The 144,179-nt window shown below is 37.0% G+C and overlaps 2 protein-coding genes across 2 annotated transcripts in view; both read right to left on the bottom strand.

Moving 5' to 3' along the window:
* Positions 1-33,779: 33,779 nt before the first annotated feature.
* Positions 33,780-77,688, bottom strand: LURAP1L (leucine rich adaptor protein 1 like). The gene is made up of 2 exons (XM_031449740.2): positions 76,612-77,688; positions 33,780-34,523 (listed from the first exon to the last, which is right to left on the bottom strand). Exons 1-2 carry the CDS (start codon positions 76,930-76,932, stop codon positions 34,149-34,151), a joined length of 696 nt encoding a protein of 231 aa, XP_031305600.1. The 5' UTR covers positions 76,933-77,688; the 3' UTR covers positions 33,780-34,148.
* Positions 77,689-130,589: 52,901 nt separating this feature from the next.
* Positions 130,590-144,179, bottom strand: part of TYRP1 (tyrosinase related protein 1) — a 16,663-nt gene continuing 3,073 nt past the window's right edge. Inside the window, exons 3-7 of the mRNA XM_010988178.3 lie at positions 142,696-142,900; positions 138,611-138,778; positions 136,201-136,380; positions 131,605-131,751; positions 130,590-130,799 (exon numbers count right to left, since the gene is read on the bottom strand). Of these exons, the coding sequence (XP_010986480.1) occupies positions 130,594-130,799; positions 131,605-131,751; positions 136,201-136,380; positions 138,611-138,778; positions 142,696-142,900 (906 nt within the window). The 3' untranslated portion in view covers positions 130,590-130,593. The remainder of the gene's footprint in view (positions 130,800-131,604; positions 131,752-136,200; positions 136,381-138,610; positions 138,779-142,695; positions 142,901-144,179) is intronic.

The following is a 144,179-nucleotide window of genomic DNA, read 5'->3' on the forward strand; positions in this document are numbered from 1 at the left end:
GTGGTGCTTTTTCCCCACTGTTTCCTGAATCTGTTTTCACATCTGCTTGTTAGTGGCTGCAATCTGCTTGCTCTTACAAGGGTTACTTTGATCACAATCCCATTGGCTGAGGGCTTTTCAAACTTTAGTGCTTTCCTAAAACAACATATCATTCATTCATTCATCCTGTAAATATTGACTGAGCGTCTGCTATGTGTCAGGTACTGCCTAGGTAGTTCAGGTACAGCGGGGAACAAAAGAAAAGCAAGTATCTCTGCTCTGGGGTCTTTGGAACTCACATATTTTGCTACAGTAGCTGTGTGCCTGAAACATTCCCATAATTCCTTCACCTCGTGCTTTGCTGACTCCTACTCATGCAAATCTCGATTTGCATGCTATGTCTTCAGGAATGCTCTCACATTCCCTTCCTCATACTAGATGAGGCTTCCTATGTATAAATTTTTATAACTCATTATATTTTCTTCGAAGCACCAATTACTTTTAATAATGTAGTTGTGTGAGTTGGTTCACTCAGCTGTAAGCTCTCTTAGGACCTGGATTCATGCTCCTTCCTATTTACTACCAGATTCCCAGCATCTCAAACAGTCCCTGTGACAAAGAAAATACTATCATATGATCCTATCTGTAAGGAAAATTTCTTTGAGGCAGATTCATTTCAGGTTGGATTTTTGACATTTTAATGTGTCAGCATTATATGGTGTAGAGCCACTTTGATTTGTTGTCTTGCTCCTCCTCTATACTCTTGCAGGTCACAGATTCCAGTGTCCTGTAGATGCCCCAGGTCTCATCCTTCGAAGGAGGAAGCCCTGAACCCCACCCCTGCCAACCCTCACACACGCACATGTACTTGTCCAGCTTCGGTGTTCACATTATTCCCTTTATCACGTTTGCATATTTGTTTAGCCTTTTCTCTCTGCCTCTGGGTCTACAGAAACTAAGAGGATGCCACACATAAACTTCATTGAGCCCTGAAAGGAATGACAGTGAAACAGCATCAATTGTTTTGTATGCCCCACTTTTTCCCCATCCCACTGAACTCAGTATAGTGCCATGTTTACCAAGCACCTGGCTATGTAAAGCCCATCTCCCACATCTTAACTGGAGAAAAATAATACTTCTCTTTCTTGATTTCCTTTTCAGCTTTTCTTCCTTTATCTCTCTGCCTCAGGACTGGCTACACTACTTGCACAAAATTCAAGCAGGGCCACTTCATTAATATCTTAAGAATTTTAAGATGCTGACAAAAGGGCATTAAACCCAAATTGGAATCTTTCTAGTGCAGGGCCCTGGGCAGCTGCATGAGACACCCTTCCATGAAGCTGGCCTTGTCCCCCTTTAGTTTTACCCTTCCCTTCCCTTTTCCTCAGTCTCCAGACTAACCCCGATTTCCTTCTTTCTGACAAACACCACTGTGTATCTTTGCTTCTCCCCTGAATGTGTTCACCTCCTGGATTAGGCAAATTGGGACCAATAACTGAAAGTTAAAAATGGAAGTGAGCACTTTTGTGGTCCTGTCTGATTTTATGGGTAAAATCAACATCAGTTTCATGGAGTGCTTGTTAATTTTAAGACTGTATTCTTCTAATGAACTTCCAAATTACAGTGATTTGCCTAGCCCTATTTACAGGGTGTCTAGCTTTAATTTTTAAAATAAATTGCTGCAGAAAATTCTTCCAGGATGGCTGCTGAACATTTCTGGTCTTACTTGACAAATCTGGCAGAGGGGCGACAGGCAACATGGTGATAAATAAGTAATCTAAGGAGTGCCATCTTTTCTGGTACCTAGTTTCCTCGTGTTACTCCCTGGCCGTCAACTCAAGCTGGGTTTCTTCATCCTGACCCCCACATAGCACACATTGACACTGGCTCACCTAACATCTCACAGTCCTGGGCTCTGCAACCAGCAGCCTCCCCCATGATGGAAGCACACTCAGGGATCTGGGTGCACTTATCCTCAGCCCCAGTCCTACCTCCTGTGACAGCCCACAGCCCCTCTTCCACCTCTGCAAGTCTCTTATTTCTCAGCTTCTGCACATCTGCATCGTTGAGTGCCATCTATCCTTTGCAACAACCTGAGCTGGTTCTAGAACTAGGTCCTTCTTCATTGTCTTCAGTCTACTTCCATGCAGCCTTGTGGCACTCAGAGCTATGACTGGTAGGTTTCAAGGAAAAGGTCACATCGTACTCCGTGGCTTCACCCTTCTTCCTTCTCTCTCAGACTCGTCTTATCTCTGCCACCTAACCCTTGATATCCACTCCTTCCTCTGATCAAGAAGAAAATTCCTCCTCTTCTCATGGCAAACAAGAGGCAGTCCACCTCCCTACTAGACCCTTAGAGTCTTACATGCTATCCTCAAATCTTCATTGATTTGTCTAAATATGGTTTACTTCCTAAGATGTATTTCTTTGACAAATGTAATATAATCATGTTTTCAGTCTAATTGTGCCTGTATCATCATTTCCCATTACTAAAATTAGCTTCTCCTCTATTTCGTAACTCCAAAGACTAGGAATTCAGGACTTTTTCAAATTGCAAATATTTTGTCCCATGGTCTTCATTAGCATCCTCTGGACTCTCAGATGTTATCTAAATTTTAATTAGAAAATGCATTTCTCACAGCATACCTCTGTTAGATATTGATGGTAGGTTTTCTCTAATAGGTGATACATCTGTTACTCAGACATATTAGAAGAGAGCTCAGCCCCTAGATAAGATTATCACTGTGAGCTATTCTGGAGCTTATCTTCCTTGGCACCTTTGTTAGCTTCTGATATTTGCTTGATTTGGACTTGAATACTTGTTTCCCATGAAATTTACTTTGTACCTGGCCATGATCATGCCCTTAGATCCCTTCTGATTACAGAAACCTGCTGATAGTTTTTCCCATAGAAAACTTTTTTTCAGGATTTGCAGATAACATACGTTCAGTGTAAGAAGTTTGGAGACTATACAATAGAATATAAATAAATCACCATTTCTAATTTTGTTCCCAAGAAATAGCACTTGTTAATACTGTGTAATACATTCCTCTTAACACTTTTTCCTAGACATCAGTTTTTACAAAACAAGCCATTCTGACAGATAATTTTGTATTCTGTTTTTGGTCACATAGGTTTATGTCATAATGATTTTTTCATGTGTCTCAACTTAGTTTTCAAGAAATCACAGTTGGGGTCTTTATTTTGAAACATAACCCAGGGCGCATGGCAGGGAGGGATAAGCAAAGTAGCGAAAGAATGGTGGAGAAGCTGATACCCAGCTGTGATAGCAAGGTGACTGATGGCAGTGGTGCTGGTTACTTGGGCTTGGGGTCCATCCCATGAGAAACTTCACAGACTGTGTTGGAACCTCTTACCTGGGGGATGAAGGAAGAAAACGTGTCCATTAGCTCCATTTCCTACTGGCCAGTTTCTCACAGGATATCAGTTCCCTGTACTTCTGCGTTAAGTGTGCTTAGGTTACAAAATGGGGTTCAGTGGGCTCTGATTGTGTCTCAAACCTTGGCATCAACAAGAAAATTCTGGGGAGGAGGTGACAGGGCACAGTACAGGCATGAAGCTCTCGGTCTGCACCAGCCTTGTCATCACAGTGGCATCTGGAACAAGAGACAGTTGTGACTGAGGCGTCGGAAGCACTTCTTGTGTCCAGTACGGTAAACCCTCTGCACTGCCCAGATCTCCTAGTGTTCTCCCATATTTCCTCGTCCCTAATTTCCCAGTCTTTTCTCCTTACTGACCCTTTCCCAACCACCCAAACACCGATCAGAACCCAGGAGCCCTCGTATGTTTGGACCTCAGGTCACTTTTCCCACCATACCAAGTGGATTATCGCATGTGGCTTACAGTTTCCTGCTGTTCCTGAGGGCCTCCTTTGTGGAACTCTAGCATGGCGGCAATTCTCAATCCATTTTCATACTGTGCGAACTCGCCTGTGAACCAGGCTCGTTTCTTCTCTATTGATTGTATAAAAAAAAATCTCATATGACCATGGATGTGAGTTGAAATCAAGATGTCAGTGCAAGAGAGGTAGCTGACGAGGAAGTCTGATCACCTGTTACCACTCTCTCTCTCTCACTACTGAGGCTTATTCCCCAAAATATAATGAAATACAACTATGCTCTGCCACCTTGCATTGTGACTCAGATTTGGTAATACCGAGTTCATGATGGGCTGTTCCTAAAACAATTAGTCACTTCCTGAACCACAGTTACTCAGTCCCTTTGAGGGCTTAGGAATCCTGGGAACTGTTGATCAAACAGACAGTGGTTTTCAACCATGAAGGCACGGTTTTGCTCCACGATTCCAGGGGATTGTGCTGTGTATTTCTCGGTGGGGCTTGCCAGAGACTGCATGGAACACCCCATTCCATTAGAGACAACTCTAGCACTCTTGGAATAACTAGTCTGAGGGTCCAGCTGGCATGGGAGCACACAGCTCAGCTTGTATCTACTATAGATGCCCTTTGTGCTCTGACTTCCAATCAAGAGTCTTCAAATACACGAGTTTGAGCAACGCTATAATGCATGCTTGCTCCGAAATCCTGAGTGCATGTGTTTTGCCTCTTTTCTTGGTATAAGGTGCTAAGTGCCACCACATCCTTTAACTGAAAGGCCACAGGCCACTAGGTCCAGAAGAACTTCACCAACGTGGCAGACCCGCGGATTCATGGATCTTACTTCTAATCGTCTGACACGCATGTGTCTTACTAGGACGTCTAGCCTATTGCCACTTCTTGCTCACCAAGTCAGATTAGAAGGATATCCTCAATTAATGGACCAGTTTGTTCACTCAGATGTCAAGATGATCAAAGATTCTACAAAGTACAACAGGGATCTTGAAAGTATACAAATGCTGTCCCCACCATTTAAAGCCAAAATGTTTGCTGCCATCCCCAAACTGGGTACTTAAGCTCCAAAATCCTGGCCTGAAAGTCTTCTTTTTAGGACATTCTAAACATCTTTCTGGGTTTCTCTAGGAAGCAGAGCTTGAGGCAAAATCTTAAGGGCTATTATTTTATAGGAACTGCAATTCCAGGGAGTAGGAAAAAAGTAAAGGAAAGTGAAACAGGTAGAACCAGTGTGAAGTTTTCAGCTCAGTCTCATGGAAACATTCTCCAAGAAGGCTTATGAGCTACATCATAGAATCGTCAGTCGTGGAGGAGAAAAAGGGAAAGAATTTATCCACCAGCTACTCTTTCCTCTAGATCCATAGTTTGCCCTGTAGTATATTAACTCCCTCAATGTGAGTGTGGGTGTGAGCAGGTCTTGTAATGAACCACACCTCAGTGTCAACAGGGAAGCGCTGGGGGTGGAAGGCAAGAGGCTCTTCATTACGAGATGAAGCAAGCTGTGTTAACTTGGGCTTATGCGAATCAGAACTTAGGCAAAGCTGGTCACTGCCTCAGAGCTAGAATAAGAAAAAGGCAAAGTTTATAGGTGAATAGGTATTCTGAAACGTGGCACAAGGTAGTTTGATACAGCATGCTACTGAAGACGCTTTAAAACCAGTATTTTCATGGATTTACAATGTATTTCATTGCTACATTGATGTGCCCTGATCTATGGAAGCATTCCCCGGTTGTTAGGTTATTTCCCTTCTATTATTGATATATTTCCACAGTAGTCAAGCTTAGTTTTGAATGCTCTATTAATCATTTATTCATATTTAATCCAGACTTAACTCTTGGGATTTTGGCATTAGGTATCCTTGTAAGTGTGATATTTTCTGGTGGTCTTGATTTGTGGCTGAAAGAGAAATATTCAAACTCAATTCAAAATGGATTTTATCTTTCTCAATGGTGTTAATCTCTAATGGGAAAGAAATGAAGGTGCTCCTTCTTTTTCCATTTGATGCTTCATTTGAAGTCCATTTGTTCCTTCAGTATTTGTTGAGCTCTTACTGTGTGCCAATTGCTGAGCAAGAAGCTGGGGGTAATAAATGAGAAATAACTGTCCCTCCCAAAAAACTCCTGATCCAGTCCAGAAACCAGGTATTACAAATACCAATGTAGTTTTCTAGGAACCATTTCTCCATACTTCCCATCTGCATAATAATTTGCATATGAGGAAAATAGAACATATTATTTGCAACTGAAATAGTGGTATAGTCTGTAACAGGGATTCTAGTTCAAAAAAAAAAAAAAATCAGGTCAGGCAGGAAGATAATACAGCTTCTGTAGCAGAATGTTTTTCAGAGCTTGGGAAGATTGGATCCAATGTGATCTCCCAGCAGTAATAACACCACATAGAGGAAAGATGAAACGTGATTGTCCAAACCTCTCATTTTACCATCATGTCACTGAAAATTAGTTCTCTGTGCCTGGATGGAGCTGAGTCAGTTCTCCTGTACGTTGTCCTGGAGTGAGGTTGTTGGGATGTGAGGGGAGGAAATTAGCTTCTTTATGCTGGGTATTAAAATATTTCAACATTGTCCTTGTTGTGAAGCTGAAAATCCTATGCGCTGAAAAATCAGTATCTTTTACCTCAGTGGTTACAGTGACAGAATTTTAGGATAAAAGACGTGGATAAAATGTAATCTGAATTAAGGATCCTCATTTGAGTCTGCATGACTGCCAAAGCACATATTAAACACCGTTCATTTTGTGATTTAGCACCTTGATACTGGCTGGCACAAAGTGAATGCTAGTTATAATAATCAAAGTAACAAATGAGCTCTCTTTAGTGGATACTTTTCATAAAGTAGTCATAATCTCTATTCCAGAATCCTGACAGGGATCTCATAGGAATTACTGGAGTGTGTGTATTTAGAAAATCACAGTACTCTTTTATTGCACTTCCTTCCCTAAAGGGATGAAAGCCATAAAACCTTGTAAAATGGGACAGAATAAAGGAAGGAGCAGCCAAATTGATATTGGTTGTGGGACTTCTCAAAGCAATAATGTAAGATTCTCACTGTTTGTCCTCTCTCTCCCTCTCTGTCTCTCTTTCCCCTTTATTCTCTCTCTTTAAAGTATTATAGTACTGTGATCTTCTTTTCCTATTGGTAAAATTTCAGTGTTTCTGACTTTCAGTTTTCTTCTACTGCCATCCACCCCCATGTCTTAAGTGGTGTTATGAGAGTTCTTTGCTGAGAAATGTCTTGTCAGTTTAGAATCATAGCAAAGGAGATGATTTTCTTAAATTGATCCTATTGCTCGTGTGACAGAAAATTTTGAACCCCATCAAAATGTATTTGCGTTGTTAAATACGCACCAGTACGTTTCAGCCATACATACAAAACTGAGATTTTTCTGTGGGAGTACTTGGCTGTGCTGACAACATGACCTCATCTTTCTGAATCTTCTGCCTCTAAGTTACAGATTTTATAAAAAATCAGAACAAAAAGTTTAAGAGGATAATATTTCTCATGCCCATTTTCTGTAGTGTATGTCTTGTCAATATCTCATCCACTAACTAAATTCATCTCTGACTTTGCTCTAAGTCTTAGTTTTCTGTTACTGCTCAAATGCCTTCTTGTCTTTGTGGGCTCATAAGGAAATCCTCTGAAGTTTCAGATCAGATAATCTGAGACTGATGGAACTGTATGTTCTCTTTCCAGGTTGCTTTGTGAGAAAGCTCTGCTGAAAAAGCCTTGTTTATTTCTAAGACAGTGGCACCTGTCCAGTAATGTGTCCAATTTGTCAAGAGGGTCTGACTGAAGCCCTTCATTATCATGCATTGGTGAAATAATTTGCCTGGAGGGGGAAATGGCTCATTAATAAAAGAATAAATTGCACATTGTTTTTGCCTAATACCCACACAGCTTCTTCCTGATAACACACATTCCTGGCATTTGCTTCAAATTGTCTACCTGCTTAGCTAGCCTGTGTGTGAGAATTGGGGCAGTAGCCTTGAATAGCTACGTGTCATAGATGCCAAAGTTACCTGAAGGAAGTGAATCACAGGGTAGATCAAAAAGCCTTTTGTATTTTCTCTTAAAGGGACTAATTATTACAAAATATATCTGTTTGGATTCATAAGCCTCTTCTCAGACTCTGGGCCTGAATTCAAATTGAGGTCAAAGGTAGTACTCACAGTGCAGATACAGTGCGGATATGTATTTCAAGAAACAAAAAGGCTGGTTTGGGATAAGACAGCTTAGGGTAGACATATGTAAAGTATTTGACCTGCTTGCCAAACCATTTTCCATACCTCTCTAATGTTGTTGCTTTCCAGCAGCTAGGTGTGTTTCCACTCCTTGTAATGAGAAACGTTTTATACCATGGTGGGATTGGGGCAACCTCTTTCCGTCTCTTGCAACTTGAGAAGAGACCAAGAAACAATACGTTGGATTCTACATATGTTTAGAAGTTTAACTTAACAACTGAGGAGCATGGGGCATTCATTTTTCCCTGTGGGCACTGTGAAGCTGGGAAAGCCAGTTTTCACGGAGGGATGTACATAAAAAAGAAAGTTGAGCGAATTCTACCAAGGTTCCTCATGTCTCTCCTGTCGTGTGAGGACTGTCTGAATTCCTTCTTTTTCCCCTCTGCTTGAGCTAGCTTGAGTAACTGCCCATTATTTGCAGTCAAAGAGTCTTGACTGATAGTAATGCATAAGTAAACACAGGTAGATATTCTTTTATATTCCCATTAATAACTTGGAATTGACTTACGTTTTTTCACAGAAAACAGGCAGAGGGAAAACACTGTATTTTAATAGAGGGAAAACATTGTATTTTAATAGAATGCCACACATGAAACAGAATAATTGAGGGGCGACCAATCCCTTGGATTGCACACTGGCTCTTGGAACAGTCAAGGAACCACAGAATAGAGACATGTCAAAAAACTGAAGTTTCTAAGCATTACATAGCCACAGCAGCTTCCGTGGGAGTAACGTGGGATAAGTAGGATTGAAACAAATATTTACATAGAAGAAAATTTAGTAATGCAATGTTATTGTAATCATTATTTGTGAAAACAGATGTAGCACTACAAATCATAGTCTCTGGAGGGATAATTTATAACCAAAACTATTTTAATTGCTTTGTACCACCCTCTTTTATGACTGTTTTATTGGGAAAATATTATATAGAAACAAAATATCTGGAAACAAAGGCTCTTCATTTTTTTTAAATCAAGAACTGTTTATTTAGTGAAAAGATGAACACTCAAGACTAAAAAAATGTATTCATGTGTTTTTACTGTGGAGGCTTTTCATTCTTAAGAGAAAGGAAAATGAACAGAATGAAGTCAACTAATGAACAGAAGAACATCATAGGCCATTAGAAATTACTCTTGGATTTTTCTCATTTCTGATCAAGCAGTTTTTTGCAATGATATATTTTAAAGATAATTTTTATTAAATGTCTAAGCAAATATAATTTAATTTTTCCTAAAAAATGAATACAGAGTTTTTTTTTTTTAACAATCTATACTTGATAAGCGCAACGTATTTGTTCAGTTTTTTCATCCTTTCTGGGAGTAATGATGTCATTTTAGCATAAAAGTGGCATCGAAATAAACTATTAATTCTTTGCATATGTAGCAGTTGATTTTCAGCCCCATTAATTTGCTGGACGACAAGTATCATTCTGTTCTTTAAGTTGGAGATGGAGGTGCAAAATCATTGTAGGACTTGTCCACACTTCTTACAGCCGGGCTTACTGAGGAGAGGTGCTAAACACACCCTGGAGAGCAGCCTAGAGTACAGGGGCCATTAGGGAGATGGGCACCCAGACCGCCAAAAGGCAAACTGTGCTCAGACCGGTTTCCAAGTGTGGTTTCCCCTCTGGGCAGTTGGAACACAGAGGCAGGGAACCTGAATTGTGTAGCTGTAACCTGAAAGGCTCAACCACTTTAGAGCTGTCTCTGGAACAGGAACTAACAAAGCAACATACATGAGAACCAGAGTGGAACGTTAGTCTCAGAGACCGGGATGAATAGGCATTGATGGATTTAAAACTCCATGGTATTGGAAAGTGGATATATTAAACTGCTCTCAGTCCTGGAAGGATAAAATTGCTAAAGATTTTTCAGCCCTGCCTGTTCTGTGTTCCAGTGGTTCAGGGTTTTGGGATGATAACTGATTTTGCGGGTGGGGCATAGGGAAAGCAAAGGAATAATCCAGATCTGTCACTCAGGAAAAATACCACTACCTTTATCTCACCATTGTAAACAGTTTGCTTAGTGTTCAGGGTTTTCTTTTGCCTATAATGTTGTAGCTTATTTCCCTTTTTTCTCCTCCATACACTCATCGCTACAGCCAAGCTTGTCTGTTTGGTACCCTACATCTTTCCTTTGGGCCATGCAGTTTCATATCTTTGGAAATTCCTTCCATTCCATCTTTACTTGTGTTGATTCTATCTGTTCTTCAAGTCCCAGGTCAATTTTTATTTGCTGCTAATCCTCCAGAGTTGGAAAAATGAGGTGTTCTGAATCCTTTAAAAAACACTTATTATTGTAAAATACATCACATCATATATAAAAGTACAGAAAACAATTTTTGAAGAATCATCTATGTAACCACCACTCAGGTGAAGAAACAAGACACTTAACATTCTAAAAGCCTTTGTATGGTTTGCCTCCTTGGTGATACCCTCTTCTTCTTTGGAGGTGATCACTGCCTTGACCTTGTAGTGATCATGCCTGGTTTTTGTTTTTTTTTTTAACATATTTATTTGGACTTATCCTGCCTATGCATATCTCTCGAAGTAACACTGTTTTTTAACTTTATGTAATTGCATCTTACTATATATTTGTGATTCTTTTGGTCAACATTATTTTAATAAGTTTCATCTATTTTATTGCTTGTGGCCGTAGTTCAGTCACATTTTGTGTAGGATTCCCTTGTCTAAAAATCCCATTATTTATTCATTGCACTGTTCATCAACATTTGAGCTGTTGCCAGTCGAAGGCTATTATCAATATTCTTGTGTAGGTATCATGGTGCACATGTGGGTGGGTTCTTTAACCATTTAACTGTAATTTATTTAACTTTATGAGCAAATATTCATCCTATATTTTAAAAAGTTATTATAAAAATAATTTCGGTTGTTATGTAGTATTCTAGCTTGTGCTCTTAGCCAAATGTATGTAATTCTTGCTCTGTTTCAGGGCTTTTTCTAGTTTCTTTGTTTCTATTATAGATAACACTCTAATGAGTACTCTAAGAATGGATTTTCTCTCTGTATGAGGTTATTTCTACAGCAAACATTTACTTGTTGGAATTCTCAGCTGAAAGGGTGTGAATCTTTAAAGATTCTTGATTTAACAAAGACAAATGACTTGCCAAGGTTGTGGCATGCATTTATATTGGCTGCTTGTTTTTTAGTAGAAAATTGTTTTTGGAAGGGAGACTCAATATATTAGTTGACTCTAGGATCAAATGATCTTCACATTATAACCGTTGATCCATGTGTTCTCTGTTACATAAGTCAGGAAGGAGAGAGCCCTTTCTTCTCCTTGGTTGCTAGAGATTGTCTAATTCTCTCTCTCTGACCAGAATTTTGGCAGGCTGTCCTCTAATTTTATCACAGTCAGCTTTTTGATAAAAGGTAAAGATATTAGATTGATCAGAAATTGTAGCCATCCAATAATTTAATCTCCTGAGTGAAGAAGAAATACATTAGGTTAAATATGTATGGTAATTGTTAAATACTAAATATACTCTGGTAATACCTCCAAAGCATAATTTTTGCAAAAGATTGCTGTACACATACATGTGAAATTATACATAAAGAGGATAAATGCTTTAAAATGAGTATAAAGATGGAGTCCTTATTTGGTCCATTTTACCAACTGATTGCATTTTCCCAAATCCATTTTCCAGTTTACAGCATAATATACCAAGCTTCTCAGACTGAGTATGACTGTACTTCTTGTTTACTTCTCTCAGTGATTGAAACCAATGGTGAGAAATATGTGAAAATAAAAGATGACGAATGGCACTGCTTGTTCTCCAAAGTTAAACAATTGCAAATATCAGGAGTTTGTGCAATTGTGATATTTGCGGAAAGGAGCAATGAGACGATGATTGTAAGTGCCAAGTCCACTCCTAATAGGGCAAACTGGGTGAGTTCAGCAGTTCTGCCCATAAGTGCTCTGTAGGATTCTTGCAGGAAGAGTCCATTTATCTCCTGTTTGTGCCTCCCAGTTAAAACATGCCCTACTTTCTGTATCAGCCTGCAACTCTGTCTTTTGCTTGTTGTAGCAAAGGGAGATTTTATACACACACACACGCTTCACAATGTTTAATAATAAAGGTTTGGATTCATGTTTTTAAAAATTGGAAATGTGGTTTTTGTATATTTTGACCATAACATCATGCATCCTACCTTCTTTTTTTTTTTTTTTAATTGAAGTATAGTCAATTTACAGTATTTTGTTAGTCTCCAGGGTACAACATAGTAATTCAGTTTTACATATATATATATATATAAATATATTCTTTTTCATTATAGATTATTACAAGGTATTGAATATAGTGCCCTGTGCTACACAATGGGACCTTGTTGTTTACCTATTTTATATATAGTAGTTAGTATCTGCAAATCCCAAACCCCCAGTTTATTCCTCCTTTCCCCCTAGTAATCATTTTAAAGATATTAGTGATTCTGATCCAAGAGCATGGGATATCTTTCCATTTCTTTGACTCATCTTCAGTTTCCTTTCTCAGTGTTTTATAATTTTTAGCATGTAGGTTTCCACCTCCTTGGTTAAGTTTATTCCTAGGTATTTTATTTTTTGATGCAATTTTAGACAGGATTTTTTTTTACTTATTTTTCCTGATATTTCATTGTTAGTGTAAAAAATGCAACAGATTTCTGTATGTTAATCTTGTATCCTGCTGCCTTGCTGAATTTATTTATTAGTTTTTGTTTTTTTTTTTACAGTTTTATGTGTGTCTTATTGTTGTCTGTATAGAGCATCATGTCATCTCCAAATGTGAGTGACAGTGTTACCTCTTCATTTCCTACCTGGATTCCTTTACTTCTTTTTCTTGTCTGATTGCTGTAGCCAGGACTTCCAATACTGTGTTGAATAGAAGTAGTGAGAGTGAACATCATTGTCTTGCTCCTGAATTTAGGAGGAAGGCTTTCAGCTTTTTACCATTGAGTATTGTGTTGGTTGTGGGTTTGTCATAAATGGCTTTTACTGTGTTGATAAATGTTCCCTCTATACCCACTTTGGTGGGGGTTTTTAATCATGAATGGATGTTAGATTTTCTCATTTGCTTTTTCTGCATCTGTCGAGAAGATCATGGGGCTTTTGTCTTTGTTGATGTGGTGTATCATGTTAATTGACTTGCCTGTGTTGACAGTGATGAACTTGGTACACAGATGATGAACCTGTGTTACTGAGTAGACTTACAGTTAGTGGTGCAGGCAACAGTATAGTAGTGTTCTATCTTGGCTGACATCACAATATAATTGTGAAGGACAGAAAAGGCTTTCATGCTAAACTGAGCTGACCTATTTCCAGCTCTGTTGCCTGCTGGCTGTATGATTTTGATTACACATTGATATACTTTCCCCTTGATAATTACTTCATCTGTAAAATGAGGCAGTGATATCTAAGTTGTAAATGCATGTCAAGAATTAGAGGAAATAAATATCCCTCATATGGTTTCTAATATGCAATTACTGTTTACTAATTATAGCTATTAAAATTAGTATAATTACTTTATTTATAGTGGGTGGAACTTAAGATCGATCCATGTCATGTAGAGAAAGTGCAGAGGGAAGGGTTAACAACAATGTGTGTCACACAGTCTATAGTTACTGTATGTCAGATTTTATCCTGTCCTCCAGATTTTATATATATATACACATACACACACACCTATATATACACATATACATATAATTTTTTTCATTCTGTATGTCCACGACCCATTTTTTATGATTATATTTCTTTCCAGAGGTAAACCATTCTTTTTTATTATTTATTTTTAAAGCTACATGCTGAAGCTTATTTTAAGGAAAGGTTAATAAAAGCAATAATTATTTCATTTTTTAAATCCCTAGCCATTTGTTGAATGGCTGTTTGTTTTGTGGGAGGATGTTTTCAGCCCACTGCTGCTATAGTAAATCCAAAACTACCTTGAGAAAGCCATACTTGTAGTATCTCAATGACGTTTAGTTTGTTTTTTAAAAAGACAAAATTTCTTTCTAATAAATAGCAGTTTATCCTCAGGCTCATTATTGATAGCCCCATTGGGTTGGAAGGCACATTTTTTCTCTTTGCTTGCTTAAAAATATAAACATGGATCATGAAAAATAACTGTTTATGAAAATGTACAAATTTACATTGTATATAAATTTTACTCTTTTTTTGAGGTATAATTGACATAAAACGTTATATTAGTTTTAGATAAACAACATAACGATTTGATATTTGTGTACATTGTGAAAGGATCACCAGAGGACTATGTTTCTATTTAAAAAATACATCACATAATTTTTTTGGCTTCTTCAAGGCTTCTCCCAGTGAACTCTAGTTATTATATGAATAGCTTTCCCATTGCCCATGAGGATTCCTTTCCTTTCTTATCTATAAGAAAAATTTCAAATATCTCAGCATGTTGCATGAAGCTTATCACAGTTTGATACTAACCCATTTTATCAAATTTATTTTTAGCTACTCTCTAATATCCCCACCCACTAACCCATGTATTGGCAGCCTTAGAATACTGAATGTATTATTATTTATTACTAATAAGTTATCTGTAACAAATAAGAATATACCATATTTTCCTTTCTTTCCACATCTTTCTTCACCACTACAACGATCTTTTCATTTATTATGGTTTTTAGTTCTTATAATGGTATTCTTACACCTTTTAATATTTGTATAGTCTCATTACTTGATTTCAGCCTTGAGTAATTGTGTGCTTGTGTGTGAGTGTGTGTGTGTGTGTGTCTGCAGTTGCCAAGTAAAGTTCCAAGCAAACCCAACTTACCCATGAATAACACCAATAAATGAATACAATTTTTTAAAATAATGTGAAGCACTGGACAGAAAATAAAAACAGGCAGATTTTAGAGGTAAATTAACATTTAGAAGAAGGAAATGGCAGTATATGGAGATTTTGCCATTTTTATGACAGTTATCCTTGAATGCAGGCTGAAGTTATTATTTCTAAAGTGGCTAAAATTCTAATAATAACCTTGTAGGTGTTCAGGCCTGAAGAACCAGAATACAGAGTTGAGCACAACCAAGTCACTAAAATGTGAAGCAGGATCCTAGAAAGGGGAGAGTTAGAGAGGAGGATTCCCAAATACCGTGTAAAACCAGGCCCAAGTGTTTGTCTGAACTGGGCACAGGGCAAAATCCAGCAGATGGTAAACGGCTGACATAAGATTTGAGCAGTTCAAAAGACAAAATTTACTTTTTGAATCCAAATAAATTGTTTAATAAAACTAACAATGGATTTGTCACAAGAATATAACTGAATCTGGAATCTTTACCATGTAATATTGACAAAGCCAAGCATAAAATTCAAAATTACCTGACATATAGATAACAAGAAAATGTGACCCATTCTCAAGAGAAAAAAGCAAAATGATGGAGACCAATTCTGAGATAATCCAGATGTTGGACTTGTCAAACCAGCATTTTAAAGCAGCAGGTCATTTGGTGTTCACAGTGAATGAAATGATGGAAAATATTATTAGCAGAGGAAAAGAAAATATTAAAAAAAAAAAAAATGGAAGTTCTGGCGCTGTGACTTTAGAGAGCTAGAAAGGGGCAGGGAAACCTTTACTCCCCTATCTTTATTTTTCATTTTTTATTATGAAAAATTTAAAAACTACGTAAAAGGTAAAAAGTATATAATCAGTATCCATGTACACATCATCCAATTTCAAAAAAATTATCTAGTTTTTTTCATTTATTCTTGTGTCCTGCATTTTTTCTTCCAGTTTTTTTGAGATACACTTGACATACAACTCTAAATAAGTTTAAGGTATAGAGCATAGTGATTTGATCATGAAATGACTAGCCTCCTACATTTTTAGCTATTTTAAAGTAAACTGTAGTCATCATGTCAGTTCATTCATAAGCACTTGAGTATACATGTTTAATAAAGAATTTTTAAAACATATCTTTGTTTACATCTAAGAGAATTACCATTCATTTTTAATACTGTCTAATACTCATATTTCCTTAATTTTGTCAAAAAAAAAAGCTTTTATCTAGTTGGTTTGTTTCAATCTAGCTTTAACAAGATCTACATATTTTATTATTGTATCTGACTGTTATGTGTCTTAAGTCTTTTTTTCTTCTTTGACAATTCTCTTGTTTTGTTTGGAGAAACCTGTCTTTTTGTCTTGTAGAATGTCCATTTCCTGGTTTTGGTGATTGCAGTTTCATCGCCTTAACTTACTCTTCTGTCCTTTATAGATTTCCTTTAATTGGGCAGTAAAATCTAGAGATTCGTATCAGAATGCACTGATTCCTGCTTTTGTAGGTACTAAAATTTAGATGATATTATTGTCTTCCTATTGCTCATAATGTCTGTGTCCTTTTTTTTTTTAAGATTCCACATATAAGTGTTACCATATGTTATTTTTCTTTCTCTTTTTAGCTTACTTGGTATGATAATCTCCAGGTCCATCCATGTAGCTGCAAATGGCATTATTTTATCCCTTGTTGTGGCTCAGTAGTATTCTATTGTATGTATCTCTCACAACTTCTCATTTCCCCAGTTTCACCCAATATGTTTAAGCTGGAAATTCATCAGCCTTCCTTTATATAAATCCTCTTTTGTGAACATCTTTTAAGTTTCTGTTCAAAGACAACATTTGTGAAGTCTTTCCCTAATATCACCTATTTTCAGAAAAAGCAGCTCGTTCCTCTCTTTTCTCATAATACTTCAGACAGAACTTCCAACCAAACTTTGTAGGCCGTGTTGAATCACTCAGCTAACCTCAAGTTCAGTCTGAAACGTAGATGCGTCTGGAGAAGGACACAAATCCTTCTAAAAAAAGGATTGAAGAGCAAACTTCATTTTTATGGAAGAATTTTTGATAGCACAGAGGAAGAATTGTAACACATAGAACCCAGCCATGCTTCCTAAAATAGATTTCCTCTTTCTTTACCAATTAATGATTTACTCTTTACAGCTGCTTTGTCTTCTAGTCTTTCTCTGATTCTCTGTTGCATTGCAGTTTGGCAATTCTTTTCTGATGTCTCCCTCGTCATTGTCACCTGTCCTCCAATCGTCTCACCAATTCTTAAATAGTTTTCCCAGGAACTTGTATCTTAACCTTAAAGGTAGTAAATGCCTCTTTGGGCTTACTAATTTTGCAGCTCTTGCCACGACTCTTCTTAAAATGACAATAGCCATGTGATCAGGCTTTGCTTACAACTGATACTCCTTAGAAGGTGGAGAGAAAGTCAAACATCTGTATTTTTATTATTGTGATTTCTGCCAGTTTCATTCTAGCACTTATCATACTTTATCACTGTTCTTATGACTGTGAAGTATTTAAAATCAAATTATGCCTTTTCCTTTTTAGCTTCACCTTCAACACAGCACCCACCTCAGTTAGAGCACATCATAAATTTCTACGTTGAGTGAATGACCACTTGAAAGATTAGATTTGTTTTTATAAAAGCAGTTTCTCATCTTCCCATGTTTTCTTGCTATTCTTCCAAAGATGTGAGTGTTGATCTAGAATAAATTAGTTGCATATTCTATGTTTTGTCAGAAATCTTAAAATAGTGTAACATTTTAATTCATAAAACCACACATAGATCAGCTTCCTACTGTTTCTTTTATCTGAATCTGAATGTATTTTTCTCTTCACAAATTCCTGGAATTCTGCTAGCTCTTGGGGTGAAAGTGAGGTTTTCAGTTCTTTTGTGAGAATTTGACTTAGACTAAAATGGCAGTTCACTTGGTAAGTCAAGAGAAGAAAGAAAGCATGCATAAACAGTTGGACATAAACACTCTCAACTGACCGCAGGTTCATGAAAGCCACTTGACTGAGTTTAATTATAAAGCCAAGCAGAGCCACGCGTGAAAACTGTAAAATCAAAAGGGAAGTTACACCAGTCCGAGAAGTAAAATGCATTATTGCAAAATCAAATTATACAAAATCAAGTTATAAACTTGTTTTTAAACTAGCCAAACAATATTAAAAGACTTTGATGGAAAATGACTTGTCAGTGGAGTATTTTTATGGTATAAATCATATAATAAGTACTTACTGAGTATCTACAATGTGTTTAGCCCTAAGTTAAATAGACTCAATCATTCTTAGTGCAGGTAGGAAAGTAATTCTTGGGGCTGATAACTTTTGACTAGTTTTTTAAAAAGTTTTTTAAAAAGGTAGGGATCAGATACTCTTTTGTGACAATCTCATAGCATGAAACTAAAACGAATCAACCTTAGGTTTCAGTAATAACTATTTATCTTGTCTAGTTTTTGCTGGAGCTACAGAATATTCAAGGTAGTCTTACTTTATAGAATATTTCATTTGAAAGTATTTGAAATGAATCATAAGCACCATAACCACCAAATGATAAAAAATAATTGACAAGAGCTTCCCTATAGAAGCGATGTTTTCTGCTTTCCGTGGAGTACCGCAGAACCATGCCATCAGTAATGCAGGAGGTGCAGTCCCTAACATTTGTAGGGGATTTGACAGTTAAATAATGCTGTATGATTTACTCTTTACACAGCCTGCAAGGATGCATTTTTAATTTAATGCATGAGAAAAGTTTTGCAGATGATCATACAGCTTGTAAGTGGAATTTTCAGCTTTAAACCCAGAACAGTTGACTCTCAGTCTAAAAAACTCACTAGAGCACAGGAACCTCACATTTAAAATAAGGTAAATTTGATGTTTCTAATAATAAACAGCCTAAAACTCAATCCATGCAGTCTAGTCTGTAAAAATAAAATGAAGCAGCATATCTAAGAGTGCTTTTTAAACTGTAAAACAACGGAGACATGCATTTCTGTCTGTGAACCAGTGATCAAGGCATCAACATAATGACATTAAGAATCTAAGACTCTTCACACTCAATTAGATTTAAAAATAAAATGCATCTTATTTTTACTTTTTATACAGGAAATCATCTACTTAACCATAAGAAAAATATTAGTAAAAATGGACCAAAAATAAACAGTCTAGTCATGGAAGAAAAGTAAATTGGCCAATTAGGATGAACAGCAGCTCAACCTCACTAAAGATTGAGGAAAACAATAAAAAATAACCATGGGAAATAATTTTTAAACTAAACCAGTAAAGTTTAAAAAGAAATGTAGCATCCAGAGGTGGTGAAGATGCTGAAAAATGGACTCTTTGATGAATACTTACTAATTGGTGCAACCTGGTTAGAAGTTAATTTGTCAAGTCTTTTGAAGTTATATTTAATTTAAAGATGTAACTGCTATGTATAGTGTTTCATATGCTATACAAGTGAGAAAAATACTGCAATGATGCGTATCATGAATTTCACAAGGCACTTTTTTTTTTACAGTTAGTCATTCTTCATAAAAATTATGAATACTTGTCACTGTATATTTCATGAAAGTATTTCTGTGTGAAGTTCATAATTATCATTATTAATGACTGTATTAACAACATTAGTTCTAATGCATGTAGAACAGTGTAATTAACTTCTCCCTTTGCGAGATATTTAGCTTATTTCTATTGCACTAGTTTACCTAATGTCGTGGTAAACATCTTGGTTCTTAGGGCTTTCTATCCACCTTGGGATTAAATTTGTAATTTTTGCTCTCAAAACTTAAAAATCTAGATACTTCCAAATTGTGAAGAATAATACACATTTGCTTAGACATAAGCATGATGTCATGTATTTCTTGAGATTTGGGGAATTAATAAGCAAAATGGAACTTTCTTTTTGGTCATTATTTAATTACTAGTGAAGTTCTTTCCTATATTATTTTATTAATTAAGCTTCTCTTTTTTTGAAAATTTTAGTCATTTCTTTATTGGGATGTTGATAATTTTCTTTCTGATTATATTCTTTTTATTCTATTTTCTACAATTATTTTTCTCAAGCTATTTATCTTTTTATGAAATTTCAGAGTTTTAGATTTTACATATACAATTTTTTATATTGTTTTAACATCTGATTTTTATCCCAAAATGTTTAAAATTTAAAACATTTTCTTCTCTAGCTACTTTATGATTATTTTAAAAACTAACACTAATGCACATTGGATTAATTTGGTTTATAGTGTGAGCTGTAGCTCTTAAAAAAATATTTTTGTCTTCAAATTCCTAACATTATCTCATTGCTATTGATTAAATAAACTATTTTCCATTATTTTCAAATACTTCTTTTATAAATATTAAATCTTTATGTATAATTTTATCTATTTTCTTCCAGATTTTTTTCCTTTTTTGTACCAACAACACATTGTTTTAATTATTATAGGTCCAAAGTAGTTTATTATCTGGTACATAATTTCTTCCTTTGCTGAATATATTCTTTTGTATTTTTGCCCAGTCTTTCTTACTCAATTTAGATCTTATTCTTTTAATTTGCTTTTTCCTTCTTTAGCTGTCTATATTGTCTGCTTATTTAGTTCCATAATAATAAATTAATTGGAAAAAAATTACACATTTATATCTTCCCATTTTTCAAGTTTTATATTACCTTTCTGAAAGGTTCATAGTTTGTTTTTTCAGTAGGTCAAATAATTTCTCATTAAAATTATTCTTAAATATTTTACATATTCTTACTGTGAATGCTACCTCCTGGCATATCTCTCAAATGACTCTGGCATGTAACAAAATGATACCGCTAAAACATCTTTCATCTAGTCATTCATTTTATTAACTTTATTAATTAAAATTTTTATTTGGTAGTTTTGACTTTTCTAATCACAGTATTATATAACTTCCCAGTGTTTCTTTTTTTGATATCTTTATTTGGGTTTTCATTTATTTCTTCCAGTTTTATTGAGGTATAATTTGACATACAGCCCTGTATAAGTTTAACATATGCAGCTTAATGATTTGACATGCCGAGATAGTGAAATGATTTTTTACCATAAGTTCAATAGCATCCATCATCTCATACAGACACAAAATTAAAGAGATAGACAATTTTTTCTTGAGGTGAGAACCCTTAGGATTTAACTCTCTTAACAACTTTCATATGTAACATACAGCAGAGATAATTATGGTTATCATGTTGTACATTACATCCCTATTGCTTATTTATCTTATTACTGAAAGTTTGTACCTTTTGACTGCCTTCATTTAGTTCCCCCTCCATTAACCGCTGGCCTCTGGTGACCACAAATCTGATCTTTTTCTGTGAGTTTGTTTGTTTTGAAATGTAATTGACTGACAACACTGTGTTAGTTCCTATTACAAAACATTGTGATTTTGTGTTTCTGTACGTTTTTAAATGAACACCACGATAAATCTAGTTATCTTACGTCACCATACAAAGATGTTACATAGTTATTGACTATATTCCTCACACTGTACATTTCATACCCATGACATTTATTTTGCAACCGGAAGTTTGTGCCTCATAATTTCCTTCACCTATTTCTTCTGTCCCTACCCTCTTCCCCTCTGGCAACCCCTGTTTGTTCTCTGTATTTGTAACTGTTTCTGTTTTGTTATGCTTTTTCATGTGTTTCTTTTTTTTTTTCATATTCCACATATAAGTGAAATCATTCAGTATTTGTTTTTATTTGTCTCACTTATTTCACTTAGCATAATATGTTCTAGGTCCATCCATGTTGTCACAAATGGCAAGATTTCATTCTTTTTTATGACTAATATTCCACTTATAAATATATCACATCTTCTTTATCCATTTGTCTGTTAATAGCTACTTAGGTTGCTTCCTTATCTTGGCTGTTGTAAATAATGTTGCAATGAACATAGGGGTGATGTATCTTTTCTAATTAGTGTTTTTGTTTTCCTCAATTTAATACCCAGGAGTAGAATTGCTAGATTGTGTGATAATTCTATTTTTAATTTTTTGAGGAACCTTCATATTTTTTTCCATAGTGGCTGCAGCAGTTTACGTTTCTAACAAGAGTTATGAGGGTTCCTTTTCTCCAAATCCTCCCCAACACTTGTTATTTGTTGATTTCTTGATAACAGCCATTCTAAGAGGTGCAAGGTGATACCTCATTATGGATTTGATTTGCGTTTCCCTAATGATTATTGATGTTTAGTATCTTTTCATATGTCAGTTGGTAATCTGTATGTTTTCTTTGGAAAAAATGTCTATTCAGATCCTCTGTCCATTTTTTTTAATAGTAGTGTTTGTTTTTTCATGTTGAGTTGTATATGTTCTTTGTATATTTTGGATATTAACCCTTATGAGACATAGATAGTTTGCAAATATCTTCTCCCATTAAATAGATGGCCTTTTCATTTTGTTCATAGTTCCCTTTGCTGTGCAGAAGCTTTTTAGTTTAATGTAGTCCCATTTGTTTATTTTTGCTTTTGTTTCTCTTGCCTGATTAGATATAGCCAAAAATATTACTAAGAATCATGTCAAAGAGCTTACTTCCTCTGTTTTCTCTAGAAGTTTTGTGGTTTCAGATCTTACATTTAAGTCTTTAATCCATTTTGAATTTTGAATCCATTTTGAATTTAAATTAATATTTATAAAACTTCCCATTGTTTGTCTTTCTTATCTTTTCTTTCTGTTCTCATATTTTTACCATATATTAAAGACAATTTAAGTAATGATATGTTGATGATATGAATATTTTTTCTAATGATTTTAATGGCAGTGAAATTTTATTTATTTGGTAGTGCTTACAAATAAATTCAACTGATTTGATTTTAGAAATATGTGTTGAACATATGCTGAGAATGAATATTATGAAATACTTAACATTATAGGCAATGAGGAGCTAAAAATTTGTGGTTCTACAATCTAATTGCTTGCATATATATACATTCACATACACAAATACTGATAACATATTCTAGCAAATTCTTAACTACCAAAGTCCATGGTACAGTCAGTGAATACTGCGGGTTTACAGAAAACCTGCTGCTACCTGGAAAAGAGAGATCTTCAAAGATGAACAGATTTGCATGAATGGAGAGCAGAGGGAAAGCATTCTTGAGTGTAGAGAAGTAAAAGCAAAGACAGGGATATAGTATTCTCAGGGTATATTTAAAGAATAGGCAGACCATTGTTCAAGGTGAGACCAGTGAGCATTGCCTTTCCCTGGTTCATTTATCAAGCATCACTCATTCATCAGGCACACTTTGCTGGTCTTAACAACTGCCCAATGTTTTGGATAGTGGATGAGAGCTTACTTCTTTTCCCCATTTGAACCCAAATCTCTTTCCCTGCTATCTGTTGTCAGGATTGCACACTTTTGGCTTTGTATCCCTATTTACCCTCTAAGGTGGTCTTTTTTGAGTATCTCCCTGGTCCTTGCACTTTGGCTGTTGAGCATGATTTGTGGCTTTGCAATTTTTTTTATTATTGGGTTTACTGTTGACTTTTATTATTAAGAAAATCTTCAGTAAAGATGTTATTATCTGGTTCATCCCTTAGATCTTTGGGATCCTTCTGGTCTTTTTGCCCCTCTCACTGGGGAGGAAGAGTCTTCTTACACTGTAAAGCTCTTAGGGACAGATAGAACCGAAGGTGTGAGTGCTAAGGTAAGGGAATTATTTCACAATAGAAAGCTCTTAAAGGGAATATTTTAAGAGTATATAGCTATAGAATAACAGTGAATTAAGGGAGGTTTTACATTAGAAATGTTTTATAGTAACTTCTTCAAAATGAATCTAAATGTAATGTGAAATAGGATAAACTCTTGTTATTAGGAACACAAGCCTCTGCAAAAATATGGAAGTATTTGCATCACTAAAAGAAAGAATGGATCACAATATGTATTTAAAAGTGAATTGTTTAACTTAAAAGAAAATCAAATAATTACCAGTTGCCAGATCATGGTGACTCCAGCAATTAGTAATTTGGATTTCCTGCAGAACTCATAAGATACAATCTTGTGGTGAAAACTACCTATTGTTTGTTTTTCTGTTCTGAATTTCTGAGCAAAATCTTGAAATTGAGCTTTTAAGACTTTCAAAGCCTGTTAAGTTCATATGTATTTCTCATCAAATGTAAGGACTTCATATAGGAAGAGACAGATTTTTTAGGTTGATATTTTCATTTTTTTTCCACGATAGCATTCATACACAACTTGTCTAACTTTGCAAGTTCATCGAGAGACCCTGGGTTTTTAACATTTCCTAATTAGTCAGCTGTCATTGAATGCACTCTGTGAAATTTTTGCCGGTCTTTTGGAATTTAGGCATATTTGCCTTGTGCCTCTCATTAACTCAAGAGGGAGCCCCTAGTCATCAATTTAATGAGTACTTTCACCAAAACTGTTGGCAAATATTTAATCCTAGAACCATGCTAGTGAAAATCCACAAGAATTTTAATGTTCCAAAGTTCTATAGGTAGTAAAAATTTGGAAGAAGATACAGTCATAATAGTTTTTTTTTTAAAATAAATCATTGAACTTCAGTTGAAATAAAAGGTACTCTATGACAAATGGTATATGTGACTATAAATGATACCACTAGCCATCATGTTGTCACCTATTATTTTCTCACTGGTTGGTTGATATGACAAACCTAGTAGGAAAAGTAGGTCAAGTATAGCTGCCTTTTAAACTATTCATATTTATGCTGGCTTTGTTTTTCAGTCTTTAATATATCTACCAGAATAAGTCATCATTTATCTGGTATTGTATCTGTAAGGGCCCTAAAAGAAGAAAGTGACATATAAATATTTCTTTTCCATTTCTTAAAACACAGCTCCACGTGAAGTTTGAGACAGCAGATTAACAGTTTCAGAAAATCTTGATGTCTAAAGAATTCTCTATGCGCCTTGGTTGCTTTCTAGAAACTAAATTTGAGAAAACGCAATCAATTTCAGCATCTTCTCATCATTCTGAAGACTTGACTGTTACTCTAAAGCTTGTTTTGCTTAAAAAAAGAAATAAAACCCAGATTTATTAGCTGTACTATAGTGACCCTGAGGACAAAGGAAAAACAACTGTGTTTAGTTTGTTTAATTCACTGCTGGCATTGTGTATTAACAGTCCTGAAATGCTAGTTGTACTTTTAGTGCCTCTTCTTGCAAGAGTTTTACAACTGTCCTAGGAAATAAGGATGTGAGAAGCTTGCAGCATTCTGAGTTCAGGAATGGTTTATATAAACAGCTCAGAGTCAGCTAAAGTTTTTCCAGAAACCCTTGCCAGATTTCTGCTTACAACTTAGCAGCCAAAATTTTGTCCCATAGCCATGGCTAGCTGCAAGGGTGGCTATTTAACTTCTGTAGCCTCTGTGAAGGAGATTGTCAATAGAGAAATTAGTTGGGAATGATTATTGGATAGGTCATACAGCAATATACATACCTATATTGTGTGCCCCATGATAAGCAATCCTTAATTTCTTCCTTCTTTGTGATAAACAGATTCCTTTACTTAATTAGTTATTGTAATGGCAATAATATAATTTTGTCAAGCATTTCTGTTTACTAGGTCATATTTTAAGCACTTTCCAAATATTAACTAATTCTCTGACAATGCTTTGAGGCGGGTTTAGTTATGCCCATTTTACAACTGAGAAAACTGAAGCACAAAGAAATACTGTTAGCTATTACAGAGTTCATGCATCTAGTAATTAGCAGAACAGAAATGTTCTGAAACCAGGGTCTTTCTGCTTTATAGCACTCCTTGTCAGTTAGCGAATATGCCCGTTCACTCCTTAAATGTCTTTCTTTTCTCCTTTTATATTACATTATTCATATTTTAACTAGAATTCATTAGTTTTGTTTGTTTTTGCCTCAGAAAACCTTGAGCCAGTCATTCTTTGCAACAAGTGTGTGGATCAGATCATTTTCTAAAACATAATTGAGAAAGACAGCTTGGCCACACTCTCTATCATGTGGTACAAGTTGCCCAAGAATGCTTCATTTTTCTTATTTACAAAATGATGGATTATTCTATGTGCCCTCTAGCAGCCCTTCAAGATTAGAATTAAAAAAAAAAAATCAGATCTTAGAGGGTCCAGCAGAATACAGTCACCTCAGTTCACTTTTTATGAGGGCCAAACTTTTCAGATGGTTTGAGAGTCATTGCTAGTAAATTTGCAAAGAATCTTCAATAAAAAGCACAAAAATGATGCTTTGAGGGGAGGGCAAAGTGACAAGGAGCTGGAACGCATCAGCGATAAAGGAGTAAGAGGCTTTTTGACGTCTCAATATATTCCTCTACATGCGAGGGAAAAATGCAGAGTTAATAGCTAAAACTATACTTGATTTATAGGTGGATTTGGCTGATGTAAAAATAATTGTAGTAAATTACTGTGAGAATAATCTAAAAACATCAAGAATGCAATATTTCCTTATTGGTACGTGATTCCTCATTAGTAAAGAATGAAATAATGCAGGCTCTGACAGTTGTTTCTCCCACATTGGACAAACAGGCATGATGTAAATGATCTGAAAGAATGCCAACTTTAGGCAACGTTTGGAATTTAGCTAGCACTCGGAAATACAGGTAGATGCAGTGGGGTCTGGTTTGGTTTGACCAAGCCTTTGGTTAAGCATGCTACACAGTAATCCAGAATACTAGGTAAGAAGATTTGAAAGAGTTTTGTTTAGCATGTATGGGAATGTTCTAAACATTTATACAATGGTAACTGTGATATGTGAATGGTAACTAGAAATTGTGTGAGATTGATGTACCAGTCAACAAAATCCGGAAACTCTATCTTGCTGTGCAAGGTATTAAAACCTGTGCAAATTCAGTTCTGTCTAATTCCTTCTCTCTCTTTTCATCATACCACTATCATGTTTCCATCCTTGCTTTGAGAATTCCTTCTTCTGCTTTGCAAAACTGGATTTAAGTCTTCCGGACTTAAATAGATAGCATGATGCTGGACCATGGCAAAAGCATGTTAGCTATAAATATAACCATATTCAGACAAATCTTATTTTGGTACATTTCAGGCTGAGAAAAGACACTTTGAGTTAAACGTAATTTTGTGCTATAATCTGCATGCTGTAAGAAGTTTTAAAGTCTGTAGTACTTAATTTAAAATCTTAGATCTAACAATTAGTATTTGAATGAACTTAAGTAAATGGTTCCGAGGTTTACCTGGGATGGACATAGCATGGATTTGTTACTGTACCCAAGGTCATTAAACAACTCACAGAAGAAGAATAATCTCAATTCCATGAGATGCAGTTTCTTTTATTCAATATCTGGTAGTCATCATGGAAATAGATATTTTCATTCCCTTTTGTTTTTATTCTGCTTCTGTTCAATAAATCCATCTCCTTGGAATAGTTAACAAATAAGTGCTGTGTTAGCAAGAAATCTGTTGACAAACTCTAAACCACTAATTTATTAGAATTATCATAAATAGTTCTCTTGGAAAATGACCCAGGATTAAACACAATTTAATGGTGGAAAGATTTATACAGAAATAATTTAATTATACAATGTCTCTCTTACTAATAAAATAATGAAGACAGTAAATCTCCTTTGGATATACTTTTGCTATTTCCCAAGGATATATTTTGCAGATTTTGCATTAGTTCAACAATACCACTTTCCACATTAGACCCTGTTTCTTACTCAGCAACTGTCATACTGTATTGTAATTGTCTGCATTCCTATTTAGATTATAAGCTCTTACATAAGCAAGACAAGTAACTAAAAATTCTTTAGAAACCTTTTTTTATTTTTTTGGCTGTGGTTCAGGTGATATTTAAAATATGGAGAAATGGAGTCAATGTTATTGGCTACAAATGCATTTATTGAAACTAGTAAGTATTATTAAAATACCCATTTTGACAATACAGAAGATGTGTTTGAAGCTCAATAGCTCCTCAAACAAATGGCCATCAAACAATAAACACTTCAAGGTGAAGAATAACTGTGAATGAGTCATACAAATCACTGAGGAAATAAGCGCATAACAAAAATCCTGTTGAAATTAAAAACCCAATTTTAAAAGATGTCTTACCTACTTAACCAGTATACTTAGGGGGGAGATTACAGAGCGCACAGCTGATTGGTTCACGTAATACGGTTCAAGTAAGGCTCCTAAGGGTTCTACATGCTTCTTAGGAAGACCTGGCTTTCAGGGCTTCTCCCCAGAGTGGATGGAGTAACTTGAGCTGTTAGGAACCCAGGTAAAGTCGTGGCATTCATCATGTCTATTCACGAAGTCAGAAGGAATTGGAGTTTGGTCTTTAAGACAATTCCCGCGAATTGTCTTAAAACATGATTTGTGAAAATTGTGAGCAGTTCGCCAAATCCTGTTGTATCCTCTCTTATAATTTAGCCCAGAACTGTTTCTTGTTGAGGTATCTACTTTCTTCTTTGGTAATTAAAAAAAAGAAAAAACCCCACAAAACTAGAGCAGATAAAGATTTAGGTAGAGGTACTGTATTAGTAAGATAACATTAAGTAACATATTCATAAGTTTTGGAGATTAGGAGGTAGACATCTTTGGGGTATCATTAGACTGTATAACTAAGTTTGCTCTCTGGCCACCCCCCCCTAAAATGTATGTCCATCTCATATGTGCATTACATTCAGTCCATCTCAGCATTCCCAAATGTCTCAACATAGCATCTCGTCACCTCAGAAGTCTCACATTTCTTCAATTACATCATCTAAATCAGGTATGGGTGTGGCTCTGGATATAATCTACTCCAAGGCACAGTTCCTCTCCTTGTGCAAACCTGTGAAACTCAAGAAACAAATTATCTGCTCCCAAAATATAATGGTGGGACAGGTATAAGATAACAGTTACAGACATTACAATTCAAAAAGGGAGAAAAGGAAAACAAAGGTGGAAAAAAAGAGGGGAGTCACCAGTCTCAAGCAATCTGAAAATGCAGTGGAGACACCAGCATTAGGTTTCAAGGCCTGAGAATAATCCTCTGTGGTCTTCAGCTCTGTCCCCTGGGCTTATGACTCCTCCCTGTGAGGCGGAGGTTCCACCCTTGGAGCCGTCCTCCCTCCCATTCTCATCAAGGGTAGCATGTATCACAGCTGGCCAGTTTTATCACCAGTCTCCTCCCTGTGGAATGTGGTTCCTACAGTTCTCTTTCATTTTGACCTCTCTGTCCTTTCAGTCCAAGCTGGCAATGATTTTGCTGGTATGAAGCTATCAAGAACCTTATGAGTCTCCTGTGTATGTCACAGGAATTTCCTCCATTAGATAAGAAGGCCCTCCACAGGCCTTTCTCGGAGAATTCCATCTCTGTTTTTGGCTTCTGCTGACATGGTTGAAGGGATTCATGAGTCACATGCCTAATCTCTTCGGAGGGGCCTCTCTGTGACTCAGTTTTCTGATCTTTTGATCCTTCTTCAGTATTAGAAAAAGGTTGTCCAGACACAATGTTGTCTCTCCTTCCAGAACACTCTCTCTCAACAGTACATCTCCTAATTGTAGTGTCTTTTGCAATCTAGATCGCTAAGAATTTCCTATTTCATCAAATCCTGGTTCCTTTTTGATTAAATTCTTTCCTCTTGCTTACCTCTTTCCACTTGCATTTTGCTGTAGGGAGCAAGAAGAAATCAAGTCACATCTTCAGTGTCTTCAACACTTTTCTTGGGACTCTCTTCCTGAAAAATATCCAAGTTCATCACTTTCAAGCTCTACTTTACATTTAACTGTAGGATACACTTCTGTTAATCTTTCTGCCACTATGTAATGTGAGTTTTTTTTCTGCCAATTTCTAGTAAGATTTCTCATTCCCTTCTGAGCCCTCACCAGCAATGCTTTTACTATCCTTTCTACCAAGAGTCAGTTTATGGCGATTTAAGTTTTCTCCAAGACAATACAGGTCTCTACTGTTCTTCCCCTTCCTTCTGAGTCTTTACAAGCAGAGTCATTCAAATCTACATTTCTACTAACAGTCTATTCAGAACAATCTGGGCTTTCTCTCTCATACTCAGAATTCGTCTGGTATCTGTCCTTTATTCAATTCCAAAGCTACTAGCACATTTTTAGGTATTTTGTTACAGCAGCATCCTACTGTCAGTTACCACAGTTTGTATTGGTTTCCTGTTGCTGCTTTAACAAATTACTGTGAACTTAGTGGCTTAAAATAATTTATTGTCTTACAATTCTGGAGGTCAGAAGTCCAAAATTGGTCTTACTTAGCTAAATCCAAGGTGTTAAGAAGGTTCTAGGGAATATGTATTCCTTTGCCTTTTTCAGCCTCTGGAAGCCTCTTACATTTCTTTTCTCATTGCTCTCTCTCCTCTTTCACAGCCGGCAGTATAATGTATCACATCTCTCTCTGACAGTACTGCCTCTCCCTTATAAGGACTCTTATAAAGCCACTGGGCCCACCTGGATAATACAGGGACATCTTCCCATCTCAACATCCCTACCTTCGTCACATCAGCAAAGTCACTTTTGCCATGTAAGGTGTTCGCAGGCTCCGGGGATTAGCGTATGATTTCTTTGGGGAGGGGAGAGAGGAGACGGATGAGGGCATTATTTTTCCTACCAGAAAAACGTACTACACAAATAAGTTTCTTGAGAGGAGAGTTTGTACCTTCCTCCCTTTTTTTTTTTTAATTTTAATCACCAGATCCCAGCACAGTCATTGCCTGCTACCTAGAAGGAACGCAGCAAACTAATAATTTGCTTTAGTCCAAAAAAATGTATCTGGTAGCTACTATAAGACAGACACTCTTCTAGGTGTCAGGAAATAATGGTGGTGAAGAAAACACGGTCCTTGTTCTCGTAGACCTTATATTCCAGTGTGGGGAAGCAGAGAGTTCATGCAAAAAATATGTATCAGGTGATGAGATGAGGAAAAATAAACCAGGGTAAAGACAGAACGTTCCAGGTGTGCTGTGTAAGGAGTCCTCTTGCCGTTTGTTTGGAGACCAGAAATAACTGGGAGATCAAGACTTAGGAATATTTGGGAGATGAATGTTTCATAAAAAGGAAATGAGAAGTGCCAAGATTATGAGGTGGGAACATGCATAAATTTTGAGGCTTTTTAAGAGAATAGTAAGGATGCAAATGAGGCTCACAATGAGAGAGAGGGGAGAATGGTGTTAGATGAGGTCAGACAGGTAGAAGGTGAGACTACATATAATTTTGTAGTCTAGGGTAAAGAATTGGATTATACCCGGAGATGGAAGTGCATTACAGGGTTAACAGAGGCTGGCAAAAATCTGACTTGTATTTTAAGATTATCCTGGTTGTTATTTTGAATATTCACTGTGGGACGGTAAGGGCAGAGCAAAGAGACAAGACAGGGCTTTTGCAATAGTCCCAGGGAGATGTAACACTGATTTGGATTAGTGTGGTAGGAATGGTAGTGTGAAAACCTGTAGCTCATTCTGGATCTGTTTCTAAGGTGGAGCTCATATGATCTGCATGATGGATTGAATGTGGTATGAGAGAGCTATTAAGAATAACTTTAAGGACTTGGGCTGAGCATCTGATAATTGGAGACATCATTTACTGAGCTGGGGAGAATTATAGAACAAGAGCAAAATTTCAGTTTTGGTTGTGTTTAGATTGAGGTGCTTATCAGACATCAAGTAGAAATGTGGGGTCAGATAGATAGGAGAGGAGTTCAGGGCAGAGACCAGGGCTAGAGATATACTTGGAGGAATCTCAGCATGTAGATGACATGTGAAGCCATGAAACTAGGTGAAATCCCCAGGGGAACCATTCTGGAAAAGAAGTGGTGTCAGAATTGAACCAAGGAACACGCCTGTGTGTGGAGGTCAGGGTATGAAGACGAACCAGCACAGAGTATGGCTAACAAGCAGGGGAAGGAGGGGGTCCAAGGGTAAGTGATGTTCTAGAAGCCAGATGAAAACAGTCTTTCAAGAAGAGAGTGCTCAAATATGTTACCTGCCTCTGAGATATCAGTAAGATGAGGACCTCAGAAGAACCATTTATTTTGTCATCATGGAGGTGATTGTGTTTTGATGGAGTAGGGGATAAAAATGCCTGATTGACGTTATTCTTGGAGCTCCAAGTGCCTTTATAATTCATGATAGAGCAAAGGATCATTATTGCATTTCTGAAGGTTGACAAATACCTTGAACTTGATGCTATGCAGTTTTGGACTGACAGAGTATAAATACTGGAGTTTCTTTGAAGTTGAGACTTCTAAGTTGATTATCTAGAGTCCTTTTATTTGTAAACCGCCAAAAACATGGTAGCTTTAAATTGTTTAAATTCCTTACCTCCAATTATCTTGTTATTTTCTTCCCAGTGTAAGACAGACAAGTTCCTAAAGTGGAAAGGCTACGGCAACTGAGGAAAATTCCATTTCCCTGGGAGAACACAGCTTAATGCAAGCGGAGTAGTCTAAGGCAGTTTAACTTTTTACCCCGTTTCCTCCTGGTGCTGACAGAGATCAAATGTCAGATGCTCCAAGTCATAGACTGGTTATAGGAATTCTTTAGTTGAAAATGCATTCATTCTCTTGAGACCATTGAATATGTCAGTAATTAGTGTTGTTTAACTGCATATTTCCCTCCTCTTGGTAAAATCAACTATCCAAACATTGTTGGCTTATAAATATGACTTCATATATCTAAATCATAGACTTTACATTTGGTATCTTTTGCAGAAAAAAAAAAGGAATAACCGTAAAATATTGAAACTCATAGAGTCAAATTCTCTTCCAGTGTCCTGTCTATGTTCATTATCAGTCCGTTTAAATAAGATGAATAAATGAAAATTATTCTACACACTTCACTCACATTATACGCATGCTTTTTCATTTCCTTTCTATAGAGGGGAATTTTATAGCAAGCATGGGATGGACAGATAGCAAGGGAAGCTGACTGGGAAAAAGGACGGTGTGAAAAACCACCCATAGCATGAGATTGTTGTTGATGAGGACTATAGCAGCAATTTATGAAAAAGGACTCGTGTCAAATAAAGATCCTGTAGATTTTAATTGGAAATTGTATAATATATGTCCTGGAAACAGTACGTTTGAAAAGTGTGTAGTAAGTATAATGACAAAGGAAATTTGGGGGAAAAGTATTGCTTGAGTGTGGACATTTTTCAGTAATAAATAGACTTTTTGATTCATATTGTCAAGTGTTTAGTGCAGAAACATATCATTACAAAGAACAGTCTGAAATCTCAATTAGATCCACTTACTAGGAATCATCAAGGTAAAAGAAATGTAGAGGATTAATAATATCACATCAAAAATAAATAAGTGCATTTATATGAGTGCTATCTTCAGATGTCATTTTAGAAAACTAAGAGATTATTTATCCAGAATTACTAATCCCAGGATGAAAGGATCTATTAGACTTCATAAGTTAATAGTGATTTTGCTTCTCTCTCTCTCTATCCATCCATCCAACCATCATATGCATTTATGTTTTTATATATCCTATCAGAATTGCAAAATGCATACAAGTAAACATTAACAGAATCTCAGAATACAGTTACATGTAGGACACTTTAACCTTTAATTCCCTTCATACTTAATCTCAACTGTTCTTTGAAATTTGAAGAATCGTATATATATATATAAAATTACACAACTAAGTCTGCAGTTGAGGTCAGAATCATGGATGACAAAATGCTGATCCACAGAATGAACATAAAGTTGAACTAAACAGATTGCATAGATTTGGGGCTTTCAAATGATTGTCATGAGAAGTTATTGATTTTACAGTAGGAAGTTGTGGCCTAGAAATAAGGCCTTTGTCCCAGGCATTTTGTTCAGTGCAACATACAAACGGTAACAAACCTCAGTAGCTTCTGTAGAATGAATTTTGAATCATTTAAGAATACAAGCAACAAAATTAACTATTATCAGACTTTGGTTTATTGTAAAACTTAGCAAAGTTTTTCTTATAATCCCTGAACCCCTGCTCTGAAAACAAAAGCAAATACACAATTATTGCTTATTCTTTCCCCCCTGCTTTATGTGTGCCATTCTGAAAGGAGGGAGAAAAATCACTGTAATAAATAAAAACAGAGGTGGAAGAGGCAAAGATAAATCAGTCGAGAGGAGAAATATCAGGAGCAACAGAAACATCATCAAGCAGTTCAAAGTAAGCTTTTTTTTTTTTTTTAAGGTTGTCATAAAAAAAATCACACCAAAAATATAGCAGCGGAAGAGGATAAATACAAGCTGATTGCACACCAGCCCCATGCAAAGCACCAGGTCATTAGCCAAAGCAGTAGTACTCAGCATCCAATTTGGGACGCTTGTGCCGTGCCTGTGAGTCCTCGATGGCTGAGTTGTCACTGAACTGGTCCAAGTCCGATGGGGTCTGGTGGCCTGGGACATCGTCTGCCAGGGTGTCCAGGTAGCTGCCCACGGAGATGCCGTCCAGCCCGTCACTGCCGTCATGCAGGCTGTTGCAGCTGCCGCGTAAGGAGGCGCTCTGGCTCTCTAGCAGACTGCACAGGCTGCCGCTGAGGCTGCTGCCTCGGCTGGTGATGGTGGCTTTCTCCTCAATCATCCACTTGATGGACTCAATGTTCTCATTGATGAGGAGAAGCTGGCGCATGAGCCTGACGTCTGTGGCTCTGAGGTTAACCTGTTCAGGAGAGGGAGGGAGCAGAGACGTGCCCGTTATTGCCGTTCTTGAAAAAGCCCAGTTTTACCTGAATTCTGCCTTCTGCAGTCCTTACCTTTAAATTCACAGAATGAAATACAAATTCACTGGAGCTCAGCATCTTTTGGAAAACTGCTACTGACAAATGGTAGGAGTCGTAATCAAAAAACTCACTTCCTGCCAGACCCAGTGGGCTCCAAAAGGGGCAGGGAGATGCCAACTACATCCCTGACCCTAACCAGGCAGCCTGAAAATTGCCTATGGAATGTCAGACCCTGTCAAAGAACTTAGTCTCTCTCTGGCCAGATGAATAGTTTATCGATGCTAACTGGGAATATGTATGTAGACACTGAGAGGTGGGGGAAGAGGATGGTGTAGAAATTAAGGAACCATCATAATCGTCATTGTGGCAGCTCCTATTTTTTGAGTGATAATGTGCCCGGCACTATTTTAAAAGCTCAAATAGTCATTGTAATAAATAGTAACCCTGTACCATGGGTATGATTGTTTTTATCCCCATTTTACAGATGAAGAAACTGAAATCTACAAAAAAGTGTTAAGAGTACAGAAAAGATCTGCACTTTTTAATGACAATAGATAGTGCTGGGTGATGCTTTTATTTTTAAGAAGAACAAGACTGTTCCCCTGAATCCATAAAGGTACTGATACCAGGCTGATCGACGTTACACAGCAAAGTGTACAGATATTTGCTGAAGGTCTGATTATTTGCTTCATATGTGTCAAGAGCAACGCGAATTGAAATCTGGATATGAGACTCTGAGAAGGTTCTAGAACTCCCCTAAGTGCCTACTAGGTTTGTGTCTTTCTGATAGTTTTAAGTTACTTAAGAGGAATCTGTTTTCACAGCCACAAAGCAGAATTTCTTTGTAGGCCCTATAGTTGGAATGGGAACGTTTGCTAACATCAAGGGTGTGATGATTCTGGGGAAGGTGGGGATGGGGAGGCTGCGAGAACTCTCACGATAGCCCTTGTTCTTGTTGGAACTGAAGGAACATGGCTCCTGTCAAGATTCCAGTGCTTGGACTGGGAGGCAGGGATAGATTTGGCCACCAGAGGTCCTAGTCACACTCATTACGATTTAAAAGGGGTAACGGTTTTTTCAGTTGAAGGCTTTAACCCAAGAGGCTGGGCCTTGCTAATTCTGTCTTTAAGACTCAGGACTGATTCAGCTTTGTGGGTTTCTAGAATGATCAAAGACACTCAGTCATGAGTGACTCAAGCCATAAGGGAGAAAAAAGCCTACTGTCTTCAAATGTATGCATTCATATTGTAAAGATATTTCCTAGGTAGCAGTTAATCTGTAATTGAAGGTGAACTTTGGAGTGAGTGAATATAATGAGAGCTGGAATTTCTACAATGACTTCAAAGATGTAAGATTACAGGTTAAAAAGTGTGTGTGTGTGTGATTACATGCACACATATGTACGTATAAATATAAAAAGCATGAAGTACAGTTTAAAAACCCTTAATTTTGCTAGGACATTAAATAAAGTGACTTGGATAACTACCGTTATCTTCTCTGAGAAATGCACCGAAAATTCATAGAGGGGTAAACAATGAAAAAAAACACTTCTCTCTGAGGTGTTTGTTCATGAGCAGAACTTAGTAAGAACTTGAGATGTTTTTCTACTTGTGGTCTCGTCTCAATGACCTTGCAATGACGTTGTGTGGGGAAGGAGGGATTTTGGCAGTCTTTATGTTCACACTTACCCACATACCCCATGAGCCATCAAGATACTAAGTTACAAGTAATACAACAAATATTTACAAATCACCAATAATTTGCTTACGTCCACTGAGGAGCCTAGAAAATCAATAGGGACCAAAGTCTTATGAAATTCTTCAGTTTGGCATCTGTAGCCGATGAAACTTGTGGTGCCCATTGTAGACATGGTGCGTACCAGTGTGACCGTTTCCTGACAGCTTCCCAAATGAACCACAGCCGCATTTGTCCACATCCCCACCCAGTCCCTGAAAACGTTCCTGCTCATGCCCAGCTCTGGATGTGTTCCTCCTCTCCCTTGAAATGCTTGACTCTTTTCCTCTGCAAACCCTCCCCATTCTTGAAGTCCTGCTTCTTCTATCAAGTACGGCTTGCTGGGTCTAGCCTCTTCTGCTGGCCGCCTTAACTTCTTAGATTGCTACCTATTATTGTGTAGTGTCACTTAGCTGGTTCTTCAACTAAGCTTTAAATTCCTTAAAGAAAGAAGCCACATCTTAGATTTTTCCCAGTTCTTAAGGTCTTGTCTTAAGCATTGACTGTTTTTTTTTTAACAAATAGTCAAAATTTTAGCATCTGTGAAAATTCAGCTCTTAAAACAATAATCGTACCGATTCCCAGCACCTGTGTCACATGGGGTTAAAACATACTTTTTATTTTTTCCAGCATTTTTTTTTTGTCTCAGCACACAGTGGCTGCATCACATAAAAATTGTTGGGTTTTATTGAGCAATATGAATGAGAGGGGAGTGGATCCTGAAGTAACAAAAGCTTCCTTTGAGCATGAAATGATTTATTTAAATAAAAAAATTCTTTTCTTCTGAAAGGAAACACTCACAGGCCATTGAACCACTGTTGGGGGAAAAAATGACGAAAGCTAGTCAGTTAGAATGTGTTGATCTGGCCGATAATGATTACAGACTTAGCTGTGTCTAACTCTGCGTCCTCCGTGTGGGAGAGTCAACAGCTTCCCACGGTGGGAGCCCGGGGCCGTGCGGTTCACACGGCTGCCTGCCCATCACCTGAGCTCCAGGCCGCTCACGCTGCTTCCTCCTGGAACTAAGGTGTGGTTGTGCTACTGCTGATGAACCTCCCAAGGGTGAACAGTCCACTATGGGACCAAACCACAGGGTTGCTTCTGTCTCCAGGAGCTACCCTGCCTCTCCTCACTGCCACTCCTGTCGGTCCTTATGAGGTCTGGCCATCCACTGAGAAGAGAGTAGACCTGCCCCTCGGGCAGGAAACCGTGTGGTTTTCTCACTTGGGGTCTTAAAAGGTCCCGTGACTGTTCTCTGAGGGTACTGGGATTTGGGAGGCTCACCTTACGGTCTGAGTTTAAGTGCCCCCTCTGTGGAGAGCCCTTTCCTGATCAATCATAGTATCCAATCCCCATGCATAGTTTTACACGGTATTTCCATGTTTTTATATCCACTTCACAATCTGTGTGACTAGTGGAAGTCATCCTGCTTGTTACTTGTTTCCTTTTTATTTCCTGTCTCCCCCATGAGCTTGTAAGCATCACAGAGTGCAGGGGACTTGGTCTGTGCTGTTCACCACTCTGTGCCCAAGCCCCACGAGAGTGCTTGACATATAGTAAGTATACAGTGAATATTTGTCCAAAGGCTGAACGACTGCTTCATGTTGAACCATCTGTCGGGGAACACCCCCCTCCCTTGGGTTTTGCTGTGGGGCAGTGATGTGTGACTTGACAGGAAAGAACAAGGTAGCTTCAGGAAAGAGCATTTCAGTATTGAAGCATTCCCAGCATGAAATCCCATGCGCACTCATTCAGAGAATTCCAGCACTCAGTAACTGGGGCAGGGTTACTCCTGGCTTCAGTGTACCGGTTACAAGAGAGTATCTCTGAAAGGAAGTGGACTTCCAGGGGTGAATCACACTCCAAACATGATTCTGTTTGTTCCGAGGTGACAACTGGTATTAGCACGGCATAGTTGTTCTGTAAACACTTGGTGAAACGAGTTTAACAGAGGGAACAAGTAGGACGTTACAAAAAAGAAAAAACTTTTTTTTAAGGTTTGCATTGATTGATCCAAAGAGTTGTGATTGCCCGTTCCTCTTTTACTCTTTACTCTCCCCTACTCTGGCCCTTATAGTTACTGCAACTCTTCTTCATATGGAATAAGTCTCTCATGCTTCAGGATGGTAGGGTCCCAGGTTTCTCAACCCTAGACTGAATGAAGACTGACATTTCATGTCATTTTTAAACAGACCGTAAACTGGGTCTCTGGTAGACCTTGAAATGGAGGGGTCTTGAAAGAGCAAACATTTTTAATAATAAACTTTTCCAGATAAATGTTTTTATCCAGACAGTGATTTTAACACTGCAAGAGTGCAGAGGTTATGAATTGGCTCAGTGGAATCCAAGGAAGAGAGGATGTGGTTACATTTTTCAATTAATTAAGGAGTTGTCAAACAGGTTGACATCCTTGGTAGTGGTGTGAAAAACACAGTACAGGGTTCTGACCTGCCACTGCCGCCATCTGTGTGACCTTTGGGCAAGGTAGCTTGGCATACACAACTTCTGTTACATGAAGACAAATCATGGCATTTCATCTGATCTTCTGTCAACCACAGGACCCAGTGGAGGTAGTAAAGCAGTCTGTGAACAAAGACTAATTTCTGCCCAATAATGAAGATTTAATTTGAATTAAATAAAAGGAACCCACCTATCACTTCTTTCTGCTTTTTGTATTGAGGTTTCATTTAAAATGTTATTTGGGAAGAAGATTCTGTAGATCAGATCACCTCAGGATTTCCCTTCCTTTTAACATAGTCCTCGATTCTTTGCCATTTCTGTGGCCATTTAATTACTACATTGTTTCCACTATGAGAGAATTATGCAAGCTGCAGAGGAGACAGAACAATCAATTTGCTGCTCTATGTCTGGCAAATTATTTAGCTCATAAAAACTCATGGCTAAAGCCAGAAGTTTGAGCTCTATGTGAATTTTAATCACCTTGTCAGAAATTGTGCAGTGATAGTAATTTTCACTCTTGCCATTTGGGTTTAAATAAAAAGTATGTTTGTGTTGTGTTGCAAGATAAACACACGCGTCATCTTTAGTATGTCTGTATATTAACTGAAATAGGCACATGACCTGTGGATGTATCTGCCCAATAGGGATGTTGCTCTCTGTCTGGTCATACTGCAGGCTTGGGGAGCATCACGTGCTCATCTAGCTCACAAAGCTCTCCTGCACTACTTTTATCCTTTTATCTATGAGAATTGACTAATCTGATGAAAACAAACCCTCTCCTCATTATGCATTCCTACTGTAAAAGTCCATGGTCTCTGACTCAAATCCCAAATGTCCAGCAAGCCATTAAGTGAATTAGAAGAAAGAAAGACTACTTTACAAGCAAGTTTGTAATCATGTTCATGAAGATGGGAAAATAGATGAGATTTGCTTGTTAATGTGATGCTCTTACCGTAGTCTCAAAGTGTAAGACACCAGTCAGCACCTTTTTTAGATTGCTAATTGGTGGAAGCCCTCTTTTCTAGCCATATTTATTTCTTAATATGCAAAAAATGTCAAAAACATATCCATGTACTAAATTAAAGAGCTGCGTACAACTTAACAACAACAACAAAAAACCCAAACAGCTGAATCTAAAAATGGGCAGAAGACCTAAATAAGTAATTCTCCAATGAAGACATACAAATGACCAATAGGCACATGAAAAAATGCTCAAAAAATTGCTAATTATCGGAGAAATGCAGATCAAAACTATAATAAGATATCACCTCACACGAGTCAGAATGGCCATCATTAAAAAGTCAACAAATGATAGATGCTCAGAGAGGTTGTGGAAAAAAGGGAACCCTCCTACACTGCTGGTGGGAATGTAGTTTGGTGCAGCCATTATGGAAACCAGTATGGAGATTCCTTAAAAAACTAAGAATAGACTTAACGTATGATTTAGCAATCCCACTCCTGGGCATATATCCAGAGGGAACCCTAATTTAAAAAGATACATGCACCCCCAATGTTCATAGCAGCACTAATTACAATAGCCAAGACATGGAAGCAACCTAAATGTCCATTGATGGATGACTGGATCAAGCAGTTAAGGTATATTTATATAATGGAATACTACTCAGCCATAAAAAATAATAAAATGACATTTGCAGCAACAAGGACCTGCAGATCATAATTTTAAGTGAAGTAAGCCAGAAAGAGAAAGCAAAATATATGAAATCACTCATATGTAGAATCTAAAAAAAGACACAAATGAACTTATTTACAAAACAGAAACAGACTGACAGACATAGAAAACAAATTTATGGTTGCTAGGGAAAAAGGGGGTGGGAATGGATAAATTGGGACTTTGAGATTTGCAGATACTGACTACTGTATATAAAACAGATAAACAATAAGTTTCTACTGTACAGCACAGAGAACTATATTCAATATCTTGTAACCTATAATGAAAAAGAATTTGAAAAGAACATATGTATACGTATGTGTATGACTTAAACATTATGCTATACACGAGAAATAGATGCAACATTGTAAACTGACTATGCTTCAATTAAAACATTAATTAATTAAAGAGCTGTTGTAAAGGTGCTTAGAATATTGTTGTTCGAGTAGATGATCCCGGTGCATCTGTGTGTTCCCTTTGCATAACCTTCTCGGTTCCAAATTTACACCCTCTTCAAATCCACCACATCCTCAGTTTGATGAATACAGATTTTCTGCCCACATGTCCTTAACATTTCCAGCTGTTATTAGTAGCTATTAACTATTTCGTCAGAGGATCCATAAAGGTATTATTGTCTCTTTGCAGTCTGAGAGGACATTGTACAATATTTTCACCTACTACTTTTGGTTTAGGTTGCTTTGGGAGGAAAGCCTGGAGCATTGACAAGTCAGTACTATTCTGCCAAAGCTTTCCTGTGCTTTCTTAGCCAGTTCAAAATTTACAACAGAATTTGTTTCGAATTGAGCAACAGAGGATTCCATTTTTATATCAGTGCGCTTTGTTTTCCTCCATTTGAGTTGTTTTTATGTGGAACTGAGCAGTAACTAAAACAGTTCACTCTTTCCCCCAAAACCTCACAGAAGAGTAATTTCCCCAAAGACTAAATTAGATACATAAAAACACGATCATCAGCACAGCTGACTGACTGATGTTGTTTTGATAAATTAGAAAGCTGCATCTGGCTCATTAGAAAGGGGCACATGTGACTCCCCTGAATCTTGAACATAAACTCCTACAACCAGGCCCCCTCATGAGATCTGTATAGTGTCTACTGGTGAGTCCTCTGACTTCCAAAGTGAGACAGAGAGCTTTTCAGCTTTATCCCATCAGGTTTGGGGTCCAGTTGATAACTAGATGCTCACGGTGCCAATTCCTTTCCTGTGTCCTAATACAGTGAAAAATGCTTTTCCTGAGAGCTTTCAGTATGTATATGCAACGTGTAATTTTGGCTAATGTTAGAGACTGTAAATCACCTGAGCTGAATGAAAATCATTTGCAATGATGTAACAAAAACGTGTACTCCCCACGTTTGTAGCAGAAAAGCTCATGCACACAGATCACAGACTAGGCAAGATGCGTTTCCACTAATTTATAATAAATTTTCTTCCGGCATGTGCATTTTTCTGATTTAGAACTTAAGATAGTATTTTTCCATAGAACACGAGGATATGGTGATGTGCTCCTCTGTGATCTGTAGTGGCCGTGCTTCCACTGGGAGGGAAGGAGGAGGCAGGGTGGTGAGCTGGTGAGCAGTGGGAGAACTACGCACACACGTACACATATACATCCATGTGATAGAAACTGTGCTGATACAAAAGATGTGCAGCACACACTTCACAGATAACACTAAGATGTACAGTACCTTTAATTGTACATTCCGTATACTTTAACTGATTCTCAGAGACTGCTTGTGTTCCTTTTTGCTGAATTCTTGCATGTGCTGCAGCTTGTGGTTTCAGTTCAACCATAATTGAACAAATAGAACTGATCCCAATCCACTAACTCTTTTCTAAATAATTTTTCGTCCTTAAATCTGACATGGGATCTATTGTTAAACTATTTTTCATCATAGTACAAATTATGTTCATTAAACTGAGGCCTGTTTCCGCTTTGGCACGAGATGAAAATGTCTAGCTTTCCTGGTCTGTCAGTGATGGGAGCAGTTTTGCTGAATTGGGTAAGAGTTTCTGACTGCGTGAAGAGTATTTCCCAGTATTTTTTTTTTTTTGCTATTGATAAGGTAGTAGCTAAGGACATGAAATTTTTAGATTAATCTGTAATACTAACATTTTACCCATCACTGTCTTAAGACAACAAAATAAAGTCAAGCTCTGATTTACAGCATTTACCAACTTCTGTGCTGTAAGTACTCCGACCAATTTCAATGGCCAATTTCAAACTCTCAACGTGATGTCACTAAACGTAGGGTTTGTAAGAGATGCTCTTTAGCCCAGGTTTATACGGTGTGAAAACGATAGATACAAAAAATGTTTTCAATAACCTCAAGAAAATAATAAAATGTAGTAAAATAACTATGAAGTGGTGATTTTTGAGTATATATTCCCTTTGTTTTTTCATGTAAATTATTAAATTGTAGGTTTATATACATGCTTTAAGTTTTAATAGTGACTGTGATTAAAAACTAATACATAACACTCCTGAGAATTTAACAAACAGCCCACACACCCCAGTAGGAGTTGGCGCCAGTATACCACTGAAGGCATAGAATGAAGGCTTTAACTAATCTACTGCATTTGTGATAAGAAGATTACAGACTTTGATTTTTTTCCCCTTAGGGTATTTTTTAATAGAGGATTAAAAGCTCAATGTAACTTTATCTTTTCCCCTCAGTAGAATTTGAGGGAGATGTAAAATATTTATGACCAAATTTATTAGTGTTTTTTATGAAACGATTTCAAATACTACATAGATTATTCTTTAAGCATCACTGAAATATAAAATGTATTTGGAAAGGGAGTAATCAAGATACCTAAAACTCACTTAAGTATTTCCATTTATTTCCTTATTATGTTTTCTGTATTACAATTTTTGATGGATATAATATGCTGTGCACTTCTCTGCGTGGTAAACAGAGCCAAGCAGAACCAAGTAGTAAGAGGCCACCACTATAAACAGAACATTTCTAATGTACAATTATTCAGCTTTGTGCTTTCGGATTGTTGAGGAAATAGGACTTCAGTCCTTTATTCGCCTGTTTCCAGACATCCCTCCTTATACAAATGCTTCCTCTTCTCTTTCAGTAATTTCTTGATGTTGGTATTAGATCTGTTTGCCACAGTCCTTGTGCCCTGTTTTTCTTCCTCAGCCCCTCAGCTCCTTATAATCTGCTACCAGTAGCCCAGTAGTGTTCCAGTAATGCTAATTTTTTTTTTTTTTCTGTTTGTTGAGTAGGGGAGAACGGAGTTGCAAGGAAAACTAATCTTTGCAATTCTTAGAAAGTAACATTAACTCGTGAGTAAAATTAAATGAGGCAGCAGCCTTTGTAAAAGAATAACGTGCATGGGCCTTGCTCCCTAGAGCAGTGCTTCTGGACATATAGATCACCTTGGAATCTTGTTAAAATTCAGATTCTCTTCACTAGTTCTGTCATCCCACATTTCTAACTAGTTCCTGGCATGCCTGTACAGGTAGGCAGCCTCTGAGATATCTCCCCCAAAACCCTGTCTCTCCTGGTATCTACATCCTCCTGTAGTTCCCTGCCCTTGAGTGTGGACTGGATCTATTGACTAGATTCTAAGGAATAGAATATGGCAAAAATGATGGGGTGTTACTGCCAAGAAAAGGTTACAGAAAAACCGTGCCTTCTGTCTTGCGTACACTCCCTGACTTGCTCTTAGGAGAGCCATCCGACAGGCTGTGAACTGTCCTACTATGAGATCTACATGATAAGGAACTGATACTTCTGCACAACAGCTAGCAAGGAGCTAGGCCTGCCAACTGCTGCTGTCTGTGTGAGTGAGCGTGGTAGCAGATCCTCCCTGAACAGAGCCTTGAAGTGACTGTAGCCCCAACAGACAAGCTGACTGCAGACTTGGAAGAGACCCAAAGCCAGAGGCACTCAGTTAATCTGTGCCCAGACTTCTGACTCACAGAAGCTGTGAGATAACACGTTTGTTGTTTACCTTGCTAAGGTTTAGAGTATTTGTTACACAGCGTGGATAACTAATACACCATTGCCATTGGTATGCAGACCACAGTTTGGGTAGCAAGGACCTAGAGATCTTTCTACTTGTGGGTATGAAGGAGAAATGACAAAAGATGTCAGTGGTATTTCATGACACAGATGATGCTTTCAATAGAGGTCCCTTATAAATAATATTCCCTATAATCTGAGGGTCAGAGAAAGTAGGGTATACAAAGATAAGGTAAACTTAGAAAATAACATTCAGAGGAAGTTTAAAAATTTAGAATACACTAAGATTAACTACACAGACATCTTTGTGTTTTCAATACTGACACATTTCCTAGATTGTAGTCTTGCTTTTCAGAATTCTTCATTTAATTTAAAAAGTTTAATTTGGCCTCACTAGGGGAAAGGAAGGAGGAGATTTGGATAGGAATAAAAGTTGCATTTACTGAGTGCCTCTTATGAGCCAGATTTTGTATTTAATATATTAACCCATTTTTATTCAAAAGGGCCTTCTGTAGGATGGTCCTTTTGCATAGGAAATGTAACTGAAGCATTGGCATTTTGTTGCAGTCATTCATTTTTTTTTTTTAACCTAATGTTGACTGATACTGTTTGGAATATTTATTTCACTTTTTGATGCTGAAGGTCATTTTCATTTTATTTTTCATGAAATGACTAAACACTGATGATTTTCATTTGGGAAAATTTGGGTGGGGCTCTCCAGATGACACTACTTGGAGCAGTGTTCTCACACCCTGAAGAGAGGCCAGTGAGAAACACCTGCTATATTTCAACACTCACTGGTAATACACTGACTTTCTTATCTAGTGATTTTGTCTTATTTAAAAATAAAAAAGCTTTAGGAATATTAGTAAATGTCTCTGCCATTTATTGAATGCTTCGTACATGCTGTGCCTTAACTTAAATATGTCATATAAATTAATATTTATCACAACACATCTGTGAAGCTGGTTATTCTCATTGTAGTTCCAGTCTGACATAAAAGAGCTTGGAGTTTACCAGTCCTATCTTTCCAAAAAAACAAAAAAACTTAAACTGAAAATCAACAACACTTTTTAGATCCACAGAGACTTGAGGTTACAGGGTAAACTGTTGTCCACAGGAGGCAGAGAGGTGGCTACAGAGAATCACAGCTTACCAAATGCAGATGCCCAGGCATGGAAGGCCTCAGATGGTGCCAGTTTCAGTAGGAAGACATCAAACTGTAATTGATGAATTTCTGGAGATTCAGTTAGCTTGAGAGTTAAAAACTCCAAGTTCAAAACTTCAGGGGGATACCCACACTTTCATGAGTTTTATTTCCAGCAGCCCCACCAGATTCTTACTGTTCCCTGTGTTTCTGGCAGAGGGAGGGAGAAAGTGACCATTTTGAAATATGCTGTCTGTTTTCCTTAACAGGGCCTACTGTCAAGGGAAACTGTTTTACCAGAACCTACTGACTGGGGTTTTACCAAAGACTAACCAATCTGGGGGAAGGGAAATACCCAACTCAAGTCTCACTGATTGACTGAGACCTAATAATGGAGTATGGACCGCCTCTCCTTCCTTACAGCTTACACCACATCAACAGAGCTTCTGTATAGTAACGGGGGATTATAGCGCAAAGTACTACAGGGCTCAGACTCTTTCCGGAGTCCCTAGGAAAACCTGAAGACAACAGAATAGACATACGCACAAAAAAAGATACTGGAGGAAATACTAGTCTCTGTCACCTACAGCTACAGGAAACAGTAAACATACTCCAACTTCAGTCAGATAAATAAAAAACCTCACACCAAAGGCCTTTCTATCCCAGTTCCTTTTACATCATATACAGCTTTCACCAAAGAATTACAAGGCATGCTAAAAAGCAAAAACGTCTGAAGAGACAGAGCAAGCATTACAATCAAACTCTCAGATATGGCACAGATTTTGGAATTATTAGACTGGGAATTTAAAATAACTGTGATTAACAGGGTAAGGGGTCTAATGAAGAAAGTAGACAAAATGCCTGAATAGATAGGTAATGTAAGCAGAGAGGTGAAAATCTGAAGAAAGAATCAAAAGGAAATGCTAGACATCAAAAACATTTTAATATAAGCAAAGAATGCTTTTGATGGACACAGCCAAGTAAAGAATCAGGGAGCTTGAAGATAAGTAAATAGTTTAAATGTCTCTTTAATGATAGCCTAAAAGGTCCCAAAGTATTACTTCATTATCTGTGGAGAGATGCCTTTGTGTGACCCGCAGTTTACTACTTGTTTGGCCCAGACTTACGAAGTTATAAGTTGACTTGTAGATTTGTGCTTGGAAGACATGAAAATGATTTGGTCCAGTTTAAAAAAAATCTCAAAGGTTATAGTTTTATTGTCCTTCTCAACATTAAACAGGTGTGTCTCTAATTTAAAATTATTTTATACATCTTTCCTGAGAAAATATATAAACTATTCTCCTCTAATTCTCTTTTAGACCAACTATACCATCTTGGTCCTCTCATTAAATCAACTAAATAAATCTTCGACATAGACTCCCTCTATGTTTGTATGAGTCAGGTTTTCAACTTCTTAAAAAGTATACTGTTGGAGCATGGAGTTGGCGGTTGCCCAAGAAGTTGCTTCTGAAGTGAATCACAAATAGCAATAGCACTTTGCCTCTTTTGACTCTGTTTTCTTCTGATTTGGTACTTTTTATTTGCTTTGATGTTATTTTGAATTGTTGGCTAATAGTTACATGTTTTGTTTACTTCATTGTTCAAGTAATGTCCATTGCTGTAACAGGGTACTGAACCCTCATCTATTAAAAAAAAAAAAAGAGCGTGAAATGGGCAATTCCAGAGACTCATATACTAAACCTCTAGGCCAGTCAAGGTCACATAATCTATAAATGATTCCCCATTTGGGGTAGCAATAATTGGCAATCTGGTTTCATGATGTGATCACTTGGTGATCTCTATTTGGATGATGGGAATCTGTTTTCTGTCAGGTGAGAGATGACACAGAATATGGTTAGTGGATCTATATTGTTTGTCTATTGGTGTGCTCAAAGTCATGTAGAAAATGGTATTTTTACTGATTAGCAGAATAATTCTTTGAGAATGTATTCTGGATTTTCTAGTGCCCTGTGTCTGAGCTGGTAGACCCCTAGTTTCAACTGTTGGTGGCTGTGTATTTAATTGAGAAAAACCTTTTACTGCTCATTGATAAGAAAATGAAATATTTCCCTACTTCTAGCATATATTTGTAAATTAAATTATAAAGTCTCTTAGGAAAAAGGAGACTTTTCTAATTAGAGTCGCTAATAAATACTTGGAAAAAGTTTAAAATTCCCAGAATTTCAAGAAAATAAAGAAACTGAGCTCTATATACTGAAGGTACTGACGTTTTTAAGGAAAAAAATATTCCTCACAGTGTTAACTCTGAAGCATCAAAGGGAATCCTTAGACATGAATTGGTTTGGTAATTTTAGGTTATAAATAGTTAAACATCTTTTTCTTGCTTTTTTCAGTATGAAGAATAAACAATTTATTTTTATTTTTTAAGATTTGGATTTATTTTCTGATGAAGAGACTAGTTAATACTAACTTCCTAAATTTCTTATACTGATTTACTATTGAGAAAAACTAATGTTTCTTCCATATATTGAGATTAAGAAAGTATACAATTATGTATTCAACTATATTGAGTAATAATTTTTGATCTTTTTGATTCATCTGTAATTATGTTCTGTACTATGTCAGCTTAAACATAATTTGCAAGATATTTATTAATTTTAGAACTTTCATATAAATCAAGTTAATAAATAAAAATCTATGGATATCTATGTAATTTCTAAGGAAGATAGAATACTTTAACATGAGTCCCCAGTTGTCATGTCAGTCTTTGCTTTTTATTTTAATAGTAATAAAGTGGCTATATCTTTGGGTCATTTTAATGAACATCTGAAGTCTTCCATTTACAGAAGTGTGAATGGTATGTTTTTGGCTGTAGAGATTTTTTAATGCAGTTGTGTAAGTTTCACTGGCCTCCTAAAATACGTACTTTTGACAGTGATTACTCTCTTTCCAGGTTTTTCTGAAAGATTCCTAAGTTTGGTTAAAAATTATGGCTTATACAGGTTGTTGAGACTACACTAGAAATAATCCTGGCAAAGAACTACAACTAAAATACGGTTTTGTTTATCAAGGGGAGAGTATTTTTGTTCTCAGTTAAAATGGTTTGTTCCAGAATGTGAAAGAAGATGGTAAAGGGTGGAACATGAGTTGATATAGGAAAATGAGTAAATTAAGAAAAAAAAAAAATCCTTATTTGCCTTGAATTATCACATAACCACAAAGAATGGTTCTGGGGAAAAAAAGCAATAAATGTGTAAAAATGTTGATAAAATTTGCTCAGTTTTGATGGATTTGTTAGGAAATACATTTTATATATATTTTTTATTGAAGTAGAGTCAGTTTACAATGTTGTGTCACTTTTTAGTGTATAGCACAATGCTTCAGTCATACATGAACATACATATATTCATTTTCATATTCTTTTTCACCATTAGTTACTGCAAGATAGTGAATATGGTTCCCTGTGCTAACAGTATATATTTGTTGTTTATCTATTTTATATGTATTAGTTAGTGTCTGCAAATCTTGAACTCCCAATTTATCCCTTCCCAGTCCCTTCCCCTCCTGGTAACCGTAAGTTTGTTTTCTATGTCCCTGAGTCTGTTTCTGTTTTGTAAATAAGTCCATTTGTCTTCTTCTTTTTTTTTTTTTTTTTAGATCCCATGTATGAGTGATATATGGTATTTTTCTTTCTCTTTCTGGCTTACTTCACTTAGAATGACATTCTCCAGGTTCATGTTGCTGAACACGTTTTTAAAGGAGCTTGTGAATAAATGGCCACTATTATTAATGCAAAGCTAGAACTTATTTTTTCCTTCTGTTGGAATGAAAAAATTGGTTAAGAATTTAGTTTGCTCTTAACAAGAGACAGTAAAAGGTTATTCTTCTGTGTAATCTGCCCAGATAGCAGAGATTCCTTATCTCACTGGAATATTTTCCATTCTTTGTGCTGACTCTAGCATGTCTCCGATTTAAAAAAAAAAAAAAAAAAGAAAGTTGCTTAAAATTCTATTGTATTTTTCCTCCAAACTGTAACCACCCATTATTTCCAGACACATCTGATAGTGTTTTAATCAAACAACTAGCCCTACTCTAATTACACTTCAACACTTTTAATTTTGTCTTCCCAAGATATGACCCTAAATTCAGGGGGGAAATTTTAAGATGTCTTTTACACCCACACTATTCTTTGGCATCTCTGCAAAGGCCCCCATTTGCTAGACAGCAGACACAGCAAGTAGCTGGACATGCCTGTGTTCCAATAAAAGTGTTTACAAAAACAGGCAGTGAGTTGTCAGGGTCTTAGTCTTACAGGTATTAACAGAAACAAATAAACAAACAAAAACAAAAATAAAACAAGGCACTTCGAGATGAATTTAACTCAGTGTATCTTTCCTAACGGACTGCTTGACCTCTGCTCCTCTATTTCTTCCTTTACCCACCTTTTCCCTCTTGGTGGTTCATCTCATTAAAGGGTTAAATACATCTTTGGCATATGCTAGCTGTATATTTGTATGAGTCATATTTTTGCCTTTTTTTTTAAATGGGCTCTGATAGACTCAAATTCACTAAACCACAGGCAGAAATCCAGTTAGAACTGGCACAGAGGTAGATGGGCCCAGAACCGTATAGATAATGAAGATGATGCAAAGGAACGTCAAAAGGTGACTCAGCTGTGACAGAACTTTCTGTTAAATATCTGTCCCTAGGTCTTTAACTCCTTTTATCTTTATTTAATCACTCTCTATCTCCTTTTTATTGGCTAAAAAGTTACCCTTAATGTATAAAAGAAAATTCATACCCTGAATTTAATACTTCAAGGAAGACTAGATAAGCTTTGTCTTTTCAGTGTGAACAAAGGTGAATTCTAGGAGGAAGCAGTGGATTTGCTCTTTGTGTCTGTGATTATCTGTGATTCAGCACATACCTAGTATTGTGATGATCCTGTGCTCATAATCTTACTGAGCCCTTTACATTTTCCACAAATAGCTCAGTGATATCTCTGGCCCCACAGATTAGCAATGACTCAATTTATATGCTGCTTTCTATATTTAGTCTTTCAGAAATTAAAATGTTTAAACTGCCTCTTTGCATGATACCATTTTGAAAAATTATCATTTGATTTATTTTAAATTAAATTAGTTACAACCCTTGAAATAACATTGCATAAGACATTATATTCATTTTCCCAATGTAGTATTCTCCTAGACTTTTACTCTAGTTATGGTTTCACCTGGATATGTGAGAGTTTGCTCTTTGAATGTGGTGTCCTTTGTCATGTTTATATCTATCCTGATCCATTTCTGGAAGAAATAACATAAAAAGATGTTAAAACAAAGGTGATGGCTGATTTGTTATTTATTTATACCAGTGATGTTCTGTGACTCAATTACCCGTTGCTGGTGTAGTTTAGTGAGAATGGCAAGGAAACTTAAAACTTTGATTGTAGTCTTGGTTCCACGAGTAACAACCCATTAACTTGTGACCAGTCACCTAAGCTTCCCAGGCCTCCATTTTCCTGTCTATTGGCTCAAAGTATTGGACATCATCTTTAAAATTCCTTCCAGCCCTCAAATGTCTTGATTCTCCAATATAGCAATTAACAGTATATGATCAATATACAGTGTGCAAAAAAAAGTGAAAATTCTCCCCTGAGTCCAACAGAAGACTGTTGGGATGATCTCAGAGTCTGATTCTGGGAGACACCTGCATCGGTAGAAAGAGTTCACACGTGAACAAGGGGATGTTCCAAGATAATATTTTTAAGATAGTGGAGAAACATATATTGGTGACAATTGAATACAAAGACAAATGACAAAGAAATAGTAAGCACCGACTTCTCCAGTGCAGTAGGTCTGTCTTTCCCATTAATCCTGGTTTCTGACTGGGTTTATTAGTACATGGCAAATCAACAAACAGATGTTGAGTGAAGACATGGATGAGAGAGGAAAAAGGTCCATACATGTGGTGATGTGGCAGCGAATAAGTATGGGTTAACTTTCTCTAAGAAAAGAAGACCTATGTCAGTTGAATAATGATGAACAAGATGGATTTGGATAGAGAGAATGGGTGGCCTCAATCAGGAACATTATAATTGGAGCCTGGCATGAGGAAAACAGGCAAAGGCGTAGCAATGTAAAGTCCGTTTCCTGCTCAGGAGGTGGCATCCACTCACAGGGGCTGAGGATCAGGACTGGTGGGAGGTGAAGGTGGGGAGGTAATTTGGAGGCATATCACGGAGAGTCTGGAATGCTGAGCAAGGGTTACTCTGAGAAAGCTATGACAGTCGGTTCCCTAGATAAGCTCACCCCGTTGCCTTAAACAGAAGCTCTTGCTCAGAGTGTTACCGCACTGCTGGTGTGCTGTAGGCTCCTGACTCTAAGCAGCTCTCATAGAGCCTCAGGGGGGTTCATTAGCATCTCCAGCCAAACTAGTAGTAATCGCAACAACAAAGGGTATTAAAGAAAACATAATCTGGCTGTGTAGGGATGTCAGCCGAAGACTACAGTTTAGACTGACACCAGGCCAACTTTATCACGTGCATCTTTTCCTGGAATGGATGCTAACACTTCTAGGGCTAATTTTGCCAAACTGTAAGTAATTTTGCCAAACTACTACCGCATGCTCCTGAATCCAAAGTGATAGATTCACTCTTAGGAGGAATCAGACTGAGAATTCAAAAAAAAAAAAAAGTATTTGTACGTGTGAAGCAAGGCTGTTTTCAGTTTTTCCATCAGAAGCAAAGATGAGGGTGAAGTGCTTTTCAAGTATATGACATAGAAAGGCCCGGAGGTCTTGACTCCAAATTCTTACTCTGATCTCCTGTTTTCTCCCCATAACCCAGTCTTACTGTTCTTAAAATTCTCATGACAAATATGTTCTTCCTCTTGAGTTTTGACTAGTTCTCCCTATTTAGGAACATTCTTGGATTTCTCTGAAGTCTATGTTTATATTGTCTTTTTTTTTTTTAATGGACACAAAGGAAGTTTGTTACATGCCTTTCAAAAGCAGTAATATTAATTGTTCATAACTTAATTGCTAAACACACTCTTTTAAATGGGTGCATTTAAAAATGTTCTTAAAGAATTCTTTTTAAAATTATATCCTTATGGCAGTTTAAAGTTAATATACTAAAAAATTCTTAAAATGAACAATGATTTGAGAATCTCATGTTTTCCTTTAGGAAATAAAATGGCTGGGTGGTCTGTTCTTTGGAACAAGGATACAGATTCCTAAAATACAGTGACTCCTGATTCACTTCACTGTGAGCATGTTTGTTGATAGCTTTAGCCATCTTTAATAGACTTAACCACTTTCCAAATAATATTCTGATGCTACTTCAGACAGAGGCAGCTAGACTCAATTTGGTATAGCTTGTGGAGTGGTTAGATGTTCTCCGATGAAAGGTGCTATATACAATTGCAATATATTACCATAATTAGGAGATCACATTCTTGGCTTAGGAAACTTACTAGGAAAATTTTTTTTTGTACCAAGGGTACAAAATTGATCCTTGTCATTATGTAAGAGCTCTAAATATTTTCCATTGCTTTTACACCTTAACTTTATACCTAAGCAAAATTAAGAGGCATCAGTTTCTGTCTGAGCTTGTCAAGAGAGACCACTATCCAGATGCTATTTCTGAAAATTGTGAAAATTACAAAGATATCAGACATTCAAGTGATCTTAACAGTCTTGCTTATATATTGGTTATATCACTTTACAGAAAGAATTTACCTGTTTTTTCTCTAAACTAAGGAACAATAGTTTTTTTGTTTGTTTGTTTCTGGGTTTTTTGTTTTGTTTGTTTGCTTGTTTGTTTTTGCTTTTTCCTTTTTGTCTCAGTATGTTTGGACATTTCTTTGCTATATCCTTAGGAAGTTCCAGACTCAAACAGTATAGGAAAATGGTATCTCAGGCAAACTGATACCCTAAAAAGAACTTGGGTTTGGATCTTGAAAGGTCAAAGATAAAATGCAATTCCTCCACTAATTACCTATTGGATTTCGGTCAGTGAGACATGTTAACTTAATATTTTCTCTACACCAGTGCTTTAATCTGTAAGATGGTACATATTACTCATTAGATTACTATATTAGTATGGTTGGAGGAAATGCATGAAATAATGGATATACATAGCATAGAGCCTGGCCCAAAAGGTGCTCAATACAACTTAGTTAACTCCTGAAGTTTCTAGTAGTAAATACCTATATTAGAAAAGAAAAAAAAAAAAATCAAATCAGCAACCTAATTTTATACCTCAAGGAACTATAAAAAGAATAAACTGAACTCAAAATTAGCAGAAAGAAGGAAATTTTTAAAAATTAAAACAGAAACAGATGGATAATAGAAAAATGATTTTTAAAAAGTCAAGGGAACTAAGAACTGTTTTTTCCCCCAAGATTAACAAAACTGACAAACTCTTAGCTAGACTAACTAAGGAAAACAGAGAGAAGACTTAAATAACAAAAATCAGAAGTAAAAGAAGAGACATTAAAACTGATGCCACAGAAATAAAAAGGATTATAAGAAACTACCATGAACAATCATATGCCAACAACTTGGATAACCTCGTTGAAATGGATACATTTCTAGAAACAGAAAACCTACCAACACTGAATCATAAAGAAATTAAAAAATCTAAACAGACTTATGGCATTCAGGTCAGGCTACTTCCAAAAGAGGCATCTTGAATATTCTCAGCTTAAGGAGTTTGAGAAAACAGCAGAGGCTGGAAGGTCATTCTGACCACTTTCCCTCTGCTCTGCTCCTGAAACAGGTCCTGAAACTCTCATGTGACAGGTACCTTTTCTATCTTCAGAGGGAAGAAGCACCCTTATCTTCAAAGACAAGGGTATGCTGAAAAGAATCTGAACGAACAGGCCCTGCTAAGTTTCCTCCAGTTTATTACGCTGAGCACATACTCTTTGACCTATGATGTTTCTTCATGACTGTCCACCCTTCATCAAACCTAATATGAAAATACTCAGTTTTAACCATTTTTTCAGGCCTTCATGTCTTTATGCAGGCTCTGTGTCACATAAACTTTATATTAAATAAATCTGTATGCTTTTCTCTTCATAATATGTCTTTACCAGTTGAATTTTCAGACCCAGCTGAGTGCGTCAAGGAAACTTTTTTCCTCCCCTATACCTATAATTAGTAGGAAGATTGAATCATCAGTCAGCACCCTCCCTACAAAGACCAGGACCAGTCAGCTTCACTGGAGAACTCTACCAAACATTTGCAGAAATATTAACAGTAGTCCTTCTCAAACTCTTCCAAAAAATTGAAGAGAGAGTACTTCCTAAGTCATTTTCTGAGGCAGCATTACCCAGATATGAAAATCAAGTATAACATACGATAAGAAAATTATAGATCAATAGCCCTGATTAACACTGGTGCAAAAATCCTCAACGAAGTACTACCAGATATAATTAACAAATACTTAAAAGGATTATATACTATGACCAACTAGAAGTTATTCCTGGAATGCAAAGATGATTCAACATAGGAAGATGAAAAATTTCTAGAGATCTGTTGCACCACAAGTTACAGTCAGTTAACAGCACTGTACTTTATACTTAAAAATGGTTAAGATGGCAAATTTTAGGTTCTGTATTTTTTAGCACAATTAAAAAAATTCACTCATCTCCTTTACTTTTAGAATGACCCAAATTAACAACCACAAAAAAAGTCTACCGTATTTGAGGATTCTGAAATTCAATTAAATGGAGCAGGTCAAAGAAACAGACTTTGAATTTGTTTCCAATAAAAATCTCGTTCCCATGCTCAAAGAGGATTATTTATAAGTTGGCTTTCAGGATAGAAAATCTGGACAATACACATTCAATAAGGCATTTTTTAAAGTCAGTGCTACTTCTGTCTATCTAATATCATTGATATCATATCTATTGCACTTCAGAATTACATGTATACATTGAAAAATTAGGTTGATGAATGCATACATGATTGATTTCATGCAGCCAAAAAATACACACCTTAAAGACAGACATAAGAATCTCAGATTGCTAGTGCTAAAAGAAACCGTAGTTCATTGTCAAGTCAGGCTGCCGTATTTTGTGAGACTTGTACGTGGACTCAAGATTGATGACTTGCCCCAAGTTGTGTTAGACCACTTAGTGCAAGAAGGAGAACTGAGACCTCTGTCTTCTGATTCCAATTCATTGATATTTCCACAGTACTAAAGAAATGAGAAATATTACACTATAGTCTGATCAGTGTAGTATTAGCCTTTAACAGTCCACCAGTTCTTTCTGAAGACAGTTTAGGATTGGATAAAAATAAATCATCTTTTTTAAAGCAAAAACAATTCTACAGCTTGGATTAAACAGCCACTGACCTAAATAAGCAGTCATGAACGAGTCGACCCTATTATATTTGATGTCATACTTAACTTTGATGTAAATTCAACAAATATTTTATAATCGGAAATCACTTCTCATATTTTGCTGTTGAAGAAGTGGAACTATGGAGGTATTACAATTACCTAACAGTTACACACCTATTCAAAAAGGTGGCTAAGAATAAAAATACATGGCGGATTTCTATTCTTACCCTCTTGTATTCCCTTACGTCTGAAAATCACTGCTGCCATTTTAAATGGTTTGCAAATAGCTGTTCTCTTGCAGTAAAAATTAGCATGAATTCAGTGTGAATTCATCACTTCTAGCTTTGAAGGACCACAAATGAGGGTGATAAAAGCAGATGCCTGGCATATGGCAACAGATGGGTCACCATATTTTAAAAGAGCTACTGGGAACAGGATGGTTCACTTCTCTTAATTCTTATGAAATAAGGTGAAAAGGATGGAAAAGAAAACAATCAAGGCACTGCAGTCGTAATTGCGTCCTAATTTTCCGGTAGTTTTAAAATGTCCTGTTAAAATATAGAACTTGTAGTTTGCTGATAGGTTTTGTGTCATAGTATTATTCATATCATGGAGAAAAAGTCCATAATGAAGTCAAGAAAATATAGGTGGGAACCTACAATACCTACTGGCGGAAGGTGGCTGCTGGTGGCAAGAATTATTGGAGCACATGGCACACGATGAATTCATTAGGACGTGTCCAGACACCCAGCTTCATTATAATACCGAGTTTGACTGTTTTTGCTCAGATGATACCTTAGACTAACATTACACTGAAATTTTCATCTATGAAGCATTTACAGTTTTAGAATTATAGGCGCCTTTTTTAATTTAAATTTGAAACAAGAATGATGCTTGTAATTTAAATTTGAAACAAGAATGGTGCTTGTGATAAAACTTTGACTTAATATCCACTAGAAACACTAGAGATACCCTAAGATGGAATGCTGGCCCAATAAACTAGCATCTAAATTACTGTTCATGTTTAAGAAACAGTCCATTACCTATTTGGAGTTGGTTCCATAAATACCATTCATAAACTCAGATGATTAAAAACAGAAAGTACTTATATTCAAACATGTTATAGTAAATAATATCTGGATTTTATACAGCTGTTTGCCGTAAAATTAGCAAAGATTATGCCAAATCATATATTTTCCCTTGGATGTGAATTTTCTAAATAAGACTCTATTTGGCTTGATTTGATATCTCTATTACAGAAAATATATAATTCCAACTAAAATAAAATCATTGAAAACTTTTCTGATGTAAAAACAAAACTGAAAAGCTTATCCTGATAATATAGGGGGAGAAAAAGCTAAAACTCCTGCAATAACAGCTCAAACTTTGAAACTATCACTAGGATTTGAGACTGCTAATTAAAATCCTGGTGGATGCAGATTAAAGCATAATTGCTGTTGTACCTAATTTCCTCTAAAAGTAGGGGGGGGGGAAGCCTATTTTCCTTTCCCGCTGTCTATCTCCTGATTCTTGCAATCAACTGAAACTTGACTTTGGTCCCTCCTAAAACTCTGTATGTACTGCATTTATAAACTAATTAGGGTGTGATTCTCGTTGCCACTCTTCAGTCATAGGCTGGTTTTGCAGTGATCAGGATTCACTGCTCAGGAAGTAGGGTGAAGAGCAGCTGGAGGTTGTGTATTAGATTCTGGGAAATAAGTGTAGCACCCATAAGTAAAGCCCTGTGGTTGAAGTCAGAAATAGGATGAATCTTGGCAGCAATGCATTTTAGAGACAGTGGAGGTTTTGGTTTGATAATGTACTTGCTGTTTTGATTTTTGTCCTACTGTTTTTGTAATCCCACACAGAAAATTTTAATTAACCCTAGTTAACTTCCATAGTGACAACAGAGAATTCCAACAATAATCATAATAGCATATAAAATGATGGCTAGTCCGTAATAAAGCACTTGTTCCAAGCACTATGACAAGTACTGTATGTGTGTGTGTGTATATATCCTAATCTTCACAAAAACTTTAAATGATGGGTATTATTATTTCAAGTTGCAACTCAAAGAGGATCTGTAACTTGCCAGCTTCACACAATTAGAAAGTGATGAAGCTGGGATTCAGACTGAGATCTATCGGGGTCTGATTCCTCATGCTTACCTGTTTCCTTTCCCCTGTGCAAGAGCTCAGAAAACAGCATTCATGCACCCTTTGCAAAAAAACAAACTACTCAAATATTCAGTCTGACAAAAAAATTAAAAAATCGAGTTGGAAAATCATGTTGCAAAAGGAATGACATTTTTTCCCCTTGCCTAAGAATTATTAAGGAAATTATCTGAAATGTTACATCATCACAGAAAGTGTAAGAAACAAGTTAACTGTCCAAAACTAGAGAAATGCACATAAAATTGAATGTTTTGCAGGCAATACAAATTAAGCTTAGGAAAACCACATAGGACAAGGTTTATCATACAATGTTGAGCAAGAAAATAGGCTCTACAACAGTAAGATATAAGATACATTTGTAACTTCAAAAATGAAAGGAAAAATTACAGGAGAATAATACTTTAATGAAATAAGACAGAAATCTCACAACAATGGCCTCAAGGTAATGTAATCATGATTTTTTGGTCCCTCCTTGCTTTGCTTATATTTTGTGTACTTTCTAAAATAGCTGTAAGGGGTGTGTATTACATTTTATTCAGGAAAACCCTTAAATTCAAAATAAACAGTCACAAACATAGAGAATTATATAAATAGCTGTTCATGGATAAATGTCATTTGGACAATTAAAACATACTTAAATTTTTTTGTTTAGAAAACGTCAACATACTAATAAAGACGACTTAAATTTATTGAGGTTGTATATTGTAGAAAAATCTGTGTAATTATGACATTTTAACTAATAGGAAGTATTTATATCTACTGCAAGTATAATATTTTCTGTTTCCTTGTTCCAAAAATATTTTTGTCATTTGTTATTTTGTTGCATACTTTCATTTTTCAGAAATGAACAGTGTGCCTTCTCGTTTGTGAATATTTCAACAGTACAGCACAGTTTAAGGATCCCATAATATAAAACACATGGAAACCATTTGGTTTTCAATAAAATTGTAAGAAGAAAAGAGAGTAAGTATTAAAAAAAAAACCACAGCTTTCGTTACATAACTTCTTTAAAATAACAGCTACTATTTGTCCTCATTGACTATCAAATCATACTCAAACTTTTTAGATTGGTATTCTCTACTCATTAGGATTGTTTTACCATTTCCGATCTTACTTTCATTAACTCCAACATAACCTTCCCATCTATATCCATCATTCTCATTATAGTTTCCTAGGCAATCAATGCTTATGCTACCTCCAAATTTGCTCAAGTTGTTACTTCTACCTGTTGTTGCCCTCCTCTCTAATCACATTCTAGATAGCTTTATTCACTTATTCCTCCAATACTGAGCTCTTACACTCTGCTAAATTCTAGAAATGAAATAATGACATGGTTCCAGCTATGAGAAAACTTATAGTCTCATGAGGGATGTAAAAAAATTACAGTATTATCACAGAGAAAGGAATGTCACAATGAATATATATATGTTCATGTATAATTGAAAAATTGTGCTCTACACTGGAATTTGACACAACATTGTAAAGTGATTATAAATCAATAAAAAATGTTTAAAAATTACAATATTATCAATGGTATGACTTGAAGGATGAAAAAGTCAGAGTTAATTGGATAAGGTGTGAGGGATAGGGTGGGAAAGGAAGAAAGATCCAGGCAAAAGGAATAGCAGGTACAAATGTCTAGAGACAAGAGTATACACATAGCACGTTTGAGGAACTGAGGTGGGATTATATATTTAGATGTAAAGGACCAACTCCTAGGCCCAGTCATGATATAATTTGTTTCTTATAAAATTGCATTTTATTACATGACCAGATTAAATCAGAATTTGGGATTTGGGATTAGACCAGAATTTTAATAACATGGAGATTAAATATTGCTCTTGTTTTAGTGGTGACCCCATGCCTTACTTGACAGATTGATTTGCAGGTAACCTTAAATCGATGTCTTCAACTTCATTTGTATTTCTGGGGCTTATTTAGGAGTGAGATATAGTTGATGCTTAAAAATATGTGTTATATTTACTTGATTCCTATTATAGAAATATTTCTAGAAGCAGAGATGTGGAACAATGACCAAGATGGAGATTTACATGATTAATGGTGTGCATCTGAGAGTTTCCATCTGTCTTCAAGGCTCAACAAGGAGTAGGGATTTGGAAATATGTATATTTACTATAGATAAGCATCATCAGTGTTTAACTGGAACAACTGAAATATTTGGCTGGGGCAAAATTAATTTCATGTGTAAGGTCAAGAGATGGAAAATAGATTCTTCTTAGACTCATTTCCAAGTGTGTGAATAAATTTGACATTCTTAGTATATACTTCATTTATTTTATTTGTTCCCAGAAGAGTTAGTGCCCTGGAGTAGTACCAAATTCTGCTTACAAAAAGGCATTGGGTTTCATGTGATAAAATTTTCAAGTTATTTGATTCTATTGACACAAAATCAACTGAATGATGTTAAAAAAAAGAAAAAAGAAAAATTCACTTCTCCTTAAATAATTCTGGGTGAAATCCAAATACAATCAACTTGTCTTAAGACTGAAAGCAAACAAAAATAACATAGCACTTAATGTTAGGAAATTACTGAGCATTCCCAGTAATGATGTCTGGACTTCTGGAATTAATGTGTAAATGGAAATGAATTCTCTCTATTTATATTGGCTGTTCCATGGCGCCCTGAACAACCAGTTTGGAGAGTGGGAAATCTGGCGTTGTCTTAATCTACTGTCAATCACTGTCTCCATATCTCCATTTCCAACTCAGCAATGTGAGCATTTGATAGTGCTCCTAGGAGACTTAAATTAATGGTTAGTGGTTTTAAATAAAACAGTGTTACAGACTCTAACAATCATCATTTTAAACCACTAGCTTATTAATTTCAGTAAGGTAAGATGGTTATGCTGTGATTATCTAAAAATCTCCAACACAGAAAGTAGCATCTGTGTGTGAGTTTAGTCTTGTTATTTATTTATGGACTGCTATTGCTCATATTCTCAACTAATTTCATTTATTAATTAAATCAAAATGTTTGGGCAATTCCATTTTGTGTTGGCACCACCCTTAAAATCATGTTCATTTTTCCATGTTTGATGCCAAGTAAAGTTATGGTTCACTAAAAAGATTGCTTTGTATGGTGACTGGAAGGACTACTGTTTGAAGAAACTTTTTTTTACTGTGTCTTCTTAACTTCCCTTTAAAGTTATAGTATACATTAATATAATACATGGCAACCATTAAGATCTCAAAATTCCTGATCTTACCTTGCATGAATCTGTGTAAGATTTCAACTTCAGTAGTGTGGAAATAGTCTTTTGCTTCACTGAATAAGTTTCCCATCTTCCATAAAATCGGTCTCTTTAAATCCCACTTATAAATGTAAATTGTAACATGGTTGGAAAGGGGGACAATTAAAAATTACTGCCAGTGAGTCACTGAACAGGTCCCAAAAATGCTGAGGAGGACATACAAGATGTCCTTCAGTCTAACTCTGCTCCAAAGTACAGATCAAGGTTGTGGAACACAAATATATATGCTGATAAAAATCAACTCAAAGAAATCATGCTAATATGGACATCTAAGAAAATAGTTTCATTTTACATTAAACATACTAATACGGAGAATCCAGATTTCATTTCACAATGGTACAGTTACATTGAAGCAGGGTGCTTGTTAGTAGACATGGCAGTGATTTGTATAATTTCCCAGGCTACCAAGGATGGTGGTTGGAGGGAGGGGAACTGGACTGAGTGGGGGAAATTTCAAGATCCATTTCCAAATCCTTATGTAAGATTGGTGCCCATTAAAACCTGTGGGTTCATCATTTCATCATAAATCCGATGTCTGTCAAAATAATCCTTCTCATAGTCTGATTCATTTTCCCCACTAACAAAAACACAGAGAGAGAGAGACTATAAATCTCTTTGCTATCCTGACTACCTTCTCACATATTGAATCTGGTGTTTCCAAACTAACTTTTAAAAACTTCCAAATGAGGAATAATTTGGAATAAATGTTACATTATAAAGCCAACACACAGTTTTTAAAATTGAAGTAATAAACTCAAACTTAAGAAGCAGACTATAAAAGTTAAAATTCTATTTCAGTTTTATTGATTTCATTAGGGTGGTCAGGGCTATAGTTGCTGGCAGACTCTGAACATAACTAGGTTAAAGGAAAAACAGGTAGATATTTTTCAAGAGTTAATTCAACGTTTGGAGTTTACTATTAAGTATAATCCCCAAAAGGAGTTTGTCTGAATTTTAAAAACTAAATTTAATATATAGCACATGGGGATAGTCATAGCATAGCTTGATTAATTACTTCCTTGGCCAAGCAAGTGCATCAGGCAGAAGGCTATTATTAATGGTCACATTTACTGGGCAAATACTATATCCTAGCAAATATATGCTTTAAACATTGTATAATAGCACATGCTGCAAAAGGTATATTCATTGCCTAATAGTTGTAACCCGATAACCCCAAGACTGAGGACAGAAATAGCATATGTGAGAATGCTTTGTAAACTGTGGTACACAGTGCAAAATAATAACTCATAGAAAAAAATCTTTTCTTAGACAAAAAAGCTAAAAGATTATTTTCTTTTCCTGTGTCCTTTTCTCTCTTTTTCCTCACTTAGCAAAACTGGCTCTCAGCATCCTTGCCCCTATACAACTTAAATAGTAGAAGGCAGTAGTGTTGTTAATGTATCTAACATTCAAAATGTATTTACTAAATATACCACCTAAGGTCCAAAATCTTCCAGTTCTTTCATTTTTTGTTTTTTAATACAGATCACAAGCTCTGGCTGAAAAGATGATTTTGTGAGTGCAGGATTTCTGGGAGTCAATAGCAAAGTGGGAAATTGAGGGCACGTTCTTCGAATTGCCCCCGCTAGGCTTCCGGTAGACCTACTCGTATTATTTAACTGAATGCTGGCCTGACGTAGACTTCTGATTGATGTAGGGTGTCCACCTGTGCTGCTCAGTTGATATTCTTAGAACAGGTCTAAACTCAGCAGGAAGACGTGATGTAAGTCATTGATGATGACTGCATATACAGAGGAGGGAGGAAGGACAACACGTATGTCCCATGACTGTTCTTGTTGTTGAGAAATGCTCACTGAAGTGTCTAGAGGTAAAGTAATCTCATGTCTGCAACTTTCAAGCTGAAGAATGTTTAAGAAGTGTGTGTATGTGTTTAGGGGGAAGGGAAAGAGAGGAGAGAGAGGGGAGAGCATGATAAGGTAAAGATGAAATGTTACCATGTGGGAGAATTCGGGTGGGGGTTATGTAGTGATTTTAGGTCCTCTTTTTGTAGCTTTTATGTAAAGTCTAATGTTATTTTACAATAAAAGTGTTTTTTTTTTTTAAACCTCCACTTGGAAGTTTTTCTGTGGATGATATAAATAAGAAATATGAAAATTAAAAGCAGCAAAAGTCCATGTAGTGTAGCCTCTTGGAAGACGGTAAAACCAATGCTTTGGGAAAATGAGTACTGTTTAAAAGTTCAGGGGGTGGGGGGTTTAGCTCAGTGGTAGAGCACATGTTTGGCATGCATGAGGTCCTGGGTTCAATCCTCACTGCCTCTGTTAAGTGGGACTTTTTTTTTTTTTTAAAGATTCATTAAACAGGCTTTAAAAAGAAAATAAAAGTTCATGTAGGGATAAAAAAAAATTCAGAAGGAAACCCATAGAGTTGCTGGTTTAGTAGTAATACTAGAATATTTGATGGCCATTTTTTGAACTTTCAAAGATGAACCATCTTTCAACTCTAGTTACAAATTAAAAACAGAAAACTGGGTTGATTCCTAGAAACCCCTTCCAGCTGTAGAATCTTACATCAAATACTCAGGAAACCTAGCTTTTCTCGTTCTGTCAATCTAACATACCCTGTGGACATGGCTCATGATGTTCACTGCAAGTTTGCTCACTGCCCCAGACACCTTGGATACGAGTGCCTGAGTCACACTGTACTCCTAGGTTCCCAAGTCTATACTATATGCCAGGAGTAGTCAGAGAAGTAACGCCCTGACAAGCAGTGCTACCCAGGAGCTATGGTAGGCTGCCCAAAGAAGTTACTATTTATTTTCATCCAAAACCACATAGACTGTATCATCTATCCATATGTATACTATATATTATAAATGGTGTCTTTTTTTCTTGTAAGTTCTTTCTTTTCCCTCTGGAACTTCAAAACCTCATTCCAGGGTAGGAAAAGAGGATGGCAGAAACTAAAATGTGCACTTTCGTTGCACATCTGTCAGAGAAGAAAACAACACTTTCATTTCTGTGTTGCCAGTTCCCCGCTAGAGCACTGGCTCCTGATACTGACAGTATCTAAGGATAGAGTAGGTCCTGCGACCGAGAGGAAACTGTGCTGCATTACTTCCCAGTGGAAAGAAAAGTCCATCCTTCCTTCCTTCCTTCCTCTCCCCCTTCCTCCCTCCCTCCCTTCCTTCCTGTGAAGTGTTGCAGTAACACATTGTAAAGATACTTTAGTCTTTCCTTAACCAAGGACCTAAGATCCAGGGGACTGGGCATGGCTGGTGCGAGTCAAAGGAGAGACTGAGGTTCTATGTTGCACTCCAAAAAGGCAGTGTTGCCAATGCATTCCAAACACAGCAATTAGAAACAGGACTAAGGTGTATTTTAATTTACACATTAAACCTGAGTCCCCAGGTAATTGCCTGGGCATTAGCAAAACACAAGTGTGGATTAGTCATAGCCTCTGCCCTCCAGGTGATTACAGGGAGGGACAGAAAGACAGTGAGCAGTATTATTAGCCAAGTTGAAATACATAGTCTTCAACATGACACAGTAGTAAAGTGACCAGTGAAGTCATGTACGTAGAATTTTGTCAGACTTTCACCTTATGGAAATCTTGAGCCCCAGATACTTAGAAATATGTTTTAAATAATCATGTGCTTTTCCTGCAGAAAGACTTTTGCCAGTAAACAATATTTAGAATACCATTAAATCATTTAGTTTTACAGCATGAGTATAAAATCACTGATCGAAGTGATTAAATTGATGGCTCTTTTGAGTTTTATTTTTTACAATACAATTTTATCATCACTGTGTAAATTGGTAGAATGCTACAGTATGGTTTCAGATTCTTACCCGTGAAATACTAAAAAGGGCTTTGTCGTTAACCAGTTATTTCTTAGCATTTTCTGCATTCTGAGCAGTGACTAATTTGCTCTCTAAAAACCCATGTGAACGTCTATTAGAGACGTAATATTTCCTGGAAGGAAGCATAAGGCAGGAAGGATAAGGCTCACATGAAGAGGATGTGGAATGTTTTGTAAATATTTCTGAGAGTAGTCTTCTACTCCTTTACCCTCTTGTGGTGGTTTTGTCCGTGATTAGCATCTGTGACTAAAATCCTGAAGGGTCAGATGGTTTTTAATTCACCTTACTCTGCAGAAAGGACTTTCCAGAGTTGACGTGACGAGTTCTTAATTGGCACTAATCATTCCAGGTGTTGCTCCCTTGCAAGGATGCTTAATGCCAAATGGAGGAACTCAAGTGCAGGTTGCGCAGGACAGGAAGTTACTTTATATGTAGCCCTGCCCCCCACCTCTTCTAGGAAGTAGAATAAAAGAACGGAAGATAAAGATGAGTAATATGAAAACTTCTAGTCTCATCTTTTCCTATAAGTGTGAAAGAGTTAATCCATTAATCAAACAAGAAGGACAAAAAAAACCAAAACAACAACAAAAAAAACTAATGCTTCATGAGTGCTTACTATTTAGTAGGCAGAATCCCAGGTACTTCGCATATGTTAAACTCTTGTGCTTGAAGACACACTGATGGTAAAAGGCAGAGATGTGATTCCCTGAATTCAGCTTTACGTATTCTAAAGCCCATCCTCATTGTTTTTTAAAAAAATTCTTTTTCTTATCACTTCGTGCAGAGAAAGTGGCTAAAACAAAAAAACTCAACAGGAAAATTTTAAAATATCACCCATAACACCACCATCTAGTGATATCACTGTTAATATTATGGGATATTTGATTCCAGCCTTTTGTTCTAAGCATGTATATATCCATAACCATTTTCTTATATAATTTAATAACATAATTTTAACATCTACACTGATTTCTATGCAGTTAAATAACCCACTTACCCTTATTGGTCATTTAGATTATCCCCATTTTTTTCAGTCATACATAATACCAAGGATACACACAAACTATATTTTTATACATACTCATTTCTATTTCTTTAGGATAAATTTCTATATTTATCTTACGTACTACTGGTACCAGAATTGTTATGTCGAGTATTTTCTTCTATCCCTTTTTTTATTACAGCGTCAGGTTTACCTCTAAAAAGGAGCTTTGCACATACTCTTCCGGCAGCAGTGCAGGAGAGTGCCCGTTTCTCTCCATCCTTGCCAGTACATGGCATTGCCATTCTGTTTTTCATTTTGCAAGAAAGTCTTTTATTTTAGTTATTTACATATAAACCTAGGAGAAATTCATCAAGCTTTCATTGTATTTTATACCTGGCAGAGCTTCCATCTTGAGCTATAAACCCATAGCTTGTAGGTACACAAGCTGGAGTTGCTTTTTTTTGTTTTTTTTTTTTGTTTGTTTTTTAACCCCTTAATGAATGATTTTAGAGTTTGTCTTTTGGTGAACAACTGGAATTGCCAATTAACAAGTATAATGAATTGAGGTGTCTGAAAATGGAATGATCTGCCTTGGGAGCCAGTGAAGTCCCCATCACTGAAGTTCATCCAAGGATGGATGATCAGTGGGTTAGGGTGCCAGTGGTCTAGGTAAATTATAAAGTTTCTTCCTACCCTAGGGTTCTACAATGTTCTTTTCTATTTCTAGATTATTTGACTCTGTCTTTTTTGCCTTATCAACTGCAGTATTTTTTATACAAATAGAGTGACTCTAACTGCTATCCTTTGCCAGTAATCTGTCCAATGTAGGAGAATTATAAGTTGTATTTTGAAACTATGTATATATATATATTTTCAATACTAGAATATTTGCTGAATCTAGAAAAATAGCTGCCACATGAGCTCCTGAGTCTCAATTTTAAAATAACACACATATACATCCACAAATATATGTGTATAATTATAGCTAAATATATGTAAGGAAATATAGGTATGCTTGTGTATGTTTAGAAAGTTTCTAGGAATATCCAAAAATTATAATTCATAGTAGTTGTCTTCAGGGATTGGAAATTAGGAAAAGGAATATGGGGAGTTTTGTTTTCCACTTTAGATTCTTTTGTACTGTTGGCATGTTTTAATAATAGCATGCATATCAATTAAAACATTTTATGAAATTAAGGGAAAACCTGGGAACAAAATTAACTCCACATCAATAAGGAGCCAGCAGTAGCTCTTTGTGATTAAATTCTCAGCAGAGGAACTCTACAGGTATTTCTATGAATTGAGCAGCCTTGAAAGTTGGACTTTATCACCATGAGGAAGGTCTTTCCTTCTCAACTTTGGGTTCAAGCTTTGTTGGGTTAGCACCAAAACAACAAATCAGTGTAGACAAATGTAGTTAAATGTCTTTTGCAAAAAAGAAAAAAAGTCAGAGAGACTGTTAGAAGAATAGCCTGGGCTAGCAATCTTTGAGTTGCACTAGATATATCTCACTGTTTGGGCTGTGGATGTTAAATCCTTTTAATGAGTTTACTGAGGTGGTACTAATATAACAACAGTTTCGTTCTGGTCGCCATGTATATGGAAAGTCAAAGACTTAAATTTGGCTCACTTCAGGTGTCCTAATTTAAAATACAGAGAAAAAAAGAATATTCCATACTTTCAATTACAAGTGTGGATAATCCTGGTCATTTTTTTTATATGAAAATAAGCCATATTATCCAGAATGTTTTTTAAAAATTAGAAACTATTCTGCAAAAGCAATGGGATGCTGATAGTAGAGGGGACGTAACCGTGAATGTGACGTGCTCCCTAGAACTTAGACTTGAAGGAAGTGATTATCCTCTGAAAAGTCTGAAGTCAATCATAAGACATCAGACATCAAGATTGAAAACTTACCCAAGAGACAATCCAATATGACCAGCTCCTGATTGATGAGATTAACATTTTGAAGGATAAGATGTGTCAGTTACAGCCTATGCTGAGCAGCAGTGGACATGGTGGCAGGCCAACCAGGACAGTTAAGGGAAGTGGCTGTCCTGATGCTGCCAAATGAAGTGCTGGGTCCAGCAGTGCCAGGACACGATCAAATTCCTATCTCACTCTTGCCCTGATGCCTCGCTTGACCAGTCAGCTAACTTTCCATGACATGGGCCTCCAGGGAGAGGGCAAATGCGTCAGTAAAACATTATAATTCTAATTTTATATATCACTTTCTTGTAAGAGTCAATTTGAAGGATATTAATTATTTCTCCAACTGACGAATCCAATATTCTGATTATATCTGATCTCTAGGAATAGAATCTCTCTTGTCATCATGAGCCTTCCGAAGTCTGAACAAATCTAAGATGGTTTTGAACCACGAGGACTGAAGGCACTTTAATTTCTTGGGTGGCCATCCTGCTTTCTCCACGTGGCATGGGTCAGCTTGTGCCATGTTAGCCTTTTGGTCCAAGTTTTAGCAATTTTATTGATACTGTCATTACCAGGAAAAAAACCTCAATAAGGTTATATTGAAATGGTATGTGGTTGGGGAGAAATACATCCCAATTTGAAGACTTAACAACTTCTTCAACTGAAGAGTATGTCTGATTAAGTCAGACGTCTGTGAATGGAATTTACCTTTTTAAAAGAACTACTGAATATTTGGATAATCATTTAGTATAAAAAGCAAAGTAGAGTCTTATCATTTTCATTAGTAACTAGTTGAGGTTCATATAAGAGAATTGACAGAATAAGATAAAAATTGACTAGACAAACGTGTTTTAAACTCTATCAGGAATCTGTTCCTATTACCTAACACCCCATGGTGTCTACCTCATAAGTGGGTAAGGAGTGAGAATGAAATGGCATAATACACGAAAACTGTTTACACCACCAACCAGCATATTGTAATTATCCAGTAAATGTCAGGTGACATAATAAAATATTATTATGTAAAATTTTAAAAATAAAATCCAAACACATTAAAATTATGTAAGTGTATATGTGCATATATATGTGTGTGTGTGTGTGTATGTGTGTGTATATATATATATGCAGGCAAAGACAGAAAAAGACCTGAGAGGATTAATGCACACTGTCAGCAGTGGTTTCCTTTGAGGTAAAGAGTAATACAGGGGAGGTGTATTGGGAGTAGGTGAAAGGGACTTTTGCTTTTCTTTTTATAATATGTATATATTTATGAAAGTTTTATAATAAGAGAACATACATTTAATTTTTAAAAAGAAAATAATACTATTTTTAGTGGAATACTGAAAGACCCACTGGTAGTTGCAGGGTGAAATTACTGTAAAATATGCATTAACAATAAATGGCCATAATTTCTAGTGCTTAGAGACAGTACAGTTTGGGAGCAGTTTGGATCCAATATACAGCCAGTGGTTCTTGTTTGAATGAACCACTTATAGTCACCTACTCAAATTACTTAACCCCTGTAAGTCATATAATTTCCTTGTCTGTGAAATGAACATTGTAATAGCTATATATAAACATCTAGCCCAATAGTTAGCCCTTTCTTAAAAAAGGATGAATTATTCAGGTTTGATTTTAAAGTCTAAGACAGACTTTTGAAATATGTTTGAAAATATATTTTTTTCCTTTATGAAGTCTAGAAACAGCTTACACTGAACACAATTTGGATCACTATGTTCCAAGCACACATCTGGGAAGTCATGGCAGGTGTCAAGATTCCCAGTTTCTATTTCTCCCTAGTGAGTTATCTAAGATCCAAGCTTTATCTTGAAGAGAGTATCTCAGGAAACTAAAATGCTACTAGTAGTAAGCTTTTAAAACTCTGAAGTTGTGAACACAATTGAGCTCCACTACTGAGCTCTGAGTCCTGAATTGGTTGGGGCAGGGGATTCCTCACTAGCAGCTCTTGCGGGGTGGGATGTAGATTTTATGGAGATCTTGGTGATAATGGCAAAAAGAAAGGGTGTAATTGCTGGAAACCAGCTGGCTTTTGAATATGTTTATCCAAATCTTCAGTGTTCCTGAGACAGGTGTCTTTAGTTTTAGGAGGGCTTATGGTAACTACTCATGCAGTTTAACATGTTCAATGGTTTTAAATTCTGGAAGAAGATCACATATGTACATTGAATCCTGGGTGTCTGCATGAGCTTCAGGGTACTCTAAAGGATGAACTGTAACAGCACAGTCATTTTTGAAGGCTCCGATTCTGACCTCAACCTAGCTCACCCCCTTACTATCTCAGTAGTCTTAAGCATTAATAGTAAACCTCAAAGCTTTATAAAATAGTTGTGAAAACAGTGTTTATTTAAGGTTATTATGAGATTCCAATGGGATCACATATAAATGTTAAACTAACACAGTGCCTTGCACATAGAAAAGCCTCACTGATAAGTAACCAAGTATCAGTCTCAATTCCTCAGACTTCTTAAGCTACCAGAAATGATGTTCCACAATTCTTTAATCTATGCTAGTATGCTCTGCTTACACTGAAGCTGGGCAAAGGCTGTACATGTTTCTTTTTGGTTTTTGTGTGGAGACGTGGCCTCTGTGGAAAACCTGACCACATGGGAGGCTCTATGATAGTCAGTCTGGTAGAGGAGGTGCCCGTACTTCCATCAGTCCATCTAGGACCACTTGTGTGAGACCCTCAGAACAGCCACGTAACCCACATAAAACTCATTACTGCTGTCATCACCCTTACTGCTTTTCAATGCATGTGTAAGGACCAGTGGATTTTCTTAGATTATTTTGTAGAATGCTTACAATGCCCTAATAGAGATGCTTTTATCACTATTAACGGAAAGCCGAGTCCTAGAGTGGTGGTATAACTTGGTCCCTGCCACACACCAGTGAGTGAAAGAACCAAGACCAGAATGAGGGCCACTGAGAGTTGGACAGGCCCTCCTGCCGGGAGGATGGGCTAAAAGTCTCTTCAAGGACAGGGTTCGAGGCCTTGGGAGCCTGGTGGGCCCTGTTGGTTTGTTTGTACCCTGACTTGCTCTGGGCTTGACTGGAATCCCAGCTTGTCTGATTCCAAAGCCTGTGAAGGTTATGCCAAACCAGAGGTCCACCACTTGAGTAGTGAATAAATACCCTTTAAAGTAAAACAAAAAGGAACGTTCTTCATAGAAAAAACAGACAAAAATAACAAATTCTCAGGGACCCCAGAGACTCCAGCCATGAATCCTAATTTCAGAAGTACTTTCTTAAAAATACTGAAGTTTTAATATGTGGAAAAAGTCTTTTCATTGTGGCTCATCCCTATAAAATAGAAAGTAATATATATGTTTTTAATGCTACCAAGGAAGTAAACATGATCTTTTACGAGAAGTTAAAAAATTCTCATAAAATTTGTGGCCTCACCAGATCAGAGCAGTAGGTTGGGCAACTTGAGGGGAATGGAAGGTAATTGTTTTCATTCAGCATACATTCCTAGGGGCAGGGCAGGGCTCCTCAGTTTTTGAGTATGTCTGTTTTCAAGTTATGTATAAATACTCTCAATTCTGTGTGCTTCTAGCAAAGTAATGTTACTACCTTTGTCTGCACTGCTGTCCGTTTCGAGCCACAGTGGAAGGGAACATGTAGCAACTAGATTTATTGGGTTGAGTAAGTCTAATAATAACATTCCATGCACAAAATGACAGAAGAAGCCACTGTTTAGGAATCAGATTTCCTCATCTCCTTGACGTCTTTATCCCTAATATTAAGCCCTTAATTTGCATAGTTATCAGCACTTTTAATTCCTTGTACAAGGCACATTTGCCCTGAGAAATCTGCTCAGCTTTATCTTGGAATATCAGCACTTAGATCTGATTTCCACTACAGGATCATGCACCTGCTGACTGTTGATTTGTAATCTTTTCTCTCGCAGAATTATATTCCCATTTGATCTTTTCAGCTATCCTGTGAACCCATCAAGGAAGAAGCCTTCCACTTTACAGCTTCTCAGTATATCCCTAAGGGTTTTCCTTTCATTTTTGTCCAATTAAAAAAAAAACAAAACCCTAAATGATAAAATAGTAAAAATAGTCTTGAAACTCTTACAGAGCAAATGACAGAAATCGCCTAGCCTTTGACATGTGCAAAGCAATTGTGAAGTTAATTTAATGAAATTATGATCTCTATTTGAGGAAATATAACATAGCTTTTCTTTTTATTACAAAATAGGCAAGCCATTTAATACAAGGGGAAATGTGGAAAAGATCAATAAAAATCAAGTAGAAATCTTTCCTTCTCAAAAATTTTGACATCTTAGTTTATGTTCTTCTAGTATCATTTATGTGCCTTGTATCTATGGGTGTTTGTGTCCAGCCCTGGGTTTTGCCTAGAAAACTATTAAAGCAAGAGGTGAAGAATTGGGTGGGGTATTTGAATGCTTTCATAGTAAGACAAGATCAGTAACTAGTTTGAGACTGTTTCTCTCTCCCTATTACACAGCTGCTGTGCAAATATATTGTTGCTAAAATATGGAAATCAGGAAACAGTATCTTCAAATTAGTTATTCATAATGGCACTGCTTTGACCATTCCAACATAATACAGAATGGACTAAAATCTAGAATGGGGCATTAATAGGTAGGATACACCTCATTCTAAACTCTACTTTGATGTTCTGAATTATCAGGAAAGGCGAACTTGGGAGGGTGCATTAGATTGTTTCTAACGCCAGGCTCTGATTCTTTAGTGATTGCCTTTATAGTCTTCTGCATTTCAAATTCTGTCCAGAGTAAACTGAGGAAAGTAATTTTCACTCTCAAACTGGAAGTATGATATGATATGGACCTACTGAGATAGCACAAAAATCCTTTGACCATCTTGTGAAAGGAAAGTGCAATATGAAATTTATTAATAAGTGGTAAACATAGACTTTGACAGAGACTGTTCACACTTACTAGAAAAATATTTTGGATATTATGAGACCTTCTAAAGCTTAGAGTAGTATTTGATAAGTAATGCTTAAAGTCTCATTCTTAAGAAAATTTTGTAAAAGAAGTCTGTATAGACAGTGGGATACGACATTCAAACGCAGGACAGGACCTCCCAAGACTGACTTTTTAAAAGTAGGCATTTTGTACTATATTCTCAAGGTCTCGAAGCAGGCCTGGTACACTGTAGGCACTCAGTAAGTATCTGCTGATTTTGGAATAAACCCATATCTGAGACAGCCCTTGACATGCATCCTGATAGCTGCTTTTTCTTGGTTCCTCAGTACTCTAGGGACTGCTGGCTTATCACAGATTTATAAGAACTATATTGCATTTTGAAGAGAAATGATTGGGATGCAGACGGTAATGGGGGAAAACACAGGACGTGGAGTCAGATATGAGTTTAAATGGAGATTCTGTTCACTCATTAGCTCTGTGACCTTGGCCTGTTTTCTCAACCATCACTAAGACATAGTCATCTCATTCACAACATGTGGATGAAAATACTTCTTTCCCAGGATGACCTCAGGCTCCAACAACATGACAGATATTAAAGCACTCAGTGAACTAAAAAATAGCAAACAAATATGGTTGGGCAGACTTTGTACAAGAGGTCTGATATCCTTTTTCCAATTTCGTTGTAAATTTCCTGTGTGGATCCCTGCATTTGCTTATTGTGTGGTCAAATTTCCTTATGTCTAAAGTCAAAATAAAAATACTTTACACATTGGGATGATTTGCTCCCTGTCTAAAACACTCCATTGTTTACCTTGAATGGGCCTCTTGTATCAAATATATGCCTGCAAATTTTCTTCTCCATTGTTTTTCCTTTCCACACCCTTTGTTATGTGTATGTTATTAATAAGAGTTTCAACGTTAAGAATGGCCACAGAAACAGTTTTTCACCCCACTTCAATCTCAACTTGCTTCCTCTACACCTGCACCTCACAGACCTCAGAGAGCACTGGTTGTAATATTTATAGATAGGAGTTAAGGAAATGATTCATAAAACCATAAAAGGAGACAAGAGAGACAATGGTAAAATCACGTGTATGTAAAGAACTAGAAAGGTAGAGATTACATCCATGCAAGTCTGTACTGTAGTGACAATGGTATACACATCTCTTCTGATAGATAAAGAAGGGAGGCTTCATTCCTGGAAGTCGCTAGAAAGTCTTGTACATGACTAAGGTGTTTCTTTGGAAGGAGTTCTGAGGGCAGGACCAAAGCCTGATAATTCCAGACCATCCGGAAGAAAATGCTGTGAACAACTCAAAGTAATGAGCAAGAAATGTGAGATCATGCATATTACAAGGGGGCTGACTCATTGCGCAGGGCAGAGGGCAGAAAAGCGTCAAACTCACAGGGGCATTGCCCGGCTTCACTCCATGGGGATGCTAGGAGGAGACAGAACAGCAGAACTGCATCTGTTCCATGTTTATAACAAAACTGCCAAGTCTACATAAAAACAAATCTGTTGCTTTGCAATTATGCTGAAGCTGGGCTTTTTAGCACTTGCAAGAGTTATATCAAATGGGGGAAAACTGTCTCATTGGCAGGGGAATATACATTTTCTACCCCTTCCCTCTAAACTCTCATAGCCAGTGTTATCATTTGCTCGGTAGAGACCTTTATTAGAGTACAGAGCTGAACACATAACATCTGTTGTGGCAGAAATTCTCCTAGGTCCATATATAACTGATGCTTCACATAGGAAAAATAATGAATAGTCAATTTAGTACTCTGACACTGCTGTTGTTACCATTTCTGTTTGCTTTTTTGAAGTGTATTTTTCAATATACCATAATCATTATACATAGCAAGATCTAGTTTGGGGAAACAGATTTTTATTAACTCTGTGACATTTTCATTAAGAAAAATAGACAAGGCTAGAAAGTAGTTTTAGCTGAAAGTAACCAGATTTTTTTTTACTCTACAAAATTCTTCAACACACTTGGCTTGATATACTTCAAATAATAATTGCAAATGAGTGCAAGGGAGTTGAAAGCCCTAAATAGGCTCTTTGACCTTTTCATTTTATATTTTGAGCCCTCAGTTAATGACCAGGTATAGTAAATGCTTACTAAATACTTGTTGAATAATACGTGTATATGCAGCTAAACATGTATAGCATAATAAAATCATTTGCATTACAGATGTTGTATCAACACACACATAAACATATATACATATAGGTCTCCATATATATTTGCTTTCAACATCTGATACATTCTAATTGGGAAGAAAATGGATACTTAAGACATTAAAAACTTAAGTTCTTAAGTAGACCAGCTTAAAAGATCTTGAGAGACGTTTTTGGAGCCCTTGTATAGCTAGTGTGGTAAAAATTCTGAACATAGGACATGATCTCTGCAGAATGGCTTTTTGCACTAATATATTTGCCAAGATTACTTTATGCTGTGGAATTTATTCCCTCCCAGTGTTCCAACTTCAGAAAGAGAGAAGCTAGGGAAACACCTCTGGTTACTTCTTTTTCAGGCAAAGCCCCAGTCGGTAAGGTCATTTGTGTAGAAAATCCTTTGCACCATCCTCTGGGTGACTGAGGCACCCACTGCAATTTTCCTCTTTTCCAACCTGGTGGAAAATGCTGTTGTTTTGTGGTCATTTTCTTAAAAGGATTCAGGAAGGAATCATTTCCTCCAACCAGTTCATTGAATAAACTGAGGTCCACAGAGGTTAAGTGACTTGCCCAGGAGTTCATGGTAAGTAAATAAGTGTCTCTGTCTAAGTACATCCGGAATAACAAGTCTTCTCAGACCCTTACTAGTGCCATTGTCCTATTCTTAGACTAACGTTTGCAAACAGCACAGAAACAATTGCAGACTGAGAACTTAGGGGGAAGGGTAGGAAGTGGTCATTAGCAAATCCCTGGGCCTGGGGATCACCTGTTCTTCTGGATCAAAGCAGTGAAACAAGCTATTCATAAGGACATTAAGGACGAATGGGCCATTGTTTCCTGAACCAGCTGTGGAGACTCAGCTCAGCAGTGGCCTAGGAATGGCTGGGCTGCGGCACCAAGGGGCGGGGGCAGCAGTGGTGAGCAAGGGAGAAGGGCTGCCGGGACCCTGCCGCGCCACCTCTAGGCAAACCAGGAAGTATTTTTGCAGTAAGTGCAATGGACCGAACCACCTTTTTGAACCGAAAGTGTGAATGGCGTACAGCAGGCCCCAGATGGGTTCAGTAACAGCAAACCCTCGGCGGGCTGGTGCCAGGGAGGCCGCGGACTTGCAGCTAAATGGTCAGAGTCCTGAGCAGCGGGTCGGCGTCAGAAAGTACACAGAGCCGGGCAGGCTCCGCTGTTACCTTAGCAAACCGAGACCAAGCGAAGTCACGGGTAAACAAGCCTCCCTGCGGCTGCCTCCAGACGCGCACCCGCTGCGCGCTCCTGTCCCCGGTGTTTCCCACGCGCCCAGCGCTCAGCTCGGTCGCCCCAGCCGCCCTGTCTCTGCGACCCCACCTTCGGGTCGCCGCGTCTTTCGGCCCGGGCCCCAGCTCCCACAGCTGGCGCATCACACTCACCATCTCTTGCCTGAGGAGGTGAAGCTTGGTTTCCAGCCTCTCCAGGGTGCTGGAGTGGCTACCTCGTGGGGAGCCAGAGGTTGGGGAGGACGAAGAGGAGGATGACAAGGATTGAGGGAAACTGCAGCTGCTGCTGCTGCTGCTGCTGCTGCTGCTGCAGCCTCCGCCACCGCCCCCGCCACCGCTCCCCCCGCAGGGGTCTCTGTCTCTTTCCTGGGGAACCGGCTCCTCCCCACGGAGCGAGCGCACTAGGCTCTCGGGTACTTTGCGCCCCAGCTTCAGCTCGATGTCTCTGAGGTCGGGCAGTGGGCCGTCTTCCATGACTTTTCAAGAATGGTGAAAATGGTAATAAAATGCTGCGGATGAGAGGCAGCGCGGCCTCCAAGGCTGCTTCGAGATCAGCGCAGCCCTCCCGAGACGAGGTCTCTATCCTCGGCAGGTCCAGGGCACCGTCCGCTCCATAACCACCTGGCCTGCTCGGTCGGTATCAAGCCTGAAATCCGCACAGGACGCGGCGGGTCGCAGCCGCAGTTCCCGGGGCGCTGCGACTCCCACGACACTTAACTAAGATTATAGGGCCCTCTTCATCCTCTTCCTTTTTGGCCACCCCACTGCAAAGTTTAGTTAATGGATACTGCAGAGAGGGCGATATTGCAAGTACTATAGACCGAAAGAGAGGGAAATGAAATCTGTTTTAGCTTTATGGGGGGAAAAATTCACATTATAAAACTGTCCGTTCACATCCCAGCTCCGTTCACCAAGTGCCCATCTGGTACCATGCGACACAAAATAATGATGTGGCCACACTCCAGGGTCGTTTCATTTTCCAGCCATATGTCTCCAAGCTTTCGGAGTATCCTGGATTGTCAGAAGTAATTTCTGGTCAGGCATAGAGGAAGGAGGTCGGTCGTGTGTATGGAGGCATAAAAAAGAGAATTCTTTTAGCAGGAGTTTAACGGCTTCCTCGATGCGGCAGAAATACCCTTCTTCACATTTAGGCTGTTTGATCCAAGTCATTGTGTTTCTCCAAGCCTCGGAAACTTTAAACTCCGCTGGCAGGTGGACCAAACCCGGGCCAACCCCTGTACCGTATAACACAGGCAAGAAGAGCACCAGAAAATTTCCTACCCCTGCTGTTAGCAGTAGTTTCATCATCCTGTTTTAGTTGGGAGTACCTAATATACAGGGATTAGATTTTCAGGTTTCCAGGCAAAATTGCCTGGTAGCTGCGACTTTTACAACGGGTAACAAGTATTAGAGGCAGAAGGATGATTTTAAATGTAATGTCATTACCCATCTCCCATCTTCCTACATGGCAAAAATTTACCTTTAGAAGCCTAATGATTTTGTACTACTAAAAAGTGTCATCATTTTACCAAAAGTTCAGTGAGAATGTATAACCAAAGTTAATTGTCTTACCAAATGTTACAGTATGTCACCGCAAGCGGATGTGAAGAATTAAATAGCCAGAATAATTTATATGACTGCTAAGGATAGTGGTGGATTTTAAAAGGAGGAAGTTGCAGAGATGATTTCACCTTAATTATGGTGGGAAAATATTGACCATAACTAGTGAAAAACTTGTCTTTGATAATCTGTCTATGTTTTTTGACTATTTAAGAGAAACCCAAAGCATGCCATCTTTGTTCATCTGAGATATTTCTACTGAGTAGGTTATTATGAGCTATATAGATTATAGGTTTGAGTCAACATTGAATTTGTGTTAATAAACTTCAAGTAGAGGATACTGTTTGCAATCTAGTAAACTCTAGTTTTGGGGGTTCCATTGGAATATTTCAGAATACAGGCTCTTCTTTCTGGGACAAGTAATTATTTGTGTTCTTGGTCCCTCCCAGAGACATTACTCAGGTTTTACAGTTAGAAGCACATAGGCAGATAGATCTCAGAGTTTGTTTTTAGCAGAGCCTCATCCAGGAAGCCTAATAATAGGAAACAGGCCTTCTGGATGCAATATTTCGTGTCAGGGAGAAAGGTGCTGAAGTTCTCTCATCAACATGTCAGACATTGTATGTTATATCTACTCTTAAAAAGAAATGAAGAAAATAGTTGTAAATTAAGTGACCCATTTTAGAGTTGGAACAACCATTTATGGAATCAAAGGAGAACAAGACTGAATCTTAACTCACTGATAGAAACGACATACTTTACCCTAAATTTGGAAAACCACAGACTCATTGGATAAGAATTGTACTGTGACATGTAATTATGGAAGGCTTGTATTTCAGTAAGGAACAGTTTTGTTTTGGCCCTAAAGCCTTTACAAAGTTCAGCATAGGGCTGGCTAAGAAGAGTAGCTTCCAAATGCAGTATCTAGCTTGAACTTGAGAGTTTGTTGTCAAATTATCAATGTAACTGTACAAAAAAGGAACACCTCCTTTGCTGTGAGTCACAGACAGATACTTTGTATTTGATATGGAAGGTAACTCAAAAATAGAAAGCTTTCTTTTTTTCATTTTAAATTTCTGCAGAGGAAACTCCTCTGAGAGTAAAAATACGACCTTTACGTAAATTAATACTTTGTGTCAGTGCAATATAAAATAAACTTTTTAAAAAAGCTTAGTTATGTTAAGCCTTTTGAAATTTCTCAGTGCTTTATGACATTTTAGTTTAGAGACATTTTGAATGCAAAAATGACACATGAGAATCACAGAACTCTTACTAGGCCTCTAATAGATGGTGTTAACCCTGTTGTTACTGCTTTAGATGGTCTGATCTGAGGACATTTCTTACCCAAAATGTTTAAAAATAAGGGTCTTTTTTTACTTTTGGGTTTTGAGAATATTTTTTGTTTGTTTTGAAATTCTATGATAAAAAAAAAGATGATGAGAAGTTTACCTAATGACTAACTGTTGGCCTTATACATCTTGATTTGGGAAATTAGTTGATAAGAACTACAGTAATGGGTCCAGGTTGGGGGCTTGGGGTGAGACTGAGGTCATCAACAAGAAGAAGAAGGCACACAGGGAGAAGAGAGAAAGAAATAGGAGGGAAAAATTATTCTGAGTAATTTTTTTATTATTATTATATATATATATATATATATATATATATATATATATATATTTTTTTTTTTTTGCTGAGCCCTCCTTCTGTGAAGTACTCCCTTCCTGCTCCTATTTTTCTTGTCCATCTTCAACCTTGTCTTGTTTTCTTAATAGCATTTGTTTAGCATTTTCCAGCAACAACCTAAACTCAGGGTATTTCCCCAAGTCTAATATATTGAAAGGTAAAATCATAAAAGTGGTTTTTATTTGTTTGCGGTATAATTTTTTAGACCCAGATTACTTTATTATCTGCGTCCTTTTCTGACTACATTATGTATGAGCAGGATCTGCCTTTTTTCCATTTGGAATGCCTAAGGAATCTAAGAATGGGTCTTCAACTTTAAGAGACAGTTTTTTCCCCAGTTGGATTGTGTTCACAGAGAAGGAAAGAGAGCCTCTTGTTTATCATTAAAAAAAAAAAAAAAAAAAGTAGCAGCTAATTAAATAGAAACATTGTTGAACTCAGATGACAGGTTTTAAAAGAATGCCTCAGTTGCAAAAACAGAGTGATGTGGTACATGCTTCACACGTTCACCCTTAGAACACTTCCTGGTATGAGACAGTCAGTGTTTAGAGCAAAAGTAGACTCAGCAAGACTTTGTGCGGCGTGAGTAATGCCACTCCTTAATCTGCTGCTGGCATTGTGCTTAAAAGAAAAAAACAAAGGCCTTCTACCTTCTCTCTGGCACTGACTGAAAGTTTACAGCAGTCCCAACTTTTGCTGGTGCAGAGTTCAAGGACTAGGGCAGAGTCTCTAACCCGAGACTCCACTCCCCACCACTCAGAATAGTGTCAGGCAGTTAACAGCCTCAAATTACCCTGAAGAATTTTAGGAAGTAACTACTTAATGGGCGTTAGGTTCTTCAAATCTTGATTTTAACTGTGTAGAGGTGCTGTTCCTAGAAATATTTTTGCTCAGCTGATGACATGCTTAACCAGGAAGGTGTCATAGAGAACTACGAATTGTTGATGTATCCTATCCATGCATAGTGGAGTTGTATGAATGATACATCTGCTAAAGCTACGAAGATCTTACACTACCTTTTTGTAGGGTCATTTAATTTACTTACAGTTTTGTAGCTGGGTTGGGTCTGTTTCACTAAGAAGAATGATCTGGTTTATTACCAATCTGAGCACTTACACATGTGTATGCCATGTATATCCCTCTATTCCTCTCTCTCTCTCTCTCTTTCTCTCTCTCTCTCTCTCTATCTGCCTGCCTGCCTGCCTATCCTGTCTGTCTGTCTGTCTATCTATCTATTGGAAATCTCTCTCTCTAAGAAGGACAGAGCCTTTAAATAGTACTCTGATTGGAGCCTAATTAATATTTATAATCAGAGCTAAACACTTTACAGAGAGATTTACTAGACAATACTAAAAGTAGGTCACCAGGATCTAAGTCTGCCTTATCCCCTCTTCATAATCCCTTTCAAATCTCTCTGCCTCCATTGTTTGTAATAGAGTCCTTTATTTCCTTTTGCTTGCTCTCCTGAGCTCTGAATTTCTACTGAAAGGTGCATAGCAGGGCCCAGGAAAGAGATATCTTTAATAAAGTTAACCTTGGCCTGTTCCTCTGTATCCATCCCAGTCTGGCTTATTTTATAAAATAGACTTAGAGGTTATTTCCATGGAGTGCTGGTAAATTTCTACAATTAGCTCTTTGAAAATATAAAAATAACTGACTTGTAGCTTTTGACAGTTTTTGTGGTATAATCATTCCCACAATGACTGACTTCAAGCTACCAACGTGAGTTGGGGAAAAAATGGGCAGAGGCAGATCTTTTTTCCCCAATTATTTCCACCAAACAGATAAATTTGACATAAATAGCCTCAAAATCATAGCTTGTAGTAAAATATCAGCAAATAATTAGGAAGTGATGAGTTTTGATATTCATTATCTTTGTTTTAGTATAAACTTACATAATTTAAAGCCTATACAAAGTAGTTTTTAAAATCACGGCTGTGTTTGGCAATTGCTTTACAAAATTCCTAAAAATTTAACACACAGCTGCTGCAAACTGGTATGGACAGGCTCCAGTGTACTTCTGTGTTATAAAATTCTGGGGGATGACCATTAATTATCATTAAGAAAGGGAATAAAAACTCAAAGCCAGAGAAATCAGGGCAGTTTTAAGCCTAAGCATTGGGTAAAGTGGTAACTGGGGAAATGAGACTCAAAGTGAGAGCAGGAAGATTAAGGTTCATGAAACTGTGTGTTAGTTTCCTGGGGGTGCCATAACAAAGTACTGCAAATGGAGTGGCTTAAAGTCAAAGAAATTTATTTCCAGTTTTGGAGATGAGGAGTCCAAAATCAAGATGCTGACCAGGGTCGTGCTCCCTCTGGAGACTTCTAGGGAATGCTCCTTCTTTGCCCCTTCCAGCTTCCGGTAGCCCCAGGGGTTCCTTGGCATAACGTGGCATAACTCTAATCTCTGCTTCCATCAGCACCATGGCTGTTTGCCCTCTGTGTCTGTGTCCAGACTTCTCTCCTCTTAGAAAGATGCCAGTCATTTGGGGCTAAGGACCCACCCTAGTACAGTATATCTTAACTTAGCAAATTAAAACTGTGATGACTGCATCCCCAAATAAAGCCACATTCTTAAGTACAGTAGGGTTAGGATTTCAGCATATCTTGGGGTTAGGGGAGCCCAGTTCAGCCCATAAGACTGTGGAATGGTGTCCAGTCTTTCAGATGCACTTTAGACGTGAGGCTGTGAATAATATGAAAGAACTAGAATCTTCTTTTTATTTGGTACCTTTTTATATTTGGCAGTGATGTATGGCAGTTGCCTTGTAGGCTTCAGGCCAGAAGAGAAAGAGTTAACAGACTCATTCCTAATCAAGAAAAATGTATTTAAAATGACAGGCTAGCTTACCCCTTTATTAGGAATCACCTACGAGTTAGTTAATCACAGTTGTTAGCTTTATTTTTAAGAATGCTTTTATAGGCGAGAGAGCTTTGATCACAGAAACAGCCCTATTCTAAAATCCGGTAGTGTAGCCTTGGACGTAATTCGTATAATCCACTTTTGGTATCTTTCACCAAGTACCTTGACAATGACTCAAATTGGATTTGAAGTGGGCTCTAACAGTGTAAAATATAGACATTAAAATAAACGTAAAAGTCAAAGAAATATCCTATTTCTATGTCCTAGCTTGGAAGCAAACTAAAGAGTTTGGTTTGAAAAGGACTTGATAGATTTTACTACAAGTATTGATTTTTATAAAACACAAAAGCTAAGTGTATTGAACTAGAAACCCAATAAGGGTAGAAAAATGCAATGGTGAATTCTCACAGAGAGGCCAGTGTCCAAGAAATGTGGAAGGAACTGTGATTTTCCATAAGTATTTTGACCTGTGGATGGGATACAGACCATAGAATTCCCGCCGGAATGTCATGGCCTCATGTCAATACCCATTTCTGCCAATGTCTTATGACCATCTCAGGCCCTGTCTGTATTTTTCGACTTCTGATGTCTCCTTATTCTCAGTGTTACAGGTGTAGAAGGAAAGGCTGAAGTGCCTTTCAGAACTCGGGAGGAAGATAATGAGGAATAAAAGTTTTATGCATTTTTCAAATTGAAAAAAGATTGTAAAAATTCTGTGCAAAGACATACATAAATTAGTATTATTTGAAAGTGAAAACTCAAGAACTCCACGTGGTTGAATTGCGTATCTTAGTCTCACTACTTAAGAGCATTACTCGACAGTTGAAAGTTAGCCTTCTTAAGCTAAGCTATTCACTAGCCTTGTTACATGGAGAGACAGAGAGAGAGAGAGAGAGAGAGGGCGTGAGAGAGAGTGTGACTTTCAGAAGTAGGCATGATTCAATGAGGATACTTTTGTGATCATGAGACATACTAAGTATATGCACCTTATATAAAAGTTAAACACTGTAATCACATCCTCAAAGTATAAAGGCAGATAGTTTCTGGTTATTATATCCATTTGATGAATAAGCAAGAACCTTTTTTTGAAGTAGAAAAGCAATTTTAAATCAGAGGAGCACAAATCACAGTGATAAAGTGGAGGAAACACGGAAAAAGCACTGGCTAAAGGGGTAGCTGTCAAATATAAAATGTTATTTTATGACAGACTCTTTATATATTTTGTATCATTTTATTGGCATAACCACCCAGAGAATCAGTTGTCACTAACCTTGCTCTCATAAGATTAATTTGAAGCTCCAAGAGGTGAAACCACTCACCTAATGTCCCAGTAGCATCGAGTGAGAAAACTGGGATTTGCTCTAAGTCACAGTTTACTCCCAAAGTTGTTTCCATTTCCTTCAGATAACTCTTTCAGAACTATTAAAGGGTCCACTGTAAACATATTTTTAAGAAACCAACATGGAGTTACTGCTTCTGATAGTTTGAGGGAAATTAATATTCCAAATGAGGTAGAGCTCAAAAATAAAATGGATTTTTAAAAAAAAAGCGAGTGTACTTATGGGAGATTCATTTACAGTGAATCATTAAGGGACATTAGGATGTTCTAGAAGGCTGTTCCCATTCTCCACCTTTGATTTCATATGAATTATCATGCCTTCCTCCAGCATGGGGGCTAGTGTTTGAGAATGAATCTGGCCCTGTTGGAGCCCAGATCTGAATACTTGCAGGAATTAATTCCTTGGTTCACACAATGATGGCCCTACAAGAAATGATGCACGCGGGGGAGCAAAGCAATCATGAAAGGGTGCCATGTGAAAGCTTGAGCAATAGTCAGCGCTGGGCAGAGGGTGGGTGACCTTTTGACCAGGGAGACCGCTCTCTCCCAGTCTGATGCGGCAGACGCCAAGGGCATGGCACATTCACCGGGGAAGAAAAAGCCCGAGGCACCCTGTCATTCCAGAAGATAAAAGGCAGCTGAGGCTGCCATTGCTCAATCTCTGCTCGCTTTCTGCTGTCTCCCTGTACCCAGCCCACGTGTTGTAGCTGGTTTCGCAGCAGCTGACCCTCCATTCCATAACCTTTGGCAGATTACCTTAGGCTATACTTTGGAAGTTCAAACACTTGAGGGTTTGGTTTAAGAACATTGCTCAATTCCATTTAAATTTCGGTATGCTGTACCGGGAACACTTCATATTTGGATTGAATGTCAGTCAGTGCCGGTCCTTAGCGGTTAGTGAAAAGATGTAATCAGAAATATCTGAGGTGCCAGAGGACAAGGTATGGTTTCGAAAAGAAAGGGAGGGAGGGAGAGAAGAAGGGGGGAAAAAAGCAGGAGTTGGGGGAGAGCTAGAGCAAGCCAGAGAGCACTTCTGACAGGTGAAAACCTCTGACAGTTTCATGCAGAAAGCTACTGTCACTCTGTGCCACTGGGCTACAATAGCTTCCAGTCGCATTGGACAGCTGTGTAGACCCTGGGAGCAGAAACACCTCTGAATCTTATTCTCTGTCTCAGTTTTGGTTTTGTGCTAGAGATGATTTAGGGGAATAATGGCATTTTGAAAAAGACAAATGGTGATTACTCATAAGCAGGTTGTTACCCTCCTTTGCAAGAAAAACAGGAGGCAAAGCATTTATTTGCTTTCTTGTTTACTTACCTCACATTTCAAAACACCTGAGTTGTGACTGTATCTGCAATGAATTACACATGCTGTTGCAGTACATGTCAATCGGTAATGTTTTTAGGGGGCCAGTGATCAAGTTTTCAAATCAGGCAAACCATTAGACTCAGCAATTCATTTTCTAGGAATTTATTTCTAAAACGGTCATCAGCAATATGTGGAGAGATTTATTTATAAATTTGTTCAATACAAAATCCCAAAGAGAAACAACTGAGCAAGCAAAAGCTGCTAAATAAAAGTCTAGCTTAAAAGAATTAGTTGTATAAATTATGTATAGCTGGAGCTTAGACAACTCTGTAACGAAAGGAAGGTAATAGAAGACTACTTAATGACTTTGAGAGATATTGCCAATATGTTGTTAACTGAAAAAAAAAAAAAAGGAAAAGCGAAAAAAATGCAGGTATCAGCCACCTGTTCACATAAATAAATTTATACATGCACATGTATATCTATCTACACATACATACATTCACATATTAGATGTACATAATGGTTATAGAATGTCATTTAAAATTATGCATATTTATCAGATAATGGTGAGACTATGGGAGTTTTAATTTAAGCCCTGAGCTTTTCTATTTTTATTAACTTTAAGTGTAATAAAGAACTCAGAACATTGTTTTTAAAATTTTTTAGTGCTTTCCGTTTTATTCTTAAATTATTATGCATATCTTTTATAGCAAGTGGGTTTTTTTTTTTTTTTACCCTAAAAAAAGAAATCAGTTGGAATATTTTTGAAGGGGAATCCTAGGGAATTTTCTAAATAGCCTCTGTTAATACTAAGCAGTAAACCCTAACTCTATACAGTGCCAGTAATATTGTCCCTCTCTGACTGTCTCATGACCAACTTGTGTTACCCTTCTCCCCAGTGAAGTAGGCTGCCTACTCTGACACAGTGTGTGATTTTGGAATGCCATCTTTAAGGAGGGGGCAAAGAAGAACTCTAGAAATTCAGTAGGATTATTGCCTGAGACAGCATGGAATATCATAGTCAAAAGAAGACTGCATGTGACTTAAAATAATGGGTGCTCTCTACTTTTAATAAGTGGTCTGGCAAAATTATCTTCCCACAACAGTACCCCTGAACTTTTTTTTAAAAAAAATTACCATTTCAATATGTTAACTAGAAAGGAATTCAGTCTGTGAATGTTGAGGAACTGTTTAGTCTGGTTTGTGTATGGCATTTTGAGTAGCAGATAACCAGATAGAGGGGATTGAGAGGTGAGATAACATGATGGGAAGGGGCCAAAGCCAAAACTGGAGTGTAGGGTCTTGGATGGGAGCCCTGTGTCCGGAGAGACAGATGAGTCTCTGAGTGTGTGTACCGGGGTGCGTGGGAGGGAGCGGGGGTTGAGAGGTGGTGGGCCACCATATGTAAGTGTAGGTGCTACATAATTTTCCCTGTGGCCACCCATGAATGTACATGCCTTACACATTCACAGTCTCTGGGTCACTACATCTGCAAATCTCAGTCTGTATGAAGGATTTCTCAACTCACAAGAAAATTGCATAGAGCCCGAACTCAGTGAACTCGCGTCACTAGTTAATATTCATGTCCTAAGCATAACGTGAGCATCGTAAATTGAATTATTTTTGGTTCTCATGTGAGAACTGGAGTCATCAATGATAAATAGTCATACCACAGAGTTTATTCATTTCTTTACTGTGCCATCAACTCCAGACAGATTCCTCAGGCATTTGGATCAGAGATTCATTAAAAGAATGGTTTAGTTGATATATAACCTGGCATTACATCATTCTGAATTGTGTATGAATAGGGATTATTTAAAAAAAAAAAAAAAAGATTTGCTAGTTTGCCAGAACGTAGTCTCTGTTTTATAGAATGTTAAGTTTCCTGGTGTAATACAATATCTTTGCTTTGTATTATGGTACCTTTCCAAATTATGTAAGTGTACTTTGTTTAAAACAAAGTGCATAAAGGCCAAATCATATTTGACTAAGAAGGCTTGCAATGCACAGTGTTTAGACAGGCATTTTTAGGTAGCTATACAAATATGAAGAGAGAACAGAAAATAATTAGATGAAACTATGTTTCACTCTGTCTTTTAATCAGTTCCCACGTGTACACCACCACCAAGTTTCTTTCCTCATTCTGGTTTCCAACTAAGCTTCCCTGTGAGTCTTCTGTTAACTTATTTTTCCAGCTTCATTTGAAGTTATAGTTTATTTTACTTCCATTTTCAATGACATAGGAACAATATGCGGAAATTTCCAACTGTAAGCATTAACTGCAAGAGTCCTTTCTCTGTTTCCTTTGACCATTGCTCTTTTCCGCTTCTGCCGGTCACTTCTCTCCTGCTTTCTCTCACTTTGCTCCCATTTCTCCGTTCCCTATCCTGCCTGCTGTTTCCCCTCTCTCTCCTGCTCTCCTTTTATTCTTCCATTTTCTCTCTTTTTCTGTCTCGCTATTTAGAGACTAGAAGTAAGTAGTGGAATCCTCATGCTGATTAGAATCAATCTAACACTGTGTCCTTTTACTAACGCTAGTTACCGTTTACTGAGTGCTGGCTTGTGTTTCATCAGATCTTCACAACTCTAGGAGGTAGGCGCTCACACGTGCCCAGGAGACAACGTGTGGCTTAGCTAACTGCAGCCCTTTCCCTGTGGCCACACCGCCAGGAGCTGTGTTTTATCTCAAGATAAACACTCTTCTGTCTGATTCCAGAGTCCAGGCACTCAGCTTAATCATTACTGAATGCTTCCTCCCCCTTTAGTCAAAAATCTCTTGTGATTGGGTCCCTTCCTCCTGCTTGGTTGTAGCTCTCTGTAGGTCTGCTGTGACTCTGAGAGCCGTGCATCCTTGTCCTGAGCACCACTTTCTCCCTCTTTTGCCCATCCAGCGACCCTGTGCTTGTGTCTGCTGAAGCTTGTCCAAGAAACCAGTTACATGGGTTGAGGATGTCTTGTTCTTTTATAGTTAGGCAAATTCAGGTACTTGGTTGATGGAAGAAAGCTCGGCCAATCTTAGGATTTTTTTTTTTTTTTAATGAAAATAAGTCCTGTGTTCTGTGCAGGTTTGTTATCTTCCATCCCTTGACCATGGATACGAGAGAGTAACACTCCTCTGTAAGATCCTAGAAAGAGCAGATAAACCACTTCTGTATAGACCAGGCAAAAATGTATACCTCTTCCTTGGATCTCTGATGTATAATTTATATAAGATTTGATAATAACCGAGAAATCTAACAATCACTGTCTTATTTTATCCTCGCAGTGTGGTAATTATAGCAGGAATTTTTGTGCCTTTTTAATATTTTAGGAAACAAATACCCAGAAATGTTAAGTGACTTAATGAAAATAATAATTCAACATTGTAAGTACCTTCTCCATGCTCTGCACAGAGCCAGAGGCTTTGCTTGTTTTGTCTCCAGTATGATGCCCTTTCTACTACCTCATGCTGCATAAAATCATCATGTCTAAAGTTAAATTTGTCCTTTCCCTCAAACCAGCTATTTCTGTCCATCTTGATTTTAATCTATGGCCCCACAGTTGGTGAGCTCAACCTCTCTCATCATTTAGAAGTTTGGGAATATTTACTACATCTTTAATCTCTTTTACATTCAGTTAATCATCAAACCCTCCTGATATTTTTCAATAAAAATATGTCCCATTTTGGTGACTCGGCCATACTCCACATTCATCACTCCATAATTACATGATCACAATTGGACCTAAATGGATTTTTCCCTCTTTAATGTTTCCTCTCTTGTCTACTTTGCATGCTGCTGTTTCCAAGTAATTTTCCTAAAAATACTTTTCATCATCTTAAGAACCTCTAATGACTCCATTGCCTCTGGCCTTGGATCTAAATTATTCATGCTAACTTTCACAGCGTGACCTCCACAGCGTGGAAAATATCTTACCTAGTCAACACAACGTCCCCTGCCACCATTAAGAAAATTTCTTGTTCCAGCTGGAATAGCCTCCACGTGGTTTCACACACACGTACACACTCACTGCTGACTTCAGCCACTCTGCCTTTGTTGATAACGTCCTTGTCTAGAACATCCTACTTTTTTTTCCTACTTGAATTCATCCTTCAATACGCAGACTCATTCCTCCCTTCTTTCAGTTCTTCCTCACTTGCTACTTTCCTTCCTCCATCAAACCTAGCCATTGCTGCTGTGCATTGGGTATCATGCTAGGGCAAAAGTAAATGTGAAAAAAACTTGATCCCTGTGCTTAAGGAACTCAAGGTGATGTGAACCGAGTGTGTGTGCAGCATAGCCTCACTCATACGAGTGTTGTTCCTGTGGTGGCTCCATTCCACGAATTTATACCTCACTGACAATTGTCATCATTTTTATGATAATCGGGGGAACAAAATCAGCAGTACATCCTGTGGGCAAAACAAAGCACCTGGATTTGAAGATACCATAAAGAATCATATATGGTTTTTGATCAAGAGACTTACAATCTAGTGGAGAAAGTAGCTTACATATTAACAAATTTTAAAATTTAAAATATGTATGATAGTTGACTATAGATTAAAATGTGGCTCAAATAAAAAGTGATCAAGAGAGGAAGTGTGAGCTAGAAAATTTAGGGAAGACATCAAAGAGTAAATTGAGGCTTTAGTTGGTTTGGGGGAAAAATGTGACTAACGGTAGTTGTTAGGTGGGGCCCCATGTTTCATACCATTTGATTCTATGTTGACTTCTAGTACATTCTGATTCTTTTATGTCTGTGAATTCTGTCTCACCAACTTTCTGGTAAGCTTTTCTAGGAGAACACGTGATTTCATATGTTTGCTTTTATCTCCTAGAGCACCTAGACTAGGCCAGGGCAATGAAGGATTGTCAGTTGATGGTATACAAGCATTAAACCATACAGGCAATAATACTGTGAATTTAAGTTTATCACCATTGAGTTACTCATGCTTTTTACAACCCACCCAAGTTGTACACTTGCAAATTTATAGTTGTTAAAACCAATACATAAAGGGATTAAATAACCTATTATGTATCTTTCAGTAATGTTAGGAAAATCCTCAGAGTGACCTGAGATTAAAACACACACATCTTCCCAGTTTCCATTAAGATTCTTTGGAGGCGTCTGTGAGAGAAGATTATTATTTGCTTTTTAAATGCATCTATCAGCTTTGTAGAGTATTCACGGAGTTTTTGTTTTTGTTTTTGTTTTTAACTTTCTCATGTATACACACAGACCTAGTAGTAGAGGCTGACAACAATAGCGCTATTCTTAGTTGTACTGTTTGTCCTCATTAAATATTTCTGACACAAAGATGTTTCCAAACATTATTTTCTGAACCATGCTCATGAGGACAGTAAAAGACATAAAGGTCCAAATTGGGAAGAATCGAACAGGATTTCAGAGAAACTGGTTTAACCTAGGACTTCCTGTTTTCAAACTGTGGGTTTGGTACAGATAGCTTTACCTCTTTGAATTCAATTTTTATCACTTATAAAGTAAAGCTGATAGTACTTACAAACAGGATTATTTTGAGGGTTAAATTAATTTTACCTAATAATCTTGTTTAAACAAGATGACTTCATTTTTCATAACAGAATTTTTTCCCAGTGGAACAAAATATAACACATAAAACTCACACTGTCCCCCTCTGAAATGAGAAATTCTGTGGTAATTTTTACAAGATTGACCAGCAAGCTCATGGCTGCTATTTTCCTGAAGCCATGGGACAGTGAGAAGACTTCTCAGTGTTTTTTCAGCAAGAATTGTGAAGTGGCTCGGCCCTGAGCATGACTCATTGGTTGGGGCCTTATTTCTGTGCTTAGGAACACACAGAATGAGTGAAACTTTTAAAAATGGCCAAGGCACACATTTGGAGGCCCACAGAGCTGCTAACGTGATAAAGTTACCAGAGCAAATACTTAAAATTAAAAACAGCTGTCAACATTCCCAGAAACCATGGCATGTACTCTGTTGTCATAGTAATCCAGCCATTGTTTGTGTTTTGTTTAATTTTCATCACATAAAACACAACTGTGCTATGAGTTCTATCTCTCTGTGTGTGTAAGACAGAGAGAGGTGACAAGGCATTAAGTATTGTATTTCTGCCAGTGTGAAATTGCATTAGAGAGACTTTTGTCCCATTTCACTGCCACAAGACAGGGAAGTTGAACGGAGGAAGATTAAAACGAGGGTTTTCTAGTCTTATGTTTTATTCGCACCTTGTTTTGTTTCAGGTCATACAGAGAGTATTTGCGAGGTTAAGTAGAAGATAGGAAAAGAAAAAAAGAATAAGTTGTATTTAGGAAAATGGGCATATGGGTGTGATTTTATTTTTCTTTCCATGTCAGTCATTGCTATAAATCTTTGCTATTCATAATTTCATCTAATACTTTTTTTTTTTTTTGCTAAAAAAGATACTGAGTGATGACAAATACGAAAAGGTAGAAAATTGGTGTTCAAGCATCTCTGAAAGGAAAATATTATTAATTCCTGAAGAAATAACAAGATCTGGAGATGTATGTGAAACTAGTGTCCTATTTGCCTCTCCTCAGAAAAGAGGACTGGTGCAGGAAGGTTATTTGCTCTCAGAATTTGGGTCAAAGAATGTTATTCTTTCTATGTAGGGCTGGAAAAGAGTGTCCCAATAGATGCCTATTGAATTTTAATGTGGCGTAACATCTGAACTAGCTTACAAAAGGTGTTGGTGACATCAAATATGCTCTTAGCTTTGATTTCTGCACATGTGGGCACACGTGTAATTTTTAAAGACTTAGATTTTAATGACATTTCTGCCATGAGGTTCTTCCTTACATGATTACTATTGCCTTTTGATTACTTAGTAGGTGCCAAGCATTTATATACCTTATCTCAATTAGTCTTCAAATAACTATGATAATGTCACTTAACAAATGAGGACAGCACATCCCACAGAGATAAATAACTGACTCAAGGTCACCTAGAATCCACCCAGTTCTCTTTGACTCCAAAACTGTCTCACATACGACACCAACATTGCCCCCAAATTCCTGTTTTACGGGTAGGTCGTTACAGGTTGGGATAAGGCTGATTATGTATATTTGCTTACCTACTTCTGTGCATATGGTGCCTTGAGAGCTTGGGCCACAATTTACTTTACTTTTTATTACCTCATGGAAACAAAACAAAACAAAAACATGAAAAATTGTGTATGTATGTGTTTGTATGGTGGGTAGTGAACAGAGTCAGAGACAGAAATTACCCCCCAAAGTATCCTTGCTAATCCTTGTGATTGAAATGCAGAAAACGTAAAGAAGTTAAAAAAGAAGTGGTGTTTCTAACCAAAGAAGTTTGGGGTCAGTGCAGAGTTTAATGCCTAATTCAGTGGAAGGTAGTGGGATTTATAACATTATTGAATCTATCGTGCACTCCTCACAGGAACAGGAAAAATAATTCAAAGTCTTTCAATGCCTTTTTCAATAAGGATCAAAAGTTTTATGTAATTTATGATAGAACTTATATGCTACAGTGGTATACATGAATTTGAATTTGGGTTTTTATAAAAGCTACACAGTTTATCTCTCCCAAATGGGAAGAATCTACCAGAATGTTTCCCAAAATACGCTATGCAGTGTACTGGCTCACAGTGTTAATGGGTGTCATGTGAAAGGAAGTGGTAAGTAGTCTAATCAATTTGGGAAAATTTTTGCCCCAAAAAGTTAAGTTTCTTTACTGCAGAGACACTTAGAATCATCTTTTATATGGTCAGATACATTTTAAATCTCCCAAGAGGGAATATAGTTTATAGCTACATGAGTTCTCTTTTTCTTAGAATCATTTGTTCAACTGTCGGTCTACATAAAATACTTTGTGAAATACTTTTCTACAGTTCAAATGAAAATACATGATAGTCAGCTATAATAGCTATTTATGGGTGAAACGTGTCTTTTTTTCTGTGCTTGTGAGCCTTTTAATACGACTGAAGAATAGGAAGTATTTTACTAATCATTGCAGATCATTTTGTATTATCATCATGCACAGCTTGTGAAGGGTTTTTATGCATTCAGTTTGAGTAGGTGAATCAGACACACATTTTTAGGGAAGATAATAAATTTCTGTCACTCATTTCTCCATCTGATTTTATAAGTATGTTGACATCTAGAGTATTGTGGACAACAAGTTGTACAAATTAGCTTTCTCCTACACTCATACAGACACCTCCCCCTCCAATCAAATGAAAGAAAGTACTTCTCTGATTTTCAATCCTTCATATTAGGAGAAGGGTTTTTAGAAAATTAGGGGTGCCTCTGTCTCATACTAACTCTCTTTTCAAGTGTCAGCATGCTAGAAAATCCAAAATTAAGATAAAGGATTAATCTGTCTTGACAAACTTATTTAAAATGCAAATGCTCCCTGAAGGAGTGTGACTTTAGCAGTTCAGTATGATTTCATTTATCCTAATAATTTCCCCTCTTATACAAGAGAGCAGTCAAGCCTGGAATTCTGGCCCATTAAATACTTTGAACTAAGTGCTGAGAGGACAAAAAAGGACCTGCAAGCAGAGGCAGAGTGCAGCAGGTGACTCAAAACACATCTCCCACTGAAACACTTTGGTTTAGGACCAGTTCTGGCATTCAGATGGTGGGTTCTCCAGTCAGAGTGTGCACAAAGAACAGCACCGTTCACTGCTTATGAGGAGGTGAGAGGCCATCCAACTGAATGTTGTGCTTTTTTTTTTTTTCTCACAAATTTGATTTGAAAAATAAGATTAAGGCATAGTCAGGGAATAGCCACTACTGCCAAAAGATAGGTAATAGATTGATGATAGTCACTGGGCCAGGAGAGAGTGTGTTCTGGTGGACATTTCCATGGAGAGACAAAAAGGGAAGCTGACTGAGGAAACATTGGAGAAATCCCTCAGAGGTATTGAGGGTGGAATTGAGTTGAAGACCCTGAAACCGAGATACCAGTTAGTCAGAAATATGGACAAAAGTGAGGTCCTACTTTGGAAAGAGAAGACTGGAAACAGGTGAAGTTCTAAAACTACAGAATCAGAGATTATTCTGGGCTTCCAGAAGGGGAAACAAAAGCTTAGAAAATTGACTTGTCAAAAGCCACCTGGACAGTTAGGGCCAGGAAAATAAAGTCTCTTTGTGCCCCTGTTTTCATTCTATACTTCCTGGGATAGAAGTTTCTCACTACATTTTAGATCACTGCTGACACAAAGTTGATGATTCTAAGGGAGAGAGAGAAAGGAAGGAAGGAAGGGAGAGAGGGAAGAAGGAAGGAAGGAAAGAAAAAAGGAAGAAGGAAAGAGGTATATGTAAGCATTTATACAGAATTCAGCCTAAAATTTCAACAGAGTCATAACCTCTGGACCTATCAGTGACTCTTCTAGTGTTTCAAAGCACCCAGCCCCAGAAGCCAGCTCAGTCATGGGAAGTGTGCACTAGTGCAGGGAAACTCAAGCCTTGACTCTTTAGCCTGAAGATCAGAAAGGAAGGCCTCTGACAGCTGGAGAGTGTTGGAGAGAGTGAACAGAGGAGGTGGCCTGAGAAGATGATTCTGTAAAATGTATATGAATTCTTGGGCTCGTCCCTAAGCCTGGTGTAGATCTGATGCTAAGCAGCATGTTAAATGCTTTGAGAACTGAACTATGGGGGTGAACTATAGCCTAGGTCCCAGATTGACCACTGTGTGTGGGACACACAGGAAAGACGTCAACGGTGTGGCAGAGGCTTTGGAGAGTGAACTCGTATTGGAACCACAGTCCACAGAATGTGAGTCAGAATATGTGGAAAACATAGCCGGCCTACTGAAACAACAATAGCAAAAACAGCTATAGCAAATCAACGTTCTCCACTTATTTAAGCTATACAGGTTTAAAAGTAAAAGGATGAAGAAAGATGTAATTCAAACACCAATCAAAAGATAGCTGGAGGGCATATATTTATATCAGACAAAATAGGCTTCAGAGCAAGGGAAACTGCCAAGAATAAAAAAGGATATTACATAATGATTAACCTAATGATTCTAAATGTTTATGGTCTTAACAAAACTTCAAATACATGAAGTGAGAATGGATAGATCTGAAACAAGAATAGACAAATTCACAATTGTGGCTGTGAAGACTTCAATAATTCTCTCTTAGTATTTGATGAAACAAGTTAACAGTAAATCAGCAAAAATAAAGAACCAAACATCACCATCAACCCGTTGAGGCTACCTGCTAATCATGAGACATTCCACCCAACAACAGTAGAGTCTACATTCTTTTTGAGTGTCCATGAAACATTCATCAGTATAGACCGAATCTCACATCATAAAACAAGTGTAAAAGAAGTGAATTCATACAAAGTATATTCTCTGAAAACAATGTAGGTAACCTAGAAATCAATAACAGAAAGATATCTGAAATAAAAACATTCTTGTATGTAATCCATGAAGTCAAAGGTGGAGCCTTAGGGAAAGTTAGAAAATACTATTTTGATCTGAACTGAAATATATAAATACAATATGTAAAAATTATATGGAATGAAGCTTTAACCATGCTCTGAATAAAATTTACAGAATTAAATGCTTATATTGGAAAAGAAGAAAAGTCTCAAAACAAGAATTCAAGTTTCTACCTTAAGAAACTAGAAAAGGAAGAGCAGTGCTAATCCAAAGAAGTCAGAAAGAATTAAATAAAGGTAAGGTCAGAGATAAATAGAAAACAGAGCAAAATAGAGAAAAAAATTCAATGAAATCAAAAGCTGTTTCTTAGAAAAAATCAATAAAGTTGATAAATCTCTAGCTGGAATTACCAAGTAAAGAAAGGCAACATTATCATTATTAGCAATGAAAGAGAATATATCATTACAGACATTAAAATGCTAATAAGGAGATACAAGATTAGTTCTATGCACATACATTTAACAATGTAGATGAAGTGGGTCAATTCCTTGAAAGCCACAAAAATACTAAAACTTACTCAAGAAGTAGACAACATGAATAGAGCTGCGTCTATTAGAGAAATTGAATTTGTAGTTTAAAATTTTCCCAAAAGAGATCTTCACTCCCAGATAATTTCAATTGTGAATTCTGCCAAACATTTGAAGAATGAATAGCACCAGTTGTATGTAGTATCTTCCAAGAAATTAAAGAAGAGCGAATACTTCCAAACTCATTTTCCGAGGACAGAATTTCCTTGATGCCAAAAAATAGTACAAGAAATTGGCCTCTCGTTTTTGGCCCAAAAACGAGAGGCCAATTTCCCTAATGAGCACAGCCACAAAAATCCTCAACAAAATATTAGCAACTCAACTCTAGTCACATATAAAAAGAATGATATATAACAACCAAGTGAGATTTATCTTGGGATGTGAGGCTAGTTCAACATTTGAAAAACAGTTTGTGTAACTGACCATATTAATAGACTAAAAAGGTAAATCATATCTTTATAGTTATTCATATAGAAACATTAAGCAAAATTGAACATATATTCATGAAAAAAGAATCTCTGAAGAAACTAGCACAAGAAGGAAAACTTTCTTAAGCTGATAAAGGGTATCTATAAAAAATCCTTTAGCTAACATTATGCTTAATGATGAAAGGCCAACTTACTTATCCCTAAGATTTCTAGTAAGGCAGGATGTCCACTCTCCGCATGCCTATTTTGCAAGGTACCAGAAGTCTTAGCTGGTACATTAGGTCAAGAAAAAAATTAAAAACTCACATGCACATAGGAAAGAAGAATTGAAATTGTCTCTATTTTCAGATAACATGATTGTCTACCTAAGAAGTTCCCCCAAAGGATACATAATAAAGCTCCTGGAACTAATAAGTGAGTTTAACAAGTTCTCTTTATACCACTGTCACTATAGAAAAATCAATATTTCTTTATACCATCAATGAATAATTAACAATTGCAATAAAAAATATGTTTTATGTCACTCCAAATGATGTAAATACTGAAGTATAAATCCAGCAAAATGTGCAGGATCTTTATGCCAAAAATTACAAAATGCAGACTTAAGAAAAAGATGAGGGAAAAAAATAAATACCTAAGTAAATGAAGAGACGTACAGGGCTCATGGATTGGAATACTCAACAAAGTTAAGTGCCAGTTGTTCCCAGACAGATTTGTAGGTTTAATGCTATACAAACAATGCTATACAACATGATTTTTTTCATATTTAGGTAGTTGAATCTGTAATTTTTATGGAAAGGCAGAAAGAACTAGGGCCACTGAAACAGTCTGGTAAAAGAAGAACAAAGTGAAAGTATTCAAACTATCATTTTAAAGCATAAAGCTATCAAGACAATGTAATATTAATCACACTAACCAAGATAGTGTGGTATTAGGAAAGGAATAATAAGCACATAGATTAATGAAATAGAAAAGAGTTCAAAAATATACTCATTGTGGTTGATTTATTTTTGACAAAGGCAATTCAAGGAAAGAGGGTAGTCCTTTCAGTAAATGGTATTGGAACAACTGGGCATCCATCTGCAGCAAATAAGAACCGGGACCTATGCTTCACCCTGTACACAGTGAACCCAAGATAGTTTATAGATTTGACTTTAAAATGTAGAACTTCAAAAGTTTTAGAAGAAAATGAAGGAGAAAGTCTTTGTGAGTTGGAGTTAAGCAAAATTTTCTTAGATCTGACACCAAAAGCATTATTCATAAAGAAAAAAATCTTGGTAAATTGGGCTTCATTAATCTTAAAAAAAACTTTGTTTTACAAAAGTCCTATAAAAAGAATAAAAAGTTATAGACTTGAAAAATAATTATAAAACACATATTTGACAAAACGACTTACATTTAGGATATACATTTAAAAATCTCTCAAAACATAGCAAGAAAACAAACAACCCAGTTTAAAAATGGGTCAGCAATCTGAACAGACACTTCACTAAAGAACATGTGTAGATATCAAATAAACACATGAAAAGAAGTTCAACCTCATTAGCCATTAGGGAAATGCAAAATAAATAAACCACCACATACCTCTTATAAGGTTTTTCCCTTTAGCAAAACAGTAGTTCTTCAGCCAACTTATTTTAGTAAAGATAAGAACACTGCAGGCCTTAGTGATTTGCTTGACTAATGAAATACACTGATAGTGATATTATGAATCTCTGGGGCTATATCAGACAAAGACTTGCATCCTCTTTCTGTGCCTCTTGGAACACTTATTCTTGTAATGTCTGTTCTGGGAGATTCCAGTGGCTATGTAATTTATAAGGGTACCTTGAGTCCACCATGTGTGGCCAGACAGAGATGTTGACCAGCCTCTCTAGAAGATATACCTATCCTGGCCCAGGCATTGGACATGTGAACATGAAGAGTCATCTTGCATATTTCAGCCCAACAGACTCCACATGTACAAGAATCAAGACCCTAGGCATGTGTCCACAACTGAACCATCCTAGTCATCTCTAGCTGTTCTCACCAGCCAGCTAAAACTGCAGATATCATAAAACTCTATTAGTCTGTACTTATTTGACAGTAGAGAAACTGAAGTTGTTGCTTTTTAATTTTTTTTAATAAAAATTACTGAGTAACAGTTGCATTCCAGGTATTATGCTAAATGTTTTTTTTATCTTTATCTCCATTAATCCATATAACCCTATGAAGTAGTTTCTATTATCATTGCATAGTTATTTTATATATGGGGAAACTGAGTTTCAGCTAAATTACATGTTTTCCCTAAATTTATTTATTTGGTCGACTGAATTATGTTTGCTAAATACCGCATTTCTAGATTTCCTCCCTAACTGAAGACTATGCTCTGATGAACTCAGGAGTGGCCATTAGTAATATGAATGACATCCCCAGGAAGAAGCTTCAAAAGTCAGGGTGCAGTTTGCCATGTCTCTTTTCCCTTTGTCTCAATGATTGGCAATATTCCAAATACAGGCTGCTCCACCAGCCTGATTTTTAGAGTGATAGGAACATGCAGAAGGGTTGTGGCTGATCCATGATAAATCTTGTAATGCGAGTGAGGCAACTATGATGCTCAAGACTACTGTTACTGCAGCAAAACCCAGCCTATCCTTACTGGTACTTTCACACAGCTAGGAAGCAGCAGCATTGGACACCATCTAGTATACTTTATAGTATCTCAAACAGCATGTTAGAAGAAATTTAATTTGGAAAACAGTAGGCTACAGGTAAGACATTTCTTTGAGAAGATTTACCTCAAATGTCCTACTACAATCATTATTTTAATTTATATATAAGGAAACTTCAAAATATGCACTAGGTATTTGTTATTTCTTTCAAGGAAGTTTCTTCCCCTCTATTCTGTGATGTAGACAGATGACTAAAATGTCCAAACCTTAATGATCAGGATGTGAGATCTAGTAAATATAAATGTAAATATTCTTGAGGGTAAGGTGGAAGAGATTTGAAATTTAAACTGTGTCAGAAAATTCAGATTGTTTTATCCAGCAAATCTACTATTGCTCTGTTTGTTGTTTGAACTTACTGGAGTACAAAGATAGATCAGATTTATACTTTCCAGAAGTCCATGTTAAGGAGGGCATGTGTGGGAAGAAGAGAGGAGTATGGGATGAATAGTCAGAGGAAGACGGCAACGTGACATACTGCATTATGACCTCTGTGCGTGGGAGCATCTGGGATGGAATATTTAACACTGATGAGGAGGTTAAGAGATTCCTCTGATGTGAATAGAGTTCCTCAGACATGAGGACAAGGACGTTATGGGCTAAGATAGTAGCAGACCCGTGGCAGTGAGGAAAGCCTGGACCTTCCTGGGAATAAGTATTTCTGAATTGCTGAGGGCAGGGTGTTTGTCAGGGAGTTGTAGGAGATGAGCCATGAACCACAACTAGTAAGCAGCACTAAAGGAAGTGCCCCCGAGTCAACGCACCCATCACTTTCCTGGATCTCTGCATCATCAGAGTGTGTGGAGTTGTTCTATTCTGGGTGATAAACAGCGTTTATCAATGAGAAGGAGATGACAACATGGGCCAGATTCAACTGGTCTTTTATGACTGGCTTTTGCTGGAGAGGAGGAGACAAGTTTTATAATATTTACACAAAGTGAAAACCTCTGGCTTGTTTTACATTTGTCTTAAAAGTCAATAAGCACAAAAAATTGCCCCCCCCAAAAGTATAGTTTTAAAGAAGTACAATTCAAGGTAAGCAATGCATGGTGGGAGGCAATAAACTGCCTGCGTGGGGAAGGAAACATCTTTTCAGCAAATGGTACCAAGTGACTAGATATTCTTAGAAAAAAAAAAAAAAAAAAAAAAGAAACTTGATCTCTGTGTTATCCCACACCCCAAAGTAAATTCAAAATGGATCACATACCTATGATCCTAGAGCTAAAACTCTAGAGCTTTGGAAGAAAACATAGAGGAAACTTTTGATTCAGTGATACAGAAAGATTACTTGTGTCATAGAAAGCAATAACCGTAAAAAAGATGATAAATTAGACTTCTTTGAAATTTGAAACATCTGATTATTAGCAGACATTCTTAGGAAAATACATAGTCAAAGGCTAGGAAAAATATTTGCAGGACATGTATCTGACAAAGAACTGGTACCAAAGATGTATAAAGGACTTTCATAACTCGGTAATAGAAACACGACATCAATTAAAAAATAGGCAGAAGATTCAAACAGACACTTCATAAAAAGAGGGTACCGGTATGGTAATAAACACATACCAAAAAAAGGTCAACACCATTAGTCGTCAGGGAAATTCAAGCTAAAACCACAACAAAATACCATTATAAACTCACTGAGATATCTGGCATTTGAAAAATAGATAAACCACATGTTGTTAAGAATGTGGAGCAACTGGAACTCTTACTGGTTGACATGTAAAATGGTACAACTAATTTGGGAAGAGTTCTGGAAGTTACTTAAAATTCTAAACATGCAAGTACATTATGACTCTGTAATTCTAATTTTAGTTATTTATCCAAGAGAATAAAAATATAGGTCCACAAAAAAGCTTGTTTAAGAATGTTCATAGCAATTTTATCCATAATAGCAAAAACTGAAACATTTCAGGTATCCATCAAATAGAAAAATGGTATATCTATACATCGAAAAACTACAGCAAAAAGGAATGAAATATTGACATACACAACAATATGGATGAATTTCAAAAACATTATGCTGCGTTAACAAAAAAGACACAGAGGAGTACATTCTGTATGAACTCACTTGTATTCTAGAATGGAAAAAATAACTGGTTGCCTCTGGGGAGGTGGAAGTAGAGACTGAATGGGAGGGAGTATGAGAAATATTTCTGGAATAATGATAGCTTTCTATATTTTGACAGGGGTTTGGATTACACAGATGTGTAGATTGTCAAAATTCATTGAATGTACAATTACGAATTGTGCATTACATATATAATCTTTTTCATTAAAAGAGAAAACAAACATTGATTGTATTTAATGCTATGCATGTGGTGTATGCACTGTGGGAAGTGTACTGTTTGCAGTTTACTTAGAAATGCATCAAAATTCAGATAAATTAATCAGTGGCTAAATGGATAGACACATTATAAAGCATTTTTGTTAAAATATTACTGATCAAATCTAGGTGGTGGATATATAGATGTTCACTGTAAAATTTTTTCAATTTTGCTGTATATTGACATTTTTCTGAACAGTGAAAACTTTTCTCTTGTACTTTCCAGCATCAGCTGGGTTTAAAATAATAATTTGGTCTTATACTTCTCAGGCAGACAACCCTAGAGCCATATCTACCCACTTTCCCCCTTCCAGTTAAAGCAGAAATGAACTCACTAGGAGGGTGGGTATTATCATGACTAGTTAATCAGCAGCCTCTTGCCCCTCCCCATTCAAGCAGGCTGCCTCAGGGCTCAGGGCTGACAGTAACCAAGACACAAGTCCCCACAGGGAACAAGTGGGACAAGAATCAGGCCGGTATAGACAGTGAAGGTTGAAGGTTCTGCTAACAAACCATGGGAAGGGGTTTTCACTGAAAGATGGACTTGTCCAAATTAAGAGAGATCTGTTAGAATGCTTTTAATCTGAAAAAAAAAAAATTGGAGTCAGTTAACATACTCTCCTTTAGTATCTAGTGTTTTCTGCTCATTCTCTTATCTATTTCCCAAATAATAATTGCATAGATAATTTATTAGAAAATTGCCTAGTATAATTGGTACATTTCCCCTCACCCTCCTTATTTCCTCATTCACAACCCTCCTCATCTCAGAAGAATTATCAACCAGCCAGTAATACAAGCCAGAAAACTAGAAGGAATTTCTGGTTGCCCAGTTACCCTTATCCCAAGTACTCAACCCATCATCAAGTCTCATTGATTCCACACGATCTCACATTCTTCTGTTTCTGTCTTCACCCTTATTCTAGATGATCATGATCTTTCACTTGGACTACAGCACCAGTCTGTACTCGCCTTTTCACTTAGTCTCTTTCCTCATTCCTATTCATTACCCATGTAGCAGTGGAAATGATTTCTTCTTAAAATGTAGCTGCATTATGTCATGATTTTGCTTAAAAATCTTTCACTGTTTTCTTACTGTGCTTAGTCTTAATCCACACTCTTTACGACAAACCGGAAGAGTCTGCTTTACAACACTCACCTATCTCTCTGAAGTCACGCCATCCCACCCTTACCATTGCAAGTCCAGTAAATTCTAATTTCTGGGCCTTTGAAGGTGATACTGTCTCTCTGGAAGGCTCTTCCCCCAGCTCTGTGTGCCTAGATCTTTCTGTTCTTTTAGATTTCAGCCTAAAATATCAGCTCCTCAGAAAGACTCTCCTAACCAGTATGTTGAAGTGGTTCTCCGCTTTTTGATACCTCCTTCAGATGAGTAGCCCCTTGCTTCTCTTTAGGGGTGCTCAGGGTTATCTCTTCATGTTCTCTTTTGGTGGTTCCTCACATGTTTTTGAAGTTATTTCAAGGGATCCAAGAACCTTTCTATATATAAATTAAGAATAACTTTTACCTAGAATCAGTTTTGTTTTGTAGATGCTATTTTCCAAGAGTATATGGATACTGCTAATGATTAATAACATTTCATTTAATTGTATTTATGGATTTCTAGTAGCATTTGATAATGGTTTTTAACCAATCTGTCACCAAAATAGAAATACTTACAGATGGGGTTTATAGTATTTTCTTTAACAAAGGAGTTTCCCCATCCATAAAAAGTTTGATCTGTATTATTGAAAATAAATTGAAATAAAATTAATTCATTCCTGTAATGTATTTTACTTTTCTACTAAGTTGGGTAAACTTTTCCATGTTTAATACTAGAATGTTAGAAATGAAAGGAATCCTTGAGATACTTCAGTTTAGTTTCTTTATATTATAGAAAAGGACATAGTAACTTAGAGATTTAAAGTATTTATCCAATCACACAAATAGAAGGAGAGTAGAAGGAACAGACTGGGGTCCTGTCTTGTGGTCCAGTGCTCTTCCCATCAGCTTTCTTTTGACACTGCCCTCTCCATAGCGTCAGAGACCAGATTCCTGAGCCAAGCGTCCATTGAGTAGTCCAGTCCATTCATTCTCTTTCTCACTCCCTCCTGCTCTCTCTCTCTAATTTAGCCAGGCTATAATCTCACTGAATCAAGTGTTTATTTTTTACGGGTAGTTAAAGAAATATTTAACCAGCTGCACATTAACATGAAAATGACCACACAAGAAAAATGGTTGCTAAGCAAAGGTAGTGTAACTCCCTACAAAGAATTAAGTAATTGTACCGAGAGCTATAAAACATGCACAGAAGCATATGTCACCACTAAAGCATCCCTTCTACTCACATTTTTCTCATTGCCTCCTAGAGCAGCATAAAATTAGTTCCTTGATGCCAATGGCAACAAAGGTAAAACTTGACTCTTAATAGAGCTTGGTTCCCAGATGTTCCTATTGGCTATACTGTTACATAGCTGATTTCATGATATGGTTGGACATTAAATACTTTCATAGGTTTCTGCTGAAAAGTCAAATTAAAGTCAGTTTTAAGTAGGAGCATAAAAATCCTAGAACCCAGATGAACCAGTATTCAATCTGTTAGATTTAAATCTACTACGAAGACATGGGTTTCATGGAGTTAGAGTTTAAATTCACAGAAAGAAATATAAAACCTTCTCTAACCTACTCCACTTAAGTTAATTTTCAGACCAAATTAGTCTCCTAAGGACAACTAGACAGCACTTTAGATAGCTCCTGTTATCTCTGGACTGTAATACTCCCATCCTTCTTTCTCACTGGTTCTCAAATATATGCTTGTAACATTCCCTTGGGTGGCTTGCAAGTGGATTCCTGGCCACCAATTTCAGAGACTGTGATTCAGTAAATCAGAGATGAGGTCCAATACTTTGTGTTTCTGGTAAGCACCCCCAGGTGATTCTAATGAGGTGTCCACGGACTACACTTGGAGGAAACATTCTGAGCCCAGTGGTGGGTACCATGTGATGCACAGCCTGTCCTCCTCCAGACGTGTGTCAGGCCAGAGTGACCAGAGACAGGGCATTGAACTGGGAGAAGTACAGCTTTCTGAGGCAGGCTTGCTGGAGGAAATCCTCCTTGGGATAGAAATAATTAAATAATAATAATTAAATAAAAAATAATTTCACAGATTTTGTGAGAAGATGAACCACAGAGTTATTCACCTGACAAGAAGATAAAGTGATCCCAAATTTGGCTCATGACCTCTTATTCAGCCCACACCTAAACATGAGGCAGAGCACAGTCTTTTTTATAGTGAATTACATAGATCAAGAGGACTATTAAACGTTCTTTTTAAAGGGTCTCATTGAAGACTGAGGCTGAGACTACATATGAAATGACGTTGTAGCTCTATTGTTGAGAGCTGCAAGAGCCCCATTAAGAAGATCTACAAATGAATAGCAGATGTTGCTGTTTAAACATATGGTTAAGATTCTTAAAGGATCTCTGTGGGAGAGACTAGAGTCATGAAAAAATGAGCTCATTGAGATTAATGGAGAGTAATGAACACCATCCTAATTAATAATAATAATAATAATAATAAACCTGATTCACCCTGGTCCCAGGTTGCCCTCAAAATCCATTCAAGCTCTGTGGATTAAAATCAGTTCGGCTGGAGAGGCTTTGTATCTTTAAACCTAGAAATTTCTATTAGCCTAAATTACCGCAGATTTTCTGCATTGGTACCGTTGTGTAGTGTCTGTAAACAGGGCGACAGAACCTCATTTTACTAGGCTCTATTGGTGGACTTTCAACCTAACTTTAAGGCTGAGAGACAAATGTTCTGTAAGAGCTCGTATCTCTCAAGTGAGTGTCCTTATAGACAACAGACTACTCTCCCTTCTGTAATTTCTCAGTTAATCTTGCAGTTGCTTTTTACCCACGTTACTACTTGTGTTACACTGTGTTTATTGGGTTGTGGTAACTCACAAACTATGCTTCAATGCAGTGCTTGTCTTCCACAATGAAATAAAGTTCCACAGCATTAGTCTTCTAATGTAATTTATTATTATATTAAAAATTAATTGAAAGAGTTTTCTTAATTTTGGCTCTTTCTCCCATGAGCTGTTTGAAACCTTTGACGTCTGCCACCATTCATCCAATGTTAGTTGGCAACTCATTTAGAATACAACAATGTATTTGTTTCTTTTAAGCACATCTAAATGTTCAGTGGAGGAGTATTAAAATATCCATCACTTCCAGGTGCTCTGCCACCTGAACGCGGGGAACCACAGGTGTGCTGATTTAAGCTGTAATTGTAAGGATGTGCCTGAATCACAATGCAATGCCTCTACATGAACTTGGGGGTTAACCTTCAAAATGAGGTCATTGCTGGGCCAATCACTTACTAGGAATGGCTTACTCAGATGGAAAAACAGATGTGAGATGGAAAGCCCTAGTGGGAATTCCAGGGGGATCTCCAGTTCTTGAAGGTGCCAACATGTCTGGAAGGGAGCTCCTTGGGAGTTGAGCCCATAATTTGATTCCCTTAATGAGGAGGCTGGAGGTCAGATCTGCTGCTGTGATTCTAAAGCTCCAGTGTTGCACAGAGTTCGTCTCTACACTTGCAGATGTGCTCACATTAAACCACACGTTCAACCTCAGAACCAGACCAGCTACTTAATGGTTAACACAGATCCAGCGTCAGCTCATACCTACATTAAAAAAAACAAACAAACACTTCGAATTAGTTTAGCAGAACGAATATATTTTTCTGAAGGCAGTTGGTTAATACTCCATCAAAATAACCTGATCATTTTATGTAGTTTCTGATCACTTATACTGACAGATTAAAAAAATCTAATTCATCGTAGCACTTACGGTTTTTTGGAAACACAATTTATCAAATAAAAATTTAAATAACAAGACATGAAATGACACAGGGAAATATAATTAAATATTTAACAACTGATGATTAAATATGCAAGTTTGGGAATATGACCACAATCCTAGGGCAGTTAAACTATAAAAAAAAAAACTTAAAATTTTCATCCCTGTTTCATTATCTTTGATGCCAACAGGTATCATATATAAAGCATTGAAAATTACCTTTGGAGTGCAGGCAGATGGTCTTTGTCCCATTGCCCATATTTAGAGCCATTGAACGTGCATGTGCTTTTGTGTATAGCATTATATCCTTTTGCTCCTGTCCTCCTATGCCAAATGCTGCTGTTTTTTAAATTAAAACTGGTTCTCAATAACTACCTTTAGGAAATCCTCCAAAAGTATTTTTGTAACTTCCCGCATCTTGAGAACAATTTTACTTTAGATATATAGAGAAAGGAAGAATCCTTTGTTCCTTATCCTGTCCTGACCCCCATAGTTTTTCTGCCTGTTTGGGCTAATAAAATGACCTCAACGGAAGCATAACAATGGAAAGCTGTGATTAAGTGTAACTACTAATACTTGTTCAGCCATTCCATTTTCACAGTGACATTGAGCCTCTCATGTATATATACTTAAATCTATTTGTAAACTGATCAGACATGTCCATTTGCTCTTTAAGGACACACAAGGTGCTCAGAATAGATTAGCCAAAGCAATGTTATTTTACTGTCAAAACTACTACAATGACACACATGCAGAATCTTGTCCAAGGGTCTAAGAAAATGAACCTCATTATGATAGCATGAGATTACAAAATTTCCATTTGGTTTTAGCAGTAGTAAGATAGGAATGATGTAAAAGCACTGTGCCCATGATGGTGGTTGGATTATTCTCCCCTTAGCCTGCTTATAACTTTCTGATCATAAAAGCATGGTACATGTCTGTCACAGAGAGTCATACCCACAAGTATATTTATGGGAAATTACATATTTATGGGATTCCAACTGAAGAACCAGCCATAGGCAGCCATGTTGGTACCATGAGACCCAAGCTGTAGTTGAGAGAATTGTAGATCTGACCCAAGAGAAACAAATCCAAAGTAACCAGTGATTTGCTGGGCCAATTATTTTCACCCTTTTAGGATTTTAAACTGGAAGAGAATGAAATGAGTTGGCAGCTGGAGACATGAATTAATACAGAAAGGATGAAAAGAATGATTGTATGATGTGGAATCAATTACATGAGGAATTAATTGCAAGCTAAAACTATGAGGTAGCACATACTAAGAATAAGTGGAAACTATCAGATAGAGAACTATTGGGAGCAGTGGAGAAAAACTGCACTGAAAAAAAGAGATGAACAGGACAGAGAAAAAGCAGGGCATTTTGTGCAGGGTAAAGACAGGGACATTGACAATTTCTGAAGCTACCCTGATCATTGATGGCTTACCTGCTACAGTTCCATTCTTGTTTGTGTTAGATTCCTTTAGCTGCTTTAAGAAATTACCATGAACTTGGTGACTTAAAACAAGAGAAATTTATTCTCTTACAGTTAAGGAGATCAGAAGTCAGAAATGGAGTGTCAACAGGGCCATTATCATTCTGCAGGCTCTAGGTGAGAATCTGTTCCATGCCTCTTCCTGCCCCTGGTGACTCAGACATCCCTTGGCTTGTGGCTGCATCTCTTCAATTTCTGCCTCCATCTTCACATTGTCTTTTTTTCTATCTCCTTCTGCCTCTCTCTCATGAGGACACTTGTCATGGCATTTAGAGCCTACCCAGATAATCCACGATAGTCACCTTATTTTAAGATCCTTATTACATCTACCAATATCTTTTTTTCCCAAATGAAGTTAGCATTCACATACTCCTGAAATAAGTATGTGGACATATCTTTGGGAGCAGTTCTCAGCTCACCATGACAAAGCTCATTTCTCTGAGGGAGGCCTGACCTCATTAATAAAAAATAAAAATTAAAAAGAGAAACTTAGGTGTCACTCAGTGCTCCACAAGTTGACCGTCTTCTGACTCTCATGTGAGAAGATGAAGGTCAAACCGAGGATGTAATATGGGTGCGGAAAGAAAGAGGACGACGACTCCTCTTGACAAAGAAGCCATGAGATAGTTCAGAAAACTATCCATGACAATTCTACTCTAGTCCCTGAATGCTCTGTTCACAGAAACAACCTCCACGAAAGAAGGAGTCAGAATTCTCTTGCACTAAATTAATAAAATGGCTAATACTTGGCCATTAATAATTTTTATTTCACTTATTCAATAAATATCCATTAATAATCCATGGATATCCAGCTTCCCTGCAAGGCCCCAGGGTGCAAACTTAGAAATTTAAGTCCTTTCCTTCAAGTAACTCACAGGCTGGTGGGAGAGAAACACATAGCAATGCAATCTGATTTCTGCCGTGGACACCAGGCAGTGAGAGCACAGGGGGAGAGGAAAGCTTGAAGGCTCAATGGTATTAAGGAAGAATTTGCTGTTTGGGTAGTTCGGGGAGGAAGGGAGCAGCAGGAGGTAGAAAGCATTTAAGGAACATTGGAAAAGATCCCTGCCTAGGAGAATACCTTTTGCAGTCATCACCTTATACTTAAATTTCAGTTACAGATTGTCTTTAATTTTTTTTTTTTTGGCTTAAAACCTAGATGGCCTCAAGGGACACTTCATGACCTATCAGTTATTTGCAGTTTTATAGGAATCACTGTATCAGGTCTGTACACAAGTGCAAGTTTTTAAAAGGAGCTGGGAACAGAGTAAATGAGGTTGCTAGAGTCAGCTTCTGTGTGTGTGTATATGTTGAAGAATTTCTGGGAAAGAAGAAAAAAAAGTCATTCATTGAGTATGTCCCTGGCTTTTTGCTTGGTATTTTATATTATCTCAATTAATTACCTCAACAGCCCTGTGGAGCATGTTTTTATTTTATAACCTCAATTTTATGGGTGAAGAAAGTGAGCCTCAAAACAGGGAATTAACTGGCCCAAGGTCACACAAGCAGTGGCAGATGTAATATCTTAACCTTACTAGGTCAGGACAAGACGTTGTAATCTTTGAGAACAGATTGTGCAGGATGCAAAGGCATGAAAGAACATGGTATTATTTACAGAATGGTAAATAATTCAGTATGCCTCAGTAAAAAATGTATATAAGAAATTGCAGCATGTGAAGAAGAAAAGATACACAAACTTCAGCTCCAAGCGACTTTTCACCCACTGAGAATTATGGAATTGGATACAGTTTTCCTCAAATCCCATGAATATTCAGTAGGAGTTCTCCCCCAACACCAGCTCGTCAGTGTGCAAATCCACTGGCAAGTCTTACAGTTTCTTCCACTTCCCATGTGTAGCCTAGTGTAGTCCACTGATGCTCCACTCTCCTAATTTAAAATGTTATGACTTCACGTCTGGACAACTGGAGCAGCTTTCTACCTGCCTCTTTCCATCTGATTCATTTACTTTCAGTTCTTCTTCAGTAATGCTGCAGGTTTCATCTTCTAAAGCATTTGGCACTCTCTTTTGCAAAAAAAAAAAAAAAAGCCATATATATAAATATGTAATATACATAATGTATATACATACGTTATAAATATGTACTTTATTTTTTAACAAGTTTAAGTTCGTAGCAAAATTGAACACAAAGCACAGAGAGTTCCCATACACCACCTGTCACCACACAAGTGTAACCTCCCCAATTACCAACCCACTGGAGTATGGCATTTGTTACAATTGATGAACCTGCACTGACATATCGTTACCATCCAAGGTTCATAGTTTACACTAGTGTTCACTCTTGGTGCTGTTCTGTTTACAGGCTTTGATAAAGTAAAATGACTTGTATCTACCATTATATTATCGTACAGAGTATTCTCACTACTCTAAAAGTCCTCTGTGCTCTGCCTAGTCATCCCTCACTCCCCTGCCCGCCCCGTTCAGCAACCACTAACCTTTTGACTGTCTCCGTAGGTTTACTTTTTTTAGAATGTCAAATAGAATCATATAGTATGTGGCCTTTTAAATTGGCTTCTTTAACTTAATAATATGCATTTAAGTTTCCTCCATGCCTTTTTATGGCTTGAATAATATTCCACTGTCTGGATGGACTGAATAATATTCTATTGCCTGGATATACTATAGTTTATTTACTCATTCACCTACTGAAGGACATCTTGGTTGCTTCCAAAATTTGAGATTTATGAATGAAATTGATATAAACATCTGTGGGCAGGTTCATTTGGATTAATACTAGGGAGCTTGATTGCTGGTTTGTATGATAAGAGTGTGTTCAGTTTTGTAAGAAACCGCCAGACTGTCTTCCAGATTGTCTATGCCATTTTACATTCCTGTCAGCAGTAAATGTGAGTGCTTGTTGTTCCACATCTTCTCCAGCATTTGGTGTTGTCAGTGTTTTGGATTTGGTCATTCTTATAGGAATGTACTGGTACCTCGTTTTAATTTTCACTTCCCTTTAACATCTGGTGTTGGACATGTTTTCACTTGCTTACTGGCCATCTGTATATCTTCTATGGTGAGGTGTCTGTTAAGGTCTTTTGCCCATTATTTTTTAGTAGGGTTGCTTTTTTATTTTTTAAAGAGATCTTTGTATATTTTGGATAACAGTCCTTTATTGGTTGTACCTTTTGTTAATATGTTCCCCTAGTCTGCGGCTTGTCTTCTTACTCTCCCACATTTGTATTTAATTAATATTATTATAAGTTTATCCTTTACTTCAAGCTCTTTCACAAACGCTTTTAAGAAAAAGTAGTATGTCAAATTCAAAAACTGTTTAAAAATTTAAATTCTTACATTTAAAAATTCTGGCATTTAAGAATGTGCATACTTCAGCCGAACCTGTGTGTCTAGTCTTACTAAGTATCAGTCACCTTGTGCCAGCCTAGTAGACACTTCTTTCCTGGAACTCAAACATCACTGGGGCTTATCTAATCTCTTTTCCCCTTCCCAATAATTTTAAACTTGCATTCAGATACCCATCTCATCCCTCTTACTTCAGGGCTAACATTTTTCTATTCCACTACTGAAGTTGAGCCTCGTTGGTCTTAGGGTAAAACTACTTTCTCTTTCCAGTGATTATTCAGAAATACTGGTGTAGGCCAACCTATTGGTGGCTTTCTGCCTGTCACAGGAAATGGTTCATAAGTGGATGTACGAGACATAAGAGGACGTATGCTGGGGGCACTGGAAGAGGTGGTTTCTCGTATTCTGAATGTTACTGTATTTGAATGTGAAGCCCAGAACTGTTGCTGTCATTTCTTCACCAGTTGAAGGACTGACTAGACATATTGAGAAAAGCAGGGCCAAAAGGATCTCAAAGAAATAGAATTTTGGTTCTGATTGAACCATAGCTCACCAGTGCCCTACATCTGGACTTTAACCAGTTATGTGAGCCTTAGTAAGCTATTTAATGTTGTTTTAGCAATTTGAATAAGATCTTTTCTTGGGTTGAATCCATCAAAATTGGTACTTTGTAGAGGGGGAAAAAAACTTCAGACATCCTAAATATCCACTAGTAGAGAACCAGTTAAATAAAAGGTCACAAATACAATAGAATAGTAAGCAGGAATTAAAAGATAACATTGTGGAAGAAGAGATAACGACATGAAACAATATTCATAATATTCCTGTGTAAATATAATAAAAAGTAAATAAATAAAATAAAAACAGTATGCATATGATAATCAATTTTGGCTTAAAATCTATATTTACCTAAAATCAGGCGAAGACTCGAAGAGTGCTTGGTACTCTTACAATATAGTAAATGCACAGTGAAGTTAGCTATTATTATTTTAATTTAACAAAATGTTAACAGTTGTTACATTTAGGTGACAGGATGAAAATGATATTATTTTCTTATCTTGGCCTATCTGTATTTTCTTAAATTGAACACACTTATTTTATTTTGTAGCAATAAGAAAAAAAATAGTTCTTTCAAAATGGTTTAAATCTCAAGGTACTACTATATTATCATTGTCAATTTTTAAAAAGATCAATAGTTTACTATGATCACATCACACAGAATTCTGAAGATAGTAAAGAAACCCACTTATCTGCTTCCTAAATAAATTTTCCAGCTGCCTTCTTGTTCTTCAAACCTTTCCCTCTATTTAAAATGCTTATTTTCCCCCACAATCTTTTGACAGTTTTATTTCCTCTGTAAGATACAACTGGAATATTGCTTTTTTGCACACACAGCCTTTCTAGGTCATGCTGCTCAGATGTGATCCTTGCTCTTTTGAAAACTATAGCATTTGCAAGCTGATATTTGTTTGTGTGGGTGTGTGTGTTTTTAATTTGAACAGTATTTTTAAAAATCTGTAGATGATAGTAACTAAATATTGGCAGATTTCCACATAAAATCTAGATTTTCTTTTGAAAAATAAGACCTGACAATCTTTCACTTGCATGGTTGCATGAAAACAGTTAGCCTAGGTTGGATGGCAGCTTCCCTTTTAGAGTACGTACGCTTTTTGAAGTATTTAATTCATATATCAGCTTGTGCCTCCTATAGACATTTGACTTCTACAAGTTTAGTGGAACTGTAGGCAATTTATTATACACTGCTTTGCATGATTATTTTCACATATGTAAGTTTCCTGTAAGGTTCTTGGGGCCAAGGCCCATGCCTTACCCATATTTGTAACTCACACTGTTTTATGTACAGTAGGCTTGTAATAAATTACTTGTTGAATGAATTAAACCAATGAACAAATAAATAAAACCTTTGCCACATTCTATAAATTCTTTACTTGAAAAAAGTTTTCTTAAAATAGCTGCTCTAAATCGTGGACTGAAGAAAGCACTTTAGAAAACCACATTTGTAGACAAATAAGAAAATTGCACCATGGATCATGATTACTGAACAGGCCCTGTATTGCTGAATTTCAACAAAATGGTTGGTTTTTAAAGGTGATATATGAGATCTGGCCTCGCACTCCACTCACAAACATCATTTGCTTACAAAAGATTTTGATAAATTCACTCTTATTCTTTTAGTAGTAGAAATGTGTTTTTCCACCTGTCAAATAACACAGTGACAGGAATGCTGAAAACTTCGTGGTGGAGCCATCACTTTTGCAAAATGCTGCTAGTTATGTCAAGCTGTGATGGTGGAATTTCAGAAAGAATCTTAGCAGAGATCAGGTTCAACTTCTATATTTAATTTTGTGAAGGAAAGCAGTATAGTATCATTTTAGGTTCTCTTACAACATCTCTTAAGGTGTAATTGCTTTCAGTAGGGGGAGAAAAAGCTGGATAGCAAATGAGGTAATGTGTGGTTGTGGAGAAAAATTCATAAAGTAACTCCTAGTCATGGTATTTTCTGTGCCCCTTGTAGCTTCAGGAAGATAGCCTAGAGTTTTAAACACATTCTTCAAGTTTCTTCCATAGATTAAATTAAACTTAATAACATGTGTGGAGTGACAAGGGAGAAAGATCTAGATACGTGGATAAGAGCCGTAAAATTGCAGTTGCCATTTAACAAGGACTCCTCATTTAGAGTTCCTTTACCTTTAACTGTCTGTCATCTGGCAGCTTTGCATCAGTATGCAAAGGGCCAGGCAGGGCATCCAACACAGAACTGTGGAATTGATAAAGTCAGTCTTCTCCTGGTCTCATGGTTTGAACTTTGAATATGTATAATTCAGAGATACAAATTTCACCTGAATTCAGGTATACCTCGTTTTATTACACCTCACTTACTGCACTTTGTAGATATGGTGTCTTAAAAATTGAAGGTTTTTGGCAACCCTCCATCAGGCAAGTGTATTGGAGCTATTTTCCCAACTGCATTTGCTCACTTTGTGTCTGTGTTCCATTTTGGTAATTCCCGCAATACTTCAAACTTTGCCATTATTGCTGTATTTGTTATGATGCTGATCTTTGATGCTACTATTTTATTGTTTTAGGGTGCCATGAACCACACCCACTTAAGATGGCAAACTTAATCTGTTAATGTGGTATACGTTCTGAATGCTCTAATCCCCCGACCGGCAGTTTCCCGATCTCTCTCCCTCTCCTCAGGCTTCCCTGTTCCCTGAGACACAACAGTGTTGACATTAGGCCAGTTAATTACCCTACAGTGGCCTCTAAGTGTTCAAGTGAAAGAAAGAGTTGCAGGCCTCTCACTTTAAAAGTTAAGAATGATTAAGCTTAGTGAGGAAGAAAGTTGAGACAGGTCGAAATTTAGGCTTCTTATGTCAATTAAACAACTTGTGAATGCAAAGGAACATTCTTGAAGAAAATGAAAAGTGCTGCTCCAGTGAAGACATGAATGATAAGAAAGTGAAACAGATACAGATAAAGTTTGAGTGGTCTGGATAGAAGAAGCAGTCCAGCCACAACATTCCCTTAAGCCATAACCTAATCCAGAGTGAGGCCCTAACTCTCTTCAATTCTGTGAAGGCTAAGAGAGGTAGCGAGGCTGCAGAAGAAAAGTTTGAAGCTGGCAGAGTGTACTTCATGAGTTTTAAAGACAGAAGCCAAATGGTTTCCGTAACATAAACGTGTAAGGTGAATTAAGCAACAAGTGCTGATATAAAAACAGCAACAAGTGATCCAGAACATCTAGCTAAGATCATTAATAAAGGTGGCTACACTAAACAACAGATTTTTAATGTATATGAAATGAATATGTATTAGAAGAAGATGCTGTCTAGGACTTTCATAGCTAGAGAGGAGAAGTCAGTGCCTGGCTTCAAAGCTTCAAAGCACAAGCTGTCTCTTTTGCTGGAGGCTGATGCAGCTGTTGCCTTGAAGTCCAAGCCAGTGCTCATGTACCATTCTAAAAATCCTAGGGCCCTTAAGAATTAGGCTAAATCGACTCTGCCTGTGCTTTATAAATGGAACAACAAAGCCTGGATGATGGCACATCTGCTGACAAACATGGTTAACTGAATATTTTAAACCCACTGTTGAAACCTACTGCTCAGAAAAAAAAAAAAAAAAAAAAGAATTCATTTCAAAATATGACTGTTCAATGACTATGTATACCTGGTCACCCAAGAGCTCTAATGAGGATGTGTAAGGAGATTAATGTTGTTTTCATGCTCACTAGCATAACATCCATTCTCATTCCATGGATTAAAGAGTAATTTCAACTTTAAAGTCTTATTATTTAAGAAATACATTTTGTAAGGCTACAGCTGCCATACATTCCTCTTATGGCTCTGGGCAAAGTAAATTGAAAACCTTCTGGGAAGTGTTCACTGTTCTAGATGTCATTAAGGACATTGATACTTTATAAGGAAAGAGGTCAAAATGTCAACATTAACAAGAGTTTGAAATAAGTTGATTCCAACCCTCGTGGATGACTTTGAGAGGTTTGAGACTTCAGTGGAGAAGGTAACAGAAGTGGTGGAAAGAGCAGGAGAACTAGAATTAAAGTGGAGCCTGAAGATGCGATTGAATTGCTGCAATCTCATGACAAAACTTGAAGGGATGAGGAGTTCTTCTCATGAATGAGCAAAGATAGTGGTTTCTTGAGATGGAATCTCCCTGGGAAAAGACTGTGAAGATTGTTAAGATGACAACAAAAGATTTAGAATATTACATAAATTTAGCTAATAAAGCAGCAGAAGGGTTTGAGAGGACTAACTCCAGTTTTGAAAGAAGTTCTGCTGCAGGTAAAATGCCATCAGACAGCTTTGCACGTCACAGAGAGATCATTTGTGAAAGGAAGTGTCAATCGATGTGGCAAGCTTCATTGTTGTCTTATTTTTAGAAATTTCCACAGCTGCTCCGACCTTCAGCAACCACCACTGTGATCAGTCAGCAGCCGTCAACACTGAGGGAAGACCTTCCGCCAGCAAAAATAGGATGACTCGCTGAAAGTTCAGGTGGTGGTTAGCATTTTTTACTAATAAAGTATTTTTAAATTAAGGTATGTACATTATTTTTTGAACATAATGCTATTGCATACTTAACAGACTACAACATAGTATAAACATAACTTTTATATACATTAGGAAGCCAAAAAATTCGTGTAACTTGCTTTATTGCCATGGTCAGGAACAGAACCTGCAACATCTCTAAGGTATGCTTGTATAAGCTTTGCCACTTGATTTTACATGGTCTACCCGAGCTTCATTTTATCCATGAAATGTGGCTAACTGTCTCAAAACTATGAACTTCATGGCATGGTTGACAGTATTTCAAATCAAATAAGTGGTATTATCACCTAGCCCTTCAGGTTTTGGAGCATTTATGCTTTCTTCGTTCTTACCTTTTCAAAACCTTAAGGAAGGAAGGTTCTCGTAACATTACTTATGTTTAGATGCAAACAAATGATAAGGCATCAAGTGTACCTGCCCTTGTATGTGTTTACCAGGGCCCCAAAATATTAAGTCCAAAGAATGAATCTTTAACTGTGAAATTTTAAGAATTGACTAATTATTGAAGGATACTCACTTCCTCATGCTTTCCGTTTCAACCTTGGAAGTGGTAAGCAGTCTGCATACCTAGTAGTCAACACCCAAGTGGGTAATGGTGTCTAATAAGATTTAAAAAGCGTAATTTTCTTGGTAGTTAAGTTTTTGTTTAAAAATATACCAGGTTTCTGTTTTCTGTTTCTTAAGAAAGAAATGCCTCATCTCTAATTAAGAAGGGCAGAACTCCCAGAGTGCTATTGCTAACAATGACATTGTCAGCAAACATTTTTTTCACTCAGCATAAGAATTAAGGCAGTATCTGTATGGGTTGCATTTGCTGTGTAAATACACCAGTGAGGCAAAAGGCTTTGCTTTGCTTCTTTACAGGGAAAGAGCACTTTCTTGTCGGAGACAGAGGACTGAAAATAGACATTAAGTTCAATTTCTGAACCACATTGAAAGGGATAAACAATTTCTCTGAATCAGCACCGCTGGTGGGATCAGCATTCTGAACTGAAGTGTCAGGTTTGGACCCTGATTTGGGACTAATGGATAGAGCTTTGGGAAAATAGCTGGCTACACATCCTAAACTTCTCCCACTCTTGCTCCGCTATTACCATTAGACTAACAGCTTACTTTTAAGTCAGTCCTCCTAGCAATCAAATGAGGCAGGGATTGCTACACGGTTCATTTTATAGCTGAGAAAAATAGGCTTGGGTGACTTGTCACACATAAAAACAGTGTTGGAAACAGATTCCAGCCCAGGCAGTCTGTTGAAACCAAAAGCGGCTTAAATTCTTTAGACTTGCTACATTAATTAAGCCAGGGGGCCATTTGACAAAGGTGGCTCTAAATGCCACGGTGGTTTACATTAGCCAAGCCAAATCTTAGCCTATAAATGCCTCAAGCTTACATAATTAAAATGTTAAGGACAACCAATCACAAAAGCCAACTAGGCTTTAGGTTATAGCCAATCAAATAATTTCCTGGCTTTCCTTCCCTTTCTCTTGTAAGTCTTGCCTCTCACTCCTCTCTGGGCGGGGCTCCTACCTACTTCCGGTTTGGTGGTTTGACCTGCACGATTCTAGTTGATTTTTACTCAAATAAACTCTTAAAATGTTTAATATGCCCCAGTTTCTTTTAACAAACTATAAGACCAGAGGAAATTTGTAAGTTTCTTGAGCTAATTCCTCTAATCATCATCATATCTTCAGTTTCTTCACTGTGCAATTTACTTTAAATGTATTATAGGTTACGTAATGTAATCTTTTAACATCAGAGTTTAAAAGTAAGGCTCATTACCCAGTTTTTCTATTTGAGACCATGAATCTCAGATAGTTAAAACTGCACGAAGTAAGGGCTCTTATAAGCCCACCTGTCTTTCCAGCCTCCTCTGTAGTTGGGAATAAATTGAATCATCTCAAGAGTGGAAATTCATGTCTACTCTTGAAAACTTTGGGAAGATAACCAAATGAAAGGGGGTCTGGTCCCTTTTGTTTACGAAGATTGACTGTAATTACTGCCGGGTAATTTAATATTTTTTTCAGCTCTGCTTTTGAAAACATCGAAAAGGAAATACCAAAATGGAGTGCCGATATTTTGCACTGGTATAAATGGGGAGTGGTGAGAAGAGGTCTGTCCTGCATACGCACACATACATGCATGAGTGTATACAAATAATGCTGAACACGGCACTTCCAATTTTTGTGATTTGGTCTCTGTTGAAAATAAAATAGTGCCATCTGGTGGAGGTTAGAAGACGTGAAAGCCTCTACAAGTTCACTCAACTCTGTTTTGTTCAATTTGGTAAACAGTCTACATGTTTTCTACACTGTGCTAGGCAACCTGTAGGGTATCTGGTCACAAAAATCAGTAAGGTATGATTTCTGTTCTCAAAGAACACACAGTGTTGCTAGGCTGCCGGCATGGAAGCTACAAAGGCTATACGTTGGGCAAATGGCGGTGCGGAGGGGGACTGCGTCCTGGAGGAGGAGCGCACGCTCCCTGGGGAGGCTTCTTGCCTGAGCAGACATGGGAGAAGCAGTCGGGTGCAGAAGCAGTGGACCGGAGGCAACATCATGAACGATAGCTCAGAAAGTAAGAAAAAGCACTGTTTTTTTTTTTCAGAAAAGCAAGTCGTTTGTAGTGCTAGAACTTAAAATTTGGAAAGCTTCACAGACAAAAGATGAGTGTGAAGCCATCCCAGACTGGTTAGGCAAGACGTCGGATGCCACGCTGCACTTTACTGATTTTTAAGTGGGACCCGGAGATAGGGAGATAGGTAAGGTTCCGTTAATCCGTTTGTTGGCAGAGAAGAGGAGAGATCTGAGAGGAGGAAGGAGCTGTGGCTGACCAAACTTCTGGTCCTATCAGTGAGGGGGAGGCAGTGCAGAGGGAAGTTACTGGAAGACCATGGGGTATTAGACTCACAGTCCCGAACCTCAAATAGAGATTTTTGATAGTGTCCCCAAATGACTCAGATAAACACTCCATGTTTGAAAGAACACATTATCAAATGATTTTAAATTTTCATTCCAATCATAGCTATAGTCCTTATAATACAGCCTGATCTTTTATAAGTCCTGTAGTTGTCTCATGGATAGCATAGTTTAAATGTATTAAGGGCATTATTCAACTTGAGTATTTAATATATACTTGGTAACTAATTTGGCTTTTTTTTTAAAAAATATACTGAAAGTCTCACAAAGTAAAAATATCTAAGACCTTGTTTAAGTTCTGGAAAAATCCAGCTAGGCAGTGTTAAAGGGATTAGAGAAAGAAGAAAACTGAAAAATATTTTGGACAAGTGAGCAGAGATGGTGTTGATTAATTATAAAGATGGGGTAGCCAACTGGCAGGTAAAGGAGAAAGGAGGAAACCAAAGGGAATCCCAGATTTCTGTCTGAATTTCTCAGGGATGGTGGAATTTTCAACTGAGTCACAGGGTAAAAGAGGAGGAGGCATTTTTATGTAGAGAAAAGAAATAATTCCATTTTGGGTACATAGAATTTGAGGTTCTTGAGAGCGAATCCAGTGGATTTGTCTAGCCTGCAGTTGACTCTGTAGAACTGAAGCTTGTGGCAGTGGCTCAGGCTAAATATAGAGATTTGGGAATTATCAGCATGGAGAGGGAATTAAAACTACATGAATGGTGGCAATTGTCTAAGGAGACCTTACACTTGGCGAAGAACAGTGGACTGAGGGTGCCCCCGTCAGGACTCTTGTGAAGTCTGAAAGACAGTTTTATAAGGGCAAGTGGGTTCCGTTTCTTGTGAAAGCTGTGACGTGTAAAGCCATCTTGATTCCTTGAAAATTTGAAGAAAAGGAGGAGGAAAAAAAACCTGTATGATTAAGAGGAAGAATTTAAAATTCTCTGCTAAATGGTCATAGAAGTATTTTGAGCAGAAACGTAGCAGAAAAGAAGGATTCCAGATGGAGAGGCGGGGGACTAGTTGGAGAGCAGGAAATTTCATGGAAGATTTATGAGGACAGAGCAGCATTCCTCAGTCAGTTCTCCAAGCCTTGATTCAGCGTCTTCTCTTGTCGCCAGAATAGAGGCAAAGGATGAAACTTTCATGGCAGTTCAGTGAAGAAAAATGAAGAATTTGGAACTGGTTTCATTCTTTTTTCTTTTGGTAATAATAGAGCCAATTCCTCAAAATGGGCACAGAAAGAAAGTATTTGTGGTAGGAAGACAAGTGGCCCCCAAAGATACCCTGGAACCTGTGAATGTTACCTTCTATGACAAAATGGATTTTGCAGTTGTGATTAAGTTAAGGGTCTTGAGATGGGGAAGTCATCCTGGATTAGGAGGGAGCCCTAAATGAGATCATAGGTATTCTGCTAAGAGAAAGGCAGAGGGAGATTGACAAACAGAAGAGAAGGCAGCGGGGTGACAGAGTGAAATCAGAGAGAATGCGTACCCCTTTGGCTATAGAGATGGATGAAGGGAACTTGAGCCAAGGGATGCAAGGAAGGAAGCTCTAGAAACTGGAAAAGACCAGGAAACGGATCTTCCCCTAAAGCTTCCTCAGGGAGTGCAGCCCTGCCTACACCTTGATTTCAGCCCAGTGAAACTGCTTTTGGGTATCTAGCTTCCAGAAAATAGAGTAAGTCTGTGTTGTTTCAAGCCATCAAGGTTGTGATTTGTTACAGAGGTGATGAGGAAACTAAAGCAGTATTTTAAACTCATAAAATAATTGCTGTAGAGATCTCCCAAGTTATTCTTAAAAAAAGAAATAAGCCACCCGCCCAAAAATACTTTTACTTAAGCAAAGAAAGAATTTTTTTAATGTTTTGACAAAGTGCAAAATAAAGCCTCAAAAAGAGTGGGCGTAGTTGCAGTCGTATTCTCTGGAGAACTTTGACCCGTGAGCTGTAACCTTCAGCTTTGAGAGCGACGTGATCATCAGAGTTGGCCATAGAGCTATGAAAGCACATTGAGTAGGCCAAGGGTTGGTGCCCAGATAGGCTAGTAATTTATCACCCATTCAAACCGTTAGTAAATAAATATACAGTGTATTCATTTATTTAGTAGGTAGGGTCATTTTCATCATAGAGTTTAGGTTTTTTTTTTTTTTCTTCTGATCTCCTTTGATCAGAGAGGGACCACTTTAAATTTTGCCATACATGGACAGAGGTATCTGTGAAGTGATTAGAACCATTTTTTCCCCTGAATTTTCCAGCGATGTTTTCCAGACCCTTAGAGACTGGTAACCCAGGCTGTCTAGCCTTCTCCGTAATTTCTCCCTTCTCATATTACACAGTAATGTTAATGGTATGAAACATGAAGTGCCCTAGGTGTTCAGAGGAGACAGAGGTTGTGCTGGCTCTGTAGTGTGAACTCTGGGAGGGATTGCACAGATCCTGTCTTCTTGTTTCCTGATTGTGCTCTGTGGTTATCTGCCTGATTCAGATCTCCAGCCCTTTCTGGGGACTACAAATCATCCCAGTAAGCATTTAGACACATAGTTACATACATGAACTTTCTATGTGTCATGTAGTATATAAAAATTGGGCTGAAGATTTCATGGATACCTGTCAGGGTTATTTACACTACCAAAGTTTTTGATTGACAACAATTTTCTGTTCGTCCGAAGATGTTCCACTTAAAATTACATGTCAAGGTATTTGTTTAGAGAAACAAAACATGTCATAAAATGTTAATAACTAGTAAAATAGATGAAGTGTATGTCAGTATTCATCGTTTTGCTTTTTCAATTTTATGAGGGTTTGACATTTTCAAAATAAAGACGTAAGGTGCCATGAATTTCTGAAATGCACTAAATCTATAAGCTGTAGAAATGGCACTGTTCTCTGGTCTGATCACTGGAGGCATCAGGATGATACATTAGACAACTGAGGAAACAATTTGGAGAGAAGAGAAGAATTTTCTATGGCAGAGGAAATGGGGATTCCATTGCTTTAATAGAGTACGTGTCGTGATACATACTAATTCATACTCACTAGAATCTTTGTTGTATTACTTTAAAAATTCTGTGTTAGTCTAATTAGAGAAATCTAGTCTGTTGGTGATAAAGATATAATTCAAGCCTCCATTCCAATGGGCATTGTTGAATTGAGTCCAGTATTATAATGGATATCAATAATTATCTAAGATAAATTTTATGGAGTTTTAAAAACAGTAATGTCTTTATAAAGAAGAATGTAAGTTTTAATATCCAATAATGAACGACAGGGTCTTAACAATGCCCAAAACTACGTGGAAAGCAGTGTGTGTGTGTGCTGAAATGTTATCATAGCCACGTTTTCTTCTTTCTAGTACAAAATCCATTCTGTCATCTGCAGATGAATATTCCCTGTTGTAAATTTAGCTCAGTTTTCAAAAGAAAAAATCTTTCAAGTGTATAAATAGTATGGACTGGCAATAAACAACTACTTCGCCATGCTCTTATTTTTTCATGAATGTTAGGGTTTAAGTTCTGGGACTCTACTGACACCTAGAGGGAATCAGTTTTAAGCATCACTTTTCTTCCAGTGCTTTTCAGTCTCTTGTAGATCCATTTCCCACAGTTGTGGCTTATTTACAATGCTTTATTTTTTTCCTTCTCTTCTAAGCAGACTTTGAATCTAGTTTCTAAGGGAGTATGATATAGTAAAACTTATAGCACACTGTGGAGAAGAGAAGGAAAAATTAAGAAACTTTTTCTGTTAACAGAGTAAGACTTTACATCAGTTAACTTTGTCATTTAGTAATATGCTGTTGCAGATTCCATAGTTGTTCTATCAGATTGGTAACTTGAAGATCATTTTACAAATTTAAATCAAATTTCTTTATGCATTAATGTGTATTTTTAAAATATGCATTATGTAATATATTTAGAAGAAGAGTATTGAAACAAAATTATATTATTATACCTGTTTGCCTAACAATTTAGGACTCATTGGACACATGCTTGAAGAATTTACATTTATTTATGTACTTTATGTAATTGGGGAATGCATTCCCCCTCGGTACAGAAAACTGGATATGCATTGTTTGATTCTATCTTAAATATATGTTCTTTTAGAGCTTAAACAGAAACATCACAGTCACTGAAGAGGGTGTATTAAATGCACTGAGAAGAGTTTTAGTCTTTCCACGGTAAAAGGACATAAATACAACGTGAGTACGGTAGAGATCTATTTTGCGGTCGCCTCACAAAGCTGGGGAAGCACAAAAGAGGCAGACGGTGCAGCCACAAATGAGGCTTCTGCAAGGAGATGTTGCCAAAGCCAGGAACTCCCATAGCTATTTGCATAAGTGCTAGCGAAGTTCCTCAGCCGATCTGGTCCTGCGCCCCAGACGCGGAAAAGCAGATGAGGCAGCAGATGACCGTTTACATTGCCAGGGTGTGTGAACCAGCGAACATCCCCCACATTACTCACTAAGTAATGAGGAGGGGCTCTAGATATGTTCCACAATTCAGATGGGCCTGCCAGCTGGCCCCTGGGCTTCATTCTGTGTGATCCGTACACAGCAGAGACACTCAGGAGGCAATGCAAATGAATCGACAGACAGCACCGAGGTCCCAGCAGCAGCAGGCAAGGTACTGCCTATGCAACAGGGCGTGATGACAGATAATTAGCTGTGACATGCCCCTCAATGGCAGTGGGATGAGAGCGTTCAGTTGGAAACCAAGTGTGCAACATGGCATCATGAACCACACGATTTAACTTTGGAGCATAAATTCTTTTTTGCCAAACTAGTTTTTAAGGAGGTTGTTAGGAAGAGTTAAGTTTGCAAGATGCTAGGAAGGAAAGTTAAAATTTATTAAGCACTGCCCTCCAGGCATTGGGAGATGTACTTACCATACAATGTCATTTTTTTTTTAACTGAAGTATACTTGATTTACAATGTTGTATTAGTTTCTGGTGTACAGCATAGTGATTCAGTCTATATATATATATATATATAATTTTTCGTTGTAGGTTTTTACAAGATAATGAATGTATTTCCCTGTGCTATACAGTAGGACCTTGTTATTTATCTATTTTATATATAGTAGTTTGTACCTGCTAATCCCAAAGTCCTAATTTATCCCTCCCCATAAGTTTGCTTTCTGTGTCCGTAAGTCTCTGTTTTGTGAATAAGTTTATTTGTGTCATTTTTTTTAGATCTCACATATAAGTGATATCATATGATATTTGTCTTTGTCTGACTTACTTCCTTTAATATGCTAATCTCTAGGTCCATCCATGTTCCTACAAATACAGCACCATTTTTAATGTTCTAAAAATCCCTATTTGAAAGAACTGCCTTTCCATTACAGATAAGGAGACTGAGGCATAGAGGAGTAATGCAGCTTGCTCAGTGACCCTTTGTTAATAAATGGAAGAGACATGAGGCCACCCTAGGGCTTTCAGGGTACAAAATTGGTTCTATAATGTTGCCTGTCTCAATCAGATATTGACCACGTTTTTAAAAAAGGAATTTGATAGAAGGTACCTCCTTTTTTCTACTCGTTAGGTTTACTTGGTTTTACTCACCTTGAATTAAGTTTTTCTTAGGTGTTTGACATTTTTATTTCATACTATTTTTATTTCTTGTTTAAAGTGTTGAATTAGTTATTTAAAAATTATTCTAAAGGACTCTGTTGGAACATTTGGGCCAATTTAATATGGACTGTATATTAGAAAGTAATATCATATCCACGTTAAATTTCCCGAATTTGACAGTTGGATTGTGGTTATAAGAGGATTCCATTCTTCTTAGGGTGTGCACAGAAATAGGGACAGAGGGTCATGATATCTGCTACTTGCTTTTAATCTTGGTCAGGAAAAATATTAATCATAATCTGTTCACAGATAATATGAAAATAGACTGGCAAAGCAGAAGCACAAAATATTGACAGTTGATAAGCTGAGAAGGCTGTATGCAGGAGTTCATTGTAGTCTTGTAACTATTCTCTAGGCTGGATTTTCTTTTTAAAGTAATTTAGAATAGACTGATACTCATTTTAGCCTTCTGTTAGGCCAGTATTTCTTTGAGAGCTTCAGGCATGCATTTCCAGAGTTAGCCACGACTTTCACTGCATGTAGTTTCAGTGGCAGCGAGGAGCTGATTCCTGTAGCTGACTGGCCCTTTCACCCTTGTCACAAGTCATCAGTGTCTTTGGTGCTGGCATAATCATTGATTGTGTGTGAAACCATTTGGGTGATCTGCCACTCACTCTTCATTTCGTGGCCCAGAAGGGCCTGATGATAAGTGATCACGATGAAGGAGGATAATGTATACCAGAGAGTTCTAGTCAAGAAGACGACACATTTTTGTCATTATTATTTGGTTGGGGATTTCAGCCATGGGGAGATTATTAATCTTACAGGCCATTTTTCCACCAAAATGAAAAATTGCATTTCTTCTGCTTTCAAGGATCACACGAACATTTTTTTTTGTAAAAAGCTAGGAGAGGAATAGCAGATGTCTTCACTGTTCATTTCGGTCGGAGACATTTGATGTTCATAATCAACATTTTGAAATGTGTGCAAAGCTGCCATCTTGTGGTAAGATTCTATTCAATTTTTAGCAGGTATAGTAATGAAATTCTGACTAAATCCAAAGACTAGAAGGAAGGAACTTTGTACAGATACATTTTAGTACATGTCAGAAGCTCTATTTTGAAGCCTACATTTAAAAAAATACAAAAGTATATTTCCACATGTAATTAACTGAATATAAGTGATTAATAAGCAATCTTAACTCATTTTGCTAACAGTGTCTGCTTGAAGTCCATGACAGATTTTATTCATTCCTCTCTTTCCCTCTTTCCCAAATTAAAAGGCTAAAGTTTCCTATTTCACAAGGGGAAAATTAAGAACCCAATTCTGTTTAGTGACATAAATTTTGACATCAATCATTCTTTACTGAGATTTCAAAAAAGAAAGTCACTCTTCTCTTTAAAATTACCTTTCGAAAAGTCAAGGATCATGAAGAACTACAAAGCCCTCCATCCCCGTCTTCCCTATGTACAACTCACCTTCCTGGATACTGTAATTTTCATCTCCTTGACTTGCTTCTTCTGATTTTGCCTCCTTATTTCTAAACAATTTATTTAAACTTCTATTTTTTACCTTCAAAAAAAATTTAGGGGTTGCATATTTTAACACACTCCTGTGCATGAGGAGAATTCCCCTTTTATTGGAGTCCCATTAGCGTTTCCAGCAATTTTCTCAGCCTCCAGGCTTCAGCTTTGTTTTCTCTTCTTTACCACCTGACACACACCAGATTGTTTTTTCAAGGAAAGCACACTATGTGGTTTTTTTTCACTCTGCTATACTTATTCTGTATCTTGATTGTTCACTTGTTTATTATTGTGGCAATATTCCCAGCTGCCACAATCCCAGATTCATTCTGTCTTATCCCTTAGGATTAGAATTCTGATTTTATTCAGGATAGTAACCAACCGAACAACAAACCAACAAGTGACGACAACAACAACAAAACCCGTCAATTTTATGTACTCCCTTGCCATGTAGATAAACTTCTAATGAGATATAGGCAGAATTTGGGAGGATATCCATTTCTGAATAAAAAGAAAAATTCTGTGTAAGATAGATTAAAAAGTCTAAACGTGTAGCAGCCATACTGCAGCCCTGACGGTACTGACAGTGTAAGTAAAAAGGTAAAAGCCACACACTGAAGTGGGCGGAGAAAAGTTATAAAGACCCTGTGCTCTTGGAGGCATCATTGTGCTGCCTTGCTTACCTTGGACTCATTACCTGTCAGACTTCCCAGTTGGTGAGAAAATAATGCATTCCCAGTAGAGTGTGTTGGCTTTTGTCACTCTCTTTCATTAGATACAAAGCTCTGTGAGGCCAGGAGCACTGTGAAGCTTGTTTATACTTGTAGCCTTAGATCAGAGTCTTTTAACCTCAGAACTGTTGACATTTGAGGCTGGATAATGTTTTGATTTGGGAGCTATTTTGTACATTGTTGGACGTGTAGTAGCACTCCTAGCCTCTCCCCACTGGTTGCCCGTAGCATCTCCCAACTCCAGGTGTCTCCTGGGGGTACATTGCCCTCCATTTGGGAACCATTGCCTTAGGTGTTGGGTTCAGTACTCAGGATACAGTGATCAACAGATACTGACTGGATTAATGAGAGTTTTAATTAATTGGATGTGCAGGTTGGGAGAAATGATAGAATTCAAGGGTGACTTTCCAGTTTCTCTCTTGGGATAGTGATTTTATTATTGTATTACTTAAAAGATGAGGAGACATATTCCAATTTGTCAACATTCCTCTTAAACTGTGGCCTTTAAGTCGAATAAATACTCCAGGCGTGACTCAGACACCAAAGATTTCTTTCTCTGTATTAATGAAGCATACTTTAGCCCCCGAATAGTATTTCTTTCCTCTTTATCTAGTGCATAGCATTCTTCCCCCCTTTATTGGTTGTGTTGCACTACTGACTTATAGTAAACTTGAAATCCACTGAAATCTGCTAATTTCTGTCTTGTTCTACCCTTTAAATTTTTGGTTTTGCTTTTAGTGTGAGATTTTGCATTTTTTTCTTTAAAATTTTATCTGTTTCATAGCAAGCTCTGGTCTTAGTTCATCTAGTTTTAATTTTTTTTTTAATTTCATATTAACTCTCTCTGCCCAACTGGATCTTCTGTTGGTCGGTGGCTTGTAAAAAATTTTTTTGGCTAGGAAATGGTAACAAACAAAATATATGATGTTATTGGGTCTTAATGGACTGAGATCAGAACAAATGTCTCGTAACCAGTCCTTGGAACAGTTGTTTTGATAGACAGCTCTTCCTTTTCCCTGCATCCAGTTTTAAACATTACATGGAGCTGTGAGTACTGCTCTCTGAAATCTGCTTCTAGGAAAGAAGGCAGGATATAAATTTAGAAGGGCAGGGAAGTAATAGCTTTTCATTCTTGATTGTATAGCAGGTTCCACTCAGGCATTTTTACTCACTCTGTTGAGGCTATAAAGCTTAGATCAATGCAATGGGTGCTTAAGCAACAGGAAAGAGTGGGTTTCACTGCATGCAGTGTGCTTTCCAGAGTGTGTAATAATTTTACTTACTATGTTTTATCAGAGGACTGGAGGACTGAGAACAGTGGAAGATCTCCAGGACTGCAAAAGAGTATCATTTGCAGTGAATAATATAGCATATTATGGGGGGAGTCATGGTCACCTGATCAGGAGATCTCCTAAGATCTTACAGAGCTCTAAAACAAATAGAAATCCTTGAGTGAAAGGAGAATAAAGCAACACGTTTAGAGACAAATTATCAAAGCTATATTTATAAGGTAATGGATGGAGCTCTCTCTTAGAGTTAGGATTTCTTAGAATTAATGCTTACGTTTTGGGACAGACTCTCCTCTCTCCCATGAACTATTTGATATTAAGTAGTCTCTTAGCTTCTGCTCTGGCCATTCCAAATCATTCTTAATCAACACTATTCACAAATATTACCACCAGTGTTATCTTTATAAAACACTCTTTATTTGTGACTCTCCCCTGTTCCCTCTTACCTATAGAATGAATTCCAAATTTCTTAGAATTGCATATAGGACACTGCTTTTATTCCCAATTTGTCTTTCTACTCGCCTCAGTGAAAAATATGTTCTAACCACACTGACATGCTTTATGTTTTTGAATGTTCCATGCTCTTGCAAACTTCTGTGGCTTTGGTCATGCTGGAATGCCTTTCTCTACTCTTCATGGAATGCCCTTCTCTACTCTTATATTGGCAAATCCATTAGCCTTCCTCAAGGACCAAGTCAACTGTAACCTTAGTTTTATGTCCCTGACTTTCCCTTCCCCAGATCCACAGTGTGTGTTTAATACGTGTGTATGAAATGAGTACCTAGTAAATTTCCAAAGTATGAAGCGAGGAACTTAGTTTCACTGGTGTCTGTATAAAAATAAATCTTACATTATCTAATAATATACCTGAAAACCTTTGATTACATAACATTTTAATAAATCAAAACGTATTCGAGAAAACCAATTGAGTAATGCTCTTTGAAACTTGAAACAATACTCCTGCTATAAACATCCTCCTGCGCTAACATGTTTTGCCTGTTTATCTTGTGTGCATCGCCCTAAGAGTGCTTAATGTAGGGAGACCCAGCAACCAAGCAGGTCTATAGAACTTTAATCTCATTTCTGTTTATTGACTGGAAATACCAGACTACTCATTTTCTACAGTGTATGATTACTATTGATATTCTTTCTTTTTACACATTTTAATTAAAATGTTAGTTCACTATGACCAGTCTAGAGGGGTTCTTCATTGGGAATGTTGTTTCAGTAGTACAAGATCAAAAAGAGAAAAACTATTTTGTTAAAAGATAGGAAGATATTAAAGAATGATAGTCTTGCAGAATTTGCACAGAAAAGGGGGACTGATGAAATAATGTTTTATTTTGAAAAAAAAAAGCTGATAAATGACAAGAAAATGATATTTGAAATAAACACAATGTAGTGAGTGCTGCTTGCAGGGCACATATCTTCTCTACCACGATGCCTTCCTTGTGCACCTCTAAGATATTAGAGGAGGAATTGGAAGGTGAAATATACGGGTAGGCAGTTCTTTCTTCAGTGATTTAAGATGTAGAAGAACAGCGTTAACAAACATAGGCAGTATCAACTGTCTTTTAAACAAAATGAAGCTTTTACCTCTCGAAAGTGTGACAAACGTTGTCATTTTGCTGTGGCCTTGAATCTTAGACTACATAATACATGCTGATGCCCCAAGGGGAAAACTAGTCTGAAAAAACTGAGATTCCTTTTACAGCTTCATATAATTAATTTTAACTACAAATGTGATTTCCTTTAAATCTGTTGGTCAGGGTCAATAAATAGAAGTGTAGTTATGTTTAACATCATAGAAATGCCTACTTACGTATTTGAATCAGGGATTTACTATCAGTCAGGATTTTCTCTACAGTATAAACAACGTATAGCAACTTATTTACATTGTCATATAGTTGACCTTTGGAACATGCCCCAAATCTTCACACTATCTGCTTAAATACCACAGAATGGGTGCAACCTACTATTTTAAATAGAGCTGTAAAGAGAAGCCTTTGAAAAGACTGTGACTTTTTCCAGTCCTGGAAAATAATATCTGAAGCTTTTAATTCCAACCTGTGCATGCAGAAGGAAGGAAGTAACAGAAGGAAAGAAAATAACAGTTAGTAAGTCAATCAGTTATTTTTCAGCCATGTGGTTTTAAGATACTAATGCAGAGGAGAATATGCCGCTTGTCATTAGACCATAGACTGATTAGGATTATGGGTCTTTTCATATTCTTCAGCATAGCGTTGATAGTGATCTGTGAGGAGAGGCTGATGTGCTCCATCCATGTTGCTTCTGGCACGAATCAGACATGAAGCACCCACAAAAATGACTGCAACCAGTAACAGCGAAGCAACCACCACGATGGTGACGATCTCAGAAATGCTAAAACTCTGACCTGTTTGAAAAAGAAAATGAGAGCAAAACATAAATGGCAAAATGGTTGCCAGCCACAATTGGACACCCTAAATGTAGCCACTGTTCCAGACACCTGTCATCTTCAGGGCACTTCCTAATTCCTTACAGTGAGGGGGCCCTGTTGGGGAAGTGATTATTTCCCTTCTAAAGGTGAGGAAATGACAGCTCAGAGTTGGAGCCACTCGCCCAAGCTCACTTGGTAGGTAGGCAGGAGGGTTAGTTCTGGTGCCTTTGGTGCCCAGGTCTTTCGGGGTCCAGATCCTGTGCTCTTTCACTGCCCCCTGTTGCCTTTGTTAAGAAAGGGATTTACAGTTAAATAAGAAGGTTTTAGATTTCAAAACCTCGGGAAAAATCAGCTCAGAATACCTCACTTCATCTCTTTTTTTAAGGATAAATAAATGGAGGCAACATTATGTATTAGAAAAATCAGAGCATATTACACAGGGCTAAGCTGAAAACTACTAGAAATGTGATCTTTGACAGTTACTCTCTCTAGGCCTCGTCTTCCTTATTTGTCAAATGAGGATTCTAATGCTTACCTCAGAGGGCTTCTAAGGATTAAATGAAGTAGTGTGCTAGAGTCAGCCCAATACCAGGTCGGGGGGCTCTCAACAAACTCACTTTCTGAAATTCACTCCCTTTATCCCCAAATAAAAATCTACGTGAAAGCTTTTAAATCCAAGAGGAAAACTGGATTACTTCATCTCAGGAACCTGTGATGACTATAAGGGTAACATATTTGCTTTTGGAAATTTCCACAGTAAAAATCCACTTTCAATACTCACTTGACCATTGAACCTCGTAAGTATATCCCAGGTTGTCCGGAGCAGTAACAAACATTTCCATGTTGGTAACTGGAGGCCAGAATGGCACCATATTGTATTGTCTATTATGTCCAATAGGGGCATTTTCTAATGGAAATATGGATATATCTAAAATATGTCAGAGATACCTTGTTAGTAGACATAATAAAGTTAGTTTTAACACATTATTATGTTCTGAAGGTGACCCAAAATATTCAAGGATAACATTAAAAATTCTTTCATATTTTACACTGAATAAAGACAAAAAAAAAAGTTTCACTAGAGCAGCCCAGGGAATTGCATAAAACAGAGCTCAAGTGCTTTGAGTATAGTACTCAAAAACGGAAAAAGAAAGTTGAATAGTAAGGAAGTTTTCGTATTTTCTCATCTCTTGATTTATCATTACTTGTTTCACTTTTAAATTACAGAAACTAATTTGAATAAAATTCCTTAAACTTTTTTTTCAAAGCTGAAGGAAAGACAGACCTGTAACATGCTGTAACATTATCTATAATTTAAATTTGAGAGACTGTGTTTCTAACGGAGGTTTGTCCTTGACTGAATATTTCTATTGAGTATTTCTCATTTTTTCTGTTTACTTTCAGAGAAATAAATATTAATTTTTCCCTTGGGTTTTACGCTGTTAGCAAAAATCACTTAACATTTTGAATCAAGGTCCTAGAATCTGATTTATTGACTGCCACCTCTTATCTCTCTACTTAAATATAAACCATAGGCATTTATATTACTAGTGAGGCTCTGTTGACAGGAGTTAAAAGAGTGGTGTTTTAGCATCAACTCTGAAGAAAAATTGATAATAGAAATGGCAAGTAGTGTTAATAGTTTTGTAAGTTTAAATTTAGTTACTTTAAAATTTGGTGATTTTTAAATTTACTATGAATTAATGCTAATTAAGTATTTATCCATGAAAGTGTGTTGAGCCCCTTCTAGGGCCAGGCACTGATCTAAGCATGTGGGTTCTAGCATTGAACAAAACAGACAAGATTCCTGCCCTCAAGGAACTCATGTTAATTATTTATTACAGTTGGATTTTAAAGCTAATAATTTAAATATTTTTTTAAACTTCCCATTTCATCTTTGCTGAGTTCTGACTTGATCCGCCTCAGCCCAGGTCAGTTTCAGCTGTGTGTAAAGTTGTGTCCATTAAAATAAATGCAGGAATAGAGGGATACTGGTAAACATAACAATAACAAGTAGATCGCCATGTTACTTCCTTAGGTCACACCCTTCAATGGCTCCTCATCACCAATTTGTGTACGCTTTTCAACAATCCTACCGACAGGTAGGAAAGTTCCAAGAGGGAAAGTATTTCTGTATGTTTTGTATGCTGTATTTTTGACACCTAGAATAATGCCTAGGAAATAGCAGGTGCTCAGTAATATTTTTTTCCCTCAGCTTTATTAAGGCACAGTGTACAACATACTGATTTGCAAATAGCTAACAGATATTGACAAATAGCTAACATCACTAATCACTGGAAAATGCAGATTAAAAACCAGGCGATATCACCTCATACCTGATGGGATGACTATTATGAGAAAAACAAGAGATAACAAGCGTTGGTAAGGGTGTGGAGAAAGGGATAACCTTGTGCACTGTTGGTGGGAATTGCTCACAGAAACCGTTGTAGAAAACAGTATGGAAGATTAAAAGCAGAACTGTTGTATGATCCGGCAGTCCCACTTATGGATGTATATCCATATGGAATGAAATCAGTAAATGGAAGAAATAATCCGTGTTCTTATTTTCACTGCAGCATTATTCACAGTAGCCAAGATACAGAATCAAATAATATTTGTGGGAGAACTTAAGTGTGTGTGTGCTTCAGTTCTCTCAGGGCATAATACATCAAGTAGTGACTGGTCTGGGACATGTATAAACTGCATCTTCTCAAAAACGCACTGAACTTCTGGGCTGCTATAGTTAACACTTAATTCATGTGATTCTTAGTTTTAAAATAAAGAAATTGAATTGAATGTGTACAAGGATACAAAATGTTAACGGATAGAAAGTAACATTATACTAAATAGAGTTTGGATACTTTACACTGTAAAATCTTATACCTAATGAGAGGATTCTGTAATGGACATTACGTTGTGAATGATGGGTTATTTCCCTCATAAAATGTAATTCCTATTCCATTCTGACCCTTAAAATTCTAAAATTCTATGATAAGAAGATATATATATATATATACACACACACACATATATATATATACACACACACACACACACACACACACACACACACATATACACCTTCTGATACATGTTGAAAAATAATTCCATTCTCTACTCCTAGACTTATTTTCAGTAAATACCTCTGCTTTATGGATAATTTTAGAAATGCTTCCAAGTTTTTTTTCTAACATAGCTGTCCTATGACACTGTTTTCTAAAGAATATTTGCATATGCCTGAAATATTCAAGAAGGTGATAAATTATTTGAGTTTAGCTTTTATATAATTTATAAGTGTTTATATTAGCCTGTCCTATAAGTTTGTGGCCACACTTTATCAGAAATAATGCTGCAGGTTATTTATCTAGTTTTCATTTATGGTACTTCTCCCTGCACTACTGTCCAGGTAATTCAGAGGCTTTATGTCATGCGTAGTACAAACAGAGGGAGCAGAAGGAAAATAACTAGGAAACAGAGGTATTTTTCTGGTTCATCAGTGATCTTTAGATTAAGATCTGGAGAACTTCTAACAAATTGTTATGAGTATGAAATAATTATATTTTCAATCAAGATATGCAAGACAGAGGAATACATGTTTTATAGTTGAAAGAAAAATCCACTTAAGAGACTTGCCAGATCACTCAAGATTCTCATTTCCTCTGAAGAACTAACATTCATGGCATTGTGAATGGCTGAATAACTGCAGCATATGCATTTCTCTCTAGTTTCCAGGTTGTATGTTTAATAAAAATTTATTTTGTTCATTTCTAAACCTATTAATTCCAGTTACTTGTTACTGAAATTAAAGTAATCTACCAAGACGTACATACATTGATGATTATGATTATAAAAAGAGAAGGATGTCATTTTCATAAGAAATAAATTGAATGCTTTGGAAAGATTTGTTAAGGATGAGTGGCTGCAGTATTGTCCTAGAATTAACAGTGGGCAAGTATGATTGTTAAGGGTTAGGGAAGCATTATGAAATTTTAGAATAATGCTGTACTCAGATTGCAGCATTAGGATTGTTAGTTTCTTGTTTCACTTTAAAGAAATAGACACTATCAACTATAGATAACTCATTATGATTATATGCATGTACATAAACACACATGGAAAATAAGGTGGAACTCCAATCAATGCATTGATAGCAGAGTGACAAGTGAAAAAATACTGATATTTAAGCTATTTATTTCTTAAATGATGAAATTTTCAGATGAAATGAACTATTTTGGCCAACTCCTTAGTTAATGATCCTAAACAGGTTAGATCAGAGGCTTCTATACACACATACACGCACATACGCACACACACATGCACACACCCACTCACTCAGAAATAATAGATGGCCCAATGGATGGATGAGTCAATAGATAATTAATCTCCAGTATTATGTTTATGTGCATGATGAAGTGAAGGCACAGAAGTCAACCTTTAGAGCACTTTTAAAATATGAAAATTTATGCTATTCTAGCCAGTGGAAGTACATTCATTGTTTGAAAAGTAATACGACGTTCTCAGCTGAGTAGAAGTGAGGAGAAAGCAGCCTTGAAATAATATTTTAAAGAATGCATTAAGACGAACTTAAAAGAGATTTCCTATGGCATGATACAAAAGCCAGCATTAACTTTTCAAGTTGAATAAAATTTCCATTTGTGAGAGGCCATAAAGGAATAAAAATCAAAACTGTGGATTATGAATATAATTTTTCTGTCTGTGGGGATATCGGAGAAGAGTTCTTTAAGATTTTCACATTCATATTAAAAAGCAATGAGGATGTTCATTGGAAGATACGAGAAAGGAAGATTGTGGAAACATGGTAGTCATCTTTTCATAGTAAAAAAAAAAAAAAAGGATATCTTATGGTTACCAGGGGAAAGGGGGTGGGAAAACATAAATTTGGGAGTTTAAGATTTGCAAATGATAACCACTATATAGAAAAATAGATAAAAAAAACTAATTTCTTCTGTATAGCACAGGGAACTATATTCAGTATCTTATAATAATCTGTAATGAAAAAGAATATGAAAACGAATTTATGTATATATATACATGACCAGGACATTGTGCTGTACAGCAGATATTGACACATTGTAACTGACTGTACTTCAATTTTTAAAAAAAAGGGAGACAGGATTACCTTTTTAGTTCTAGTGAATGTTAATAAGTATCATTTTATACTAACTATTCTGACAGACTTCCTGTCTGCCTTTTCAAAGCAGTTTGGGATATTTGGAAATGGCTAGATTTTATAGCTATTTTATCCTTATTGTAAAGTGTAGTTTGAGTGTGTCACATGCTTAGCCTAAAGTGATAAGTGTGCTGCCTGGACAGTCCCCTTTGCTGAGCTTGCAAAAAACATGTGAAAGAGTCTCACCAGCGTTGTATCTCCTCAGCCACTCATCAAAGATGGCATCAGTGAAAGTGTGCAGGAGGACAAAAATAGGATCATTGGGAGATAAATGAGTTTGTCCTCCAGTTCCATTTAGGAATAAATGAGCCAAGTTGTGAAGGCTTCGAACAGCAGGATCGTACCTTCCTGAGGGATCACTGTAACCTAGATATAAAAATAAGGATGAGAATAGTAAAAACCATCACAAACATCTTATTTTTCAAGTCAAAAACAGTGATGATATTGGGAAACAATTTTTCCCAAGCTTGTCAGGCCAATTTTTACCTTAATAGCATGGCTCCTCTGTACCTATGGTTGGTGGCATTTGTTGGCTATATTGAGAGCCAAGTTAGTTTTAAGCTAGTGGCATGCCATTCTAAATGTAGCCTCTAGGTTAAAAATAATGACCTGTAAACCATACCAGTCAAAATATATAGAACACTCTATTTTGACAAGGCAAACATAGGTCTACACGAAAATAAAGATAGTGGAAATCTCCAGCTTCTACAAAAAAGTGCTGATACAATTGAGAGAACACCATTCTGACTGGCCTGGAAGTTAAATTGCCAGATGTTACTTTAGTCCCCTACCTTCTTCCTTTTGAGTGACTATCAGCATGTTTATTTTTGGAAAATCATTTTTATGAAGAAGTTACAATTTCTCAGAGCTTTCTTGCCATCTCTGCACTAGTTTTAAATATCTGAAAAGACTGCTATCGAAACATTTATAGAAATTTTGATGATAATCTCTATTCCATATATATATAATTACACACACATAGTCTCCAAATATATTTCCATATTGTATATGTATTTCATATATATCATATATAATCCCCAATACTATACATATTGCATCTCCATTATGTATAATATATATTTCCCATATTATTATATATAGCATGTGTATTTCTCACATATATCCCCGTATTATATTGATCATGTATATATATTAAGGCAAGGACAAAAATAGGTCAAAAAAGAGGGTCTGTGATGTGGGGGGGAGCTACAAGTGTGTCCAGCTGGCTTGAACGACCAGCGATGGGAGAGCTATATGTTATCAAACAAAGTTAGAGTTTAAAATCCATTAACTTAATGGATGTGTAATTATAGTTGTGTAATTATAGTCACTCATTCATTTTTCATATATTTTCTTCCATTATTTTTTGACTCAAAAAACATTTAAAGATGGCCTGTAATGAATGTAGGACATGGTTAGGTCCTAGTCTTTCTATACATTCCGTCAGGAAATCAGTATAATTTGTCTTTTGACTGGGCATCAATAAGACACAAGCTGCGAATTATTTATGAAATCACTACTTATAGCCTTAGTTTATATATACCAGCTTAGTCAAAATACAGTGATTATTTGAGTCATCTCCAAGTCAGTGCATTCATATGTAGTTATTAAAATCAGCATAAATATGGGAAAGAATGACATATAATTTTGATGATAAAAGGGAGATAATTGAAAATAACTATCAGATTTATACATCAAGTATCTTAGATCATGGGAAAAGAGAGATTTATTCTCTTTTTGTGGGGGGGTGGTTCTAGCATGTGCAATGTTGTATTTAAGGTAAAATTTGATAATAACAAGTTTATTAGAAAGTTAAATATGATTCTATTATTTTAAGACTTTAAATATGTACCATGCATATCATTAGAAGTATCAAAATTTATTTTATAAAGACACTAGTTTAGAAAACTTGAATTTGAATCTGTGCTCTGTTACTAACTAGCTGGATATCTTTGGAAATTCATTTCACTTCATTGGACCTCAGTTTCTTAGCTTTAATATACTTTGAGTTAAACAAGGAAAACCAAATTAAATATCTCTAGATGCTAGTTTGAATTTTTAATAGATTTCTTAAAGAAAAAGTTCCAGGACAATACCTAAATAAAACATATACCCAACTTAGGATCTTTTAGTGTTAACTTTTTAGGAAAAAATTTAATAATCTCTCAAAGCCTTGGATATTATTTGCCTGTACTAGAATTTGGTATAGTTATACACATATTGGCCAGCAACCTAACTTTGAGTTTAAATACCTTTTAAGCATTTTAAGAGAATGAAGAGTAGTTTCCAAGGGCTTCTCTTAACGATACAAAGAGTTTCATAACTTTTCTTTATGAAAGTTCTTTTTTGATCAGGGAATTGTGACTATATCATAGCAGGCAGGACTGTTCACATAAACTCACAGGATCAATCTGGCATTCAAAAGTTTCCAAAGAAATCTGGGTTGGTTTGTTTATTTTTGTTTGTTTGGGGAGGGCAGGTAATTAGGTTTTACTTATTTAATGGAGGTACTGGGGATTGAACCCAGTCTGGGTTTGAATACTTCAGGTTCCTGTGACCCCTAGAGCAGTGCGGAGCACCGGTTGCCTTTACTTGCCTTCCACTGTGTTTCGGAAGCTGTTTGTGGAATTGGAATAAAAAGGAGGCGTGTCAAATAAACCAACTTCCAAGCACTGAGTGACATCCTGTGGTTCAGGAAGGCGTTGCACCATGGGTCTTGCCACGTTTCCTGCTGGATTTCTCCTAATTGGCCCACCCTCAGTGCCTGGGGAAAAGATGGGACAGGCAAACACTTAGAGAACATTCAGAGATCTTATCATTGCTTTTTAAATTTGTCTACATAACATGAACACTGAAAGACAGGTTTTCCGTGGTAAAAGAGAAAAAAAATTTGAATGCATATTTAGTGGCATTAAAGTGAGAAAAACCCAAGTTACCATGTCCAACTTCTGTGATTAGGGAAGATATGTGATACACAAAATCACCTGAAGAAAAAGATGATCACGATAACAGGTAGAGGTCCTGGTATTTATTAAATCAACATCTGTTTCTTTCACTAGAATGTGCTAAAATGAAAATTCAATGGGAAACTGAATGTGGCCAAAATAATCTCATAAACTGAAGCTCTACACTGAAATCCATATTTCACACATATTTGAAATTTTGTACTTGAGTGCTGTCTGTTTCTAGCCTTTAGAGAAATAAAGCAAAACAACCTTCAACCTCTCTGGGAAGTGGTCTATGTTTCAACCAACACATACTTTCCAGCAATTAATGTGAGAAATAAAAATTTCGAGTGTCAGTAAGACAAACAGGTAAACAAAGAGCTGTGATACGGGGGATAATACGCACCCCTAGGCACACATAGATGCTCAGGGGAGGAAGGGAGGGGGAGACAGAGAGAGAGAGACCAGTCCTTCCCACAGAGAGGGATGGGGGCTTCCCAGGCCTTCAGGAAGGCTTCATTTAGGAAGAGAAATTTGCAAAGAGCCCTGAAGGACTGAGGAGAATTTCCATAGGTGAAATAGGAGAAGTTTTACAAGTCAAACATTTTAGGTAGAGGTAATAGCAAGGGATGATAAGCTTTCTTCTACCTATAATTTAAGCCCCATTAAATACTCTGTTCTTGATTAGTGGTAGGTCCCTCAGTCTGGACACCGTGCCTGGCATATAATAGATACTAACTAGTTTTTTGGTGTATGTTGTTATGTGGGGAAATTGGGTTGACTGTAAAAAGATGGCCTGTTTGGGGAATAGCTTGCCTGAGGTAATGTGGCAATGTAAGGGAGTAGTGGACAGTGGGAAAGATAAGAAGCTACACCGGAACCACATTGTGAAGAAGTCAAAAAGCAAGATGAGACAGTTACATTTAATTCATCAGGAAGTGGGAAGAGGTCTTAGGTAAATGGGAGAAGGGGAGATTGGGTAGGAACATTTTGCGTTAGTTTGTCTCAGGCACCGGAGAGGAGTGTTGGTGCCCTCGAGGGCAAGATGCAGAATAATCCAGTGGGGTGGGAGGGGTGATATTACAACATCTACCTCTGTTTATTTTCACTGATTGATGCAATCTCCTATGTTGTACACCTTATAGTTAATGTAATGACTGGTACTTGACGAATCAGTATAGCTAACTTTATTTATAGAATACAAAAATAAAACACATGCCTATAGTGAGGCTGGAAAGTATATGTGCATTTTTTAGATGTATGTTATCATCAGAACCTTCAGAAAGCACTGGCTAAACTGTCAATTCAAGCTGATGTTTTGGGGATTACTGTTCAGAGAGCTGTCAGTCCATCCCAAGAAAAAAGTACTGATTACATGAGTTTTGAAAACACAACAGCCTAATTTGCCTACATGGAGTTTCGTAGTGGAGAATTCTGATAGTAAAGAAATGAGTTAAACCTTTTTCATTTTAATCCAATGATTTTTAAATTTGTTTGCACTTGGACAACTTCTGTCATTGAACCAACTAACATCCTACGGATGGATTGGAGTCGTGTGGAATTTCTACGCAGGAATGAATGTCTGAAGTAGAAAGTATATTTGGGAAGTATTGTGAAGAAAAAGTGTGCTTTTCAAATGGTGAATCAAAGATGATAATTTAATGGCTGAAAGAATGTTAGGTGTCAATAGTTAATTTTTTCAGTATACTGAGTTTGGTGCAGTCATGAAATAATGGTGAGATACTGTCCAAAAAGCATATGAAGACATAAGCATGGGATGTCTAAGGAAGATCTGATCTAAAGATGTGCATGTATGGGTGCCCTGTAAAAGATGATGAGTGGAACCACAGAAATGGATAATTTCATCCAAGAAGAAAAGTAGAGAGAGGAAAAAATTACTATGCAAATTAAGTAAGATACCTTATTAAAGCATTTGCCACCATATCAGACACATAATATGTGCTCAGTAAGATGTTAGTTTTTTTTTCTTTTACTGGCCTAATAAATAAAACGATTGGTATTTACATCTTGAAGTAAATCAAAAGGTAACCTGGAAATTTGTTTCACTTAAAATATGTAACTTCAATTTTTCATGAATCTAGGTGTCTGAGTTATGAGACTTGTTACTGTAACTGAGAAGAAAAATTGTGACATAATCTTCTCTCCTTTCTTCCTGTATCCTGTGCTGTAATTTTATTTACCCATTTAAATCATGCTCTGTTTTGATATTCAATCATCCGTATGAGTGGAAAATACCTGGAAAACTCCCAGGTCAAAATTCAATAGCCCAGGCAGAAAGAGCTGAGTATTTGGGTATGTCTTAAAGATACACTGAGCCTCAGTTTCATCTCCCTGCCACAAGGTGGGAGTGCTCATTCAGCAGGCCAAATAACACTTTATTCTAATTTTTAAACTTCTATAGTAGAAAATTTTATGTACTTATTTTGCTTATTCCTATATTCAGCTAAATAATATTCTTTTATTGAAGGAGAGTTGATTTACAATGTTGTGTTAGTTCTGGTATGCAGTATAGTGATTCAGTTATGCATATATATTTTTTTATTCTTCATTATAAATTATTATAAGCTACTGAATATAGTTCCCTGTGCTGTATAGTCGGACCTTGTTTATCTATTCTATATATAATAATTTGTATCTGCCAATCCCAATCTCTTAATTTATCCTCCTTTCAATAATCTTCTAGTGGTGAAAACATCTACCTAATTTCTTCATTCTATGTAAAATATTCTCAACTTAAGTTTACAAAGTAATTGAATATCTGATGCTTAAAGAACATATGCAGAATAAACGTTACATGTATGATAATAAATTCTCATAATTCTAGTTTTTATATGGAAGAACAAAAGTTCAAAATAGCCAACCATGCCTGAATAAGAAAAATAAGATGGGGTAGAAAGACCCTGATAATTAAGACCTTGTGTTAGTAGCAAGGGACAGATATGAATATGATCCAAGGACAATCACAGAAAGCTCCACATGAACAGACCCACATAGGAGAGAAACTTGACCTATGGCACAGGTGGCACTCAGATCACTGGAAAAAGGGTGCTAGGGCAGCTGGTTAAGCCTTCTCTTTCTGGGTTCACTTTGGGAGAGCTGGAAAGAGCAAGCTGGCAGACTTCTGTACAGCATCTTTGTTTTCTTAAAGGTATCCTGCATATCACCTTTTTATTTTTAACCTTCTGACTAGAAGTCAACAAAATAGTTAAAATAACAAAATAGTAACCATTATTATATAATAATACCATTATATAATAATAAAGAGAGAGTGTGTGTATATGTGTGTGTGTATGTATTTATGCATGCATGCATGTATTTATGGCACTTCCAATTCTTTCTGCATATTTCAGATTTCCTAGGGAAACATTTTCTGTGAAATTCCAACACAGGACACATGACTGCTAAGCAATGGTGAGTGAACTAAGAGGATTAAGTAATGCAAATAGACATTTCCAAAATAAGAAGGGGAGCAATGCACTGACCAGACTGCTCAAGAAAAGCAGTATAAAAATGTATAGGCACTTTCTTTTTCCCCTGGAGCATGCAGATTGCTTTGACTATCCTAGGTGCTCAGTAAGTATCTGTACATCCATTCTCCAGAATAACAGTGGATTTTGGTGTGAAGCCCTTAGTAGAATGAAAAGTCTTCGGGCAGCACATTTAGTCTCTTTACTTAAGAGGGAATTCAGAATTCTAGATGTCATTTGGAACTTACTGTTACAAAGGGTTCCCAGGGTGTCGTAATCTTCCAAGGATTCGCAGACCACTCGCCATTGAGAAAAGACAGAGTTCGGGCTTATCAGAGTGAAATCAAAGTTGCTTCTTGACCCCATCAAGTCATCAGTGCAAATGTCACAGACGTTCTTCCCGGTGGCAAAATTCCAGTAAGGAAGGGAGAAAGAAGGATCCTGCAGCATTTCCTAGATCACAGAAACTCTGTTAGCATTCTCTGCTTTTGTTTAAAATTCTCCCTTTGCTTGGCTTGCTCCCTGGCAGTCTGTCTCTATTAGTTCTCTGCAGCCATGTGGGAACCAGGTAGTGTGTCAGTGGTGTCTGAAGGGCTAGAGGAAGTAAATACCGTATTTAGCAAAGCCTCTAATTTAGTACAAGAGGTCACTTATGCAGTAGAAGGAATGAAACCCAACTCATTGTACAGAAATTTCTGCAAATGCTTTGGAGGAGGTGTCTTCCTTTTCTTTTTTTTAGGCAGGTAATTAAAACTGGATAGACCAAAAATTATCAGTAACTTCTACTCCTTGACACTTCCACATCCTTCTGTTTTCCTATCTCTAATTCAAGTGTCACTAACTCAGGCTGGAGCCAGATCCAGCCTTGAGATATGTTATGTGAAGCAATGCTTTTGGTTTTGTTTGTTTGTTTGTTTTTTTATTTAACTGGAATGGGTTTAGGCATTTAGATTCTGGTATGACTACAGACTACAGAGGCTCTTTCCCACTTGCTTTATCCACCTGGGCACTGAAGGCATTTTCCTCAGAGACCTCGCTTCGGACTGTAACCTGTGAAGATGCAGGCTTCTGCCTGAAACTAATACAGACAGGGAATGCTAAAGGGACACAAAATAGTTCTTTCTGCACATGGTTCCTTAGACCAGGACCTAGTTTCCATTTAGTGCTGATCTCAACAGTTTAAAAAATGCTGGACTAAGATCACATGCTGTTTTTTTTTTTTTTTTTTTTTAATATTGGGTTCCTTAAAACACACATTTATTGTGTTTGTCATTTCTGATTCCTTTTGGCTCTGGGGGAGTTCTGTTTAAAATGTGGGTATGAATGTAGGGATAGCCATTGTTTTATCTCACCTTGCAAGCAGTTAGTACATTTTTGTTTTTTTTACTATAAACCCTTGCTGGGAAACACTTCCTTGTCCTCAGGGTATTGTAGAGGGTCAGAAGCTTTCCAGAGCATCCCCACTTACTGATCTCTAGGGGTTTGCAGTACTCGTTTAGATGCCATTGTTCTGGTTCACAGAAATTAGTGACAGCTTCCAAGGGATCATTAAGAGTCAGCTTGTGGTTCGCAACTGACATTTGGGAGCTGGAGAACATTCATGTGGCATTTCAACTGTGCACTGCATTTAGGCTGTAATGTACTGGATCCCTTGTGCTGTTGGGTTTGAAAAACGGAAGTCATAGGGGTTGAAGTTGACTCAGGCAAAATTACGGCTTTTACATACTTTCCA

This window comes from Camelus dromedarius, chromosome 10, assembly GCF_036321535.1.
Source record: "Camelus dromedarius isolate mCamDro1 chromosome 10, mCamDro1.pat, whole genome shotgun sequence".
Lineage (NCBI taxonomy): Eukaryota > Metazoa > Chordata > Mammalia > Artiodactyla > Camelidae > Camelus > Camelus dromedarius.

Coding starts and splice junctions, on each gene's coding strand:
- LURAP1L (XM_031449740.2), bottom strand. CDS start 76,932: ATGGAAGACGGCCCACTGCCCGACCTCAGAGACATCGAGCTGAAGCTG. Junction 34,524..76,611: donor ACCTCCTCAGGCAAGAGATG/GTGAGTGTGATG, acceptor TCTCCTGAACAG/GTTAACCTCAGAGCCACAGA.